Source organism: Muntiacus reevesi, chromosome 2 (assembly GCF_963930625.1).
Source record: "Muntiacus reevesi chromosome 2, mMunRee1.1, whole genome shotgun sequence".
Taxonomy (NCBI): domain Eukaryota; kingdom Metazoa; phylum Chordata; class Mammalia; order Artiodactyla; family Cervidae; genus Muntiacus; species Muntiacus reevesi.
The window spans coordinates 180,947,555-181,080,288 of NC_089250.1; the positions used below are offsets into that span (position 1 = coordinate 180,947,555).

A 132,734-nucleotide genomic window follows, 5' to 3' on the forward strand; every position below is an offset into this window, starting at 1 on the left:
CAGTGGGCACCCTCCGCAGGACCAGATCCAGCTACAGGATAAGAGCAGAGACGCCCCACCTCCCACCCGGCCAGCCTCTGGGCTCTGCCTGCCTGGGCGGTGCCCTGAGGGCAGAAGTGCCCCACCCTGTTAGGGAGGCTAGAATCCTCTGAAGGAGAAGGGGGACTCAAGAAAGCTGGGTTCCCTTTCCCTGAGGGCTGGGGAGAGACGCTGGAACCTTGGGTTTGTTACCTCCTTGCATACTCAGCAAAGGCCCCTGTTCAGAGGAGCAGGGTCACAGCGGTCCGTCCATCCGCCTGGCTACTGCAAAGTCTGCGGGGCCTGCTGACTCCGGACTATTTGTGGGGTGGGGGCACTCGGCCCCTTGACCTTGCCTCCTGGTGGGGACCTGGCGGGTGGAGTGGTCTTCTGGCGGGTGGGGTGGTCCTGTGGTGCCAATCGGGGGTAGAATGTGGGCGGGGCGGAGGGAGGTGAGGGCTCCAGCCCTGCGCGCGTGGACCAGGGTGGGGGCGCGGGCTCGGTGCCGCCCCGCGCGTCCCCGCCGCAGCGGGCGCGCGCTCCCGAAAGGCGGCGGCGGCGGCAGCACTGGCCGCACCGGCAGCATCAGCACTCGCAGCATCCCCGGGCGGCCTCGGGCGGGGCCGGCCCGACGGATAGGCGGACAGAGGGCCCCGGGGGCGCGCGGCCCGCCCAGGCTGACCATGGAGGGAGGCTCGTTCGGCGCGGGACGCGCGGGGGCAGCCCTGGACCCTGTGAGCTTCGCGCGGCGGCCCCAGACCCTGCTGCGGGTCGCATCCTGGGTGAGTGGCCGACCCCAGCCCCCGCCCCATACCCGCTCCCACCTCGCCTCGTCTCCCGCATCCCGAACACCTGCGCTTCGCCCCTGCCCTTCGCCCCTTCCCCATCCACGCCAGCCCTTCCCCCCCGACCGCAGGTTAGGGTGACGTCACCGGGCTGGGTGCGCCCACCTGCCGGCGGGGGAGGGGCCGGCGGCGACAGCCGGGGACCTTGAGAGGTCACCACCCTCCGCACCCACCTCCCAGTTCTTCCTTAGGTCTAATTCAGTGCCCTTCCTCAGCCCTCGCTCCGTTTTCCCTGTGTTCACGCCTGGAAACGGGCACAGGGGTGGGGACGGGATTCGCAGAGGGCTTGGGCGCTCAGCCTCAGCACGAGGAGAGGCTACCGGAACCGAGAGAATCTGGCCGAGCCTCCCCCTTGCTTCTCCTGCGCGCACATCCTCCCGGCTCCTTCGAAGGGAACTGGCCCTTCTCAGGCCCCCCAGTTGCAACCGTGAGTTGGGGGTGGGGGTGCTTCGGGATTCCTCTGCGTGGGGCAGCTGGAAGGGGCTCTGCACTGGGAGGGCTTCCTGGAGGTGGTGTGGGAGAGGCAGATTTGGTGCAGCCTAGCCCGCTGGAGCAACTCTAGGCCCAGTGGCCTTCTCCTCCTTCCCATCTATCCAGGCAGGAGACACGGAAGGTGGAATGCCAAGTTCTGGGTTGTGCCCACCTGCTGGCAGCTGGTGCTGGCATCTACTCACCTGTCTTCCAGGAGGGTGGTGCTCAGGGCGGGGCAGGGGCCCTGGGGTGGAGTGACTCTGGTTAGACCAGATACTAGGGACTCTCCGTTCTGGTTCCAGCTCTGACCCAACTGGTGGACCAATCTGGGGGTACATGTCCGTATCTTGCACTTTGGTTTCCCTCTTAGCCTCTAGGAGCTGGGGCAGGAAAGGAGAAAAATGAAGTAGAAATTCAAGGTCTTTTTTTTTTTTTTAAGAAACAGATGGCTGCCCAGGGCTCCTAGAGCAGCATCTGGTTTAAAAGGACTGTGGCTACAGTCCATGGGGTTGCAAAGAGTCAGACATGACTGAGGGACTAACTCTTAACACCACCTCCCTTGCCTTCCAGCCACAGGGCACTGAGGTCTGACTGAACCCCAGAACTCATGGATGGTACTGATGATTAATCCCAGACTGGAGTGCCCACAAAGTGCAGGATGCTGGGTGGGCATTATTTCTGACCCAACCGCCCCATGAGTCGTGCCTGCTACATTTGGCATGCTGGGAAACAAGACTGCACAGCTCGGGCATGCTGAAGGCAGGGTGCACAGAGGTCCTGGCTGACAGCTCTGTGCAGCCGTCCCTCTGCTGTGCGCCCCATGCCCCCTCTCTCCCCACTCCACATCTACTCTCCCAACCCTGCTGACTCAGGCCTGGGGGTCACAGTTCCTGTCCCCACGCTCTGGAGTGGGCCATGGGAGACACTTCGGGCTCCACAAGGTACAGAGGACACAGCTTGAATGCCAGCCCTGGCTCTTAACCAACCATGTGACCCCTGGACAAGTCACTTCACCTGCTGGAGCCCCGAGCTCCCTATCTACAAAGCAGATAAGAACCATGGCACCTTCGCGGTTGTTTCGGATAATTCCATGCGCTAATAAGGCATGTAGCCATTTTAAGCACAGTGCACAGTAGATCCTCACTAAAGGCTTTGTCTATAGTTGCTACACCTGAGGTAGGTATTAAGGGAGGGGTCCCTGAAGACATCCCCCCCCCCCCAAGAGATGGATCCTGGGCTTCAGGGGCCCGTCGGCGCTCACGGTGGGCTAGGAGACCTAAGGGGCACCGCAGGGCCCTGAGCGCCTCCCGCCGCCGCCCGCAGGTGTTCTCCATCGCTGTCTTCGGGCCCATCATCAACGAGGGCTACGTGAACGCCGACAGCGGCCCAGAGCTACGCTGCATCTTCAACGGCAATGCGGGCGCCTGCCGCTTCGGAGTCGCGCTCGGCCTCGGGGCCTTCCTCGCCTGCGCCGGTTTCCTGCTGCTCGACGTGCGCTTCCAGCAGATCAGCAGCGTTCGCGACCGGCGCCGCGCGGTGCTGCTCGACTTGGGCTTCTCAGGTGGGCGGGGCCGGGGCCGGGGCGGGCCCGGGCGGGGCGGGGCCCAGCCGCGGCGCTTCCGGGTGGGCGGGATTGGGCGGGGCCAGGAGCGCGGTTCTCAACGAGTGGGCGGGGAGAGGCCCGGGGGCGGGGTCTCCTTCCAGTTCGGGCCCGGCGCCTGCGTGGAGCGCCCCCCGATCTGCCCGTCCGCCGTCCCGCAGGCCTCTGGTCCTTCTTGTGGTTCGTGGGCTTTTGTTTCCTCACCAACCAGTGGCAGCGCACGGCGCCCGGGCCGGGCACGGCGCAGGCGGGGGACGCGGCGCGCGCCGCCATCACCTTCAGCTTCTTCTCCATCCTCAGCTGGGTGAGTGCGGCCGGCTGGCGGCTGGGCTGGGGCTCCGGTAGGGTCCGGGCAGGGTCAGCCCTGGCTGACCCCGGACTCCCCCTCAGGTGGCGCTTACCGTGAAGGCCCTGCAGCGGTTCCGTCTGGGCACCGACATGTCGCTCTTTGCCACCGAGCAGCTGGGTGCTGGGGCGGGCCAGACCTACCCGGGGTACCCGGTGGGCAGCGGTGTGGAAGGCACGGAGACCTACCAGAGCCCGCCCTTCACCGAGACCCTGGACACCAGCCCCAAAGGGTACCAGGTCCCTGCCTACTAGACGCCAGCAGGCCCAGACCAAAGCGCAAAGGCTGCCCCACCCATGCAGGGTCCAAGGCCTCCTGGGGCCTCCCTCAGGTCCTCCCGGTCCAGCAGCAGGGAGTGGATGCTGTGGGTCATCTGGGGCCAAGAGAAGGTGGCCTCCAGAGTGTCTGGGCTGTGCCCCCCAAGTTCCTCCGGTCCCCTTAGTCCCCAGCTCAGGGCCAGAGGTCCTGAGGAGGGAGCATCATGGCCCTGGGCATGTGTCCTCCAGCCTCCAGTGGACCAGCCTGGCAGGGGGCCATTCCCCTCGTGAACCAGCCAGGGCTCACCTGCCCACTCCGGGGTCAGAGGTCCAGCTGCCCTCCATAGCTGGGTGCGGGAGCTGCCCTGGACTCGGGGTGCCTGGGGGAAGGAACACCACCCTCACCCCATGGCCCAGCAAACGTGGCCAGTTCTCCACCCCCTGTCCCCATGGATATTGGTGGTCCTCGCTCTGCCCTGGTGTCTCACCCTGTGGCGCCCCCTACTCTGCCTGGAGCCGCCCCCATTTCCTCTCACAGGCACACTAGAGTAGCCCGGCCCTGTGGATGTTGTGATTGTGGTCAAGTCTAAAGGTTTCACCTTGTAGTTCCTCACAAGCAGCCCCTCTGTCTGTGGCCCCAGCTCCAGCCCTTACCTGCCTCGGCCCAGGCCCCTGCTGGGGTGCAGGCAGCTCTGGCCAGGAAAGCACAACGTGGCTGTAGGCCTGAGCATCGGCTCTCTCGCAGCCTTTCAGTAAGACCTTGCCCCAGGGAGGCTCCGGACACTGGGTGCCTGCAGGACACGCCCCCCCATGAGGAGAGGCCTCGAGGCTCCACCTGCCCACCATGCCCTGGAGATGGCCATTCCCTGCAAACCCCGTTACCTAGGCCTCCTCTACTAGTCCAACTCCCCACACTGCACCCCACTTTAAGGCCCAGCCTGAGGTGTGTGTGGGGGGGGGTCCCTCTGCATAGCTGAGTACTCATGCATTGCTCAAAGCTGGCTTTTCACATTAAGTCAATACCAAATGCGGTTGCCACGTTCATTCTTACAGACAGATGCCTCCCTCAGGAGTTGCAGTTGAGTGACAACCCTGTACATTATAGCATAGACCGATTATTTGTGGATATTTAAGTGAACATGTTTACAATTTTTGTATATATGGATCTCTCCCCTCCCTCTTCTGAAAGAACAATCAGTGATTGTGTATTTTCAGTGTCCCATGTTCCAACTGCAACTTCTTTACAATAAAGACTGTAAATGAGTTTACTGTGACCTTTCCACTTCTGTCCCTCCAGTACCAGAGATTGGGACCCAAGGAGCACCAGGGCCCCGAATCCAGAAGGGGGCCGGGAGGTAGAGACCAGGCTGACACTCCTGTTCTGGAGAGTGCTAGGGAAACCCATCCAGATTTCTCCAGATGTCCCCTTCTTACCACCTCCTGTTCCCGGGACCCCTGCCCTGTATACCATGCAGTGTCCAGAGCCACGTTCCATGGCCAGCTCCCCTTTGGAGATGTCCTCAGCTTGGTTTTGTTGACTTTTGAATTTGTCTTTTGGGAGTTTTATTTCAGTTACTTTTTCATTTCTTACTGGTTAACAACCTTCTAGTTGATTCAAGGAAGCAGGCAGGAGCTAGGGCTGGGGTTCTGGCTTGGCCATGTTCGAGCTTGGTCTCAACTGTACCCTTCCAGAGGAGAAGAGCAGCTCCCATGGTCAAAGGTGCAGTTCAGTTCAGTTCAGTCACTCAGTCATGTCCGATGCTTTGAGACCCCATGAACTGCAGCATACCAGGCCTCCCTGTCCATCTCCAACTCCCGGAGCTTACTGAAACTCATGTGCATCGAGTCAGTGATGCCATCCAACCATCTCATCCTCTGTCATCCCCTTCTCCCGCCTTCAATCTTTCCCATCATCAGGGTCTTTTCCAGTGAGTCAGTTCTTCTCATCAGGTGGGCAAATATTGGAACTTCAACTTTAGCATCAGTCCTTCCAGTGAATATTCAGAACTGATTTCCTTTAGGATGGACTGTTTTGATCTCCTTGCAGTAGGTGTAGTACTTGCAGTTAGGTGTAGTGGTTGCTAAGGTGCAGCAGGTGTTAACATAAACTTGTGTTAAGAGCTCCGAGGGGTGCTTGTCATCAGGCTGTGTTGCTTGGTATTGTTATGGTCCTTGGTTCTTCTTTAAGAATCAGCGTTTTTAGTATGAGTGAGATAGCCCATCTTCCAGGTTACTCTTTGAGGGTGCTGGCTTGTGCTCAGGTCTGCAGAGGGCATCAGCTATGAGGGGCTTCTTCCATGTGATAGGGAACACAGGTGGCCTCTTCGCAGCCCTATGGAGAGTGAAGAGGGTGGTGGCTTTGATTCCTAGTAGGCGCCAAAGCTCAGCCATCACCCAGAAACTTGCTCCAGTCTCACCATAGGTGGGTAGGCCCTCGGGTTCAGACAGGCAATGCCCACCCTCTTCTGCTTCTTTTAGAAAGATATCTCCATTTCTTCTCAAGTAAGGATATTGCCTCATTTGGAGGTGGCTTTGTGTTTAGATCTTGCTTCCTACTTTTTATATGTGTTTGTGGCAGAATAGGGAGATTTCAGCACAAGCCTGGTTCCTTTCCAAAATTCTTGATCTGTTTCTAAATTGTTCCTGCCAGAGTTTACTTTAGAAGCTCTCTCAGTGGTCTGTGGATGTAAACCTTGGGTCTGTGTGACTCCTGGGTTCTGGAAGGACAGGTTTACTGGGTACACAGTGTAGGTCAAGCCTGGCTGGCTCTGCTCCTGGAGGGCTTGGGCGGTGCTTGACCTCCAAGACCTGGGCCAAGGGTCAGCTGCTTCTTCCTGTGAGCAGAGCCTAGCTGCCCCCTCTCCCCACAGGCCCCCTACCCCCAGCCCACAGTACTCCCTGAGACCACCTGAGCTGTAGTGTCTGAACACTCTGAGTGGGGTGACCCCGGTAGGCAGAGAAGCTCAGAACACCAGCTATGTGCATTATTGCAAAATAAATTTATTTGAAGATAAACTGTCTTATAAAAGTTAATAGGCAATTGGAGATCCCAGATTCAGCTAGTCTCATAAAAAGATTCAACTTCAAGTAGCACAATTTTGTGTCTTTTAATCCTGAACGTTCTTTAGTCACGAAACAGCCAACTGTTTACACATCGCACTCAACATCTGACTCCAGCACACATGGACCCTGGCTCAGGGACCGTGGTGCTGCAGCCTTTGGGCTCAGGGGCTCTGGGAAGGGGCCACCGTGGCCACCAGCCCTGACAGCACACACAGGTCCCGGCACCTGGCCCTTCCCTCCCCGGCGCCCTCCGGAGGCATGAGAACGTAAACCCAGAGCAGCCTGCTGCTGCGGCAGGGGTGTCTCTCGTTTCCAGGAGGAATCCAGAGGGATCCCCCACGAGGGTGTGCCAGCAGGTTGCAGAGGGCCTTCTCGGTGATCCCCGGAGAGCCAGCCAGCTGAGGGGCCTGAGCAGGTGGCCTCACTGGCTGCCTGGGGGTGGGGACAGGGAGAAGGGAGGCTCGTGGGGGCGGTGGCTCCTGCCTGCGCTGGCGGGAGCTACATCAGAGCTACGTGAGGATCCTGGCGAGGGCCTGCAGGGAGGGGAAGTCATCGTCCCGGGCGGCGTGCAGCGCCTGGTGGCTGCCCACATCGCCGTGTGCCAGCACCTGCTGGCAAGTGGGGCACACGCAGCAGTCCAGGCCCACCTGCCGGGTGCTGGCCTGCCACGCGCTCTTCCTATTCTTCTTGGCCTTTGTGCCGGGAGGCTTCTCGCGGCCCCGGAAGTCCGTGTGCGCCAACAGCAGCTCCTGCTGCTTGGCCGTGTCGGGCAGCAGCACCAGTAGCTCATTGAAGATCTTCTCGAAGTTCTCCCCCAGCAGGTCCCGGCAGCTCTTGTAATACTGGGCTGCGGAGATCACGCCCTGCCAGCCAGAGCAGACCCAGTCACGCCCAGCCCTGGCCTGGGCCCCAGTGGCCAGGCCGACCCCCACATCCCTGCCTGCCTGACCTGTCTGAACTCCCCCGAGTAGCTCCTGAATTTGCTGAAGCGGGCCTCGTCGCTCTGCAGGAAGTCCCTGATGGACTGGATGAGCTGCAGGTTCCTCTCCCGGAAGTTCTCGGGGACCAGGTAGGCCCGGGGCACGGGCGTCGGCCTGGGTCTGAATTGGAAGGAAGTGGATGCTTCCGCCTTTGGGGAGGCCCAAGCTGAAGGCACTCTCCCCTGGGAGCACGGGGTCAGGGGCCTGCCCACACTTACGCTTTCGTGGTGGTCGTAGTGCTGGGGACACAGGCCGGGTGGGGGCTAGACGGAAGGCCGGAGAAGCCGGGGGGTGGCTTGCTGACAGGGGGCGCCAGGCCCGGTGGAGGTGGAGTGCCCTTCAGGAGCACCACAGCGTTGAAGCCTGCGGGGCGTGGGGTGCACGGGAAGGTCCCAGGACGTGACCTCACTGGTCAGGCACAGGCGGGCCCCAGTCCCCACTTTCCACACGCCACCCCTCCCGCCAGGGTCACGGTCAGGCTCTGGCCCCACTGCTCCTCCCCACAGAGCAGCCCCTCCCCACAGAGTAGGTCCAGGGCCCACTGTTGCTGACGACACCAAGGGCCGGCATGCATGTTGTGCTCCCTCATGGCAAATCTTGGCCTGAGTTAACTGCTCTGTCCTCATCTCAAGAGGCTGCCAGGACTGCCCCAACTTGCAGGAGGAAAGGTCACAGAGAAGCTATACGGCAGACCGTGGTCACAGGCTCACAGACCTGTAGCCTGCATCCAGATCTGGCTACCAGGCTCCAAGGCAATGGGAAGGGCCTACACATGCCCTTCTGCCCGCCTGCGCCACCCTGGGCCTTACCCCACTACCCCAGCCCCTTCCCAAGGCCCCGTGGCAGGCCTGGGCCGGCACACCTACCTGGGGGTGGGGGCATCCTGGGTGGGCAAGGGCCACAGAGCGCTGGGAAGTCTTCCTGGGGCGTGGGGCAGGGGGGCGGCCCCAGGGGCCTTGGGAGCCCAGGGGGCTCCTTGGGGGTGCTCCGGGCTGGGGCCGGCCCCTCTGAGTGTCCATTGACGATGACGGCGGGGGTCCCCTCAGTTCTGCCCGGGGGCGCCGTGGGGGCCACCTCGGCCCCAGGGGGCCCCTCTCTGTCAGGGGGCGGGGGCGACGCGGCACCCGACTTCTCAGAGCCCACCTTCTTCTTCTTGCCAGCCTTGGTGAAGGTCTGGGTGGCAGCCCCGGCCAGCAGAGAGGAGACAACAACTGTCGTGGGCACGCTCCGCAGCTCCTGGGCTGTGAGGCCCGCACGGCCATCCTCCTCCGCCTCCTCCGCGGGCGGTGGCCCACCCTTTTTGCCCCCCTTTACCCCCTTGCCAGACTTCCTGGGGGGCTGGCTCCCCCCGCTGGTGGACTGGGAGCCCGGGGCAGGATGCGCCACCTTCTTGCTGGCCCCGCTGTTCCAGGCAGAGATGAGGCTGGTGGGGACACTGCTGGGCTTGGAGACGGAGGGCACCAGGGCAGGGAAGTCTTCCTCCTGGAAGGTAGTCCTGCCCCTGGCGGGCACAGGGTAAGCCAGCGCCAGTCCCACAGGGCCTGGGGTGGCTGCTGCGGAGCTCGAGGACAAAGCGGAGGCACAGAGACTGGGGAAGTCTTCATCCTTGAGCTTCGAAGTGGGGGGCGGAAGAGCACTGTGCAGAAAGCGGACAGGGGTCAGCGGCCTGCAGGCTCTGGCCTGCCCCACCCCCCACCCGCGCAGGAGTCCTGGTGCCCGCACCCACCCTCCCCAACCCTCGGTAGGAGCCCCAAGCCCCACACGCGTGTACTTTGGGAGTGTGGCTCCTGCAGCCGGGCCAGTGGTGGAGAAGGTGTCCTGGTTCACAGGACCATTGGCGGAGGCTTCCTTGGGACCTACGAGACGCACGAGAACCCTTGTCAGGGCTAAGCAGTGTCGAGGGGGCAGGATCAGGCCTGGCGGGGTGACCAACTGGAGGGCACGTGGCTTCTCACCGGCCTTGTTGTCAGGAGCCTGCGTCCTGCCTGTCGGGCCAGGGTGGGCCTGCCTGAAGGGGAGCTGCTCACCTGGGCCCTCACCCGGAGTCCGGGCCGGGCGCCGGGGACCGCGGGCCTCCTCAGGACCCCGCAGCCCCGACTCCTCCTTCTTGGGCCTGCCGCCCTCTTCTCGGTCCTCAGTCCTGTGTGTCTCCTGCTGCTGCTGGGCGGCCACTGAGGCCCGGATGGCTGCTGCCACTTCTCGGTCCTCTTCTTCCCTGGGATGGGGAGGTCTTCAGGCTGGGCCAGGCCAGGACTACAGCAACGCAGCGTGAAGGACTGGGGAAGGGCCTCACCCTGGGAAGCCCAGACACCAGAGGCCGGCCTGCCAGCAGCCAGTGGAGGTGCCAGCCCGGCCTCCCCGGCCAGGTGAGGGCGCTGTGGGGGCAGCAGGACCACTGCCCCGCCAACCTCGGGCTCTGGCGCCAGGGAAATACCCAGCCCAGTTCTCTGGGGCAGCGCCTGGGCACTGCAGATGCCTCGGTCCAGCTGGCCACGGGGGCTGCCCAGCCAGAACATGTGCCCGCCACACCAAGGCCTCCTAGCACACCTGCACTGTACCCCTGTGACCGGGGCCCCTCACAGCCCAGTCTGCAGGGTTGTGGCATCCCTGATTAAATGAGAGGAGAAAGGAGAACACCCCACTCAGGACACCGAGCGACCCTGTTGCCATGCCCGGGACACAGAGGCCAGAAGGCCCAGTTCCCTGACCCAGCACCTGTCTCAGCCCAGCTGTCCGCACTGCCCCAGCCTCTGGTGGAGCCAGGGGACACAGGTTCTGGCGGCTCGCAAATCCTCCCACCTCTTGTACCTCCAGCTTCCTCGGCGGCTCTGCTGGGCTCCGCGGCCGCTGGCCCGGCCCATGCGGCCCTGGCGGTTGTACCTGTCCAGCTCCTCGTAGTCCTCGCCACCAATGACCCCTGTGGCCAGCACATAGCCAGTCAGGCCCAGGCCGGACCCCGCGGAGGCCTCCCTGTGTACCACAGCGTGGACCCCAGCGGCAGGCACAGATGCTTCTCAGGGGTCGCAGTGGCCCCAAGCCTCTATGCCCCACACCCCAGGTCAAGCAGGAACTGGGCTGGGAGAGGGGCCTGGGCCTCCTGGCCCTGCCGTCCCAGGAGGGACCTCCACACAGCAGGTGCTCGGTAATCATCCTGACCCAAAGAAGAGGCCCAAGGACCCCTGCACAGCAGAGCTGAGGCCCTCTGGGAGCCAGGCGGCGTGAAGAGCTCCCACCCCCACGTGCTCACGGCCGTGTCCGTCGTTCCCACTGACACTGAGGGGTTGCGTAGGGCCTGCATCTGAGTCCTGCAGGGAGCACAGGCAGTGGGGACCCCGCTCACCCTCGCTCCGGCGCGAGTGCCTGGGCGCATAGCTGAACTGCAGGTCGATCTGGCGGTTCTGGCGGGCCTCGGCGCGGCTGCGGCTATGGCAGGCCGTCCTGTGGGCCTTCAGGTCGATCTCCGTACGGAAGGCGTGCGTGAACTGCTCGGTGCTGCAGCGGCCCTCCTCGCACAGGAAGTGCTTCTCGCGGAAGTGCTCACGCAGGTACGCGTAGTCGCTGCGGGGGCCGGGCGTCAGCCGGGCCTGTGCCGGCCCACCCGGTCCCGGGGTCACCATGCGCCTACGCCCACCTGTAGTAGTCCTGGGCCCCGTCTGCGTCGCAGAAGTGGCAGAAGTAGTGGTCACGACGCAGGTGCTTGAGGAGCTCGTCGTTGTCCAGGTAGCGCTCGTCACAGAACTTGCAGAGGGGATGTCCGCGGTGCGAGGTGTCGTCGGGGTCCCCCTGCATGCGGTGCCGAGCCAGGTCCTTGCGCGAGTACCACTTCCGCTCGTGCGTGAAGATCTGCGGGGAAGGGGCGCTGGGCGCGGGCGAGCTGCGCGGGCGAGCTCCCCGGCCTCCCGCCCCTCCCGGCCCCAAGGCGCAGAGGGCCTGAGGTGGCCTCGGTGCCGCCCCGGGCCCAGCCGCCTGGTGGCCCGCAGGGTTAGGGGCGGCGGCGGGGCTCCGTGAGGCAGAGGACCTGGGAGACAGCCTGGTGGGCTCACCTGCAGGTGCCTGAGGCAGAGCTTGCAGCAGAACAGCTCGTGCTGCTTCCGCATGTGCTGCTCCAGGTCCCCGAAGAGGGTGAAGGGCGGCCGCTCGGGACAGCGGGGGCACTCATGCTGCAGCAGCTGCCTGGGGAGACACCGGGCCAGCCCCCTCAGGACACTCAGCACCACCGGCCCCAGGGAGCACGAGGACCCACCCCCACCTCACAGATACCCTGGGAGCGAGCGCCAGGAGGGCGGGCGCCCCGACCGCTGCATCAGACAGTGCCAGGCCCGGGCCCTGAGCCCAACAAGGCCCCAGGCCAGGAGATGGCCCCCCACCTGGAAGACGGGGGCTACCCCCAAGACGACCATACCCATCATGGGGTTTTTCCTCTACAGGTGAAGAACCTGACTCACACCAGCTACGGTGCACCTCACAGAAGCCCGGAGTTCCCCCGCCACACCCCCCATTTCAGGAGAGCCTGCTGACAGGAACCAGCCGCCAGGCCCCGAGGGAGGCGAGGAGCACGGGCGGGGTGAGGTGCATCCATTTGTCCCACCGCAGAGCACCCGCAGACCCGCAGGAGCCCGGTCGAGAAGTCCACTCTCACCTGTAGAGGGCAAACACCCTCCCGTCCATGAAGTAGATGTCATACTTCTTCTCGTGCTGCAGCTGGTGCAGAGGGATGGTGGCAAAGGCAGGGAGCGTCTTCCCGAAGACCACCTGAAACCAGAGCCAAAGGGGCCGCTGGGCAGGCCGCGGACGCACACTGCAGGGCGCCTCCTGGGAGGCCGGGACAAAGATGCGCCAGCCGGCCTGGCCTCCCGAGGGCAGGACCCCACCCACCCAAGACAGACAGGCTGCCCGGGGGCAGTGACGGATCAGACAGCTGGCCACTGGGGGCTCAATCACACGGGTGCTGAACACAGGACAACAGGCCCAGGAGGAAGAAGAGACAGTCCAAGAAGCAGCCGAGGAAAGAGTGAGTGCCGCACGCCCGACCGTATCAGGTGACCATGCATCAGGCCTGGCCACCCTCCACCCCCCATGAGGCTTCCGTGATGTCACGGGAGGGGGCCCTCCCCAGGACTCAGTCATGGCCCCAGCTGTTCTTGGCCAGCTTCCTGCCTGTTAACTGGGTAGTCTGGGGACACCACATGGCTCAGCTGGTGTAATGGACGTGAAAACTGCATCCGGCCGCTTCTCAGGGTCTCCAGCGCTCGGTAAAGCTGCTGGGCCAGACCCTGACGCTGAACAAGGTCACCCCAGCCTGACCCCAGGGCCCTCCTGCAGGTGCAAGTCCCCCCTGAGCTGACAAGGGCCCTGCTCCCTGCAGGGCCCCCTGTCCTCCCCACCCTGCCCCTGCACCAAGACCACACAGGCCCATCTCCTCACTCGGCCACTTTCTGATCCGCCACTGCCCCCAGCCTAGGGCTGGCTACTTGCCTCAGCTCAGAGACCAGGCCAGCACACCCAGGGGACATCCTCACCTCGGGAAAGGCCACATCAAGGTCACCCCTGTTATATTTAGGCCCAGCTACGGAGAATGTCTGAAACCAGAACAGCCATGAACTTGGGAGAGCGGAGGACTGGCTGGGGAGACGGAGTGGTTATGCTGGCCCCTACAGCAGGGTGGTTAAAACCAGTTCCCGGGGGCTCTAGCAGTTGGGGGGGAGATGGGGAGCTGAGCCTCCACTTCTGAGGACATGCCCCATTGTTCGGGGGCAACCAAGCCTTGCCCCCTCCTGCCTCCAAGGGAAATGTCCCAGTCCAGCCCACACCCGACCTGGAGGACCAGGGATGGGGGGATGACAGGCCCCGAAGACCTTTCTTCCTGTCACCACGCTGGCAAACCAGGCAGAGGGACGTGGGGGCTGTGGCCCCAGCTACACCAGCCGCACTCCTGTGGCCTGTCTTATAGCGGAATCTTGCTCTGCCTGCAAGGCTCACCCTATACCCTCTGCCCAGGGTCTCCTGACAGGTCCGGAAGGGACATGGGAAAGGCCTGGGCTGCACACTGGCCTCTTCTCATGGGATCTGTGCTCCAAGAGCAAGCCCACGCCCAGCTCTGCCCTCCCCCCACTCCCAGGGGTGCTTTTCCAGAACAGACCCCGTTCCTGCTCGGGGACAGGTGCCCGCAGGTGCAGGGCCCCGAACTGCTAAGGACCTGCTGGCGATGCAGAAAACGGGAGCCAACCTCCAGGATGCCGCACCCCCATGACCAGCCCTCGAGGGACGCCCCAAAGCTGCCAAAGAGTCCCAGGCTGGCAGACAGCAGAGAAATGCTATCCCTCCCCAGAAACACCAGTGAGGGGAAGCCCCTCCCCTCAGAGTTTCACTCCAACCCACCACAGGTGGAGTGGGGGGGGGGGGGGTCTGTCCCTCCAGAGCAGTCTGCTGGGACAGCCCAGGCTGGGCACACCTGAGCCAGACCAAAGCGGGCTGCTGGTGGGCTCAGGAAGGGACCAGAGCACAGAAGAGGCTTAAGAAAGGAAGGTGGCCGTGGGGGCGCAGACTCAGGCCGTGTTGGTTTGAGAATGAGGCGAGCAGGCTGGCAGGTGGGACAGGGCAAGGCTGACTGCCCCTCGCACACAGTCTGGGAGCAGGATGGGACCCCCCAGCACTGGGCCAGATGACGGGCGGGAGCAGCCAGTGTCCCTGCCTCATGAGAGGGTGAGACGAGCAGATGGCTGCACAGGAGGAGGGTGTGATGGCTTGAGACCCGCCCCCCCCACCCCCCACCCCGGGGATGGGAGCGGTCCCAGGACAGAGGTACAGGCCACGCCTAGACACTTGAGGATGGGCCATCCTGGGCAGTCCCTGGGCAGGCCAGGCAGTAAATGACCAAGCGCAAAAGGGTGCCCCTGGGTGGGCCCCAAAAGGATCAGGCCCCAATGAGAGGAAGAGAGGAGCAAGAGCCCTCTCAGACTCCCCAACCAGGGGGGTGTCTGCCGGGGGCCTTGCTGCTCCCCACTCCCAGTGAGCACTCAGAGAGAGAGTGCAGAAGAGGGAAGTGTCCACCGTGACCAGGGTGAGAGCGGCTCCCTGGGGAGGAGGGGCCGGGACCACAGGGAGCACAACCAGAGTCAGCAGGTCCGACCTCCCTCCCAGGTCCCGCCTATGAGATGGGGCAGAGGGGCTGCACCAGGCCATCTGTGGGGCCCCTCCTGGCTCAGACACACCCCACTTTGTACAGCAGCCCCGTCAAGCCTTTTCGACATCCCCGGATATCAGTGCCAGGTAGAAAGCAAGAGAAGACTTGTCTTTCAGAAGAACGTGGCCAGTGGGAAAGACAGGACCAGGCAAAAGGGGACAGGACCCCGGGACCTGACATCAGTCTCAGTCAGCGGCCCCGTGCTGCCACTGCCCACAGCTGGGAAGGAGCCTCGGCCTCCACCATGAGCACCTGCCGGGCAATCTTGACTCATCTGGCTCCTCGTCTGAGCGGCAGCTGCAGGACTGTCCCTGGGGCCAGCCAAGGGAGGCGCCACGTGAAGATGCAGGAATTAAGCAAAAAGAGCTGGCCTGTCCCACAAAGCATCTTGGCGTGCTTTCCTCCCAATTTTTTAGAGGCTTAGTCCCATAGAGGAGGTAGAGGAGAGGCAGGGTTCAGAAGTTTCTGAGTAGGCATGGGACACAGGATGAATTCAGAAGACAGTGCAGGACTCAGCCAGGGGACAGGATGGGGGTGGGGTGGGGTGGATTCCAAGTCCAAGCATGGGAGGAGGCCAGATGAACAGAGAGGAGCATCATCTTCCCAAACTGCCTAGAACCTCCTCCTGCTGCCAAGCAACTCGGAGCAGGCCTGGTAGGAAGGTGGCTTGGCCGGAGCACCTGATGCCAAACCACACCCCAGTCAAAACCAGTTGACAGCTCATGTCCACGCCCCCTTGCCACAGAGCACCTCAAGGGTGTGGGACCCACAAGGAACGAGTGAGGCCAGATGCTAGCTATGAGAGCCGTATATAGGTGTCTGCTTACTTCCTTCTCACTCCAGTATTCTCGCCTGGAGAATCCCATGAACAGAGGAGCCTGGCGGGCTACAGTCCATGGGGTCTCACAGATTTGGACCCAACTGAGCGACTAACACTTTACTTTCTCAATGAGACGTGCAATGTCTGGGGCTGGAGACTCTGCTGTGCCTGCCTGCCCACCTGCCTGACACCCAGGAAGCTACACGTGTGCTGGGAAACCTGGTCATTCAAGAGTTACGTCAAGTCACGCAAGCCTGGCCTGCAAGGCAGGCTCTGGCATAGCTGGGAGGAGCTTTCTGACTAAGACACAGACAGACCCATGGTTTCACTGACTGCTCCTCCATCCCAGACCTCTCCTAGGTCCAAGTCTGTCCCGCTCCACCCCATCACAGACTGACAGCATCTCCCAATGTCTTCTTCAGGTAGGGTACAGGATATGTGCCCACAGAGCTCATGGGATTACAGCATTTGCTTGGCTCCTTTAACATAAAAGTCTACTTTAAAAAAAAAAAGGAAAAAACGATGTCGTTTCTGCATCACTTGTAGGAAGAAAAAAGTCAGACTCCCTGACAGGTATCACCAGCCCAAGTTTTCCATTCACATACCAGGAGAGTGTCACAACTCTAGAAGCAAACAAATTTCAAAGCACAGCAAACCCAGGGAGTTCCAGCTAAGTGCCCCCAGCCAGCAGCTGGCATTTCGAGGAGGGTTGGGGAAGGGGGGAATGATGCCCTCTGACCTCACCGGGACTTCCAAATGTGGACAGTCAGAAATTCCCGCCCCTCCACTCGGGAGCCGAGCCGCCTCCCCCCCCCCCTCCCCGCAGCTGAAACTGGCAAGGAGGATGAAAGCAGTGGTTTCGCTTTCCCCTTGGGTGACAGGTCTGAATACAACAGTCACTTAATAGATGAAAACGCCAGTCTCAGAAGGAGTTCCCTCAGCGTCACCCAGAGAGGCCCAGAAAAACGGCTGGGCTGGAAACGCCCAGACTGATCCTCTGCTCCCGGGACAGGTCGCCTCTGAAGGTGCCCAGCTTTCCCTGTTGCCTTCACCGGGATGGAGACCCCTGAGGAATAAACCCCCAAAGCCGAACGAGTCGGGGAGCGCCGGCTCTGACCGTGCCCCTTCCGGCGGCCTGGCAGGAGTCCTAGGCGTCAGCAGGAAAACCCGCAAGCTCTGGACCCACAGGGACCTTGGCCACCGCCTGCCTCCCGCCCCCAGACGGCCCACAGCTGGCCCAACGATGAGGACCCCGCCCAGGCGGCCGCGCCGGGCTTCCCGATTGGAAGCCGGCGCCACCAGGCCTGTGGCTGGACACCAGGAAGGCAAAGTCCCCTTCCGGCCGCCGGGTGCCCCGCCGTCCCGCCGGGCCGCGCCCGCCCGGGAGTCCCGACACGCGACCCACCGGCGCGGCTCACCTGGCGCAGCTCCTCGCGACACACGGCGCAGTACCGCTGCTCGCACAGCACCCGCATCTTGGTGGAGCAGCGGTAGCACACCGGGTGGTCGCAGCGGCCCAGCGCCGTGGCCTCCAGGTCCCCGCAGCACAGTACGCAACTCCCGCCGCCCCGCTCGGGTGCTGCTGCCGCCGCCGCCTCCTGGGCCGCGTGCCGCCCCTCCGGGCCCGCCGCCGCAGCCGCCGCCATGGTCCGGGATCCGGCCCCCTCCCGGCCGGCGCGGTGCGGCACCGCACGGCCTGGCTCCCGGCGGGCCCGCCCCTTCCGGGGGCGACGTCACCGCCCCGCCCAGCAACGGGCCCGCCCGGCGGAAGTGCGTGCGCGACTTCCGCCTCAGCGAGGTGCGGGCTAGAGCGGCGACTGCGCCCCCGGCGCTCTAGGCGGAGGCGATCGATCTGGACGCCTGCCGCCGTCCCCGCGCCAGGCTGAGGACATCCGGCTTCTCTCCGCCTAGGCATCTGTCCTGGGCCCGCCGACTCCTCTCGGAGCAACGTATGACCCAAATGTTGATGGGTCATACTTAATACTAAAATGCTATTCATGGTTCCTCTGAAATTTAACTGAAAGCCCTTTTTTTAAATTTTCTAAATATCGCGTGTGTCATGGGGCACAGGCGTTCGCACACACAAACACAATCCCTATTGGAAAAGACAACACGTGGTGATATCAGTCTCCGAGCCAGGGGTGGACACCCCCAGTCCCAACCTCTTCATGGGCAAGTTGACCTCACCCAGCTGAGCGTGGGGGCTTGAGGCAGAGAAATAGCAGGACGGGTTTGCACATTGAGGGTAGTGAATCCAGGGGCTTTGAGTCTCTGCAGTCTGTTCGGGGGCCTCCTCCCTACGCTTGGGGTTAGGCACACTCAGGACCTCTCTCCTGCCGTTAAGGGAGGTTGGTTCAGAGCTGAACCCTTCTAGAAAAGAGGCAGTGTGTTGTGGGAGGATGCGCTTTTATTGTAGAAGCAGAAATGGGCTGGAAACTCCAACTAGGTATTTGCTGGTGACCTTGGTCAACTTGCTGAGCCTTTAGCTTCCTCGTTTGCAAAACAAGGATCATCATGCCAATGGTGGTGGATTGGCCATGTGCAGGTGTCGTCTCACCCTCACAAAATCCCACTAAAAGGACAGCAAAGGAGTAAAAGATTTTTTCCATGAGCACAAAGAAGAGGAAGGAAGCAAGCAGTGATTGAAAGATGTAAGCAAATTGTGAAATGACAGAGAGCGGGTGGAGGGTGACTGCTTTTTATTTTACAAAGCATCCTTAAGACCCGTGGGGGAACCCCACAGAGCAGTTCACTGAAGGTGGGATTGAAAAAAGAGTGCATGGAAGTTGGTTCATTGACTGGGCGCCTGGGCCTTCCCCGTATCCATCCAGTCCTCCTCCCACTCACTGTCGGCAGGAAACTGGAGGATTGTTCACTGAGGAAATGCACCACCTCAGAAAGATCTTCATACCCCGTTAGGGACTGAAAGGCTATCCTGGTGCCCAGCTGCCCTGCAATGAAGGTCACGTCTCAGCAAGTCACACCCCTCCAAAAGGAGCCAGCCTTTCAGGGTCTGACTGGCAGCCAGCGATCTGCAGGCTCAGGAGGAAAGCCTGCGGTGTGAGATACAGGGACAAAAACAAGCAGACCCAGAGAGCAGAAGAAAACTTTGGGGGGGGGGGGGAATATATATATATATATATATATACACACATATATATATGTATATATACATATATATATAAACCTTTAGGGTCCTTTGGACAGCAAGGAGATCAAACCAGTCAATTCTAAAGGAAATCAACCCTGAATACTCATTGGAAAGACTGATGCTGAAGCTGACGCTCCAGTATTTTGGCCACCTGAAGTGTGGCCAATTTGAAAGTGTCAGTTCTTTGGCGCTCAGCCTTTTTTTGGTTTCCTATTACTGCTGTAAAAAATTACCACAAACACAGTGACTTAAAACAATGCAGATTTATTATATTACAGTTCTGGAATTCAGGAATTCAAAATGAGTCTCATTGGGATAAAACCAAGGTGCAGGCAGGCTGCATTCCTGTTTCCTTGACTTTTCCAGCTTCCAGTGGGCTGCCTGCTTTCCATGCTCCTGGCCCTTCCTCCTTCCACAAATTGCATCGTTCCAGCCTCTGTTTTCATTGTCACCTCTCCTTCTCTGACTGCCTCCCTCCTCCACACTTGGGAACCCTTGAGATTACATTGGGCTCACCTGGATAATTCAGGGTGCTTTGCTTATATTGGGTTGGTCAAAAATTTCATTCAAGTTTTTCCATAACATCTTATGGGGAAAACCCACAGGAACTTTTTTGCAAACCCAATATGAAGTTCAGTTGATTAGCATCCTCAATTTTATCTACAACTTGAATTCCGCCTTACCATGTAAATAGTCACAGCCTCCAGGCATTAGGGCACAGACATCTTTGGGGAAGAGCTCTTTTGCTGCCTACACAGTCACAGATGCTGTTCCCCATCCTTCGGGGCTCAGGACAGCCTCACAAATGTCAACTATGCTGAGGTTGAGAAAATGCTGATGAATTCTGCTGGGGACTTCTGTCTAGGAGTAAAGGGAGCCCCCTGGTGGTGGTGGTTTAGTCGCTCAGTCGCGTCCGACTCTTGTGACCCCGTGGACTGTAGCCCACCAGGCCCCTTTGCCCATGGGATTTCCCGGGCAAGAATACTAGGGTGGGTTGCCATTTACTTCTCCAGGGGATCTTCCTGACCCAGGGACTGAACCCAGGTGTTCTGCATTGCAGGCAGATTCTTTACCAACTGATTCACTGGGGAAGCCCAGAAGGAGGGCCCTAAGGTACTGAAATCTTTTCTACCTTGATCTGGGTTCTGGGCACATAGGGGTTAGGCATGTGTAACAAATGCAGTTAAGGTGTGCATACTTCACTCAAAGCATCCTTAAAAAGACCACCCTTTGGTCCGGAGTTAAGAATCCGCCTGCCAATGTGGGGGGGTGGGGTTCAGTGGTTAGGACTCCATGCTTCCACTGCATGGGATGTGGGTTCAATTCCTGGTGGGGGAACTAAGCTCCCATATGACATGTGGCATGGCTAAAAAAAGACCACTCATTTTTAGAATAGCAGTTGTTCGTGATTGCAAAATATGGAGGCAAATACTAGGAGAAATAGCTGAAAGAGTTGGAAGTCACTGCCCCTGGAGGGCAAGATGCTGATGTGATAGGGTGGAACAGAGGCCACTCACTGTGTCCCTTATACTAGCATTTGACTTAAAATGTATGGTGGCGCTAGTGGTAAAGAACCCACCTGCTAAAAAAAAAAGAAAAAAGAAGAACCCACCTGCTAATGCAGGTAGATGTAAGAGACCCGAGTTCAATCCCTGAGTGTGGAAGATCCCTTGGAGAAGGAAATGGCAACCCACTCGAGTATTCTTGCCTGGAGAAACCCCGTGGACAGAGAGGCCTGGCAGGCGGCAGTCCATAAGGTTGCACAGTCAGACACAACTGAAGTGACTTAGCATGCGTGCCCATATACAATCTTAGTAAAACATGCCTTTTCCTCTCCAAGGGATCTTCTAGACCCAGGGATGGAACCCAGGTCTCCCACATTACAGGCAGGTGCTTTACCCTCTGAGCCACCAAGGAAGCCTTAATAAAACATAATCATTTTAAATGACAAAATGGAGAGGTTTTCTAATTTGCTGTATCATTAGGATGGGGTTCCTGTTGGGGCAGGAGGGGGGAGTGCCTGGAAGGGGGAGTATGAAGAAGCCATGGGCCCAGCCCCCCGGGAGGGCTTGGTCCAACGTCAGGGGAGGTGATATGCAAATAGCATCCATGATCATCCAGCTTCTAGAAGGGTCTGTGTGTGGATGAAAGGTGCAGTTAGCCCCAGAAAGACCAGGCAGCTCTCATGGATCATTAAGGCCACTACCTCTTCTGGCAACAGACTTTTGGCCCCAGACTTCTGGGTGGGGAAGGGCTGGCAGAGACCTTCGTTCCTGGGCCCCTGGGCTCAGTGCTGGGCAGGGCACAGAGCCTCTCGTCCTGAGCACCCCAAACTGGGAGCCCCCAGGGGCCATCAAGCGATGCAGTGCTCTTCTCTCTCCCCCGCACTGGGCTCCATCCCTGCCTGCCTTCCGCACACCTCCACCTGACAGGCAGCCACCAACTCTGGCCCAGCATGCCCTCCACCTCCCACCTGCACTGGGACATTTTCCTTCCCTCTGGTTCACAGTCATAAGCCAGCCAGAAGAATCACTGGTATTTAAACTTCAGACACTGAACATTTCATTGTGCAGGGCATTTTTTTTTTTTTTTTTTTTGCTCAATATGGCATTTTCAGATTTATCCACTCTGCTAACTGTAGCTGTCTTAAATTTTCTAACTGCGCAGAAACCTCCATTACCGCATCGACCACAATTGATCAGCTTTCACATCGATGACGTTCTGCCCGCAGACGCTTCCTGCCCGCCGCCCGCAGTCCCCCGCCTCCTCTCAGCAGGGAGCGGGCGGTAGTGCCAGGGGACCCTTGTGTCATGCCGCGCTGCCCACCCACCGCACACTCCAGGCAGCTCTCAATGCCAAGGGGCCCCAGGAGAGAGAGGCAGTGGTGGGTGGAAGGGGCAGCTTTCCACTCGGCCCACCGGTCCCTGTGGTCCTCCAGGCCCCTCCAGGCGCACAAGCGGCTCCCTCTGTACCCCCGCCCTGCCCGGTCCCTGCTCCATCACCCCTCCGTCAAAGCATCTTCTCTGACAGGTTCGGGGACTAGGCAGCCGCTGGAACAGCAACAGTAACAGATGTTAGCCACGCCATTTACCTTCCCTGGTGACTCAGATGGTAAAGTGTCTGCCTGCAATGTGGGAGACCTGGGTTTGATCCCTCGATCAGCAAGATCCCCTGGAGAGGGAAATGGCAATCCACTCCAGTACTCTTGCCTGGAAAATTCCATGGATGGAGAAGCCTGGTAGGCTACAGTCTGTGGGGTCGCAAAGAGTCAGACACAACTGAGTGACTTCACTGGTTATTGCATGCCAGGCACCGTGTCAAGACCCAGCCTGGATTTTTAAAAAAAATTTTGGCCATGCCACATGGCATTCAGGATCTTACTTCCCAGACCAGGGATCAAACCCATGCCCCCTGCAGTGAAAGTGCAGAGTCTCAGCCACTGGACGGCCAGGGAAGTTCCAGTGGCCTGGATGTTTAGTGCTCACAACAAGCTGGTCAGGAAGCTACCATTACTGTTTACCAATGAGGAAACTGAGGCAGGAGTGCCTCCCCCCCACACCCACCAGCATCCAGCCTGGGGCACTGAGCGCCAGGGCACGTTTCTCAGCTGCTCCATAGGGCCTTTGAGGGGAGAGCTAACGGCTTCCAGACCTCCCCCAGGGGATCACCAGACCCCTCTGCCCCTCCTGCCTCAAAAGCAGGGGCTTTCCTCGGCACCCCTGAGCCCCTCTGTGCCTCTCCCAATGTGCAGGTCTGAGAGGAGCACAGACCCAGACTGTGCTCCCCTTCTGCCCCAGATTCACCCCCTCCTTCTTGCTGAAGAGACAGGCAGAGGGGGAGGGAAGTCTTCCCTTGAGCACTGTAGCTGGGGTCCCCAAACTGGAACTCTCAGGCTGGGGGTCTAGGTTGGACCCCACTCCGTCCCCAGTGCTTACCCAGGTGATTGGAGCAAGTTAATTTCCCCCAGGCCTTAGTTTCCTCTTTGGTAAATGGAATCAATAATTGTCCCACCTTGTGGCATTGTTTGGGAATCTCCTAGGTGGTGTCAGTGGTAAAGAACCCTCCTGCCAATGCAGGAGATATAAGAGATGTGGGTTCAATCCCTGGGTCAGGAAGATCCCCTGGAGGAGGGCACGGCAACCCACTCCAGTATTCTTGCCTGGAGAATGCCATGAACAGAGGAACCTGGTAGGCTATAGTCCATAGGGTGGCAAAGAGTTGCACACGACTGAAGCAACTTACCACACATGCACGTGGCGTTGTTTGGATATCAGAATATGATAATTCAGGATCTCTGGTGTCTGGAACCTAGAAGGTACCCTGTGAGTGGTGTGGTTGCTGGGGGTGGGGTGGGGTGAGCTTTGATTATTTTGAGGGCTGAATCCTCCCTGGCTTAGGGCTCAGGCAAGAATGGGTCAGGCCCTGACATCTGGAAGGAGGCTATTAACCCCAGGCAGGCAGAGAGGGATACTCCAGGAGACTATTCAGATAGGGACTATTTAAGCAGAATCCTGAAAGATGAGTAGGAGCTTGGTCACAGATTGAAAAGGCCAGGATGTCTGTCCCAGGCACGGAAGCACAGAAATGGGGCAACTCATGGGTTGTTGGGTAAAGCAAAAGAATTGAGACTGGTCTGGCCAGAGAACGTGGTTTTAGGGGATCACAGACAAAGAGGAGGGCTTCCCTGATAGTTCAGTTGATAAAGAATTCATCTGCAATGCAGGAGACCCAGGTTCGATTCCTGGGTCGGGAAGATCCGCTGGAGAAGGGATAGGCTACCTACTCCAGTATTGTTGGGCTTCCCTTGTGGCTCAGCTGGTAAAGAATTCGCCTGCAATATGGGAGACTTGGGTTGGATCCCTGGATTGGGAAGATCCCCTGGAGAAGGAAAAGGCTACCCAGTCCAGTATTCTGGCCTGGAGAATTCCATGGACTGTATAGTCCATGGGCTTGGAAAGAGTAGGACAGACTGAGTGACTCTCACTTTCAGTCAAAGAGGAGGCTGGAGGTCTGCAGAGGCTTATCCTGCCCAGGGCAGGGCTGGGGGGAAGAGGGACTGACTCTATTCTGGGAGCCTAATCCTAACCACTGTCTCCTGGCTAAACTCGCAGCTGCAAGCATCTACCACCTAGCAGCAGCTGTGAAGTATGTTGGTGGGGAGAAGCTAGGGGTTAGGGGGCAGAGAAGGGGGTGTGGGCACAGATTTGAACTGTGTTAGGTGAGGGCTTCCCAAGTGACTCTGGTGGTAAAAAGCCTGCCTGCCAATGCAGGAGACATGAGGGACACAGGTTCGATCCTTGGGTCAGGAAGGTCCCCTGGAAGAGGGCATGGCAACCCACTCCAGTATTCTTGCCTGGAGAATCCCCATGGATGGAGGGGCCTGGTGGGCTATGATGCATGGCATCTCAAAGAGTTGGACACGACTGAGCACACACAGGTGAGGATAAGGAACAGCCATCAGGGGAGGAGGTAGGCAGAGGGGTCTTGGTGGTGCAGAGGGCCCCCATCAGTCAGCTCTCCTGCTTTGCCCCCTGGGGCGCTGCTGGCCTCCCAGTGTGATCTGCCTGTACCCCACCTTCCTGGCCTGCCTGTACCCCATCCCTGCGCCTGGAAGCTCCTCTCCTTGGGGATAGAGGAAGAGGGGCCCGAGACAGGGAAGGAGGGGAGCCCCCAGGCAGAGGAGGAGATGAATTCCAGAGAAAAGTCCACTCAGCCAGGGTGCTTCAGGAGCCCACGTCCTGCGGCGCGGCCTGGGCTCTTCTCCCTTCATCCCGCCTCCTCCCTTTAGGGAGCCCGGCAGGTACCGCGGGGGCGAGCAGGGGCGGGGCCGCCGAGCAGTTATAGCCGGACCCGCGGGGCCCAACTCCCCGCCTGCAGCTCCCGCACTCCGGCTTCTCCACGCGGCGCGCGCAGACCCGACGGAGCCAGAACCTGGTCCGCGCCTCCCGGCGGCCGTCGACGTGAGCACCCTGGCGCGGGGCACAGGGGTGCGGGGCCCCGGGTGGGGGGCCACCGCCAGCCGCCGGCTGCTCGCCCTACTGTGGCTGCTGCTGCTGCTGCCCCCGCCCGCCGGCGCCTGGTACAAGCACGTGGCGAGCCCCCGCTACCACACGGTGGGCCGCGCGGCCGGCCTGCTTATGGGGCTGCGCCGCTCGCCCTACATGTGGCGCCGCGCGGCCGGGCCCCTCGCCTGGGACACCTTGGGTCTGGGCGCGCTGCCCCAGGGGCCCTCTGCCAGAAACACCCTCTCTCCGGGGCCCGCCGCCCTCGATGCTCTGGTGCTTCCCTCCGGAGCTCAGAGACCGTGGGAGGCGCGACGCAGAAGCCCCGGGGCCGGGCTCCCGGTCAGTGCGCCTCGCAACCTGCGCGCCCCGGAGTCCGCGCGCCAACACGAGTGGCGGCCGGGCGCCTACTCCTGGACCTCGGCGGAGCAGGCCAGGTACGCGGGGAGAGGAGGGGGACAGGACGCCAGCAGACAAGGGGGGGCGGTCGGAGGAGAGCTGAGCCGTGCTGTCTGCCTGCCCGCAGGGCACCCAACGACCTTTCCATCCCCGACTCCAGGGAAGGCTCTCCTGGAGCAGTCTCTGCGCTGTCAGACCGCGGAGTCGGGGGAGCGGTAGTGGAGAGCGCACGGCCCTCTCCCCGCGGGCCTCTCTGTTCTTTCTAGAGCCTCCGTAGTGTCTCCGGCTCAGTCACGGTCTGCGCAGGGAACCGCCTTCGCCAGCCCCCGCCTAGCCCCGGAGCCGTCCTGATCGCCGCCCCTCCTCGTGCCCCCGCGCCTGACCCAAACCGAGTGTCTTCGGCCAACAGGCCAGCCGTCCGTTCAATAAAACTCGCCTAGTTGCCGCGCCCCCGCGTGTGACCCTTTTCCTCCGAGTTGTGTACTTTGTCATCTGGCTGCGAGGCGCAAACTGCCGCGCCCACGCCCTGGCAAATGTCAGTAGCCCTCCCACCCGCCGGCCTGCTGGGGCACGTGTTCCCACTCCCCGCCTCTCCCCGCCCAGCCCCTGCTCCGCCCTCTCTGCCCCAACCCAGCCGAGACCTGCGTGTCCTTGCGGGGCAGAAGCGGGGCACAGAGGCAGAGACACTGTTGGGGGCTGGGTCCCCTTCTCCCTTTTCTGCTAGTGCTGCCCCTCCTTGTAGGGGGTGGGGTCATCAAACCAGGTCCCAGGGTCCCCAAGGAGGGGAGGGGTATTCCACGGCTGCCTCGCATCAACGTGTGCAGGAGGAGAGCAGCAGCCCCCACCCCAGCCTCCCAGGAGCCCCACAGGGGGTCCCCTCACTGCGCCCTCTGGCCAGACTGGGGAGAACGTCTTCCCCAAGGGAGCAGGATCTTAACACCTGGCAGCCCATCCCCCACCTCCCAGCGTTCATTTCAAACCTGGATCCCCTTGGAACCCCTCCCTCCCCTCAGCCAAGGACTGCCAGAGAGGAAGTGGGGACACCGTGGCCCCCTTGCCATGGCCATGCTCTCTTCCTAGGAAGGAGGGACCTCCGCCTGACACCCCCTTGTGTCCTCAGAGGCCCCTCAGCTGCTGACCCCCTTCTGCATTTCCAGTTACTGTCCCCAGTCCCCTGTGTAAATGTGCTCTGCCACCTTGCAAGGGCCTCCCTCCATCTGGGTCCTTTGCCAGTGGTCCCCTCACCCCACCCTTCTGCTCCCCCTTCAACCCTCTTCACTGTGGGCTTTGAGTCCCACAACTGTCCTGGACCTTGGAGTGCTTGGTCACCGTGCCCCGATGCTGTCCGGCTGCCCTCGGAATCCTCGCTTGGCTGTGTGGCAAGGCTGACCTTGGGGCACCCAGCGAGGACAGGAGGAAGGGTGGCCTCTGGTTTGTCTAGCTCTTGACTTTGGAAGGCCCACGTAGAGCCAGCCCCCATGCTACACCCGCCACCTCTCGGGGCCTTAGGAAGCACCCTCTGGAGGTATCTCCCCACTGGCAAAAGCCTCTCATCTGGGTGCACCTTTCTCACACGTGGCCTGCTAGTGTGGGTGCTCTGTTTGATTCTACCCTTCCAATTCTTATGGCTCCCTGATTCCACTCAGTTTTTTTTCCCCTCTAGGATCTGCACTGGGGGAAGTTGCAGACCACTCAGGTCAACCTGCTCGCCCCCACCCTGCAAAGTTCTTGTCTCTGCTCCTCACTGAACATGGGTGTCCTGACCTTGTTACCCCCAGTGCAGTACACCTTAAGGGCTCCCACCACTCATGCAACAGAATTCCTACTCTGAGGCCGGGCCCTGTTCCCATCTCATTCCTCTCTCCCCTCCCCCCACAGTCTGCCCGAACTCTTGGAAGATTTCAGAGCAGCCCTGAGGCCCACTCTGCCTGAGAACTCCAGGGCCCCAGGCCAGGTTACATGCTCCTCCTGGGGGCTGCCCCCGCCCTGTGCGTCCACTCGCCAAGGTACACAGATCTGCTTCCCTGGGTCTCAGCGATGCCTCCCCGGTGCTCATCAGAGCCTGACGCCAAGTGGCCTGTGAATGTTTGGCTCACAAGCGCTGGAGCACTCGGTGAGGGGCTAGATTTCATGTGGTCTAGAGAAGACGCCCCAGTGCAGAGAGGCTGGTGCCAGATCCAAGATGAGAAAACACAGCCCATCGGGAGCTCGGCAGAGGCTCGCCTTCTCTGCCTACCATTCCCAGGGCGGCCCTATGCTCCAGCAGTGCTCACAGCGCTAAGGCGCGGGCCTCACCCGAATCTCCCACCCGGCAAGGCTGGAGCCGTCAGAACCAGAAGGGTGGGACCTTGGGCAGCTCCCCGGACGCTGCAATCCTACGCAGGACCGGCAGGAGGCGCTGCGCGGCTGCTCTCCTGGGCGGCAGTCGAGGTCCGTGCCTCCGGCGATCGGCGGGGCTGGGCGGGTGGTGGGCGGGGCTGGGGCGGGTGGTGGGCGGGACCAGAACCGGGTGGGCGGGGCAGGGCGCCGGGGCGTCCCCAATCGCGGGTTTTGTGCGCCTCTGCCCTCATTGGTCCTCCGACCTTTCGGTTCTCTCCTCTGCTCCGGACCTCCTGTTCTCATCTCTTCCCGTTGCGCTGGTCCCTCCTGCTCCCCTCTGGGGCTCTGAAGAGAGGCCTGGCGAAGGCTGAAAGAAGGGGTTGTGAGCGAGGCCTGGTCATCCCGCGAGGCCCTTAATGCCCATTAGGGAGGCCGCGCCGGCCTGAGAAGCGCAGGCCAATTAGCCGAGCGTCAGACTAATGGCGCCCCCCACCCCCCACAGGCCCCCAGCCCTCCCCTCTGGCAGTGACAAGGCCTTTGCCCACGGCCACGCCCCAGAGTCTCTGCCCAGGCGCAGGCTCTGCCCCATCTCCGCAGGGAGGTAGGTTCAGAGGTCACAAGAGCACAGGACAGTCCTAACCCAGGGAGAGAAGGACTGGAAGGTCGGACGCACCTCCTGTCCCTCTGTCGCACCCCAGCGTGCCTAGATGGCACAAGTGGGTGAGTGCACCAGAGTGAGGGGGTGGGCCTGACCCAGGCCTCCGCTCACCTGCACCTGACTGCCTGCCCGCCCCTCCGGCTCACCACCCTAGCCCCAGCCCAGCCAGCGACACAAACAGCTTCCAGCCCAAACACCTCAGGGCACGCTCCCGGGCCACCTCCCAGGCTTCTCCCTTCCCTTGGCGGCCTGACCTCTCTCGTCTCACACTCCCGCAGAGAGAGGCTGAAGGAAGAGGCCTGGGAGTTTTCCAGAGAGCTGCTTGGAGTCATTTTCACCTTCCCTGTCCCTCTCACTCCTTACAGCTCCCCCTTCTGAGTTGGTCCCTGCAGGTAATGTGTGTATGTGTGTGTGTGCACGCGCATGCTCAGTCATGTCCCGCTTTCGGTGAAACCAAGGAATGTAGCCCGTCAGGCTCTTCTGTCCATGGGATTTCCCAAGGAAGAATACTGGAGTAGGTTGCCATTTCCTTCCCCAGGGGATCTTCCCGACCCGGGGATCCAGCATATTTTAGTATATGTGCTGCCGAAGCAAGCACCGGGGATCCAACAAAGTCTCTTGCGTCTCCTGCATTGGCAGGCAGATCCTTTACCTGTAGCACCACCTGGGAAGCCCCCGCAGGTAGTAGCTGCTGCGTTTATTCTGTTGCTGCTACCCACTCACTTTGCTGCCAGTTCTGATGTCGTCTTTGTTACTCTGTTAACCTTTCTTGGTACTTCCTTGGCTTTTCTTTAGCTTTGCGGCTGCCTTTGTGATTCTGGGAGGCAGTGTACCTGGCCCCTGGCTGTGAGCACATCCCCTGCTTATCCCATCCTCCAGGGGTGCTCTGACCCCATCAATCTTCACTCATAGGCTGGGTCCTGGGCTGCAGGTTGATCTGAGAGCGTCTGCTCTATAGAAGAGGACGAGTCTCCAAGCATCCTGACCCAAGGGACTAGGGGGCCCTACCTTCCCTACCCCTTGATCTGGGGGGTCTCCCATCCACCCACCTCCCTTGCCTATGGTATGGCCTCAGAGCATGTCTGGCAGGTCCTGGGTTGCTGTAGGGTGACCCCTAAGGCCCACCTACAGTGGGGGGTGGGGTGGTATATCATGGACCCCCACTGTCCATACTCATCCTCACAGACTCTGGGCACTGTGGTACCAGGTTGGGTCCAAACAGGCAGCCTGTGGACAGACAGTTGGACAGATGGAGGTGGCTAGTCAGGCAGGAGCCTACAGCAGCATGAGCGAGGAACTCAGAGGTGGGGGTGGGGGAGCAGCCTTGCTGCTGCAGCCTAAGTGGCTTTTAGGGGCAGCAGCTTGGGTGTGGACACCCAAGGGCCCGTGGCCCAGGAGGCTGCCTAGCGGGGCCGTGTTTGGCCTGGGCGAGGAGCCCAGGCTGAGGGCACTGGCAAGGGAAGAAGGAGCGGCAAGGACTGAGCCTGAGCGAGCCTGCTTGTCCCATCATGGGGAACTGTCTGGGCTGGTTGTGCCTGACCCCTGGGGACCAGGCAGGTGCAGGGGGCTGGGCAGGGCTGGGAGGGGCAGGTTGAGGGTGAGCCTGCAGCTCAGCTGGCTTTCTGGATGGGTGACTGAGAAAGCTGAAGAGTGTGGGCTGGGCTTAGAATCGCACCCCCCACCCCCGAACCCTGCATGGGTCTCTTCCTTCTCCAGACCTGTTTCCTGTAAAATGGTCTGAGCCCTCGAGGGTTGTTCCGGGTAGCATGTACTCAGAGAGACACATGAAGAATAAGCAGTTGTCCATCGGTTGGGAGAAGAGGGCATTCATTCTGGGGGAGGTGGAGGGAGGGGAGGGGAGGAAGGGCTCGGGGGCAGGAGGGTCTAGCTGGCACCCAAGCCCTCAGTACATTTCATCCCAAGTCGAGAGGAGGGGGGCAAAGACCCCTTCCTTCCAGCCAGACAAGTGCATGTCATTCCTTCACCCTCTGCAGTCACCCACCGGGCCTGGGGTGGGCAGGGACAGGAGTGAGGGTCCTGGTAGAGGGAGGGGCTGGTGGTGGGGAATGTTTACTAGGCCAGCACAGCACAGACAGGCACAGACACTCCTGGGGAGGGTCAGGAAGTCACTGAGCCTGGCCTCCAGGATACAGGGGGGCCGCTCCCTGGTCAGTTTCAATCCCCTCTTTTTGCCTCCAGGACCATCCTGGCATTTGGTGCTGGGTACGGGAGGGATCCTGATAGAGGAACGGGGCATGGGAAAGGGAGGGGGGTTCCCTAGGAGGGTGGGCAGAGCCATGGCCCTTGTTCTTACCTTTTGGCCCCTGGGTGGGGGTCCTTCAGCCTAAGGACCCTTTCTCTGCCCCTTCTCCCACCTCAGGGGCCTGCCTCCATTCCTGTGCTGTTCATTTAGTAGGTCCTCGATAACGTGGTGCTAGTGGTAAAGAACCCACCTGCCAATGCAGCAGATATGAGATATGGGTTCGATCCCTGGGTTGGAAAGATCCCCTGGAGAAGGAAATGGCAATCCACTCCAGTATCCTTGCCTGGAGAATCCCATGGACAGAGAAGCCTGGCGGACTACAGTCCACGGGGTCGCAAAGAGCTGGACACGACTGAAGCGACTTAGCACTCACCCACTGTTACTGGCATAGGAAGCAAAAGCGCTGGCGCTAAGGAGGCTGCCCAGAATGGGGGCGAGACATAGGGGTCGTGGTGATTCGGGGGTCCCCTGACCCTGCAGTCTCCCTCCCGGCCTCCCTGGCCTGGCGGGGCCTGAGGCAGGGGAATGGCCAGGGTGGCTTGGACCCGGGGCGGGGGCGGCAGGGCGGAGGGGGCGGAGAAGGGGCGGGCGCGGGGGCGGCGCCGCAGCCCGAGCCCGAGCCCGAACCGGAGGCGACGGGAGCCGAGCCGAGCGGGAGACTCCGAGGCCGCCACCCGGTCCTCAGCGACGCCGCCGCCTCCGCGCCGTCCCCGCGCCGGCCCCCGCGCCCCTGCCCGCCCTGCGACGGGCGTGAGCGCCGTGGCCAGCCCTTGGACGGCCGGTGGGCAGCGGGCGCCATGGCCTCACCGGAGCCGCTGCGGCCGCGCCTGTGCCGCCTGGTGCGCGGCGAGCACGGCTACGGCTTCCACCTGCACGGGGAGAAGGGCCGCCGCGGGCAGTTCATCCGGCGCGTCGAGCCCGGCTCCCCGGCCGAGGCGGCCGCGCTGCGCGCCGGAGACCGGCTGGTCGAGGTCAACGGCGTCAACGTGGAGGGCGAGACGCACCACCAGGTGGGTGTCTGCGCTCCGCCATCGGCCCGCCGGCCCGCAGACCCGCCGCAAGCCCCCACCCCGCAGCCCCAGCGCGCGTCCCTGGCCCGCGCCGGTGACCACCGGGCTCGGCGCTGCCTGCGTCCAGGCCTCCGTCCCTTCTCCGAGGCAGGAGGGGATGGCACAAGGGCCTCTGTGGGCTCCCGTGGAGAGGTGGGGTACGTGGCCCCCGAGGCCGCGGTAGCCGGCCTCTTTCCGAGCCTCCTCCACCCCGGTCGGTCCTGCCCCGAGGGGGGTGGATCCTGGCAAAGGAGGGGCCCGCACTGCGGCTCCTCCGGGTCTCAGTCCTCGCTCTTCTCTTCGCTCTTGGTCTTGTTCCGGCCGCAGGGCAGTGTGTGGAGGAGCTGGCACCTCGGGGGTCTCCGTGAGCCTGAGGACCCGGTGCTTTTCTACCAGCGTGTATATATGTGCGTGTGTACACGACTGGGTATGTCTGTGAATGTGCCGGGCCCTTGAGTGTACCTGCCGTGGATTTCACAGCGAGAGCACACCTGTGTGTGCTGGCATCAGTTGAGTGAGTGTGTGTGCTGGACTGTGTGCATGTGAGTATACAGGTTTGCACCCCTAGATGTGTGTGTGTGTGTGTGTGTGTGTACGGGTCTGCCTGCCTGGAGGTGTGTGAACTGGGTTGTGTGTATGTGTGTATCCTGTGTTTGGCTGCGTGTATGTGTGTCCCAGCTGTGTGTCTGCCAGCCAGGCTGTGTGTATCCTTCTGTGTGATTCTGCAGCCTGGTGTACTAGTGTGTGTCCTGGCCCAGGGTGTCTGGATCCTGGTGGGAGTTGCCACTGGTGGCAACACATTCCTGTCCTCAGAGGCTGCTGGGCGGCCTGACTGGGATCACAGGTCGCAGCCCCCTGCCTTTTGCAGCGGAAGATAAAGGCCAGGAGATTCTCTGTAGGTTCTAACCCCCAGGGGGTGTCCATCTCTCACTGACCAGGGACTCACATGGCTCGAGACCAGTCTTCTTCCACCCCTTCTACTTCGGGTCCTTTGTGTCCCTCACCCCACCTTTTGCAGGACCAGCCCTGGGCCTTGAGATTCATAAACTGGCTCTTGGATGGGCTGGGGGCTGCTTCTGTCCTTGGAGGTTTTGTGTTTCCCCCTGTCAGCTGTCCTTCTGTCTTTTACTCAGAGTGTCAGCTGGATGGACTGTTTGCTGAAGGAGGGTGAGGGTCAGGGACGAGAGCTTGGACGGAAAGGCCATGGGGAGGGCCTGGCCGAGCCGGGGCCTGGCTTCTGTTTAATAATCGCCCCCACCTTTGCCCTAAGAGTGAAGCTTGCCTGTCCCAGGCCTCCCGGGGTGCTGGTCTCTAGGAGCCTCACACACAGGATCCTGTGAGACCTTCCTACTGTCTTGGCAGGGAGAATGTACAGTTCTGGTTCCCATTTTACAGATGAGAAAACTGACGCTTGGAGATACTGGGTGACTTGTCTGGGTCCCATAGTCAGGAAGCATCAGGGTCCAGGGTTCCTGTGACTCTGGAGGTGATGGGGAGAGACAGATGCAGAGGAGGGCTGGGGCAAAGATGGGCCTGGTTCAGACCCTCCTCTTTTGAAAGCATCTACTGGGCCCCATTGGTCCTTCCTGAGGCCTTGGGGAGGCATCGGGTGTTACCCTCCCTACACCAATGCCCAGTGGGCACTGCCCTCCTGCAGGCACACACTGGCAGGTATGGCCTTGCACATGCTCTAGACACGTCACAGACATTGCGTAACCACACCTACCCCTGCCCACCTCTGCCTATGGCCTCTGAATCCTGCTTTCCGGGTAGTGGGTGTGCTCCTGAGTAGGCGCCTTGCCATAGGACCCCAGGTGGTCTCCCTGCAGGTCCAGCAGGAACAGGTTCAAGGTTGTGGTCTGGAAGAGAACAGAAGGCCTAGAGGCAGAAGTTTAGACTGTGTTCCACTCCTGGAAAGATAGAGATAGGCACAGACACCCTGAGCCTGGGACCCAGGGAGTTACTTCTCCATTTCAAACCCAGACCCAGAGACACCTTGAACTAGAAGGCTGCAGGCCACAGGCCATACACATGTACACATGTGAAAACTGAAAACCTGAAGCCCAGCCGAACAGGGTCGTTGTCACTTCCCGGGCCCTTGCAGCCTGGGCCCTGGTGCCTGTAGCCCGGGGAGAAGAGGGAGGCAGCTGCTGGAGCCAGGGGTGGGGGGTGGGGCCGCGGGCCTCTCAGTCCAGCCGCCCACCGCTGCCTGAGCTCGCGGCCTGCCTGCTGCCCTGGGCCAGCCCGGGGTGGGGCCGCTGCCCTTGTGCTGCCTGCAGTGCCGGCCGTGACCCGGTCCCACACCCGCCTACCCCAGGTAGTGCAGAGGATCAAGGCCGTGGAGGGGCAGACGTGCCTGCTGGTGGTGGACAAGGAGACGGACGAGGAGCTCCGCCGGCGGCAGCTGACCTGCACCGAGGAGATGGCCCGGCGAGGGCTGCCGCCGGCCCACGACCCCTGGGAGCCGAAGCCAGACTGGGCGCAAGTGGGCAGCCTCAGCTCTGAGGCCGCCCAGGAGGTACGGCGGGCTTTGCTCACAGGGACCACCCTGGCCTCATCTGCACCATCGTCTCGTCTTCCGCTGCCCCTCCGGGTCCCTAGTCCGCCCCTGCTGACGACCCGCTTGGCTCCTTGGAGCCACCCTTTCTGCTCTCAGTCCATGGTCTCTGTCCGTGCGGCCCAGCAGCCTGGCCTTGGTCCCCGCCCCGTCCGGGCCCTCTCCCCTGGGATGCTCATCAGAGCTGCTGTCCCAGGAAGGACAGGTCACTCTGATGAGCTGCCCTCTCCCTGGCCTGGGGGCTGAGGGACCTGGGAAAGGGCTGCTGGGGTGTCCCGGGACTGAGCATGCTCAGCTCTGTGCCTGTGTTGGGTGTCTGTCTGTCTGTCCGTCCGTATGAGGAGCCTGCTTGGGCTGTGACGGCCGGGGAGGGGCCTGGCCCTCCTTTGTAGGACTGAGAAGACTGTCCAGGCGGGGTCTGCTGGGGCTGGGGTACCTGCCCCTTGCTCACTGCCCGCTTCGGATTGGAAAAGTCAGCTGGGAAGCAGCTGGGGGGGAGGTGTGGGGGCGGCCCAGTTCTGCCTCTTGCTGGGCAGCCAGGCCTAGGGGTGGCCTTGTTGGCATAGCACCTCGAGCTCTCCTGAGTCTGCTTGTCCAGACCTCCTGGAAGTCCCATGGGACTGCTTTCATGTCCTGCTACTTTCTTTTATTTTTAAAAGAAAAAAAAAAAAAGTCTTGAGGATTCAAGCCAAGGGGTTCCCCAGGCCCCACTTTGAGAACCACTAGACTAGGGCAGTTTCCAGGTGTCCAGGAGCCCCTGACACCTGTCCTTGCTCAGCTGTGTCCCTGGCAAGCTGCTGGGCCTGTGACCAGGGTGCTGGGGGGCTTTGGGCTTCCCCTGGGGGGATGGACACTCCCAGTGGGGGGAGGGGGGAGCCTGGGTACAGGCGTGGGCACGAAGCCCTGCCACCCTTTTTGTTCTCTGTGGCTAGAGGGCAGGCTGGGGGTTGGTTAGGGCCACAGTGCCAAGTCCTGGAGTCTGGACTTTGCCCCGGGGCATTGAAGGCCACAGTAGGGGTTTAAGGGTCAGATCTGTGGTTTCAGGAGAGCCCTGGGACAGGGTGCTGGCTGAGCGTGCCCCCACCTAAGAGCTGGAGTCTCCCTCCTTCCCAGGGTACCTCACCCCCAGGAGGAAGCGCCCTGGGCGTTTGTCCATTGACTTAGACACAAATGGCTGAGTTCACCTTCCTGTGGAAAAAGCTGCCCTCGGGCCTTATCTGGAGGATGGGGAGGCACCTTGTCCTTGGGTGGGACCTTCCCCCTCCACTATTTCAGGCTCTGGGGGCTGCAGGAAGCCCTAGGAGGGGTCTTCCGCTGGGTGTATTTTTAGAGGAACAAAGTGGGGCCCCTGTGGCAGGTCCCTCCGAGGTGGGGGCTGGCCTGGGGATGGGGCCCCAGGTCAGAGGAGTCCCTGAAGACAGGGTCTTGCGGTTTCCACCCACCCCCAGCACCGCCAGCCAGTGAGCCGTGATTTAATTGGCTGAGTTCAGAGCACGGGAAGGAGGGGCGGGGGCTCTGCGACCTCCATAAACCAGGCTTAGCTTCTGCCCCTGTGGGCCGTCAGGGAGCCTGCGTGGACGATGCTCCTATACAGGGCTGCTCTGGTGGGACCTCGATGGCAGTGGGATCGGAGAACCCGGGAGAGATGGCGCAGCTTGCAGGACCAAGATGCTGGTTTGCCCTGTGGGAGGGAGGGCCCCTCTGGCTCTCACAGCCTCAGTTTCCTCCCGTCCTGGGCAGGGGTGCGGGAGGTGGGGCGGGGGGACGCTGGTGTGGTGGGCCCTCCCCGCGGGGGGCTGTCAGGGCTGTCAGTGGTGACTCAGCCCTGCTTCGGGCTGCACTGGGGTGGCTGCAGCTGCAGTGCAGCTGATCCTGACGGTGGTGATGGGGGCCCGCCTCCATCAGAGATGGGGCAGCCGGCGGTGCCAGCCATGGTGGTGTGGCAGGCCCCAGGCCCACCTCCCTTCACACCCAGTTCTGGAGGCCTTCGGGGGAGTGAGGGGACAGGGTCCTGCAGGGCGTGCAGAGCCTACAGGCAGGCTTTGGGGGACCCCTGGTTCCTGTTCCCTGCCCCCAGCCCCGAGTTGCAGCAGGACTGCCTCTTGTTTGGCGGCCAACGTACCCTCCTTGGCCTCCTGGCCTCCCCAGCCCTGGGTCCTGGGAGCAGGGCAGGGCCTCCCAGCAGTTTCCTTCCTTCCTTTCTTGGGACGGAAACCTGGCTGGTGGGGGGCGCCGGGCTGGAGCCTGAGCAGGGGAGGGGGACTCAGTCACCACCCTGTTTCCCAAAGTGACTCAACCCTGTGTCCCCACCCGTCCCTGGGGAGCCTGGGCCACAGTGGGAGGTGGATAAATGGGGTGGCAGCCCACGCTGGCCCGAGAGCTCAGGCCACTCCAGCTGGACGCCCTGCCTGACGCATCTGTCCTGACTCCCATGGCCCGCTCTGGGAACACCACGCCATCTGCCCCGGCCCCGGGAACTCCTCCACAGAGCCTGTCTCGGGGTCTTGTGCAGGTCAGGTGGGTTGGGGGGCGGGGTGGGCAGTGAGGTCATCGGCACCCAGCTTAGGTCTCTGGCACCCAGGCTTGGCAGAGGGGACCCTGGGTACCCTGGTGTGAGCAGGCTGGACTCTGAGCAACAATGGGGGCCTTTCTCTGCCCGGGCTGGTGAGTCACCATATGGGGGCTGTAGAGCCTGGCTCCAAGAGTTACCCCCATGCCAGCCTCTTTGACTGGTCACAGGCAGGGCTGGGAGTCAAGCACTTGTCCAGCTCTGGGGCAGCCTGTTTGGGACTGGGGCTTGGAAGCCCCTGGAAGCCCAAGGGCCCAGCTGGGAGGCGGCAGGAAGAGTTCTGAGCCAGGCTGGAGCGAGGAATGTGAGCAATGCGCTGGGCCAGCCTGCACCTCCTCCCGGCCTGCTGCGCTGGGCCTCCCCCGGGGCCTCCCGCTGGGTCCCCAGGCCACTGGCCTCGTTCCCTGGCCACTGCAGCCCCCCAACTTGAGGGTCCAGTGCTGAGTCTGGCGCTCCTTGGACCCTGATCCTAATGCAAGGGATGTGGGTCAGATGTTAGTGGCAGGAGACGGCTGTCCTGGGTTGAGGCAGGGAGATCGCCAGTGTGGCCTCGAACCGGAAGTGACTGCATTCAGTCTGGCTTCATGGCCCCGGATGCCCCCTAGTCCTGCTTCCTGTTTGGGGGCCTTGAGAGACCTCGGCCTGGAATCATTGTCGAGGGCGTGGGAAGAGCCCGGGGCCTGGTGCCGAGGGCTGTGTCTCACACCACTGGTCACCGCAGGGGTCTGTGGAGCCTGTCTGCAAGCCTGTGTTTGGATGTCTGGTCTCTATGACCGTGTGAGGCACCTCCACCATCTGGGCCCGCATCCACCTACCTCGTGTGGTCACGTCACACGTCCAGGGTCCCGCGTGGCCCTGGCCAGCCTTGGAACCTGTGGTCTGACAGCGCGAACCTGAGAGTCACCTCAGAGCCACACACCTGTGATTGCAGCTGTGTTTGGACAGGGACCAGTTTGTGGGGTCCCGGAGAACCCGGGTGTCTGCCCGGCTGATCCCCTTGGAGGACAGAGGAGCAGGGGCAGCCCCAGCCCCTGGAATTTCTGGGGCAGATGGTGGCCTGCAGCAGGGGTTCCCAGGGGGCATGCTTTGGGGATCAGGGATGGGGCCTGGAGGAGGGGCCCAGGCTGGACTGGAAGGTGTTCCCCACCAGTAGGAGGGCCCAGACGCTGGGGCGAGATACCACCCTGTAAGGAAGGGCAGGCTTGGTCCCACAGCAGGGTGGCCACAGTCAGATTTGGGGGGTTTGGGGTGAGCTTGGAGGCCTGGAGGCTGGCCTTCCCAAGTGTGGCCCCCCGCCTGGCCCAGTGTCCCTGGCCACACACAGGGAGGTGGAAGGCCAGGCCCCGGTGAGCACCCCCGCCCCGCAGTCTCACCTGCACGCACACTTGAGCCCCAAGCGCTGGGGAAACCTGAGCTGCTGGCCGCCCGCTCCCTCCGGCCACCGCCATGTTAGACCGAACGCCAGCGCCGCAGCCACTGGCCACTTAGCGCTGGTCACTGCCTCAGGCCCTGGCGGGGTGGGGGTCCTGGGGTCTGGCCCCTGCCTGCACGGCCCCCCTGTACCCCCTGGCCCAGAGCCCGACTGCAGGATGCCAGAGGTAAACGGAGGCAGGGCCCTGGGGTGTGGGTGGGCACCCTCAAGGTACCAGGAGGCCCTGGGGCCGGAAGGGCAGGTGGGAGGCAGGCTCCTCTGCTCGCTCACTGGGCTCCAGCCTGTGGGGGTGGGGGCCGCTCCAGCTGCTCTGGAATGTGAAGGCAAACACAGCATCAGCGCTGCCTCCAGCCCCAGGGAGACCTGTGGGAGTGTCAACAAAGCTGGAGCCCTACCCCAGCAGCCCCACACTCAACGGGCGGGGCCGCCCTCCTGGAACGGAGACGTGGGGCAGCTCACCTCACCTGCTCCCTCCTCGTCTCGGGTCTGTGCCCGGCCCTAGCCTTGACCCAGTGGATTCTCCCAACCTTGCCGTAAGGCCTGTGATCCCATCACAGGTCCATTGGGGGTTTGGAAACTAAGACTTTGTCCAGGATCCCAAAGTTCGATCATTGTAGGTGGCCTAAGCCTCCCCACGCCCCAGGACGGGTCTCTGAGACGCGGGGCTGCGGTCAGTTGGGGGTATGAGGCTAAGTGCTGCCTTGGCAGCCGGCAGTGGGTGTGGGCTGGAGGCCTCGGGGGTCAGCATCTCTCAGGTGGGAGGAGGTCAGAGCTGGAACCTCAGTGCTGCCCCTGACACCTGCAGGATGCCAACGGGCCCCTGAGGGAGCTGCGCCCAAGGCTCTGCCACCTGCGGAAGGGCCCCCAGGGCTACGGGTTCAACCTGCACAGCGACAAGTCCCGGCCCGGACAGTACATCCGCTCGGTGGACCCTGGCTCCCCCGCCGCCCACTCTGGCCTGCGTGCCCAGGACCGGCTCATAGAGGTACCGGCCGCCGGGGCGGGGGGAGCAGGCTGCCCCTCGTGTACAAAACTGCACCTGCGTCCTGCTGCTCAGGCCTGTGTCTGTGCCTGGGTCCTTCCGTGTGAGTGTGTGTGCGTGCCTGTGTGTCCGTGTCCACGTGTATGTGTGTCTGGGCCCACGTCCCACATGTCTGTGCCTGCGGGCCTGTGTGTCCATGTATATCTATGTGTGTGTGTGTCTGCATTGCGTGCCTGTGGGTGTGTCCGTGTGTATCTATCCACGTCTGTGTGTCTGGGCCCCCGGTCCTCTGCAGGAGGGAGATTCCGGGAACCTGAGCTGGTGCTCCTCTTGCTGCTGTGGCTGGTGACGGCGCTGATGAATATTTGATGCCACACCTGGCTGGGTGGCTTGGGGGGCTGGTGGGGACCTGCCCACAGGCAGCACTGACCCTGTGCTGGCGGCAGGTGAACGGGCAGAATGTGGAGGGGCTGCGCCATGCAGAGGTGGTCGCCAGCATCAAGGCACGGGAGGACGAGGCCCAGCTACTGGTGGTGGACCCCGAGACAGATGAACACTTCAAGCGGCTGAGGGTCACACCCACCGAGGAGCATGTGGAAGGTGGGCGGCTGCCCTGGGGCCCAGGGCTGGGGTGAAGCACTGGGGGCCGAGTGGTCAGTTACACACTATCCCCACAGGCCCACTGCCATCGCCAGTCACCAACGGGACCAGCTCAGTCCAGGTGAGATGGTGGGAGTGGACAGGGTGGGCTCGGGGGACCACAGGGGCACCACCCCTGGGCATCCCTGGGCCTGACAGAGGCCCTCCTGAGACCTCGGTCCTGGTGTTGAGCGGCCGTGAGACTGAGCCCGGCCCTGTCACTCCCAGCTTTAAGGCCCCTTGGGCCCTGTCCGGGCCCAGCCACACCCCACCCTGCAGGGCACTCAGGCACCTCCAGGTTGCAGTAGAGGGTCAGTGCCATTGCCAAATGCAAGAGTAAATGCAGCTCTGGTGTGTGCACGCATGTGTGCATGCGTATGTCCACATGTGCACCTGGGTGTGCAGTCTCCTGGGCGGGCCCCTGAAGCCACACCTCACCCTTGGTTTCCCAGCTCAATGGTGGTTCCGTGTGCTCATCCCGAAGCGACCTGCCCGGCTTAGACAAGGACACTGAGGTAGTGGGTGCCCCTCCACCTCCAGTGCTGCTGCTCACACGCTGGGGGGCCTGAGGCCTTGGGGGCGGGCATCTGTGGCGCTGCCAGCCTGGGCCGTGAGGCCACCACCTCTAGGAAGCCCTCCTGGGCCTGCCGCCAGGTGGCCTCTGGCGTGAGCTCCCTGGGAAGGGCCACCTGCATGGGGGCTGGGGTCCAGGACTCACTGGCCACCCACCCGCCGTGTCCGCCCCTAGGATGGCAGCACATGGAAGCGAGACCCTTTCCAGGAGAGCGGCCTTCACCTGAGCCCCACGGCAGCTGAGGCCAAGGAGAAGGCACGAGCCACCAGGGTCAACAAGCGCGCACCACAGATGGACTGGAATCGGAAGCGCGAGATCTTCAGCAACTTCTGAGCCCCCCTGCCTGCTCCCCGCTGGCTCCTCCCCACGGGTCTGGGCCTCGCCCTTCGGACTGCCCAGAGCGCCCCATGCCCCGGTGGACTGGAGGGGGCATCCTTCTCCCTAAGCTGGGGTGGTCCCACCACCACCCAGGAACCAGCACGTGCCCCCGGGAGCCCGTCCTGCCCCCCACCCGCGGGGTGCTAGGGGAGTGTGGCCGCAGGATGGGCAAAGGGAGCCCCTGAGATGTGAGAGACCCAGAGAGACAGTGAGGGGCAGGGGGAGAAGGCGGGGAGGGGCGGTGGTGACCCGCGGGCTGGCCGCCATGCTGACTGCCTGGGCCTGCTGACTTACAGGAATTTGTGTTTTTGCCTTCTTTTTTTTTTTTCCAGAAAGAGCTCTAGCTCCACATATGTTTCCACTTAATAGCAGAGCCCCGCCCCCACCCCCTCAGGACTGCTCTCTAAATACTTGCAATAAAACAAACCTTTCTCTGCACACCATTTCCCCCCAACACCCTCAGCAGCAGCCATCCCAAGTGGGAGTCCCAGGGACTGGGCTGGGGGCTCGCAGGCTTCAGGGCAGGGGATGTGGGAGCTGCCCTCTGCCCCGTCCTGGGGTGGGCAGTCTGAGGATGGAGGCCCCATGCCCCTTAGGAGGGCACCTCTGGACAGGCCCCTCGTCCCTGTAGGGTAGCCCCCAGGAAGGATCCCGGGCTCCCGGGCTTGGCCCCTGCCGGGAGCCTCCCCGGAAAAACCCTGATCTGCCTTTCCCTCTGCCCAGATTCTGACCCACCGACCGACATTGCTGTCTGCCCTACAAGCCATAGCGCATGCGCGCCCTCAGAATAAACAGGCCTTCCTTGGACCCTGGCTGTCTGTCCTTCCTGAGCCTGCATGTCGGGGGCTGGGGGGGCCATGGTTCGGGCAAGGAGGCCGCAGCCTGTGGCGCCCCAAGACCCAGCTGAGGCACACAGCCCCCTTCCTAAGCCTCCGCTCCCCAGATCTATCTGCCTGGCCCCTCCCAGCACACTGGGGACCCCTGTGCCTCGGAGCTCTGCCCTCCTGTCCCCAGATTGGGCCCTGGCCCCCTGTAGGAGCATGCAGGTCAGGCCTCTGCCCTGTGTTGGCCCTCCTGGGCCTGCTGGCGTCCAGTGAGGCCAGGTGGCTGTGTAAATACTGGGGGTGGGGCCTCAAGGTGGGGGCCGGGCTCTCGGGGCACAAGTTCAGGAGGGCGTGTTCCCAGGTCCCCAGCCAGCTGCTGAGGGAGGCAGCCGGAGTCCCCTGCAGGCTTCCAGACAGCTGGCTGCAGCTGGCTCCCACGACCCCCGCCCCCGCCCGCAGCCCAGATCGTCACGTCTCCATCCCAGGCTTCCAGGCCGCCCTGTTCCAGACACATGTGAGCATGGGTGTGCACACAGCTCACGCGTGTGCTTTCCAGCCTGCCCCCCGCCCCCGCCCTGGTACAACTCAGCCAGACCCTAACTACAAACAACCCCCAAGCTTTATTATAAACAGGCTACGGCTCCCCAGCAAAAGCACAGACAGACAGTGGTCAGAGTGGCGCCGGGCAGAGGCCCCAGGCCCTCAGAGTCCCCGTGCAGCTGGGCACAGGGCCCGGTTGAGGCAGGCCTGGCAGCGTGGGTGGACGGGCAGGCAAGTCTGCTGGCCAAAGCCCACCAGCAGGCCGTTGATTTCACGCCACAGTTCCCTGTGGGGGTGGGGGTCATCAGTGTGGAGTGTGGAGGGAGGCAGGGAGGGAGGCAGGGAGGGAGCCCACCCGAGGGGGCCCGCCCCACCCCACCCTGGGGGTGGGCACACCTGGGCAGCCACTCCTCCAGGGCCCTGCGGGTGTCCTCTGGGGACCTGGTTGCCTTCTTGGTCCACCTGAGTCGGTTGGCAATTCTGTGCACATGTGTGTCCACTGCTGCTTGGAAACGGGGCAGGGTGAACACTCGGCAGCCTCACTGGGCCAGACTGCCAATCCCTGCCTGTGGCTCCCAACGTGGGTGGGTGGGGGGTCCCCATGGCTCCTTCCCTGGCCCCCCCCCCCGCCCCAGCTTCTGATGAGGGCCCAAAACTGCAAAGGTTGCCTGGGCCTGTGCCTGGGCAGGGGCTGGAGCCAGACCCAGAGGTCTTGGCCTTCTACACAGGGTGCAGGCAGCAGTGCCTCCTGGCACTGGCCGTGGGTGCCAGGCTGGGTGGCAGCAGCTCGGCCTGCAGAGACAGCACCTGCCACTGTACCGTCAGGGACAGAGTGGTGAGCGCCGCCAGGACAGCTGCAGCTGTCGTCCACCTGGCCGCAGCCCCTGCTCCCCTGACCGGCCACCCGGGGGGCTTGCCTGGGGCACCTGCTCGGTGGGGCCCCCTCCCCTCACCAGATGCGGTTCCTATCTCCTCCCCGCGTCGTGTCTGCCCAAGAGAAAGCGAGAAAGCGAGTTCCTGCAGCAGCTCACTTCTCTGCTGCTAGCTGCCTGGAAAAAGGCTCAGCCCTCCCCCAACAGCTGTGACGGGCATCCCGGGGGCTCAGGGAGAGCAGGCGAATGGAGAAGTCACACCCTGGGGTCACCAAGGCTCGGCTTCTTTCTCTGTAACATGGAGGTGAGCGCTCCCGTAAGTTACCCAGGGCTGCACCGCACTGTGAGCCCCCCGGGGGGCCGGTCCAAGAGGGCTCTGCACCTCTGGGCTGCTAACAGGAGCAAATGCTTCCCCTGCTTTGTGGCCCAGTTCAGAGAGGCCAAGTGCCTCGCCCAGGGTCACCTGGCTGGGAGGGTGCCCAGCTACTGGAGGGGGATGTGCCCCACCCCTGCCAGGGTCGCCCTGCAGCTGGCTGGGTCCACGGACAACCGCAAAGCACACGGTTCTCACACTCCGCTGGTCCAGCTGAGGGCAGGCCCTCCCCCACAGACCCGCCCGCCCGCTCCTGGACACGGGCAGCCGAGGACAGCCGCCAGGAGAAGCTCGAGTGTCTGCTGAGCGGCTGGTAGCTGCGGGAGCCCAGTGGGGGTGGGGGCTCTGCCCTGGCTGGGCTCCTGCACATCAGGGCTTCTGAGCTCCTGCCGCGACGGGGGCGGGACCCTCCTCCTCCCATGGGCAGTAGACGGAAGGGGTCCCCAGCCCAGGGGCAGGCTGCACCAGCCACGGGAGCCCTGGAGCATTCCCGACCGCCTCTCCTGGCTCCTCTGCACAAGACCCTGAGAAGTGCCAGGGTGGGCGCACACAATGGGTCATGGGTCAAGGCCTGGTTACCAGGCCGACTGGGCCTGTGCCGTCAGGCCTCGGAAGCCCCAACCCGCTGGGCAAAGATCTGAGGAGGCTGGCCCACCCCAATGCTGGGCTCTGTCTCCACTCGGAGCTCCTCCAGGGCCAGGATGCGCCACAAGGACCCAGGAGAGCAGTTCGGGGACGGGCCGCCCCCACCCCCCTGGGGTCCCATCTCCCGTCTGTCCACGCTCATCCCAGAGTCTTGTGCTCTGGCCTCTCCCCCGCGCAGTGGCTGGGCAGATGCTGTTCCTTCTGCCTGGAGCACATTTCCTCCTCTTGGCCTGGCCAGCCCACCTCGCCACTCAGCTCTTGGATGATTTATCACCTCCTCAGGAAGTCCTCCAGACGCCCCAGACCAGGCTGGCTCCCGAGGTGCCCTGTACGCCCCATCAGCATTTCTACTCTCGAGTGGGGAGCTGTCTGATGTCTCTCTCGCTCAGGCGGCACAGTCCCGAGTCGGCCGCAGGCCTCTCCCGGGGCTCAGCACAACCGCAGGTGCTCAGCAAACGGGAGCTCCTCCTGTCAGCACCTGTCTCTAGGTGGGGCGGCCTCGCTCCTGATCCTTTGGGCTGAGTTGTGAACGAGGAGACCTGAGCTGGGGACGTGGGGAACCTTGACAGCAGCCAGCAAGCCTGGACCCAGCCACTCCCCCCTCGCATGTGCTCCACTCACCAATGCCTGACACGGTGCCCCAAGCCACCGCCATGGCCAAGTGCGCCATCTTGGGCCCGACGCCAGGTAGCGCCACCAGCTCTGCCACAGAGGCTGGGATGTCCCCACCGTAATGCTGCTGCAGGATCTCACTGGTCTGCTTGATGTACTTCACCTTGCTCTGAAAGATTGCGGGGGTGAGCCCTGGAGGTCAGGGGTATCACCTGACCGGGGAGGACGAGGCGCAGAGAAGACCCCCAGGTGCCCAGAGCTATACCCATCACCGTCCAGGACACACTCAGAGGCACCTGCTTGCCAAGGGCAGCAGGAAGGCCAAGGGAGGTCCAGTGCAGGCCTGCCTACCTCCCACCTGCCTGGGCCCCAGGACAAGTGGGTGGGGTCTGGTTTGAGTCCCCTTGCACCATCACTCCCCACGGGAGATCGGGCAGGCTAAGAAGGGCCGGCCATGTCAGCAGCTGGGCTCAACAGCACCTGGGCCTTCAGGAAGGAAGGCTGGAGACTGGGGCTCCCCCGCCTGCCGCCAGGCCAGCAGGGCAGTTCCCATCCTGGGCCTGAGTGGATAGGGCTATTTAAAACCCATCTGACAAACTGCAGCCCAGGCCAGTGCCAAGGGGAAACAGCCCCGCCCACCCGCCACCCTGTACTCCGGTGGCCTGCTGCTGCTCCCGAGGGGAGGGGCCGTGCACTCCAGGGAGGCTCCGAGTCAACCAAGGGCTAAGTGGGTGGGCAACCTTAGCGAGGAAGGGAAGGGCCAGGCGGCTGGGCAGGGAGGGGGAGGAAGGAAGGGGTGGGCTGCAGACAGGAAACGCCAAGGAGCTCTGGGGTCTGGACTGAGGCCCCACCACCCAGCCCCCTGTGGGTTGGTCAGAGAGACAGGGGCAGGCTGGGGCTCCAGGGGAAACTCATAGCCAGGGATGCCTGCCCCGGCGACCCCCCACCCCTCACCCCACAGCTGCTCAGCCTCCTTGACACCTTTTGCGAGTCAGTGGCGCCCCCAGGCCTGCTGGCCACAGACTGGCTCACCCTCCAGAAGCCCACTGGATAGATAAGCGCGCCCAGCGTGCTGTCGTCCATCTGCAGGATGCTGTCCACCGTCAGGCCCCGGGCCCGTAGCCGCTGCATGGCGCCCGCTGTCACCTGGTCCTTGGTCTGGCTGGAGAGCATCAGGGACAGCAGCACCTGGTACCTCCGCACCTGCTTGCACACACAGGCACCAGGGTGGTGGCGGGTCCTGGGTGCTCACTGTGGGCCAGGCCCCAGTCAAGCCCTTTACTCATCTCCACGTGTCACCCCGGGCCTGGCCAAGGGGGTGTGTGTGGTGTGTGGCTTAGGTCTGTTTCTCCACTTAGGAAGAAAATAACTGCACCTGCTTTGCAAGATCACTGTGAGGCTTAAAGAACCGCACCTGGCACGATGCCAGTGCTCGACTGCTCGGTTACTCTTGTTATCACTTCGCAAAGGATGCTCCTGTTCACTTTACAGACAAGCAAACTGAGGCCCAAGTCCAAGGCAGCAGACTTGGGATTGGAATCAAGTTGGTCTCAGGACCAGGCTCTGGGCCAGTGAAGTATAAGGAACTCCCTCTTTGAGCCAATGTTACCCAACACCCCTGATGTGCCAGCTGTCCCTGCTAGAGACCTGAGAGGAAGTGTCTTGTTCAGAAGAGGTCACCAGCAGATGGATCCCTGCCTACCTTTGGGGATGCGCTGGGGTCAAAGCAATGCTCAGCCCCCAGCTGGTCCACAGGCGCGTCCTTCCCACTCCTCATGGTCCGGATGTTGTCCAGCTGCTGCCGCCAGTCCTGAGGCTCCCAGGATGGTGCCTGGAGACGCTCGGGCCCCTCGCCTTTCTCACCTTCTGAGGCCTCGTAGGCCACACTCAGTCTTCGTGTCTTCCGCTGACGCTTCACGGGGCCATGGCTTTTCCTCCCTTCTGCAAAAAGTGCCACTAGATGTGGGCACTGCCCTACCTGCTATCTCATCCCATATCATTTGTTCAACAACCACCCATCACCCATCACCTACTATAGCCGGGGGTGCTCTGGCCTCTACGGCACGTGTTCTGGGCCAGGTCAGCCTTCCTTACGGCGCTGCCCCTCCGGCCAAGCCCACTGCCGCACATGAGGACGCCAGTGACAGCCTCCACCATGGCAGCCCCCGCTCAAGTCTCAATGCTATCAGAGAGAGCATTCTAATTTTAGTATATGTGCTGCCGAAGCGAGCACAGAGAAAGCATTCTAAAATCTGGATTAAGTCATGTGACTTCCCGTTGGAAACCTTTCATTGGTTTTCCTCTTTACTTGCGAAGCACTCCAAACTGCCCTGGCATCAAAGCTCGTGCCCTCTGTGCCTGTCCCCCCGCCATGCTTCTTGCCCAGTGTGTCATCCTGTCCGTCTGGGCTACTCCTGGGGTCTTTGGGTGTCTGTGGGAATCTTCCTCTGCTCAGTCCTGCAGACATCCAGACAGGACAAGGGGCAGGGGCCCTGTCATCCTCACTCATCACTGGGTCCCAAAGTAAGCCCTCAATAAGGAAACATGTAGGTCCCTAATACGGATGTAAATGGCGAAAGTCACGCCGTTTCCCGTTTTCTCTCAGAGGCACCGTCTAGCAGGGGGAGAAACCACCTGGCTGGGAGTGTCCCTGGCATCGGACCTCTGAGCTCTCAGGACAGGGCCAGTGCGCCTCGCAGTCGGCCTGGCACAAGTGGCGTTCCCTAGTGGGACTGGGAGGTCTTTCTTGAACAGGATGTAGGCGGAGGAGGTATTCTGTCCGAACTCAGCCCCTGTCTGCTGGGAACCGAGCTCAAGGCGGGAACTCACGGCCCGCCCCGCTGTCCCTCGACGTGAAGCCCAGGAGCTCGCCCGAGGCTGCTGGGTACCAGCCCTCGCGGCGCGGAGCCCTCACGTGCGACCGGGACCCCAGCCTCCAGTCCCTTGAAGGTTCCCTTCCCCGTCTCTCCTCCTGTGCCCCACCTCGGGCGCGGCGCTACCTGCAGCCGCCTCTCCGCTCCGGAGCGGCGCGGCCTTCTCCCCACCCCACTGCAGGCTGGCCCCGGTCCCACGGCTGCGGGCGCGGGTCACCACCATTCTCACTCCCGCCGCATTCATGGCGGATTCCTGCGGACTACACCTCCCGGCTGCCCCCGCGCCGTTCCCACGTGACCAGCCCTTCGCCCGGTCTTCCGGCCAGAGAGCGGCCCAGGACTACGCCTCCCAGCAAGCGCTGCGGCGGCCCTCGGCTCCCTCCTACAGCCTCCTCCCACGGCCGGAAGTGCGGGTCGCGCTTCCGGCGGCGGCCTGTGGCCCGGGGTGTGCTGGGTTCTCCGCCCCGGGACAGCTCGGCGCGCGGCGGGCGGGGCGAGTGGTGAGTGACTCGCGGCGTCCGGGCTGCAGGCGCCGGCTCGGCCCGCGGGGTGGCCGGCCCCGACGGGACGGCGGGGGACGTTTGCCCCTCCAGGCCTGCCCCGCGCTGAGGCGGCGGGGGCGGACCCCGCGGTGTCGCGCCCGGCCCTCGGGCGCGCCCACTTCAGGCTGACCCTGGAGCTCCAAGCATTCCTTGGCTTTAAGTCCGTGGCGGGTGCGGAGGGGGGCGGTCCCTGCTCCTGGCGTCCCCCCGACAGTCCTCCCCCACACGGGGCGAAGAGAGACGGCAGACATCGGGGCTCCCTGGACCCCGCGGCGGCCGTCCGGGTCCCCTCTCTCACCGCACGCACTGAGTCAGGAGGCGCGGGCGGACGGCCGGGCCCTTCATGGGTTTATTTCTGGCCGGGACCGCCTGGCTGTGGTGGAGGTCTCCAGGGGGCTGTGGGAGGAAGAAAGGTCGTGCCCACCGGGAACCTAGGGTCCGCGGGCGGGGAGAGTCGTTCCTGAGGTCTCTGCCTGATTCTCGGCACAGAGGAGTCCTCTGGTGCGTCCTTGCCCAGCATGGCTAAGCCAGCAAGCAAAGATTCAGGCTTGAAGGAGAAGTTCAAGATTCTGTTGGGATTGGGGACTCCACGGCCAAATCCCAGGTCTGCAGAGGGCAAACAGACTGAGTTTATCATCACCGCGGAAATTCTGAGAGTGAGTGAACTGCCTGGGTCTTCTCTGCTGAATGGGAGGTGCAGGGAACGCTGTTTGACCTGTCACCAGGTTCTGTGGGGCTGCTGTCCCCAGCATCATGGTGGTGATGGTTTTCCTCTGGGTATTCAGGAAGTCAGGATCTTGGGGACTTGGTCCAGTACACTGGAGTTAGTATTCAGATGTTGATGTTAAGAAAATCTGTTTTCACTAGATGTGACCAGAACACCACGGTCTCTGCAGGTGATTAGGATTATGCCCAGGTGTAACTGATAATTTGAGAGTTCCTGGTAGAAGTAAGTCTTCACTCTTTTGCGTGTGTTGGACTCTCCCAGCACATGCCTTGTCAGTGCTTTGCCCATAAATAATGTTGAATTTTTGTGCTTTTAAAGTTTCCTGTCCAGAAACAACCAACACGCTCATCAGTTGGTGAAGGTGTCAGCAAAATACGATAGATACATCTATAGGATGGAGAGACTGGTATTTGCCAAAAAGAATGAAGCACTGATAACATGCAAAAGCATGAATGAACTTTGAAAACATTCTAAGTGACAGAAGTCAATCGCGAAGTCTCACATTAATGTATGGTTGTGTATATATGAAGTGTCTAGAATAAGCAAACCCATAGAGACAAAGTAGATTAGTTTTTGCCAGGGCTTGGTTGAGGAGGGGATGAGGAGTGAAGCTTCCTTTTGAGGTGATGAAAATATTCTGGAGTTAGTGGATCTGGTTGCAAGCACTGAATGTACTAAAAGCTGAATTATATAGTTTAAAGTCATTATAATGGTGAGTTTCATATGTGAGTTATTTTTTAGTGAAAAAAAGTGTAGCTATGAAAAAAAAAAAGTTGTTTGTTCTCACTCCCTTAAGGTGGGAGTGGTCAACTAGTGATTCCTGGTTTCAAGAGGTCTGCTGTACGTCTCCAGTGTTGGTAAGACAGGGCAGTTCTTAGAGTGCCCTGTGATTCACAGGTAAGGAGACCTGGTCCCTGAGCCGGGACCCCCTTGCCTTCTTTATCTCTCCAGGAGCTGAGTGTTGAATGTGGCCTCAACAATCGCATCCGGGTGATAGGGCAGATCTGTGAGGTTGCCAGAACGAAGAAATTCGAAGAGGTAGGTGTGTCTCGGGTGGGTGACTGGACAGATTCATGTGAACTGCACTAGAGGCTGATTTGGCTTTTTCTAGGAGCAGGACTGACAGCTGACTTTGCTAAGGAACTGTTGCACACCGTTTGAGAAATTTAGTCTTGTCTTAGTGATGGGGAGAGGTTCCCTGGTGGCTCAGCTGGTAAAAAAATCCTGCTATGCAGGACACCTGGGTTCGATCTCTGGGTTGGGAAGACCTGCTGGAGAAGGGAAAGGCTCCCCACTCCAGTATTCTGGCTTGGAGAATTCCATGGACTGTATAGTCCATAGGGTGGCAAAGAGTCGGACACGACTGAGAGACTTCTTTCACTTAGTGATAGGGAAGCTTCTGGAAATGTCCTGAGCACAACTCTGAGAGGCCAGTTACGTGTGGAGATGGGGAGCAAGGGGTTAGGCTCTTTTAGCAGATTCGGGAGAGGTTTTGCTATGGTTTACAGAAATGCACGGTCACTGTCCTCTCACATTACACACTTGCAGGAGAGTCTTTTGGGGAGAGACGTTTGGGTGGCATTAAGCAGCCTCACAGATGTAGGCATGTTTATTTCGGACAGGTGCTTCCAGGCTCTTTCCCACGTCCTGTGGACAGAGGGGGCGCTGCCGTTAAGAGTTCCTCCAGGTCTGTGTGCTCGCCTTGCCGCCCCACTTCTGTGCGAGTGACACAGGGCTAGACGTGGGTCTCATACCTGGCGGGTTCAGATCTGCTTGGGGGAGAGTGACCCCTGTATCCTCTGCAGACCATCTGAAACGTGCAGGCTGCTCTTCACCAGGGATAAATGTGAGGATGGGCATCAGAGTTCTCAGAGTTGTTGGTGTGAGTGCAGAAAAGGGAGCCATGACCGGGGTGCCGTCTAGTGAATGCACGGCTCGGCCTCAGAGGCCCGGGTAGACTGGGGGCTCAGGTTGCATCGGGAGGAGTACAGGGAATGGGACAGAGGAGGGGAGGTTCCGAGGTGTCTGGAGTTGGTCGGAGTGTTGGTCAGACTGCATCTATAAGACATTTTAGCCCCCTCTTAAGAGTGAGTGCAGGAAAGGGTGACTAGTCTGGAAACCTTGGCTGAAGTGGGGAAAGGAAGGTGATATGAGAGGCTGATTCGAAGAGCTCTGGGGGAAAGGGCTCAGTTTCCTCGTGGGCTGGGTAGACTTAGAAAGCAGATTCTAGAACCTGCACAGAGTACTTAACAGAGACAGAGTTGGGGTAGAGTGCTAAGTAGCCCGAAGTTGGCTTGTTCACACTAGGGGGAACCAGAGCGCGGGGCTCCTGGGTCAGGTCGCAGGCCCGGGGATCGCTCTGGCACTGCTGGTTCTGAGTGTCTTCAGGTGACTGCTCAGAGAGGCTGAGCAAGCTCTGGGAACTCCCTGCTGACCTCCAGGGGCAGCCAGGACAGCCTCCCTGGCCTATCTGCCCTCCTCCCTGCCCTCAGCCTATGGCCTGGTGAGGGTTAAAGGACCGGCTAGGGTTTGAAGGCGCTTGGTCAGGCTTGAAGGTTCCCCTGGTCAGGCTCATGCTCGCTGCAGGCTGTGACATGTACATGAGGACTTTAGAGAAGCGAGTTCAAGTCAGAAGAGCATGTTGTTCTGCTCTGTCCTGTGCCCATGAGACTGTCCTCTGAGCTGAGGGGCCAGCACACCAATTGCCATCCCCTCTCTGCCGGGTAGCATGCAGTGGAAGCACTCTGGAAGGCTGTCTCGGACCTGCTGCAGCCAGAGCGGCCGCCCGAGGCTCGGCATGCGGTGCTGGCTCTGCTGAAGGCCATCGTGCAGGGGCAGGTAAGGGCGGCCGCGTGCTGAGCACACGGACTTGCGTCTAGTGGTGGCACCCCGCACAGGTCGGCTGGTGCCCAGGGCCCCGTAGCCGCACTGCTTGTGTGGGCACGTGTGTCACCCCTCCGATCTTTGTGACCCGCACAAGCCACCGCCACCTCCCCTGTCCAGTGAGGGTGCTTGTCCCTCCTCCTCCTCTGGGGTGTAAACAAGGCAGTCTGTGCCGCGTGAGGAGTGGTGCTGGCACAAGTGCGCCGTTGCTGTCTTGCTCTCACTGACCTCCCGCCCCTGCTCCCTGGGGTCCGGCCCTGCTGGAACACCCAGGCCGCCCCTCGCCATTCCTGCCCGGGCGGTCCCCTCTCCTCCTGGCTGGTTTCCTCCATGCCCTCACACCCCTGCTCCGAGAATCCCCCACCTCAGCTTGGCTAGGCCTCTGTTGTCATTGCGTGAGCACCCCTTGAGGGTGGGGTGCATCGGCCCCCGCTGAGTGCCTGCCCCCGTGTATAGACCTGGGCGCCTAGTAGGTGCTCCACACACAGGTCAGCTGATGACCAGCGTGCCCGATCCCCTCCCCATCTGGTCCCTCACAGCTGCTTCCTAGGGGAGGGAGACTGCCCCAGGGCTGTGAGTCTTGGGGCCCGCAGCACTTCCAGGACTTCTCACAGCTGCCCAGGAAACCCAGGGGATCTTGACTTCTGACCCCATGGTTTTGTCTTCAGGGGGACCGCCTGGGCGTTCTCAGGGCCCTCTTCTTCAAAGTCATTAAGGATTATCCCTCTAATGAAGACCTCCACGAGAGACTGGAAGTTTTCAAGGCTCTCACAGACAATGGGAGACACATCACCTACTTGGAAGAAGAGCTGGGTGGGTGCCACATTGGGTGTGAGGTTTCTCTGGCCTTGGTGATCAGATTTAATCTGAGATACCCAAGGCCTTGGGGTCCAGAGGGAGAGCTGCAGTTCACAAGGGCGGCCTGAAGAGGGTGCTGCAGCACACAGGTCTGCTTACCTGTGTGCAGCCTGCTTCAGCTGCCCAGAGCTCCTGGGGAGGGCATGAGACAGTGAGACTGTGATCAGGCCGTTTTAACTGTGTGTTAAAAACGCACAGTTCTGGGCTTCGCTCCAGACCTGCTGGCTCTGACCCTGGGGACTAGGGTCTGGACATGTCTTTTGGGCAGGCTGGAGGTGGTCTGAGTTTTGTTGTTGGAGAGTGTGCTGTCAACCCAGGCCTCAGGCTGGGTCTTGCCCAGAGTGTCCTGAGGTTTCTGGGGCCCAGGGCCACCTTGCCTGTCTTCCTTCTTCCCCTTCACGCGAGTCTGGCCTCCTGGTCCTTCCCTTAGCTGGCTGTCCTCCCTGTTGTCCATACAGTGTGAGTTTCCATGATCTTTAGAGTTCATGTCACTGCTGTGGGGAGAGAAGGGCAGAGGAAGAAGTGAATCTGACTTGGGCTTTGCTGTTCCGTAAATCAGAAAATGGGCCTCAGCTGTCGGCCCTGCTCTAGCACAGGTACTGACGCTGAGGCAGTGGTCAGGTTTTCTGTCCAAGTTTATTTGGCTAGGAACTGAGCAATGCTTGTGTCTCTTTTTGGGGGAGGCCCTCCTAGACTCTTACTCCCTGTTTGCACCCCCAGCATCAGGGGTAAGCATCTGTGAGCATCAGATGGACAAAGACTACCCATTCCCCAGCCCAGACCCTGCATGCACCTGGGTGCTGGTGAGCTCCTGTGACTCGCTGGCCTGCTGGCGCTCCAGCTCAGCTGCCATCAGCACCCTGGTGGCCCGCCTGTCGTTCCCTGGGGACCATTGATGTGATTTCCAGCAGTGAATGGGAGGGGGACACGGTTTCCTGGGGAGGGGGTGAGTTGTATGGACGGTGCTCTCTTCTCCCTAGCGGACTTTGTCCTGCAGTGGATGGATGTCGGCCTGTCCTCCGAATTCCTCCTGGTGCTCGTGAACTTAGTCAAATTCAATAGCTGTTACCTTGATGAATACATCGCATCCATGGTCCAGTAAGAAAGCCTTTCAATCACGTTGGCCTGATCACAGTCTCACTGTCTCATGCCCGCAGTTCAGCTCTGCAGGGTGAATAAAGCTGTTAAGTGGCCAGAGCCGTTTTCCACATGGCATTTGTGACGTGTGTGACGTCACCTGGTGACTGGTTTACTGTTTCTTGTCACGTGTTCAAAACACTGCAGCCTGCGGGCAGGGGTGTGGTATTGGCGCTGCACACCCCGCACGAACAAGCAGTGGTGGGGAGGCAGGGGCCCTGAGGGAGGGCAAGCCGCCTTTTTAACTGCCTTTGTCGAGGAAGCAGGAAGTAGAGTGGAGCCACTCGGCCTCTGGGCAGTGTCCTCTCAGCTGCCTTGTGCTTCTTCCCCAGCATGGTCTGCCTGCTGTGTGTCCAGACTGTGTCCTCCGTGGACATAGAGGTCAGTAACCGCCCCCCCCCCCCCAAGGCCCCTCTCCCCCCAGGGACGATCCCTTCCACCCTCCTGGACAGGCCAGGTGGTGTTGCAACTGAGACCCTGGGCCCTGGGGTCAAGCCCTGTGCTGCCGCTCACCAGCTGGGTGGCCTCTGGCATGCTGCTTGGCCTCCCTGAGCCTCAGGACTCTCCTGTAAGGAAGGCCAGTTGGGTGACATCTGTTGTGGGGTCATGGTTTATGACGGGATGACCCACTGTGACTAGGATGGAGCAGGGCCTCCCAGACACTCACTGACTCTGAGGGTCCCAGGAGGGCCACTTTGGCAGAGGGAGGGCAATCGTCACTGGCCAAAGGGTCATCGGTGGGAAGCGGTGGAGGTGTGCCATCCCTGCAGGCAGGAGGCAGGGCCGGCTTGACCCTCTCTCCGCCCCCCAGGTGTCTCTGCAGGTGCTGGATGCCGTGGTCTGCTACAACTGTCTGCCTGCCGAGAGCCTCCCCCTGTTCATCGTCACCCTCTGCCGCACCATCAACGTCAAGGAGCTCTGTGAGCCTTGCTGGAAGGTAGGGTCTCCACTTCCGTTCCACAGAGACTTCCCAGGGGAGGTGATAAGTCAGCCTGAGCACGGGACAAGGGCCGTCTGGCGTGCAGTGAATGGCCTAAGGGCCGTCTGGCGTGCAGTGAATGGCCTCTGACTCCCGGCACTCCCAGGTAGTGGCCTGCTGAGGGAAGCCAATACATTTTCCCAGTGACCGAGTGGAGGCCAGGGTTTGGTGGCATTTTGAGGGCAAACTCGGGTACCTGTGTCTGGGAGGAGGTGGCAGAGAGCAGCTGGGCGTGGAGGGCTGCAGGGCGTGGCCGTACGAGGCTTGGGGCTCGTGTCTGCCCGTCCGACGGCAGCGTGTTCCTTCCCAGCTGATGCGCAACCTCCTGGGCACCCACCTGGGCCACAGTGCCATCTACCACATGTGCCGCATCATGGAGGACAGGTGGGTGCGGGCAGCTCGGGGGCCACGGGGATCCCCAGGAGGGCTCCCCATGTGGGCTCTGGCCCAGCACAGGCTGATGGGAGCTTCCTGGGCTGGTGAGGGGCTGCTCCATAAGGGAGCGCTAAGCTGGGGCGTACGTCTTCTGCTCCTGTCCTCTTCCTGCTGGTGAAGTCAGGATACTCAGCCTGAGCTCCCGACCCCCCTCCACACGTGGACCTCCTCCAGCAGGGCCGCATCCCCAGGCCTGCCTCACTTCCCGCAGCCAGACCATCACAGGGCCGATCACTTCTGCCCTGAGATGGTTTATCGGTCCACTCCCCGGCCCCACCCGCACCCTCAGCGCTCACCTGCTCACTGCTCTCCTGCACCCACTCTTGGCCTCCCAAGTCCAGTCCTCCACATGGCAGCCACACAGATCTGACGGTGTCCTTCTCTGCCCAAAGCCACAGCTACTCCTAGTGCCCTCAGCCTGTGAGCCTCTTGTTCCTCCGTCTTGCCTTTCTGCTGGCCACCTTGGGCCTTGCACTACTGTTCGTCTTGCTGGAATGTACTGCTGCCCGGGTTGAGTTTCTCTGAGTGTCCTCGACATCTCAGTGTTGTGCCTGGTTCCCCGATGGCCCGAGCAGGTCTTGCTGTCATGTCCCACGACTCCTTCTCAGCTGTAACCTGAGGGGGTCCCTAGCGTTAGTTTACGCAGTCATTTGGTTCACATCTGTTTCTCCGAGGCTGTCAGCACCACGAGGCCGAGAGCCTTTGTGTCCTGGCAGCTCGTGTGGCTCCTCAGCTGGTCAGCGTGATGACTGTTGAGCAAATGTGAGAACAGGCTGCATAGTTGTGCTGCCCCAGGCCCCCTGCACAGTCCCTTCCCCTACTCGGCTCCCACCTCAGAAGCGTAGGGACCTCTGGAGAAGCTGCTGGAACCTGACAGACACCGGGCTGCCCTCTGCTCATGTTCCGTGTTCCTGGGGACGCTTTCAGAGCCTACATGGAGGACGCACCGCTGCTGAGAGGAGCCGTGTTCTTTGTTGGCATGGCTCTCTGGGGTGCCCACCGGCTCTATTCTCTCAAGAACTCCCCAACATCTGTGTTGCCATCGTTTTATGAGGTAACTTAGTTTCCGCACCATGGTAAGCTGGCGAGTGTGGGGGGGTTCCCCTCAGCTGGGTCAGGCCTGTCAGATTGGAGTGTGCTGCAGGGACGGGGCTTTGTGTGTAGGGATGAGATGTGGGGCCTTTGCAGGGTTCATTCGCAAGCAGATGTTATACTTTATGAATTTCATCTTCTGCCAATTAACATCAGGACTGCTCAAGAGTCCCTTGGGGATAGCCGCATGCTTGCTTTTGACAGTTCCCTTGGTCAAGTGGCAGCCTTGCTCTTATTCTAGAATGGGGCCAGAGATGGTAGCTCATGTCTCTGCAGTGCCTGGTGGGGTCTGGAGCACTTTGTTGTGTGTTTTCACGTAGTTGTCACGGCATTCTCGTGAGCTGGGGCGATCACACTCTCCTCAGCTTACCAGACGAACGGATGCGCTGGGTGGTGTCCAGGCTTGCACCGCATCCTGATCAGGGTCGTCCTGGCTGGGGAGGGCATGCTCTCTGTGCATGGCTTGCGTTTCATGAGGCCGGTCAGTCGGGGCCCAGAGTTTGAAGTGAACAGTCTGATTCTATCAGGCCCTTTCGAGCCAGCATAGAACACACACTTCCGGGCTCCTGAGGTGCTGTTTCTGTGGCCCATGAGACGTGTGGAAGCGAAGTGTCTCAGGCTCTGTTCCGAGGGAGGGCTGTGTGCTGGGGCTTCCTTTGCGAGATCTAGCAGGAGCTGACCTCCTTATGCCCCGTGTTCCAGGCCATGACCTGTCCGAATGAGGTGGTGTCCTACGAGATTGTCCTCTCCATAACCAGACTCATCAAGAAGTACAGGAGGGAGCTCCAGGCCGTGACCTGGGACATCCTGCTGAACATCATCGAGCGACTGCTCCAGCAGCTCCAGGTGAGGTGGGCAGGAAGGCTGGCATGGGGAGACCGGGACTGTGGACTGGTCAGCCGGGAGGGCCCTCCCTCAGAGCCCGCTGCACCACATCCCCTGATGATTTTCAGGGCTGTCAGCTCGTGGTCCACTGAAGATGGCTGTTTTTCCCAAACACGCTCTTATCAGCTGGAGCAGGACTGTGTCGTAGGTGGGCAGGGGGTGGGGGCCACATCAGTCAGGATGGACAGCGTAACCTGCCGGGTCACCCCCACGGCCGCAAGTAGACCCTGAAGACAGTTCCTGCCCGCCATTTTGGTGGATCTTTGGAGGAAGGCGTTGCCCGTGGCAGGAAGGAGGATGTTCTCGAGCAGGGGCTGTGAGGAGAGGCGGGCACACGCAACGCAGGCTCGGGCCTGGGCCTCCCATGGGGGGAAGGACTGGAACTCAGTGGGGCCTGGGCTCCCGTCCCTGAGGGGTGGGTGCTGACTGTTCAGGCAGTGCTTAATCTTGGAGGGATGGGCTGGAAGACCACGCCACGGGGCCCCCAGAAGGTGCGAGATCCTGGGGGTGGCCCACTCTGCAGGCAGCGCCAGTACTCCATGGGAGCCACCGTTCTGAGTGGGCAGGAGCAGCGCAGTGCCTGGCACACCCAGCACGGGGCAGTCATGCCCCCGCCTGGCTGGAGAGCTGGAGTCTGGACCCAGCTGCCTTGAGCTGAGGACTCCAATGCCGCGTCCTGGCAGGGAGCTGGGCTCCTTCCTGAGTGCCAGCATCCCCGTGTTGCAGAGCCTGGACAGCCCAGAGCTGAGCGCCATCGTGCACGACCTACTGAGCACAGTGGAGGAGCTGTGTGACCAGAACGAGTTTCATGGCTCGCAGGAGAGATACTTTGAGCTCGTGGAGAGGTGTGCGGACCAGAGGCCTGTAAGACCACCTCTCTCCTCACCACGGTGGGGCTGGAGTTTAGGTCAGATGGTTGGTAGGGGTGCTGTGTGGGTCTGGGGGAGGTTCTCTGTGAGTTTGAAGTAAAGGCCCGGGTAGGCTCCTGTTCCTCTGGGGTTTGTGCCCCAGCGGTGGTGTCTGCAGGCGTCAGCAGGCTGGAGGTGTGCGGGCCTGGGTGCTCCACACAGCCCAACTCCATCTCCGCCCACCTCGGTGGTGGGAGACGGATGCCTGGCAGTTCCGCGCTTGGCGTGTCTACTCCCCGCGCCGCAGGCCGTCCTGGCACAGAGAGGCTAGCCTGATGCCAGGCTTTCACGTGGGTGTTCAGTGAGTCCTCACTGAGGTCAGCAGAGCCTCTATCATGTAGGTTCCCTCCCTGTGTCCTGGCGTGGCTGGTCTCCTAGGCCAGCAGCGTGGGGCTGGGTTTAATGAGAAAATCTCGGAAAGGGCTGAGCGGCTCCTTAACCCCAGGTCTGTCTTCTTTTGACAGGAGTCCTCCCTCTTAAACTTAATAACCTACAGGGCTCAGTCCATCCATCCAGCGAAGGATGGCTGGATCCACAACCTGCAGCTGCTGATGGAGAGGTTCTTCAGGTAGGCGCATGACCAGGACAGTTAGCACTTTCCTCCCTGGTTCTTGAATGTGACGGTTCTCACTGTGTGGGAGAGGGTTTGTCTTCTAGTAGGACAGTCAGTCCCCTGAGGCCGCTGCGCTTGCTCCTCCTGTGGGGTGGTTGTCTGGAAAGAGGCCACCTCTGAGGGCCAGGTGCTCTGCCTTTCACCTCTTCTGGGTCTGCATGTTGCTGCACTGAGTCCAGGCAGCAAGAATCTGGATTCAGTCTCGCCTGCCGCCGAGGCGGGTCGGTGTGGGGTGCCCAGAGGAGCCCTCGGACCTCAGGCTGGTGCGGGGGAGGCGGCGGCTGGTGTACCTGCCCAGCCCAGCAGTGTGCCCCGCCCCCAGGAGTGAGTCACGCAGCGCCGTGCGCATCAAGGTGCTGGACGTCCTGTCCTTCGTGCTGCTCATCAACAGGCAGTTCTACGAGGTGCGTGCCTGGGGCGCTGCGGGAGCCCTGGGGCGGCGGGGGCGGGGTGACCTCCGAGGGCCGTGCAGGGCACTGCTGGCCTCAGAAGCAGCCTGTGGCCCTTCTTGGGGCCCCTCAGTGGCAGGCTTAGTTTCCTCGTTGACCCCTCCCTCCCTCCCTCCTGCCAGGCCTATGGCTGAGAGGCCAGGAGGGCACAGTCCCTACCTTCAGGAAAACAGACTTGTGTGGGGATGTTTTCCTTTCACTCTGTGATCATGCTCGCCCTCCGGACTCTGGGTGGGTCCCCCGCTGCCGTGGTGGGGTCACGCCCTGCCTGCCTCTCTGCTGTGTTGCTTCCCTTCTGGTGCATCCTTCTCTGGATTTGGGGCCAGAAGCTGCCCTTCTTTCCAGAGCAGCCACAGCCCCGCCCTCTGGGCTGCCTTCTCCTGGGGAGGAGCTCAGGTGCCAGGTGTCTCCCCTCTTCCAGCACCTTCCTCACGGCAGCGCCTGCTGCTCCTGGGACCTGTTGGCCCCGCCTGCCCTCTCAGCCTCCCCTTTCTCTGCATCTCTGTCTGCTGGAATTCACTCTTCAGAGTCCAGCTCAGCACTGCCTCTTCAGGAAGCTCTCTGGGCTCCCAAGTCCCTTGTGGTGGGGTCATCTTGTCTTGTTCTCCGCTCCTGTAGTGCCTTGTAGCTGCTTCTGTTAAAGCACCTCCTACGGCCCCATGACAGTGGACTCCGTGATATTAGCGCACACATAGAGGGCCCTCCGTGTGGAGTCCTTCTGAATCATGACACTGCGCGAGCGGGGACACAGTCATTGCTGTGTTCACGCCTGAGCCTGCACCCGCGGACTCTGCCCACGCTGGACCGCTGTGTACCTGTCATTGACCTGAGCTGAGGGACTGTGCCGAGCGCCCCTCTGGCTCTCGAACACCCCTGCCATGGGTCATCCCAAGTCTGGAATGACGTGTTGGTGTATCTCGGCCATGGCCAGAGGCTCACCTGGTTGCTCTTGTGCTTGCTGCAGGAGGAGCTTATCAACTCAGTGGTCATCTCGCAGCTCTCCCACATCCCTGAGGATAGAGACCACCAGGTCCGGAAGCTGGCCACCCAGTTGCTGGTAGATCTGGCCGAAGGCTGCCATACCCACCACTTCAACAGCCTACTGGACATCATTGAGAAAGTGAGAGCTGCGTGAACCTGGGGGGCCCGGGCGGCCACTGGGACCCCTCCCGGTGGCGGAGCCCAGCAGGCAGCAGCGTTCCCTGGACCTGCCGTTTGTTCCCTGCAGAGTGACTGCCCAAGTCTCCCCGAGACTGGTTCCCTCCCGGGGTTGGGAGGCCCGGCCAGGCTATCTGCAGCCCTGCTGCCTGGGGCCCCGGGACGTGTCTCTCTGGCTTCAGGAAGGGCTGGCTGGGACAGGGCTTGCGTCCATTGCTCTTCTGCACAACTAGCCACCTTTTCTTTTAGTTTTAAAATGCATTGCAAAAAAAAAAAAATGCATTGCAGTTTCTGACCCCACTCCAGTACTCTTGCCTGGAAAATCCCATGGACAGAGGAGCCCGGTGGGCTGCAGTCCATGGGGTCACTAAGAGTCGGATATGACTGAGCGACTTCACTTTCACTTTCATGCATTGGAGAAGCAAATGACAACCCACTCCAGTGTTCTTGCCTGGAGAATCCCAGGGATGGGGGAGGCTTGTGGGCTGCCGTCTATGGGGTCGCACAGAGTCGGACACGACTGAGGCGACTTAGCATCAGCAGCAGTTTCTGATCTGTGCCTTGACTGGGTGGATGGCTCCCTTCCTTCTGAGAAACAGAGGAGAACTCACTCACTGATAGAGAACTGGGGAGGTGATGGTTGCTGCCTGAGGGAGCCTGGAGCTGGGGTTTTGAGGAGGTCTTCTCTCTACAGGTGATCGCCCGCTCCCTCTCTCCACCCCCTGAGCTGGAGGAGAGGGATGTGGCCGCATACTCGGCCTCCTTGGAGGACGTGAAGACTGCGGTCCTGGGGCTCCTGGTCATCCTTCAGGTGGGCTCTGCCTCAAGGGTGCTGCTCCCTGGGGACCTGTGCACTCCCGGAGGTGGTCCTGCCTCCTGGGTGCCATGGGGCCAGGTCAGAGTCCTCACGGCAGAGTAGACAAGGCCCCAAGTCAGTACAGAACTGCCTCAGCTGTCCCTGTGGCCAGGAAGGCAGGGAGCACTGCCGTCTGTCTGGCCCCCAGGTTGTGGCACCCCTGGGGTCGCTGGTGCCGTGGCCGTCCCCTCACGTCCTGGCAGGGCAGTGATAGACGCTACTGCTGGCCACCAGTCCTCCATCGCTGACGGGCAAAGCATTGCGGTGCTTCTTAAGGTCACCTGCCAGGATCTGTATTTTGTAAAGTGAAATGTTTGAGTCAGTTGGATCATCAACTACTTTGTAAAACGTTGATGGTAGAACTGTTGCTGTAAAGTTTATACATGGTGGACTTTTATTACCTGGCGTGGAAGTTTAAAATGTATTTGCTACAAACACGGAATGGCACCTCCTGAGCGTCTTGTCGACAGGAGCCTCGTGCTCCCTGTGTGCTGACTTGAGGGGTTGTGAGGAGCTCTGTGGTCTGGATGGACCAGAAGAACCGTGCTGTGGGGAAAGAGGGAGAGACGGTCTTGCTCTCACTTGGACCTGGGGCTGTGTGTGTGTGTAAATCCAGCCTGGAGACCTGGGGCTGTGTGTGTGTGTGTGTGTAAATCCAGCCTGGAGACCTGGGTGTGTGTGTGTGTGTGTGTGTGTGTGTGTGTGTGTGTAAGACCTGGGGCTGTGTGTGTGTGTGTGTGTGTGTGTGTGTAAGACCTGGGGCTGTGTGTGTGTGTGTGTAAATCCAGCCTGGAGACCTGGGTGTGTGTGTGTGTGTGTGTGTGTGTGTGTGTGTGTGTAAGACCTGGGGCTGTGTGTGTGTGTGTGTGTGTGTGTGTAAGACCTGGGGCTGTGTGTGTGTGTGTGTGTGTGTAAGACCTGGGGCTGTGTGTGTGTGTGTGTGTGTGTGAGTGAGAGTGAAAATCCATCCGGGAGACCTGGGGCTGTGTGTGTGTGTGTGTGTGTGAAAGACCTGGGGCTGTGTGTGTGTGTGTGAGTGAGAGTGAAAATCCAGCCGGGAGACCTGGGGCTGTGTGTGTGTGTGTGTGTGTGTGTGAGAGAGAGAGAGAGAGAGAGAGTGAAAATCCAGCATGGAGACCTGGGGCTGTGTGTGTGTGTGTGTGTGTGTGAGAGAGAGAGTGAAAATCCAGCCGGGAGACCTGGGGCTGTGTGTGTGTGTGTGGAAATCCAGCATGGAGACCTGGGGCTGTGTGTGTGTGTGTGTGTGTGTGTGTGAGAGAGAGAGAGAGAGAGAGAGAGTGAAAATCCAGCCGGGAGACCTGGGGCTGTGTGTGTGTGTGGAAATCCAGCATGGAGACCTGGGGCTGTGTGTGTGTGTGTGTGTGTGTGTGTGTGTGTGTGTGTGTGTGTGTGTGTGTGTGTGTGTGTGTGTGAAAATCCAGCCGGGAGACCTGGGGCTGTGTGTGTGTGTGGAAATCCAGCATGGAGACCTGGGGCTGCGTGTGTGTGTGTGTGTGTGTGTGTGTGTGAGAGAGAGAGAGAGAGTGAAAATCCAGCCAGGAGACCTGGGGCTGTGTGTGTGTGTGTGTGTGTGTGTGTGTGTGAAAATCCAGCCTGGAGACCTGGGGCTGTGTGTGTGTGTGTGTGTGTGTGTGTGTGTGTGTGTGTGTGTGTGTGAAAATCCAGCCTGGAGACCTGGGGCTGTGTGTGTGTGTGTACAGTGATACGTGTTTTAAGTCTCCTCCCTGGGGCTGTGTGTGTGTGTGTGTGTGTGTGTGTGTGTGTGTGTGTGAGAGAGAGAGAGAGTGAAAATCCAGCCAGGAGACCTGGGGCTGTGTGTGTGTGTGTGTGTGTGTGTGTGTGTGTGAAAATCCAGCCTGGAGACCTGGGGCTGTGTGTGTGTGTGTGTGTGTGTGTGTGTGTGTGTGTGTGTGTGTGAAAATCCAGCCTGGAGACCTGGGGCTGTGTGTGTGTGTGTGTGTGTGTGTGTGTGTGTGTGTGTGTGTGTGAAAATCCAGCCTGGAGACCTGGGGCTGTGTGTGTGTGTGTACAGTGATACGTGTTTTAAGTCTCCTCCCTGGGGCTGTGTGTGTGTGTGTGTGTGTGTGTGTGTGTGTGAAAATCCAGCCTGGAGACCTGGGGCTGTGTGTGTGTGTGTACAGTGATACGTGTTTTAAGTCTCCTCCCTGGGGCTGTGTGTGTGTGTGTGTGTGTGTGTGTGTGTGTGTGTGTGTGTGTGAAAATCCAGCCTGGAGACCTGGGGCTGTGTGTGTGTGTGTACAGTGATACGTGTTTTAAGTCTCCTCCAAGGCTTAGAGTACCACAGAGGGGACCCCAGCCCCGCCCCATAACCCCTGACCCTGTCCCCCAAACCAGGCTGCTGGCAGCCCTGAGCACCATCTGCCTCCCCGCCCCCTCAGGCTTTGCCTGCCAGGAGGTTTCCTTGACCCTATGGAGGGGGCAGGGATAATGACCGCCCCACCGCGAGGGGACAGCCCCCTTCATGGGCCCGCATGGGGCGCACACACCTGCTGCGCGGGGTGATCCCCCACCCCGTTTCTCCCGCTTCACCTCGTGGTGTTGAGAAGATGCCATCAGTGCATGTGCGTTCTGCCTCACGTGGCTGTGCTGTCGGGCAGTTTTTCTGTTTATCTGATTCCCTTTGACAACACAGACGCATGACTGTCTCTGGTGTTTCACCTTCACCAAGGCAGGGCGTGTAGGACCCTACCGGTGGAAGGAAGCCCCAGAGTGGCGTTGGTGGCTCGCAGGGTTTGTACAGGGTGGTAGATGTGGCCAGTTACCTCAGTGCCTGCCTGGCTGCTCCCCGGGACACCACAGTGCTGGCTCCCTGGCTGCATCTCGGCCTCCTGCCTCGCGGTGACCAGCACTCTTTCTGCAGACCAAGCTGTACGCCCTGCCCGCCAGCCATGCCACACGTGTGTACGAGACATTGGTCGGCCACATTCAGCTCCACTACAAGCACAGCTACACCCTGCCCATTGCCAGCAGCATCCGTCTGCAGGTGTGTGCCCGGGGCGCCCAGCAGCTGCAGCCGGGTCGGTAAACATAGTGACCGCCTGCTGAAGGGGTGGCGGGGCCCCAGAGGGTCTGTAGCAGACTGTCCCTCCTTTGCACCAGCTGAGGCTGCTGCTTCCTTGGCCTGTGGTCTGTGTGCCTCTCAGTCACATGGGGTTCTGAGATGGGGGCAGAGAGCAGGAATTGCCCTGAATTCTAGGGGTCCTGGTGCTCCAGAGCCTGGCGGTGGAGGGCAGGGCGGGGTACCCTGGCTTGAACTTCCACCTGGGGAGCTGGCGGCAGGGTGAGCAGAGGTGACTGGAGGGGGAGCCCTGTCTCTCATGGAGCGTCTGCCTGAGGGGCTGGCCCTCTGTGTTTGTGGGGCGAGGGTGTCCTGAGCAGAGCTCTGCTGGCAGTACCCCGGGCCATGCATTGCTGCCCGGCCAGGTGCCAGGCATCCGCTCCCCGCCCCGCTGCCCCAGGCAAGAGACTGGTGTTGCCCAGCTGTTGTGGGGATGTCACAGGCCCCATGGGGAAACCACGGGTGCCATGAAGTTGGGGCGGGTTTGCCGTTGGTGTGGCCACCTCTGCCAAGAGCCTGCGTGGCTGGGCGGCGGTGTCCTGCTCTGTCAGACCGCTCCACCCGCTCTCCGCAGGCCTTTGACTTCCTGCTGCAGCTGCGGGCCGACTCGCTGCACCGCCTGGGTCTACCCAGCAAGGACGGGCTCGTGAGGTTCAGCCCCTACTGCGTCTGTGACTACCTGTACGTCCGGGGCCCGGGGCGGGGTGGCGGCTGGCTACTCTCACCCTGGGGTGGCACTGGGGCTGGAGACGGCTCCAGAGGCCTCGGCGGACAGCCCTGGTTGAGGCTCGGGGCCTACATCCATCCTTAGCCTGCTGGAGTGGGAGCTCTGGGTTCAGCGCAGTCCCACCTGCTCCCACAGGGAGACGGAGAGGAGCTCTGAGAAGAAGGCTGGGGGGCCCCTGTCCCCGCCCACCGGGCCCCCTGGCTCCGCACCCGCGGGCCCGGCCGTGCGCCTCGGCTCCCTGCCCTACTCCCTGCTCTTCCGTGTTCTGCTGCAGTGTCTGAAGCAGGTGAGAGGCCGGACTTCCAGCTGGACTGGGTCAGACTGAGCTTTGTGGGTGCTCCCCGGGCACTCAGCCCCTTTCCTGTGTGGGTGACCTTGGAGGGCGCTCAAGCCTGAGGGCCCTCAGTCGTTCTGTAGTGGGGTGCTGAGTGCCTGCCACGAGCAGTGCATCCCTGGAAGCTGGGTGTGGGCCCAGGAGGCCTTCCACCTCTGGGAAATGGTTTTGGTAGAAGAGTGAAGGATATGGACAAACAGCTGGATTGTGGAGTGGGGCGTGCCTCAGGGGAGGCTCTGACAGATGATCTGGGGCTAGGGGGATGGGGCATTTTATGTCACGGGGTGTGAGGGGGTTGGCTGAGGGCAGTCTTGGAAGGTGGGAGATTCCAGCGGCAGGAGGGAGCCGGGCAAGTAGCCTGCACTGGAGTTGGAGCTGGGCCTCCCGCCCACCTGGCATCTTGGAGGCAGCGGCCACGGCCCAGGACTGACCCTCCAAGTGCGAGCTGCAGGGACAGAGGGCCAGGTCATGCAGGAGAGCAGGTCCGAGCCCTGCTGCCGCCCAGACGGAGCTCCCAGCCCTGAGATCCGTCTCCCATTGCTGCAGGAGAGCGACTGGAAGGTGCTGAAGCTGGTGCTCAGCAAGCTGCCCGAGTCACTGCGCTACAAGGTCCTCATCTTCACCTCCCCGTGCAGCGTCGACCAGCTGTCCGCCGCCCTCTGCTCCATGGTGCGCCTTCCACCTTGGTCCTCCCCTGGTCCACGGAGCCTGGGGTTGCGTGGGGCCACGTGTAGCACAAACAGTTTTGCCTCAGAGGCTCAGGCCCTGGCTGGAGCGCAGGAGGGGCCTCCAGGACCCCGTTGTCCAGTCTGGCTCGCCGGTGGGGGATCAGGGGCCTCATCAAAGGGCTGAGCTCGCAGGCCTGGACGGGGTCCTGACTCCTCCCTGCTCCTCCAAGGAGCTCCGTGATATGGGCATCTCGTCTCCTGTCTCCCTAGCGGGTCAGCAGGTGTCCTCCTGCTGCTCCGAGAAAGCAGACTGCTGGTTAGATAAGGCAGCAGGAGGGTCCCAGGCCTTTGGCCCATTCTCCCGCTGGGCCTCCATTCTCAGGGGCCTGCCTGGGTCTCCGGCCACCTGGCCTGATCTCTCTTGTCGACAGAGCTTCACATCTGGGCTATGGCTGTTAGCTTTCAGGTCCCAAGACCCTGGAGCGGCTCCGAGGCACCCCAGAAGGCTTCTCCAGAACCGACCTGCATCTTGCTGTGGTCCCCGTGCTGACAGCACTGATCTCTTACCATAACTACTTGGACAAAACTAGACAGGTACCAGGCGGGAGAGGGACAGTTGGTCCCCAGGATGCTGGCCTCAGTTAGAGCGGCCCAGTGTCTTCCTTATAACCTGGTGCTGGGCCAGGGCGAGGGCAGCTGGCTTTGTTTCCTTCTGGGGCCACCACAGGCATGGGCTGGCTCAGCCTAGAACCACGGACGTTTGGATTCACTGATGCTCCCGAGTTCTCTCTGGGTATGGGCTTATGCAGCCCTTGAATGTCCCCTCCCAACGTAGCCCCATTTTGTTTTTAAGGAGCATTGCCTGGCTTGTCTTTATTCCAGCTTTAGGGTTGGTGTTCAGCCTCTTGATTGACGTGGACGTGTGTGGAGAGGCAGGGTGGGTGAGCCTAGGGCCCCCCACTTCTCTCTGCCTCCACGTCTGTGATCAGGAGCAACAGGCACGCATGATAAAGCCTGTCTCCTCAGGTCCACACTGCTAGGTGCAAGGCCTGCAAGGAGCTGTCACCTCACTCTAAGTTCCGAACACTTGTCTTGGTCACTGTCTTCATTGAGCATGGAACAGAAGTGTGGGGATGATCAGGCAAGGCGAGGCGCTAGAACAGGACCATGTGGGCCCTGAGCCCACGTTCCCTGTCAGTGCTCTGGGGGCTCACTGCGCCTGGCTTCCCCACCTCACTGCCCACTTGTACTCCAGGAGAATGTAAGCCCAGCTCCTCCTGTGTGGCCCAGCCTGGTTTTCACTGGCTGCACTCCTGGGGTAGCTGGCCATACTGGGCTGAAGTTTCCCCAAGGACCCATGAGGCCCAGAGTGTTACTGAGTGGGGGCGCTGGCTGCAGGAGGTCAGAATCACCCAGGGCCCAGGTGGTTTGCCCCGAGGCTGTGACCTGAGCCGGTACTTGTCTCCTGGGGACTCGCCCCAGGGTGGGTGTGGGCCCGGCCGCCTCGCCATGGCAGACTGCTGGGGATTCGAGAGCCCAGGGAGTTGAGCCCAGCGTGTCCTGGCTTTGGAGTGGGCTGGGGGCATGTGGGGAGGCGTCAGGGAGGTCTCTCTGTCCACTGGGCTTGGGGGGGTCAGCTGCTGGTGGCGCTGCCGCTTGGGGGCCCCCGAGACCTGGGATAAGGCCCTTGTCCTTCCCCTCTGGGGTGGGGGTGGAGAGACCAGGCCCTGGCTCCCCAGAGGGACTCTCTGTGGACGGGGCAGGGGCACAGGCCAGCCTGTGGAGGGCCTGGTGCGAGTCCTTGTGCCGTCCACAGCGGGAGATGGTGTACTGCCTGGAACAAGGCCTCATCTACCGCTGTGCCAGCCAGTGCGTGGTGGCCCTGGCCGTGTGCAGCGTGGAGATGCCCGATGTCATCCTCAAGGCGCTGCCTGTCCTGGTCGTGAAGCTCACACACATCTCGGCCACGGCCAGCATGGCCATCCCGCTACTCGAGTTTCTGTCCAGTATGTGTCTGCGGCTGCGCTCATGTGTGCCGGGAGGGGTGTCAGTGGGGTGGGCTCTCGTGTTTGGGGCTGCGCCTTGCCTGAAATAACCCTTACTGACTCTCACCTCCCCTTGGTGCGGGTAGGTGTGCTGAGCCCCATGGGCCCCTCTGCTGCCTCAGGGCCCTTGCACCCCACCCCTCTTGCTTGAGGGCTTTCCCTCCTGGCCCCTGAGGGCCAGTGGCCAGAAGCTGCCCGTTGGCTGGCCTTGGGCCCCATGCTCGGCCTGGCTCTAGGCCTTCCCTTTGTCCCCTCAGCACAGGCACAGCTTGGAGGGCCTCTCACCTCTCAGGCTGGAGTGTCCAGGAGCTGGGGGGTGCCTGGCTCGCCCCTTCCTCCCCAATGTCCCTGGGTATCTGGCCCTCAGCAGGCCTCAGGCATGTGGACAGCAGGAGCAGAGCAGGGCTTTGCTTCTGTAAAAGGCCACCTGGGGCCAGCTGTGACTGTATATTCTTTTTGTTTACAACATTTTATAAAGGTAGAAAGTGTTCTTAGCTCACAGGTCATAAAGTGAGTCTGTATGGAGCCAGGGGGCCATTGTTTGCAGCCCTTGGAAACAAGGCCCAGAGGCGGGGGGACTGCCCCCTACGCTCCTTCGCTGCTTTCTCGTGTCGGAATAGCAGGGCTGGCTTTAGACACACAGCACAGGAAGCTGGCGCCCAGCCCTGCTATGGCTGTGGGCCCGTCTGCCCAGCCATCAGGCCCCTCACTGGTTCCCCTTGTTGCAGCTCTGGCCAGGTTGCCTCACCTCTACAGGAACTTCGCAGCAGAGCAGTACGCCAGCGTGTTTGCCATTTCCTTGCCGTATACCAACCCCTCTAAGTAAGTGCTGGCCATGCATCCCTGCAGGCCGCTGCCTCCTTGGTGTGGCCCGGGCCAGCTGGAGGCCTCTGCTCACCAGAGGCCAGGCCTCTGGGCATAGAAGGCCCACTGGTCTTGGCACCTCTGACCTGCCGCCCTCCCTCCTGGCACGTTTCCCTGGGTCCCTCCCTGCGCCGCCAGCACCTCCTTTTCTCCTCGGCAGGTTCAATCAGTACATCGTGTGCCTGGCCCATCACGTCATAGCCATGTGGTTCATCAGGTGCCGCCTGCCCTTCCGGAAGGACTTTGTTCCTTACATCACCAAGGTGAGCCAGCAAGGCCGTTGGCCGTCCACAGCTGGAGCAGGGTGACCAGCGTGGGAGAGAGGTGGGCATCTTTGGGGCATAACTCATGGCGCCCACGTCCTGGGCCTGTGGCTTGCCCCAGGCTCGCGGGGTCCCTGGGTGGCCCTGGCAGGGGCAGCGGGAGAAAGCCTGTGGGCGCCTCCTGGCCTGTGGCTCAGCTCCACTCCTCTCTGCCAGGGTCTGCGCTCCAACGTCCTCCTGTCCTTTGATGACACCCCCGAGAAGGACAGCTTCAGAGCGCGGAGCACCAGTCTCAATGAGAGGCCCAAGAGGTGGGGGACCTGTGTGGGCGGGGCAGACCTGCCAGCGGGGCCTCGCAGTGACAAGGCCAGGGAGTAGATTCGGGCTGTGGCTGAGGGCGAGCCCCCTGAAGCCGTGCTGAGCGCCAGGTGCCCTGGGTTCGGGAGGCAGGCAGTCCCAGAACGCTAGAGAGGCCCGCGCCCTCTGGGGCCTCGGTGTGGCTGAGCCTGCGTGCTGGATCCTGGCTGGTCCTGCCTGGATGGTGGTCAAGCATAGACTTGCCGAGCTGGAGATTGGGATGCCAGGTAGTGCTAGGGCGTCTGGATTTGGGGCTGACTCCACTGAACGAGCCCAGGGTTGACTCCTGAGAAGCCCACACCTGGCCTGGATGGGGGCCCATGGCCACAGATGCCCAGCCTCAGACCGCGGTGGCCTGCTCCCCCGTGCTCTCCCCCAACCCACTGCCAACCAGGGACACGCTCTTCATCTCAGCTGCTTTCGCCAAATCTGAGAAGAGCCGTGCTAGGCCTTGTGTTCTTGTTTTGCATTCCATTTGAACGGCTGCCCCCCGTCTCGCCCCCCCTTCCCGTCCAGCTTTCCTGGCTCTCCCTGGTGGGAATACGGCATTTTCCAGAAGTCAGTGTGGCCTGAGTCAGAGGCTGTTCTCTCAGGGCCCCAGCAGCTGGGGCTGGGCCTGGAGTTAGAACTGGCCTTTTCTGGAGCTGGTCCCGAGCAGGTGGGGGCGGGACACCTGGTCAGCACAGCCTGGAATCTGCCGTGCGGTGTGATCCACACACGTTTAATTTGCACTAATGTTCTTTGTTTTAGTATCATGCGTGAAACCTTACTTTTTCGCCGTCATGTTTACACAATGTATTTTCATGCGTTTTTGTTTTCTGTTTCTCCCCCGCTAACTGGCCTCTGGCATGGTTTTTTGTTCATCTCACCCGCGGGCTCTCCATCCTGACCCTGTGGCCTGTGACCTTTCCTCCTCATCCCTCCAATGGCTTGTCCTCCCTGCCGGGAGCTGGGCTCTCTGGGGCTTGGGCCTTCCTTCCTCACCTGGTAGTTTGAGGATAGCCAGACCCCCCAAACAAGGCTTGAATAACTCTCCACCCGTGAAAGAACTCAAGGAGAGCTCTGCAGCCGATGCCTTCCGGTGCCGCAGCATCAGTGTGTCTGAACATGTGGTCCGCAGGTAGTGGGCTCTGTCGGGTGGGGGGCTCGGACCCTGGAGCTGGGCCCGTGAGTGGCGCTGCCAGGCGGGAGCACCCGGGTGGTGGTGCATGGGGCTGCTTGCATGACCTCGTCACCTGCCCGTGCCCTCCCCGGCCAGAGTGGAGGAGAGCCCGCCTGGCAGCCGTTGGGCCACATGGCCGGGGCTCTGGGGCAGGGAGCCTGGTGGAGAGGGCTGGAAAGGTTGCATTCTGTCACCTGGCCTTGAACTAGCACGGGCTAGCTGCACGGCGTCCTCAGAGGCTGGCCTGGGGGCCCGAAGCGGGGTGACCCTTGTGAGGCAGCTGGTGTCCAGTGGCAGCACCCACAGGCCTGTACCAGAGGTCAGGGGCCTTTGCAAACTAAAGCCACACCCATGCCGGTCACCTGAGGACACACTCTCCAGGGTTTGGCTTTTCTCTCACTTTCTGTCAAGTGGGCTTTCTTCTTGAGTTTTTCCTCTGGGAAAGTTTTTCCTCTGCTTTCTGTGGCAGGTGAGAGGGAACGGGGGCTTCTGTGTAGGGCAGTGGGCCAGGGGGCCAGCCTGCAAGGGGCTGGGCGTGGAAGGCCTGACCTCCCCAGGGGTGCGGCCTCGTCACTTCCTCTGCTGTGTCTTGGGGGTGGGGGTTCACTGCTTCATGCCCGTGGGCCAGGCTACACCGTCTTCTCACCTGGAAGCCCCCTCAGGCCTCAGCGTCCCACAGCTCGGAGACCCAGCTCCTTGCTGATGCCTGCCTTGGGCCCCAGCCTGAGCCTGGCTTCCCTGAGTGGGGTTTGACCGGGATGGGAGTCAGGGCTGGGGAGTTGTCAGGGAGGCTCCTCTCTCAGCTGTTTTCAATAACTTACTTATCATGAGCAAAACTCAGCCACGGGGGCATGAAATTTGTATTGGAGTGAGACCTGCACAAGCCCCTCCTCCTGATCGCGGGGCGGGGCTGGCCGGCCGAGTGTGGGGGTGAATGCAGAGCCTCACCCGGGACCCAGACCCTGCCCGTCCTCCATGGGAGGCCCGGGGGCAGAATGCAATCTTCGTCTGTGTTCTGTGGTCTCCGCGTCTCTGCATGACTCCACTGTTCTGCCACAAAGGGGTCACCTAATTCTCTGCTTTGGTGAGGGGCCAGCCTCTCTCCCGGTCTCCGAGGCCTCTGCTCCGACGAGCCGGCCTGGATCTGTCCATAAGCCCCTGCCTGCCCGCCCCCAGGGCAGTGTATCCACTCTTTGGCAATCTGTGGTTCAATGGGCCATGTGCCCTGCTGGGTCTTTCTGAGCGCGACCCTCTGCACCTGCATGCCTTGAGCTTTGGCCCCGGTGGTAGACGGCTCGGCCCCTGCTGGCACCTGACCTTGCCGTGGCTCTTCTAGCAGGATCCAGACCTCTCTCACGAGCGCCAGCCTGGGGTCTGCAGACGAGAGCTCGATGGCCCAGGCCGATGACAACTTGAAAAACCTCCACCTGGAGCTCACAGAGACATGTCTGGACATGATGGCCAGATACGTGTTCTCTAACTTCACGGCGGTCCCCAAGAGGTGCGAGCTGGCTCCAGGACAGGGCAGGGCTGCGCTTATCTGTGACTGCACTCGACCAGAGCGGCCGCAGGAATGGTATGGGGGTGCCTTGGCCGTCCAGGGCGCCCACCCACTGAGGTGTGGACCGACTCCTGTACTTTCAGGTCCCCTGTAGGAGAGTTCCTCCTGGCTGGTGGCAGGACCAAAACCTGGCTGGTTGGGAACAAGCTTGTCACCGTGACGACGAGCGTTGGGACGGGGACCCGGTCACTGCTAGGCCTGGACTCGGGAGAGCTACAGGGTGGCCCGGAGTTGAGGTGACCCCTGCTTTCTGCCTCTGTCTGCCTGGCCTCCATCCTGAGCCCACGCCTGCATGAGCATGTCAGACCATCTGAGCCCATGGACTACCTCGGTCACACTCTGGGGACCCTTCTGTCCTCAGCTGTGACCCCGGTGTGCACGTGAGACAGACAAAGGAGGCGCCCGCCAAGCTGGAGTCCCAGGCTGGGCAGCAGGTGTACCACGGAGCCCGGGACCGGGTCCGCTCCATGTCCGGTGAGCCTCCACCCCCAACCCGCCTCCCACCCAGGGCATCTGCGAAGCCCAGAGAGGCCTGGAGCTGCGGAGCAGGGCAGTCTGTCTGTTCAGACCTGGCCCCGGGGGCTGCGGAACTGAATGCTGCCTGCAAGCCCTCCCCACTGGGTGCAGAGGGGACACGGCCTCCACACAGCTGCGAGCTGTCAGCCCAGCCCACCCCTGGGGCTTTCTTTGCTGTCATTTAAATGAGCCATGGTTTGACTGGCGAGTTCTGGGGCCCTTGCCTGCTGTCCTGGGTCCACCAAGGCCAGCTCGACACTGAGGGCCATGCCTGGGGAGGACTGGGCTGCCTCAGCCCCAGCTCGGAGTTTGCCAGGCTGGGCCCCTGCTGGAGCAGCCAGGCCTGTTGGGGCAAGTGGTGGTGGTCGCCAGCCCTCCCCTCTCCTCCTCCCAGGGGGCCATGGCCTTCGTGTGGGTGCCTTGGACACTGCAGCCTCCCACTTCCCGGGCAGCCCCATGTCCCCAGGCTCCCAGACTGCTCCAGCCGGCCAGCCCGAGAAGGCTTCAGCTGGCAGCCCGCTCCCGGCGCAGAAGGAGAAGACAAACCTGGCTGCTTACGTGCCCCTGCTGACCCAGGGCTGGGCGGAGATCCTGGTCCGCAGGCCCACAGGTACCCAGGGATGGGCCTGTGCTCGGCTGGCCTGGGGTGCTGTCAGCATGTGCGTGCACAGTGATGCAAATGCTCTGGACACGCAGGAGCCGGTGGCGGGCAGTCAGGAGGTCACCTTGAGCTGAGTACCCAGGGGTGGACGTGAGGGCCGGGCGGCAGCTGGCCTGCTCTGGCCGCCACAGCAAAGCATTGCTGGGCCAGGTGGCTGTAACCATAGGACCTCCTGCCTCCCGCCCAGGGGCCCGGGAGCTGAGCATCAGGGCTGTGAACAGGGCTTGTTTCTCCTGGACTCTTAGATGCCGTCTTCTCTCTGGGTCCTTACACGGTCATCCCTCTGTGTCCTAGTCATTTTTGTCGTGTGGACCCTGGTCAGAGCGGAGCAGGGTGCAGCTGGGGCTGCCCAGGGACAGTGGAGGGCAGGGCTGCTGGGGGTGCTGCGCTGAGACCTGAGCCCGCCCGCAGGCAACACCAGCTGGCTGATGAGCCTGGAGAACCCGCTCAGCCCCTTCTCCTCGGATATCAACAGCATGCCACTACAGGAGCTGTCGAACGCCCTCATGGCCGCCGAGCGCTTCAAGGAGCGCCGCGACACAGCCCTGTACAAGTCGCTGTCGGTACCGGCGGCTGGCTCGGCCAAGCCGCCCCCGCCCCCGCGCTCCAACACAGGTGAGTGCTGGCCCCCGCCCAACTGTGCGCCACGTCTGAGGGCGGAAAGCCGCGTGGGGTCCTGGGCCGTCTTGGCACTGCCAGCCTTGGGCACTGAGGAGGCCGGCTGCACACGGGGCACACTCGTCTGCAGACCTGGCGCTTGAGGGTCCTGCTCCTGGGGGACCCTCCTTTGGAGACGTGGTACTGTGAATCGGTGGCTGGAGGCCCTGCTCGTCGGGTGGACACGGGCCTTGCTTTGCACTCCTCTTGGGCGCCTGGCGCTCAGGGTCCTGGAGTTGGCCGCGCTGCTGCTGGGGTTTGGGTGTGGACGCGCCAAGCTCACCTGTGCCCGTCTGCGCCCGCACTGCCCTCCTCCCCGCTTCCCTGCGGCTGGGTGACTACTCGTGAGGAGGAGAGGCGCGCTCCTGTCCCCGGCTTGCACCCGAGCAGCTGGGAGCGCTGGCGTGAGCGCCGGCTGCTGGCCGCCCCTCTCTCTCCCCAGGCTCGGGTCCTTGCAGGACTGGTGGTGCCTGTCCTCTCGGCTCGGCTGTGCGTGGCCTTCCTCCTGCTGATGGGCCGCTCACGGTTTCCCTTGCAGTGGCCTCTTTCTCCTCCCTGTGCCAGTCCAGGTGCCAAGGAAGGCTGCACAGGAGCATTTCCTGGGCAGGTATTCGAACGCTCTTTAAGGAAAGCGGTGTTTGCTGCAGAGCGCCACTCTGCCTCGTAGACGCTGTGTCATCATCCCTCCTCCAGTCACCCCTCCCCGACCCCGTCTGAGCCTCTCATCGCCACAGGGAGCCGCCCCGACTCGCATGAGGACGTCAGTGCAGGACGCCTGCGCTTTGCTGGCGGGAGCCCCCACTGCCTTGTGCCCTCCGTGGCCGAGTTCTGTTCCCAAGCGCGTCGGACCCTCCCAGCCCCGTCTTCAGCTTGAGGGGGTGACCTAGGCGACTGCACCCTAGAGGCTGGCAGAGGACAGAGCTGCCCCGCCCTGGCTCTGGTGCTGATAGGCCTTGTGAGCCCACAAATGGGGTGTGTCTGCCGTACATACGGGCTGCCCAAGGGCCCCGAAGACTGGCTCCCAGCCTGTTGCTCTCAGGACCTGGCCAGAGGGTGTGGCAGGCTAGGCGCTCCAGCTGCCCTGGCCTCCCACGTGGGCAGGACTGACTCGGGGAGGGCACGGCAGGGTTTCTCAAGGCGGCTGACGGACTGCGCAGTGCGGGGCTACGCTGACTCGGTCGTTTCTTCTCAGCCCTTCGTCCTGGCACTGGCACAGGACACCTGGCTTTAGGGTCATGCTCCCTCCTTAGCTGCCTGGCTCTGGGTCGGTACGAGCTCAGCAGGCGAACCTCCACCCTCCAGAAAGCTTCAGAGCCCATGTGCACATGGGGCCCCTCACTAGTCTCTCGCTAGAGCTTCTCAGGGAGGAGCCCGGAATTCTCCCCGCTCCTGAGGGCTGGTTGAGGCCCTTCCGCTGGGCCAGCCCGGAATTCTCCCCGCTCCTGAGGGCTGGTTGAGGCCCTTCCGCTGGGCCGGGCCCTGTCTCAGGCAGGGGCTTCTGCACAGGGGTCCGGTCTGCCCTTGCCCACCTGCCTTGCTGGGGGATCCCAGGCAGCTTCTGTGGATACTGGGATGGGCAGGTGGGCACTCCAAGGGGCCAGGTGCCCCCCATCTTGACCCCTGGGAGCCCATGAAGAGGCCGCCTGTGTCAGGGTACTCAGAATGTTCTCCTCCAGCTGGCTTGATGGGAGGGGGTGGCCCAGAGCTCCCGGCAGGAGAGCCTTGGGCCAGGCCCTGCTGGGGAGCTGCTGTGGTCTCTTATGGGGAAACCCGGTACCCTGAGGCCACGGGACTCCTGGACAGGCCGGCGCCCAGCACGTCTGTGTCCTTCCAGATTCTGCAGTAGTCCTGGAGGAGGGAGGTCCAGGCGAGGCCGGTTTGTCAGCAGAGCCTCCCGAGTTGGAAGATTTTGAGGCGACACTGGGCTCTGATGAGCGCTGCAGGCGCAGCGACGCTTTCAGCAGGGTGAGTGCAGTCGGGGGAGCCGCCTGATGGGCCTTTCACCCCTGCTGGGGGCACTGCGGGGCTGAGCACGGGAAAGTGCTTTCGGGAAAGGGGACCCACCAGCTTGGTGCTGGCCACTCTGAGGCCCTGGCTGGGGATGGGTGGGGCTTTATTCCCAGAGGTAAACCTGGGTGGTCTCCACGGTGCCTCCTGGTGAGCGTTCCGTTTGAATCGTTCTTCCCAGTCATCTTCCACCTCCAGCCAGGAGGGGAAGTCATTCCATGCCGAGGAATTGCCTCCTGGCGGCATCCCCATCGAGCGGGCAGTCTCCTTGGAGGGCTCCCGGGCCTCCGTGGACCTCGCCTTCCAGCCCTCGCAGCCCCTGAGCAAGTCCAGCTCATCGCCTGAACTGCAGACTCTGCAGGACATCCTGGGGGACCCAGGGGACAAGGCTGAGGTCGGCCGGCTGAGTCCTGAGGCCAAGGCCCGGTCACAGTCAGGGATCCTGGACGGGGAAGGTGTCGCCTGGTCAGCCACGGGCGAGGAGCGCCGGGGCCCCGCCCAGCCAGAGGGCCCCCTGCCGTCCAGCTGTCCCCGCTCCCCCAGCGGGCTGCGGCCCCGAGGCTACACCATCTCGGATTCGGCCCCGTCACGCAGGGGCAAGAGGGTGGAGCGGGACGCCTTCAAGAGCCGAGCAGGGACCTCCAACACCGAGAAGGTGCCCGGCATCAATCCCAGGTGAGCCACACCTTCCTGGTGCTCCTGTGGGGGCCTGGTGCTGGCGTGGCCTGGTCAGGGCAGACTAGCCACAGAGACCAGCCTCCTTGGTGACCACGCTCCGGCCCTCTCCCCCTTGGGCTGTGACTGCTGGCTGCGACCTCACCTGTCTTCTCTCCCCCGCAGCTTCGTGTTCCTGCAGCTCTACCACTCACCATTCTTCGGTGACGAGTCCAACAAACCAATCCTTTTGCCTAACGAGGTAGGTAGGTTCTCTCTCCCCTGCAGGGCCCCCTGGAGCCCGGCTGCAGGTGCACAGTGGGCTGAGCCCCCGGCTTGGCAGTGGGGGCTGCAGCCCAGCTCCTGGAGGCCCGTGAGAGGAGAGGCCTCTCCCAGACAGGCACTGGGCTGTGACTGGCTGGGCGGGGCTGGAGGAGGGGACTCTTCTGCTCTGGACTCAGGCTGGGCTCTGTGGCTGCAGTCTTTCGAGCGGTCAGTGCAGCTCCTTGACCAGATCCCGTCGTACGACACGCACAAGATTGCTGTCCTGTATGTGGGAGAAGGCCAGGTGAGGCTGCCGGGCTGGCAGGGGCTGCCTGGGTGCTGGGTGGAGGGTGGCCACCCTGCTGGGGGTGGGGTCCTTGTCCTCCACAGAGCTGGGTTCTGCAGGAGCCGCTAGAGTGTCAGGTGTGCATGGAGCTCCCTTCCCTCCGGGACTCAGGAGTGAGATCGACAGGCTGGGTGGGAGCACAGAGCGCTTGGGGGGGTGGGTTGTCACTGACCCCAGGGAGGTGGCTCTGAGCAGAGATGTGGAGGAAGTAAGGACATGCAGAGGAGTGCCGGGCAGGGGTGGTGAGGGGATAGGACGTGACGGGGGGCATGGTGGCACCCCTCGAGGTGGGCAGTTCCCAGTGCAGGGTTTGCATTGACTCGACCTGAGTCTCAGAAGCGCCCTGGCTGCCATGGGCCGAGGGCCGGCCCGGCGGGAGGAGAGGGATGGGCAGCCAAGAACTCTGGGTCTTTCTGAGGACAGAGCCAGCCCAGGTCAGCGGCAGACAGACCAGGAGCAGTGGGGTGGAGGGGGGTGACACCCCCGGCATTGGGTGTGAAGCTGCTCTTCCCTGGTCAGGTGGGCGGCAGAAGGGGGGGTGTGCCAAGGCACACTAATCAGCCTGACCCTGGCCCCCAGCAGCATCAGGCCCTTGGGGTCCTGCGGGCCCGGGATGGGGGGTGGCTGGGGGCAGCCTGGGAGCTGGTGCTACCGTGCCTTCGTCTCCCCGCAGAGCAACAGCGAGCTTGCCATCCTATCCAATGAGCACGGCTCCTACAGGTACACAGAGTTCCTCACGGGGCTGGGCAAGCTCATTGAGCTCAAGGACTGCCAGCCGGACAAGGTGTACCTGGGCGGCCTGGACGTGTGCGGTGAGGATGGCCAGTTCACGTATTGCTGGCACGACGACATCATGCAAGGTGCGCCCTCCCTGCCCTCTGGCCCACTCCTCGGGGACCTCCACCCAGCCCGCCCCGCTCAGCCCTGCCTGCCCCGCAGCTGTCTTCCACATTGCCACCCTGATGCCCACCAAGGACGTGGACAAGCACCGCTGTGACAAGAAGCGCCACCTGGGCAACGACTTCGTGTCCATCGTCTACAATGACTCTGGCGAGGACTTCAAGTTGGGCACCATCAAGGTGTGCTTGGGGGCCCTCAGAGGCGAGCGCGGGGCCCTCGGGGCAGGTCTGGGCCCTGGGCTGTGTGTGGAGGGGGTCGCAGAAAGTGGCCCTTGGCACCACGATGACCCTGCTCTCGTGTGAGCAGGGCCAATTCAACTTCGTCCACGTGATTATCACCCCCCTGGACTACGAGTGCAACCTGGTGTCTCTGCAGTGCAGGAAAGGTGAGGCGGGGCGGGGGTAGGGGGGCAGCGAGAGGCTCCAGGGCTGAGCCCCACATGAGCGCCATGTCTCCCCAGACATGGAGGGCCTTGTGGACACCAGCATGGCCAAGATCGTGTCCGACCGAAACCTGCCCTTTGTGGCCCGCCAGATGGCCCTGCATGCGAACGTGAGCAGAGGTGACCCCTGGGAGGTGGGGGTCAGGCCCGCAGGTGCCCCCACGCAGGGCTCACCGTCCCGCCCTCCCCACCCCACCCCAGATGGCCTCACAGGTGCACCATAGCCGCTCCAACCCCACCGACATCTACCCCTCTAAGTGGATCGCCAGGCTCCGCCACATCAAGCGGCTGCGCCAGCGGGTAGGAGCTGGGCCGCAGGGGGTGCTCCACGGAGGTGGAATGGCCAGCCTGGGGTGCGTGCGCCACCCCCTCTGGACTTGCTGCTGAAGCTCCCTCCTCCCCCAGATCCGTGAGGAAGCCCACTACTCGAGCGCCAGCCTGCCCCTGATGCAGACGCACCCTCCTGGTCATGCCAAGGCTCCAGCACAGGCCCCGGCCGAGCCCACGCCCGCCTATGAGACGGGCCAGCGGAAACGCCTGGTCTCCTCTGTGGACGACTTCACGGAGTTTGTATGAGGCCATGCAGGGTGGGCACACGGACCCGTGGGGCTTCCCCAGCTGTTGGAGCAGCCGTGCTGCGGGATCTGCCCTGCCCCTGCGGCACTGGCTGATACTTATCTGTGCAAATAAAGCGCTGGTGTGGCCCAGGCCTGTGCACTCGGACACAGACCCCAGAGTGGACACAGACACGGAGTAGTCAGTCAACTTGTTTATTTGACTTCGTCTCTTGGCGGGGTGGGATCTAGGCTGTAGCTTTGGCCATGCCCAATGGAGTGGGGAGGGGGGCTGCCAGGCTGCTGCTGGGGCCTTGCCGTTGGGACAGCCTCACACATACGTGGTCACACCCGCCTCCCCTGGCCCAGGAGCCAGCCCCCGGGCAGAGATCTTCCCCTACCAGCTCTAGGGTCCCAGCCCTCACCCAGACCTGACACCAGCAGGCCTGGATAGGAAGCTAAGGCCATGGCGGTGGCAAGGCCAGCCTGGGATGGGATTTCCCCTCCAAAAGCCCTCTCTGCCCAGCACTTGCTCAAGGCCAGACTTGGATCTGAGAAGCAGCTGCTGCTCCTCCAGCTGGGCGGACAGGTGTCTGGGGAGGGAAGGCCAGCTCTGGCGGTCCCAGCTCCCCTTCAATGTGGGTGACAGTGGGCACAGGCTGCTTCAGCCACCAGATCCCTTGGCTGTATTGAAAAATAAAGCGACGTACAAAAATATATACATTTTAACCCCACATAAATTACAACAGACACACGGCGGCAGCTGGAGGCGAGTGCACGGAGCAGGGACGGAGGAGGTAATAACTTAGGGGAGGACGACAGGCGTGTGGGCCCCTCCCCTGGGCCTGCGTCCTTGGCAGGGCAGACATCAGCCAGGAGGGGGGCCGGGCACAGCCCGCTGTACCTGAGGACTCGGGAAATAAATTAGCGTCTGAGGCCGGGCACTCGTCCAGCACTGCTGTGTCCTCCCACAGGAGTGGGAGGGGACCCTGGGTCCGAGCTGGCCACATGGCCTCTGTAAAGTGCTGAAGCCCGCAGAGAGCCTGCCTGCTCTCTGGGGACCTGCGTGCAGCTGTTCTGCCTAGCCCGCAACCGAGGGTGGCAGAAGGTGATAATACTGAGTGGTGTCTGCTCTGGTTCCAAGGGACCAGAGAGGAGCCACGGGCGCGCCCTGGGGAGAGGGGAGCCCAGAGGCCTTGGCACTAAGAGCTGCTGGGGTGGATCTTGTTCCTGGCCCGCAGTGATGCTCTGCTGGGGCCTGCAGCCAGGCCAATGCCTCGACTGGCCCGGGCAAGGCGGCTGGGCAGGACGGGCCGCAGGCCTGGAGAGGGGCTGGGGGACAGGGAGGCTGGGGGCACATTGCTCCTGTGGCCCTGCAGGCGCTGCAGCCGCCGCTCTAGCTGGTAGACGTCCTCTGTGGCCTGGTTGAGCCGGTCAAACTGGGCGAGTAGGGCCTCAAACACAGCATGGAGGCGGGAGGGCTCAGGCTCCAGCTCTCGAGGCCCCGGCCGGCCCAGGCCCACACTCAGCCCCTCCAGCTGGCTGGAGGAGGTGGAGGGGCGGGAGGCGTCGGAGCCTCCGCTGGGTGGGGGCACTTCCGCAGAAGCCTTGGAGCCCCGGGATGAGCGGGAGGGCAGCGGCTCCATCCCTTCGAAGCGGACTTTGTGGCGGAACTGGGGGCGGCACAGGGGCTCGGTCAGTCCGGCTGCGCCCTGGGCTCCGCTGGGCCCAGGGTGCGTCCCTCTCCCCCCCTGGGCCGTACCCACCTCCTTGACCTTGCTGAAGCCCATCCAGAGGCGCAGGCGGCGCAGGAACAGCTCCACCATCTCATAGTCCTGCGGCTCCCAGGCGGGGCGGTACAGCTCCCCATGCAGAGTGTGGTACCGCCACCGCAGGAGAACGGACCCCAGCCTCAGGGCCCCCCACAGACGCAGGGCCCAGAGTCCCATGCACAGCATGGGGGACAGGCGCCAGGACTCCACAGGGCACAGGGCAGGGCCCCCGGTCCCGGGGCACAGCACCAGGAAGGCCTGGGCAGCACTCCGAAGCGAGTCCACACAAGAGGAGACCAACTGCAGGGGAGGGGGCACAGTGAGGGGCGGGCCTGGGCTCAGCCACCCTCTCCCACGGCCCCACTGGGACCTACCAGGACAGCAAGCTGCGCGTAGGCTGCGGCAAGCACCACCAGGCCTAAGGCTGCCCCCGCGAGCTCCGGCAGCGCCCGGCACAGCGTCTTGCCGAAAACCGACCACTGGCGCACAAAGCGCAGCTGCTGGGCGGCCTGCGGACAAAGGGCATCAGTCAACTAACCCTGCCAACGCTGCCCGCCCGGACCCACCGGCTCAGCCCTCACCTTGACCAACAGCAAGAAGAGCAGCGAGGCAGTCAGGCCGCGAGCCACGGCGCTCAGCTGGGCCACCTGTTCGAAGCTGGTGAAGCGGCGCGGACGGCGGCGCAGGAAGCGGGTCCACTGGCGGTCGGCAGCGCCCAGCTGGGCCAAGCGCACCAGCGCTGCGGCTGCCGTCAGCGCCACCAGCAGCCACCGCGCCCAGGTCCCAGCCCGCGTGGCGCGCGTGCGCCCCTCCCTGCGCCAGGCGCGCACCTCGGCCGCCGAGAAGTACAAGGCGAACAGGAGCAGGCTCACCTGGTGGGGCAGGCCGGGGCCGGGGCGGGGTCAGGCCCCTGGAGGGCGGGGCCACGGCCCTGAGGTGGGCCCGGGAGGGCGGGGTCAGGTTGGAGGTAGGAGGCCGGGGCGGGGCCAGACCCGCGGAGGAGGGCGGGGCCTACCGAGGTGCCGGGAGGGTGGGGCCTACCGAGGTGAGCAGCGGCAGCGAGAGGCCGGCGCTGAGTTGCCGCAGCACGAACGGGCGGACGCTGAGCGCCGCCACTGCGTGTCCGGCCGCCGAGAACTCCAGGCGCAGCGTGACGGCGGCGTGCAGCCCCACGGCCGGGCTGTAGTGTGTCAGCTCCACAAATACGGCGCGACTTCTGCACGGAGGGCACGGGCAGGGGCCGGGGGTCGGAGGGAGCAGCGCCGGGAGAGGCCGGTGCTCTCCAAAGTGGCTCGGGTGGCAGGTGTCGCGGTGACTGGGCGGCGTGCGCGGGGAGTGGGCGGAGGGGCTGAGCGCGGGGCCCACCTGTTGTCGATCCAGTTGTGCAGCTGCAGGAAGCCCAGCTGCGCGCGGCTCTCCTCCAGGCTGGGCCCCAGCTCCTGCACGTAGCCCCCGCTGTCGTACACGGCGCAGGAGCCCCAGGACCACACGCTGCCAGGAGGGGCGGCGTCAGCGCCGGTGCCCCGGCAAGCTCCTCTGAAGGGCTGTCCCTTTCCCCGGCACCCTGGCCGCCCTCCAGGCTCACCCCAGCAGGTCTGGCGCCGAGTAGGCCCAGATCTCGGAGCTGTTGAGAGCAGCGCTCCCCCAGCCAACGCTGTAGTCGCTGGTGCTGAAGCCGCCTGAGGCTGCTGAGCACGTGGGGTCCCTGGAGCCAGGCCGGTGCGGGCAGAGCGCTGAAAGCAGAGGGTCCAGGGCCCTGCCTGTTTACCAGCCTCCAGGCCAAGCTCGTCGGGGCCTCACCGAGCCCACCCAGCACCCCAGGAAGTAGGTGTCACTGTCTGCACGTCAGGAGACCCACACAGGCCGTCACCCAGCCGCGGGCATTGGATCCAGACCCCAGCAAAGGCTTCCCTTTGGAAACAAGTTAGGCTAAGAGCCAGGGCGCCCCTCAGTGACTCACCTTCCTGCAGACGCACCTGCCGCAGCCGTGGGGGCCCCAGCTCTGGCCTGGACTGGTTCCCGTGGATGTAGGGGAGCAGAACGTGGGACATCCATGGCCAGAACTCGTCAGACCTGCCCACACCAAACCCAGAGTCAGTCACATGGCCGTCCCTCATGGCCCAGCCCCCCAGGGTGAGAGGCCCAGGGCGCACTACCACCACAGTCCCAGCTGGGCCAGCGGGAGGTGGCCGGTGCTGCCCAGGGGAGGAGGCACAGCCTGGGCTTCCTGACACTCGGGGCTGGTAAAGCTATGCTGGGCCTGTCCTGTGTCCTCTCCCCATGGCCAACAACACCCACTCCACTCCTGATGACCAGAGATGGACTGAGATGCTTCCCAACACCCCCGAGGGGCTGCGCTGCACCAAGGGCGGGGTTGAGGTGGACTCTGGCCGGCATTGGCACCGCCCTGGCCCAGAGGACAGACCTGTGTCTGCACATAGGGCATCCATACCGGGTGATGGCCAGGAAGGCCTGGCTGTCCAGCTCCTGTTTGATGGCGCTCTGCAGGCGGTAGGCATGGTTGTGGCACGAGGTATCCCCGTAGTTGGCCAGCAGTGTCACCAGCAGGAAGAACATGTAAACCAGAAGGCCCTGGGGGGCAGGGATAGCCCTGGAGTCAGCCAAACCCAGCCTGGCGCCCCGTGGGTGCAGCCTGTGACAGAGCGTGGCTTCCACATGCTGGGCAGCAAAGTGCCCACAGCCAGGGAGGCTGGTGCTGAGAACCAGGCCTGTGGGCACACATGGTCTGTGAAGGCCAGCAAGCTGCACCAGGGCCCCATGAGGCTGGGCAGCAGGAGGTCACGGGAGGGGCGGGGCCCACAGAACCCAGACCACCTGCGGAAGGAGGAGGGCGCATTGAGGTTTCCGAGAAAGGCGGGCCCTCCTGGAAGGTGTTGCCTGGGCCAGGAGGCCAGGCACCAGTGTGGGGCCCGAGCTCACCCGCAGCATCCCGTGCAGCCTCTTGACCTTCTGGGCTTCCTCCTTTGCCAGGAAAAGCGCGAAGCCATGGGGCGGCCGCACGCGGGGCACACGCTCGCTCACGGGTGTCACGGCCGGGCTCTCCACCAGGGTGTCATCCTCATCGGGGTGCAGCCGCTTGGCCACCAAGGAGAAATACAGCGCCTCCAGCAGGACCTGGGCCAGGGCTAGCGTCAGAGGAGCCCACGGAAACCAGAAGCTGGCAGGCTGGCCCCCCGTACCCCTCTCACCTTGAAAGGCTCCCAGCAGAGGAAGGAGGCCAGGAAGCTGGAGCCACTTGAGAGGAGCCACATGACAGATACGCTGGGTGGGAAGCTGGCGCCGACCCACCCCGACATGCCCATGGCCACGGCCACCAGGAGCAGGCTGAGTCCGTGGGCCAGGGGCGCACACCAGGCTGGCAGCAGCCGCTTCCGCAGACCCTCCACCAGCCCTGGGAAGGCAGGCAGACGGGTCAGCAGCAGCTCAGAGGAGCGGGAGGCTGTCCTGGGACTTGGGCGCGCACCTGTCTTGGGGAGCCTGGTCGGTGGGGGCTGTTCCCACGTCAGGCCTGGGTTGGGCAGCCCTGTGTCCCCCGGGCTCCGCAGCATCACGGGCTGGGTCTTCTCGCCGGCGGCGCTGCACCTGAAGCAAGATGGGGGCACTCGCCTGTCAGCGGCACACTGCTCGGGGGCGCAGCCAGCCCCCTCTGGCCTCTGTAGAGAGAGGATACCGCCCCAGGCCAGGCAAAGGATGCTGGGCCCGCTGGCTGCTTGGGGGCACTCGCCTCGCGGTGCTGGGACCCGACACCCGTCCTTCCTGCCACTGCTCCAGCAGCCGTTGCCCCACAGCGCCACACCTCCCCACCGCTGCCCCTGGAGCCCGGCACTCACAGGCCAGCGAGCAGGTCCGTTTCTCCCTGCGTGTCCTGGGTGGGGGCCAGGCTGCCAGCCCCTTCAGCCAGGATCTGCCGGATCAGGTCCTCATCTGGAGAGGGCGGGAGAGGTCAGCCTGGAGCCCTCCTAGGGGGCTGGGCAGCGCCTCCCCACCCCACGCACCTGAAGCGGAGAAGTACTTGGCAGGTGAGGAGGGGCTGACCAGGGAGAGACTGTCCTCCTCCGGGCCTGGTGTGAGGCCCACGTGGCCCCGAGCCAGCCGCTGCAGGGCACTCCCCATGACGGACGGGTCCCTCAGCAAGTCTGGCCAGCTGAGGGTGCCTTCGCTGGATGGCCAGCACACCAGGCTGCAGGCAACAGTCAGCAAGGGGTGCCCGGGCACACGACTGCACACACATCCAACCCAAGTCCTATCACAGGCGGACACGCGGGGCTCTAAGCAAACACTCCCAGGACAAGTGTGTAACACATGGATGAGGACACATGACCCACACAACACACGAAGGAGAACATGCAACCCACATGACACACAGAAGAGGATACGCAACACCCATGGCACATGGATGGGGACACACAACCCACAAGACACGCACACGAGGACACGCGACACCCACGACACCCGCACAAGGACATGCGACGCTCATAACATGCACACAAGGACACGCGACGCTCATGACACACGGATGGGGACACGCGACACCCACAACACGCGCACGGGGACACGCGACATCCACGACACACGGATGGGGACATGCGACGCCCACAACACGCGCACGGGGACACGTGACCTCCACGACACGCGAATGGGGACACGCGACGCCCACAACACACGGATGGGGACACGCGACGCGACACACACGAGGCACGCTGACCCACACAAGCTCATGCTTTCTTTAGGGACCCCACCTTTTAGAATCCTCCAGAAATGAGTCCTGTCTCACTTGTCCAGCAAAGGCCTGTTGAGAAGCACACACAGAGCCTGACTGCAGACTGCCCGTGCCGCAGCCCCGCCCGGGGAAGGCCCCCAAGAGCCCGCACCTCGGCACCAAGTCCCGGGAAGGCGAGCATGGAGCTGTCCAGCATGGATGAGTCCAGGCAGCTGTCCACGTCCAGCGCCTGCGGGCCTGCGGGGTTGGGGCTCAGGCCCCCTGCCACCTGTGGGAGAGGCAGGTCAGCGCGTGCCCACCCTGGCGAGTAGAGTCTGCAGCAGTGCTGTCCTGAGAACGTTCTAGAACCACACGTGTGCTCTGCACCTACAGACTCCATCACAGGAGCCACTCTCCACGTGCCGACACGGAGCGCCAGGAGCGGCTCCCATGACCGAGAAGCTGAAGTTCTTTCTAATTTGAATCAGCGTAACCGTGGGCAGCCACACACAGCTAAGGACGACATGACCAGGCCGCTGGCCGAGGTGTGTGGCCTTTGCTGAGCACTGCGTGAGGTCCCTGTCTGGCTCTGGCCTCAGGGAAGAGTCAGGAGGTGCCCGTCAGGTTTTATTGAGCCTGTGTGGGACTGCTGCTGACTTTCCATGACTGCTCGGCGGACTCGCCAGAGAGGCCACCTGGGCTGTTCTCGGAGGTTTTAAGTGACCTCCCACCGCCACGCTGGCCCAGGTCTGCTCAGACTTTGTCCTCAAGTCTGTTTCTCTCAGAACCTGCGGCCTGTCATCCAGGGAGCCCGTCCCTGCCTGCTCAGGGACCTAACACGCGGGCGTCGGCAGCTCATGGGGCCCATTGACGCCTGACGTGCTCTGGGTGCTGACCCCTCCAGGCCCCCCTGGACAGCCCGGCACGCTCAGGGGCCCCACGCACCCACCTTGCTCCGGGACATGCGGAAGAGGAACAGGATGGCCAGGTAAACAGGGTAGACGACCAGGCTGGACACCAGGCCGACGGCGATGGTATCCAGGCTCAGTGGGGCCAGGCTGGACACGGGGCCCTGGCTGCAGGAGAGGACATACGGGCTGGCTTGCGGGGAGGCGGGGAGGCAGGAAGCGGGGAGGCCGAGGCAGGCGGGCCGGCCCCGCAGCACGCACCTGTGGGTGCTGTCCCCCACAGCCCCATACCACACGGCGTTAGCACCCAGGAAGAGGCTGATGAGGAGGATGCAGCACGTGGCACGCTGCACGCGCGTGAAGCGACTCCGAGGTGGCCGGTCCCATATGGAGAGCCAGACGTGCTTGTCGAAGAAGCCACGCTGCAGCTCGGCAACCAGGAGGCGCTTGAACCGCCGCAGCGCCGCGTCGCCTGGGGGGAAAGGCGGGCTTCAGGAGACCCCAGGCCAGGCATTTGTTTGTTTTGTGGCAGCTGCCAGGCGGGGTCTTACTTGCAGCCAGCACCTCCTTCTCCACCAGGCCCCCGTTGGCCTCCGTCTCCACCGACAGCCAGTCGTTGACCAAGAAGAAGGTGCTGCGGGTGCTCTGCAGGTCCCGGACGATGACATGCTGCAGGAACCAGGCGGGGCTCAGCCCTGCGAGAGTGGGCGGGCGGTCAGGGTCAGCGGGCAGTGGGCGGGCGGGGCAGGGCGGGTGGGCAGTGGGTGGTCAGGGCCGGCGGGCGGTCAGGGCTGGTGGGCGGTGGGCAGGCAGGGCGTGCGGGTGGTGGGCAGTCAGGGCCGGCAGGTGGTGGGCAGTTGGTCAGGGCCGGTGGGCAGTCAGGGCTGGTGGGCAGTCAGGGCCGGTGGGCGGTGGGTGGGCAGGGCGGGCGGTGGGCAGGCAGGGCGGGCTGGCAGTGAGCCGTCAGGGCCGGTGGGCTGTCAGGGCCGGCGGGCGGTCAGGGCCAGTGGGCGGTGGGCAGTTGGTCAGGGCCAGCAGACAGTGGACAGGCAGTGCAGGACAGGGCAGGCGGGCAGCGGGCCCCACCTTTGTTGTCGTGCCACACGCGGATCTTCCACAGGCGGCCCAGGCTATGCGGGGTGGCAATCTGGAAGACGTCCAGGCTGTTGCGCTGGAAGGCTCCGTCCCCATCCAGGTGCCGGTGGCCACTGCGGCCGTCTGCCCCGTACAGCATGATGCCCACGTGAGCCGTGGTCCCTGGAGCACAGGTGGACAGGAGGCGTGACTCTGGGTTTCTGTCCCCGGACGCTGACCCCGGGCGCATCTGCCTGTCTATCTCCCTTTGACAGGCACAGGCCTCGCCCCGTGGCTCCGACACAATCGCAGGCCCTCAAACTGTTCCACAAATGGCCCCAGCAGTGGTGGAGCATTAACGGCAAGTGACCACATGGAAGAGAAGCATGGCTGCCGGCCTGCAGTCTGCTTTGCGAGTAAGAGACCCACATCCTGGTGGCGACTGGCGACACCACCCCTTCCAGAGCCTGCTGCTGACTGGTCACCACGCACCTGTCTCACACAAAACCACGGGCACAGTGGTCTCGCCCCCATGTCGGCCACGATAAACCTACATGACATTTTATGAATGTCATAGAGAGGAACAGAAAAAAAACTTCAAAAATAAAAATTTCTCTGGACTTCCTTGGCAGTCCAGTGGTAAAAACCTGCCTTGTAGTAAAGGGAACACAAGTTCAATCCCTGGTCCCGGAAGACTCCACATGTGGTGGGACAACTTGGCCCGGGCGCCACAGTGACGAAGCCCGGGCTCTAGAGCCTGCGAGTCGCAGTGCTGAGTCAGTGCCGGGAGCCAGAGAGTAGCGCCCACGCCACTAGAGAAAGCCCGCCCAGCAACCAAGACCCGGGATAAATAAACACATAAAAATTTAAGAAAAGAAATACTTTCCTAACAAGAGAGAGGACCAGGTGACAAAGAAGAAAGCATAGCAGAGAGATGAAAACTGGTACCAAGGAAGTGCACTTTGAATCAAAGACAAACGCGCAACTGAAGATGCAGCCAGCCGTGCGGCTCCCGCCGCCGCCCCAGGCCCTAAAAAGGCCACCAGTGACAGCAGAGTGGCCGACACGAGCGAGGACAGTGGATGCAACAAAAAGGGTGAGGATGCCACGGAGCAACCAGTATAGCAAAACGCTTCTTCATGTGAGAAGAGCTCTCAGAGGTGCTTCACAGTAGAAGCACGGACGGCATGGGCGGTATAATGACCTCTGGCCGGAGAACAAGGACGCCCCTAAGGTGGCGCTTATGGACAAGAACACCACTCAGACTACACTTGCTCAGTTTCCCACAAAGAAACAAGATACCTGACCTCAGCGTCCAACAAGTACGTCACACAGTCCTGACCCCACGCCAACCTGCCTCTCTGATGGCTCTAACTGATGGTCAGAGAGCTAGGGACGTTGTGAAAACAGTTTTTTCACCTGGACGACCTGCTAGTGTTCAGTAATCATCTCCCATACCGATAGATGGGCTTCCCTGGTGGCTCAGTCAGTAAAGAATCCGCCTTCAATGTAGGAGACCCGGGTTGATCCCTGGGTCAGGAAGGTCCCCAGGAGAAGGGAATGGCAACCCACTCCAGTATTCTCGCCTGGAGAATCCTATGGACAGAGGAGCCTGGCGGGCCACAGTCTATGGGGCAGCATAGTGATTAAGCTATGGTCCCGCTGGTCCTGCCCGCCTGTGCATGCCAGTGGCCGCCCTGTGGGACTGCAAGCCTACAGGCCACTGCTTGCAGACCCGCCCCGCCAGAAGCCCCTCACCTGAGCCCCGGCCCCAGCCGGTCTTGACCAGGATCTCATACTGGAAGCGGCCCCCCTTCCCACAGAATGGGATGGCACGGACCCGGCGGACGTCTAACTGGTCCAGCTTCCGCAGGATCACGGCCATGACCACGTAGGTCAGTAGGCACACAGCGCAGGTCAGCAGGACAACGTGGTTGACGCCGGAGGCCGGCTCCTGGGGAGACAGACCCGTCAGCCCCGAGGCCACGCACCACGGCGCCAGGCTTCCCTCCATCCAGACACGGCGCCACTCACGGGGAAGGTGAACTCGACGCGGCTGGCAGGCACAAAGAGGCTGGCGCCGAAGGCGGTGAGGTGGCGGGTGAGGCAGACAGCCTCGCGGGGTGAGGTCTCCTCCAGAGGCACCAGCCCCTCTGTGCGCCACGCCATGTCCTCCTCGCTGAAGTACTGGCAGAGCGACGTGTACAGGCCCACGGACACCGCCAGCGCTGACCAGCGGAAGTGGCTGCTCAGGTTCAGATAGTAGCTCGTGCCCAAGTCTCGGGAGCTGGAGGGGGGTGTGTCACGGTCAGGCCCCGCCCCGCCCCGCCCGGCCCGCCCCACCAGGGGGCGCCCACCCGCCAACGAGGCTCGCTGTGCACCCTGGGGCGATGAAGAAGGTGTAGGGCCTGTGGTCTTCGCCCGCCAGGGCCTCCAGGCTGATCCTCTTGCTGGCTGAGCAGTTGTGCTCGTTGGGCCGGGGCTCCGAGTGCAGGTAGGCGGCCAGGAAGGGCTCGGGCTCCTCCAGCAGGTACTGCTCTGTGGGTGGGCGGCATGGGCAGGCTCAGACCCCCGCGCGGGCAGTCCACACGCCTCGGGAGCCCTCCCCTGTGGTCCTCCAGCCAGGCCCCTGGAGCCTCGTGAAGCAGGACACAGGACTTAACACAGGCCACAAGTTGGGGGAGCCCATGAGAAACGCCGGTTCAGCTGGCCAGCCTACAGCCCCACGCAGGCTGGGCCAAGAGAGGAGGCCACCCAGCAGGGGCCCCGCCAGCCACGCACCGTCCAGCACCGTGAAGGTGAGCTGCAGGTGCAGACCCGCCTCGGGGTTGCTGTTCTCGGGGGTGACCACGACGCTGACCGAGGCCCGGGGCTGGATGACAGCGGAGCCGGCGGGGACGCGCTGGCCCTGGGCGGCCTGGTCCGAGTTGTTGGGCACCTTCACGGTGATGGCGCGCTCCGAGGCCAGCTGCCTGATGGGGATCTGGGCGCCGGCCTGCGTCTGGAAGGCCATGGAGGCCACCTTGGTGGAGACGGTGTAGTTGCTGATGTAGCCGAAGGGGAAGGGGTTGGAGTCCACGAGCAGGATGAGCTGCACCACATCGCTGAGGTTGGGCAGGGCAGCGCTGAAGGCCTCGGGGATGGAGAAGTGACAGCCGGGGCCCGGGGCATCGCCCTGGCACAGCAGGCTTCGCGGGTCTGAGCGCTTGCCTTGCGCCAGGATCTCCTCCCCGGCCAGCGTCAGGGGCTCCTCATTGAGCACGCGGGAGCGCGTGAGGATGCCCACAAGGGCGGACGAGAGCTGGTAGGCCCTGGACGCCACCAGCAGCGAGGGCGGCTCTGCCCCCAGCTCCGAGGGCTGTGGGCCCTGCACGTCCGAGCTGGCCACATGGATGAGGTCGCCTGTGGGAGGGAGAGGTTGGGGGGAGGCAAGTGAGGGGAGGGGTGGTGGGAGGGGTCAAGGGAGAGGAGGGGGCAGAGGTCGGAGGGGAGCAAAGGTCGGAGGGGAGCAAAGGTCAGAGAGGAGCAAAGGTCAGAGGGGAACAAAGGTCAGAGGGGCACGGCAGGGCAGAGGGTAGCAGGGACGGCGTACCTGTGATGTTGAGGATGCTGTCTGCGATGGCGGTGGGCGTCCCCGCGCCCGTGGCGGTCTCTGCCTGCAGGATGCGCATCATGTCCTCCAGCCTGTGCAGTGTCTTCTTTAGACACGAGCGGCACACAAGCTCCCGGCTGGACACCTGCAGGGCACCCGCACGCGTCCAGCAGGCTGGCCAGGCCAGTGGGGCTTGCTCCGCTCACCCCGCTCACCCCGCCCCTAGGGCAGCGTCTGCAGGGGCTTCCCCGCCTCTGCAGGCCGATCCGAAGCACCCTTCCACTGCGTTCTGCAGAATCCACACTGAACACACCTCCATCCCCAGCCTCTCTCCCAGGAGCCCCTCGGTGACCCTTCCCCACACACAGGCCAAGTTCAAGGTAACGTGGCCCCACTGGCCACCCCGGTCCCTCACACGGCTGAGCCCCGCGCAGAGACCCTGCACTGCCCTCCTGGGGCCTCGGCAGGAGTCCCCGGCCTCCCCGGCACACTGCCCGCATCAGGATGGAGCCCAGCCCAGCCTGGCCGCTGACTCCCAAGCAACAGGGTGGGGACCACAGGCCCGGGAAGGACAGCGTCTCCGTGTCCGCCGCCCCCACCTGGTGCTCCGCATGCCCAGAGCCCCGGGGGCCACCCTGGGGGGCACACAGCCGTGCAAGCTTGGCTGGGAAGGGAGCTCTCGGGGCATGGGGGGGCTAGGCTGCTGCGGGGCTGGTCTGTCCTACCGTGCACTGGGCCAGCGCAGCCGCCACCTGCTGGATGTCATCCACCGTGTTGACCCGCAGGGACACCAGTGTCTCCGTGATGTTCTTACGTATCTGGGCGCGCAGCTCCTGCCTGGGGTCTGGCTCCACCAGCATGGGCAGGGTCTGCTCATACTGTGGGCACAGGGCTGTCAGTGGGCAGGGCCGGCCCAGCACCAGCAAAGGGGGTTTCCCGGGACCTGTGGGGGGGCCGCCTGGCACAGGGGGTCTCACCCACCTCATTAAGCACGGCAATGAGGGCCAGTGAGTACTCCATGACATGCTGGGGGTCGGCCTGCCGCAGCAGCCCTGGCAGCGTGCTCCCCGCCAGGCTATGCAGCCAGCCCGTGAGGTCTGGGGGGCCATCAGCGGGGTCCCCAGGAGGGTCTGGCAGGGTGATGGTCAGAGACCTGGGGGCCGAGGTGAGGCGTGAGTGGGCTGTGAGCGGGGTGTGAGCGGGGCTGGGCCCTCCCCTGCTCCCGGCCGGCCGGCCGGCTCCGTGGGCTCACCTGTTCAGGGCGACCACAGCGGCCCCCAGCTGGTCCTGTACCAGCACGGCCAGGCCCACCACGAAGCGGGGCGCAAAGCCGGGCGGCAGCACGGCCCCGTAGGAGGCGAGGCTGCCCTTGTAGACACAGAACTCCTCGCAGTGGCCCTGGCGGCAGCGCCGCAGCTGCAGGGCGTATACCAGCGGCGCACCCGCGTCCTCCGCGTCCTGCCAGCCTGTGGGCCCAGAGCGTCAGCGGGGTCCCTGCCCGCCCCGCTCACCCCGCGGCCAGCCGTACTCACCTGCGCATTCGAAGTGCAGCTTGGTGGTGAGTGCACGCACGTCCTCCAGTGGGAAGAGGCGGCAGGAGCCGCCCCGCGGCGGGCGGTTGGGCGCCAGGCGGATGGAGGCGCAGCCCTGCTCCTGACCCAAGCGGCCCAGCACGGTCAGCGTGAAGGTGTAGCCCTCGCCGTCACGCAGCACGCCCCGCCGCACCACCAGCCGCATGCCCGCGCTGCCTGTGGACGTGGTCGTCGCGTCCAGCACCAGCGTCTCGTTGCTGAAGCTGCGTGCGGCCCACAGCTAGGGGGGCATGGAGACCACGGTGCTCGGGGGAGGGTCTCCCCCAGGGCCCCCCAGCGCCCCTGGCCCCTTCCCACTCACCCCTCGCTCTGAGCCCCCGTCGCAGTTGTCACAGCGGCCCTCCAGGTACACGTAGGAGCTGCGGCTCACCGCATACACCGCCTGCGCCTTGCAGGACACGCACTCCAGGGACACAATGGGCAGCCGGCCGCTGCGGACCAGCACCTGGAAGCCGGCAGGGTGAGGGGCCTGCCACCCTGGGTGGGGCTCTGCTCCCGACGCCAGACCCTCCCGTCTGCCTGTGTGGAGGGCAGCAGCAGACCCGCGGAGGAGCAAGGCTGCCAGCCCTGTCATGCCCAGTTCTCCTGTGCCCCCGCCCCTGCCAGCCCCACCTGCCAAGGCTCCTCTCAGGCCCGCCATCACCCAGGACTCTGTGGTTTTGTGACTCCCAGGCGGAGGGAGGGGATTCGAGAAGCACAGACCACAAGGGCTTATTTTCTGCAGCCCCCAGGGCCCCCAACACGTGTGTAAACACAAGTGGATGGAAGAGCAGAGGCGGGAAGGCGTGAGTGAGCGCGCCTGTCCGTGTGAGGATGACAGCGAGTCAGGTGTGGCTCCGTCTGAGCCCCCCCGCTGCTGTGCACGCTGGGAGGTCCCCGGCACACAGCCCCAGATGGCGCCTCTGGGCAGGAACCCCTCCGGGCAGAGGCCTGGCACCCCCCGGCACAGGGGACGCACCCCATCCTGGGCACCAGCAGGGCCTGGCGCGCTGGCTCCCATCACAGCCGGCGGGGTGCTGTGCCCAGGGAGGGATAGCACGACACACAGGCGAGGCCAGGCCTCCCCGTTTCGAGAGGGGCTCCCACGCGTGGGGAGGGGACAGCCTAGGGCTGTGCCTCAAGGCTTCCTGCACCACTACGGCCTTTCTGGAGGAAAGCCAAGCCGAGGGCTGTCTCGTTAAACAAAAACAGCATCGAGAGGAGTGATAACCCAAGACCAATGGCTTCTAGGAGCCACGAAACGTAAAGAGACCTCTTAAAAACAGGAGCTAGGTGCTGCGTGGGCTCCGCCTAGCCAGCCACGCCTGTCTGGGGGCCGGGTGCTCCCCGGGGCTGCGCCGCAGCAGCACCCACCGTCTGGCTGGTGACCTCCTCTTTGCGGCCGGCCTTCCACACGGTCAGGTTGAAGGTGTACTCCACGCCAGCGCGCAGGCGCTCCCGAGGGATGGTGACCACGCTGCTCCCGCGGGGCCCAAAGTTCAGCGCGCACCCACCAGTCTCACTCTGCAGCCCGTAACAGGGAGGGGTGGGGGTGAGACCCCAGAGACGCTCTGGCCCCCGGCAGCTAGTAAGACCCCACACCCCCGCAGGGGTCCAGCCCCCACCCCGGGCAAACACAGACGCCCAGAGCGGGGCGAGGAGGACGCGCGCCCCACATGGCTGACCTGCGTCGCGGACACGCAGGCCCAGTGGAAGCTGAGCGGCGTCTGGTCGCCGTCCTCCAGGTTGGGATCGTAGGACTTGCTCCCGTCCAGCACCAGGTCCTGGGAGTCCGACCACACGCGGGAGGAGCCGCCCTCCACGATGGGCACCAGGCGCTCGGCGGCCACCGTCACGTTGGCCTGGATGCTGCGGGCCAGCGGCGTGTCCCCAAACGACACCAGGAACACAAAGCAGTAGTGGCCCACAGGTAGCGCGAGCCGCGGCAGCACCAGCTGGGGCCGGCTCACGTCCACCCCGGGCAGTGCCACCCGTGCCGCGTGCCCGGGCCGCTGGCAGCTGGCCGCGCGGTACACCTCCCAGCGGTACTCGGTCTGGTAGCTGACGCAGTCCCGCAGGTCCACGTGGGCCTCCAGGTAGTTGCGCTGGGAGCGCCGCATGAGCACCTGCGGGGGCAGGGCCACGTCCACCGCGGGCTCCCTGCAGGCCAGCACGTGCACGGTAACCGTGGCCTGCGCCACGAAGAAGCTCACCAAGTTGGAGGCGTTCACCTGCACGCGGTAGTCCCCGGGCTGCAGATAAGAGTGCGCCGCCCAGGGCACTTCCGTGTCCTCCATCGGGGCCCCATCCCCGAAGTCCCAGCGGTACGTCACGCGCCGGGCGCTGGGGCTGGTGGCCGCCTCGAAGTGGGCAGAGCGGTTGGCGAAGCAGCGGGGGCCACGCAGCGCCACGTGTTGGATGGCGTCCTGCACCTCCACCCGCAGTGTGCAGTTCACGCCGCCCAGCTCGTTGAAGGCACGCACGTGGATCTCCAGCAGCCCTGCGGCCACAGGGGTGTAGGTGACGTCACGGCCCGACAGGATGACCAGCGAGTCCCCCTGCACCTTCTGCAGCGAGAAGTACCAGGCGTAGGCGACGCGGGAGCCCCGCTGCACACGGGCGCTGAAGTTCCGCTCGGCGCCTGTGGCGATGGCCAACCCACAGCAGTCGGGCACCTGCAGCCCACCCACGGCTTCCAGCACCGAGATGCGCACCTGGGCCTGGGCCCGGCTCACGCGGTTCTCAGCGTGCACGCTCACTGTGTAGTCCCCGACTCGGGGGAAGCTGCGGGAGAAGTGGGGCGCAGGCAGCACCTCGAGGCTGCCCCCGCCGACCTGCAGGAGGAAGCGGACGGCCGAGCCGGCGGCCAGCAAGATCTGAAAGTGCACCGGCTGCCCAGGCTCCACCACCTTCCTGCTGGCCCACAGCACCAGGCCCACGACGGGCTCCTGCACGGTGAGGTTGTGTGTGGCCACCACCCAGCTGACCGCGTTGGAGGCGTTGAGCAGGACCGAGACCAGGCCGGCGTCAGAGAGGACCACAGTGATGTGCTGGCCCTGCCTGCTGCCACCCGGCACGGCCCAGCGCCAGCTCACGTCAGTGCCTGCGGCCAGCTGCCCCCAGAAGGGCACCGTGGAACCGGCCACCACGAAGCCGCCGTCAAGTTCCCTGGCCTGGATGCTGAGGCCACTGATGGGCACCTGCACGACCACCTCCACACTGGCGTTGGCTGAGCCCAGCTGGTTCTTGGCCGTGACTGTGACTGGGTGCAGGCCGGGGCTGGGGAAGCTGAGGGTGGTGGACGGCTCCGGGGTCTCCCAGCGCGGCCCCTCCTCCAGGGACCAGCTGTAAGTGACGCCGCTGCCCCCAGCCAGCTCGGCCTGGAGGGCGATGCTCGCATTGACGGCAGCTGGGTTCGGGGAGGCAGTGACGGCCAGCCACCCTACTGGCTCCACGAAGTCCACCGTGCAGTTGGCTGAGGCGCTGCCCAGCATGTTGGTGGCCCGCAGCTGGACGTGATAGGTGCCGGCCTCAAGCATGGTGAGTGAGAAGGCTTTGCCGCTGCCAGCCAGGGCGGGGCCGCTGTCGCGCTGAGCGGTCCAGCTGTAGGAGATGTTGGTGCCGTCCCGCACCGCGGCCTGCAGCTGCAGCGTGCGGTTGGTGGGGAAGCAGCAGCCGCAGCCCACCACCTGCAGTCCCTCGATGTGCTGCAGGACGTAGACAAAGATGCTGTCCTGGGCGGCGCCCACCTCGTTCTCGGCCGTGACGATGATGTTGAAGGTGCCCACGGAGCGGAAGGTATAAGAGATGGTGGGGCCCCCGGGGATGGGCGTGCAGCGGTCACAGAGGACCCAAGAGTAGCGCACGTCGCTGCCAGCCTCCAGTGCCGTACTGAAGCTCACGCTGCCGTTGAGGGGCAGCACTGTGCGGCTGGCATTCACGCTGAGCCCCCGCACACGCCGCTGCACCGTCACGTTCAGCTGGGCCTCCCCCCGGCTCACCTCATTCCAGCCGGCAACCCGGACTTGGAAGCAGCCAGTGCTGCCGTAGGCATGGGTGACCGCGGGGCCCTGCAGCCACCCGCCATCCCCCAGCTCCCACAGGTAGCTGGCGGGGCGCCCGTGGCCCACGGCGGAGAACAGGTAGGGCTGCTGCAGCTCCAGAGCATGGGAGCTGTTGACCCTGATGCCTGTGACCTCCACGGGCTCCTGCACCTCCACCAGCGCCGAGTCGTTCGCGGCCGAGATGTTGTTGGCCGCGGTGACCGTCACCAGGTAGGAGCCCACGAGCCGGTAGGTGTACGTGGCCTCAGGGCCCCCGATGCGGGCAGCGGCATCCTCGGTGCCGAAGTCCCAGGTGTAGCGGTAGGGGAAGGGGGGCCAGGCGTGGGCCGCCAGGCGGGCCTCGTCCCCGAGCCGCACGAACTGCCTCTCGGGCCGCAGGGTGACATTGCCCAGCTCGGGCTCCACGCAGACGCTGCTGAAGTAGTGTGCTCTGTTCACGCGGCTCGCCAGCACCAGCGCCAGCGGGAACGTGCCGCTGCGCGTAAAGTTGTGCGTCACGGTCGGGTCCCCCCGGATGCTGATGTTGGACGAGCCGTCTCCGAAGGTCCAGTCAAAGACGTAGTGGGCAGGGTCCCCAGTGACGTGGGCCGTGAGCCGGGCGTGCGGCTGGGAGGCGATGCAGGTCACCGGCTCGATCCACAGCACCTCCAGTACGAAGATGTGCACAGGCAGGCTGTGGACCAGGTGGCCGGCTGGGCTGGATGCGCCCACTGTCACCGTGCAGTTCTGCGCCCGCCGGTACACATGCTCCACCGTGGCCTCAGGGCCCGTGAGCACCACGCCATCCCCCATGTCGAAAGTCCACGTGACGTTGTCACCGGAATCCAGGGCAGCGCTGACCACCACGGGTGCACCCTGCTCCACGGCAGGGCTCAGGCTCACCGTCAGGCCGCGGAGCTCCTCAAAGACACGAACGGTGACAGCCGCCGCCACGTAGCTCACCGTGTTGTTGACCTCCAGGCAGACACGGTACGTGCCCCTCGAGGCGAACGTGTGGTTGACCTCTGGCTGGGGCTGGCTGACAGCTGGGGAGCCATCCCCGAAGTCCCACGTGTAGAGGACACCGCCCGGCGATGGAAGCGGGCGCGGGAAGAAGGTGACGGGCCAGCCAGCCACCAGGACCTGGCTGCCCACGGCCACGGCCATGGCCGGCAGGGCTGCACGCACGCTGACAGGCACCCGCTGCGTCAGGTTCTCAAAGGCGGTGGACACGAGCAGGGTCAGGTTGTATTCACCTGGTGGACAGGCCCCGAGTGGGGATGTGGCTGAGCCAGTGCTGCCACCTGGCTTGCAAAACCCCTTCCGACCCCAGGCTGTGGGCAGGGCCGCAGGGCAAACAGGGCCCCAGTGGACTGTGAACACAGACGCCCCTGGGCCTTGCGTGCTCGCCACATGAGGCGAGGCAGAAAGAGGTGAAAGACGACTCAGATGCAAACGCCCTTAGGTGACGGGGTGGGTGCACAGCTGGGATCATGGGGCTGTTCATACTTCCATGTGAGGCTTCTAGGACTTCAGAAACGACTTACAAGGATCTACCCTTCTCCGCCAGAAAAGGCTCAGGAGAGGGGACGAGAGGGACAGAAGAGGTCTGTTTCTGGTCAGCAGACTCGCATCGCGGGTCTCTGAGGACCAATCTCCCCTCACCTCCCTTCTTCACCCTAGTAGGGGCACCAGGCCATCAGCCCGACTGCATTCTGGAGGCAGGACCCAGGGGCTGCCCCCCAGGAAGGCGCTGCCCCAGGGCAGAGCACGCCCGAGCTGCAGGCACCATGAGGGCGGGAGGCAGCCCTCACCTGGGACGGGGTAGGTGTGCGAGGTGTTGTGTTCCACCAGCACCTGGGCCACTGTTGGGTCTGGGACCTCGAAGGACTCGTCGTATGGAGGCTTGAACTGGCCGACCGCCTGCTCCCCATCCCCGAAGGTCCACCTGCCGGGGCAGGGAGCAGCAGTGAGCAGCCTGGGGAGGCCGGGAGGGCCCGCCGCACCCCTGCAGCACCCGCTGGCCCAGCTGCAGCCCCCTTCCTGGGAACCACCGCCCTGCTGCAGCCCCTCCGAAAGGGCTCGTGTCCCCAGCATGTCCTGGCAGGGAGGTGGAGGCTGGGGGAGATGCCGCACTCACAGGAAGGCCACCTCTACGGCCGAGTCCACCAGCACGTGGGAGGCCAGCGCCAGCGTGGCGTTGGGGGCCAGCACGGACGGCACCGCGGACACCTGCAGGCCCCGCATCCGGTGCATTGGCTCCACGGTGACGTTGAAGTGCGCGCTGACGCTGCTCACATGGTTGGAGGCCGTCAGCTGTGGACACAGGCGGCAGTGAGCAGGCTGCCCGCTAGCCGCGAGGTGGTGTAAACAGAGCCCCCCACGCCCCGCACTCACCCACAGCCGCCACGGGGTCCTCAGAAGCAGAGCGGAGCAGAAAGCATAGGTTAGCTGCGCACAGCTCCGCCCCGCCCCGCCCCGCCCCACCCTGCGACCGGCCCCCGTGCCCGAGAACCCCGCCCACCGAGAGCTTGAAGACCGCTGCGCTCTGGTAGATGACGTTGAAGACCACGTTGTGGAAGGTCAGGGACTGTTTGTCGTCGATGGTCCAGCGGAAGACCACGTCTGAGCCGGCCTCCACCACGGGACTGTACCTCTGCAGAAGGGCACCATGTGAGGTGGCCGTGACCTGCCCCAGCCAGGGTCCCTGGGGGATGGACGCTGCCCCCAGCCCAGGCCCACCCACCTAGACAAAGCTGTCTGTGGCTTCCCTTTCGGCCATGGAGGTCACACCGTGCAAGGCTGAGCCCAGGCCTGGCCACACACAGACCTCTCTGTACCTCGGAGGCCCAGCGCCCACAACCAGAAGCCAACCCACCATGGCCTGTGCCCCCGTCCCGGGCTCCGACTCGGGAGGCACGTGTGTCCCCATGGGCCTCGTGGTTCTAGACGCTCCCCAGTGTCACCCGACAGACAGGTGTAAGCAGGGAAGACAGGACGCAACTGCACAACGGCCCATGTGCGGGACGGGCACCCAGAGAACGGGCGTGGCCCCTCCTGCAGCGGCCCTGACAGCAGTCGGGTGGTAGTGCGTCCCAGCCTTAGAAAGGGCTCGCTTCGCCGGGTGAGACCCCAGTGGGGGTCTCAAAACACCCAGAAACAGGGCGGTCAGAGGCAGGTGAGGAGCTCAACAGCTGGCTCAGAAAACGTGGGAGAAAGAAGCGTTTTCAGATCAACTGTTCCAGAGCCGACTCTCCCGTCACTCGGGGATTGACAAGCCATCTGCCTGCCAGAGCCTGCCCAGAGCCCAACACCCAGCCCAGTGTCCCAGCGGCCAGGCGCGCTCTGGGCTGGGAATGGGCGGCCCTCCACAGGGAGTTGCATCCTGGGGAGGTGGGGACCCCACTCACCACCAGGACGCCCTGCAGCACGCGGGCCTCGGGGCTGGGCGTGGCGCGGAGCCCGCAGATGGGCTCCTCTGCTGTCACCAGCAGGCTGAGGTTGGCCCGGCCGGCCCCGTTCTCCACCACCACCTCCACCTCGTGCTCGCCCTCACGGAGCCCCGGCAGCGTCAGCACCGAGAACAGGCTGCCGTTGGCCGCCTCGGCACAGCCAGGCACCAGGGTGGCCACAGCGGCCGGGCAGGCAGCCTCGAAGGGCGCACTGGCATTGCCCCCGGTCCAGCGGGCCATGGCGGTGGCATTAGCACCAGAGTCCACCTGCAGCACCAGAGCCGAGCCGCTGGTGGGCATGTAGAGGCGGCCGTCCTGGGGGGCCGGGTAGATGGCCTGAAGCCCAGCCACTGGGGACAGGACGTCGAAGCTGCAGGTCAGGTTGTGCCTGGACACGCCGTTGCCCACCGTGGCCCTGACCTCGTAGCGCCCCGGCTGCCGCAGCCCCGGGTTGGGACCCAGGCCCAGGCCCAGCAGAGGGGTGAGCCGCTCTGTGGCGGCCAGCAACCTCAGGGCGCAGGCGGGGCCAGCCGGGGCCGCCTCCAGCTGGGCAGGCAGGTGGGCAAGCCAGGCCGAGGCGTTGGTGGAGAAGTATGGGGTCTCGGAGCCCAGGAAGCCCAGCATCGGGGGGCAGTGCAGGAGGGCGCCCGGCCCCGCATCGTGCTGCAAGCTGACGAGGTCGCCGGGGAGCAGGGTGATGTCCTGGCCGTGGAAGGGGACCTGTGGGAGAGGGCAGCGGGGCTGGGTCGCGTCCTCAACACGGGAGGCGGCACTGAGTCACTCCCCACAGGGGCCTCCACATTATTGGGTCACTCGGGGTACCCAGCTTACCAGGGCCCTCCGAGGCGCTCAGGGCAGGGGTGGATGGGACACAGGGCAGAGAGGACGCAGGAGGGGTGGGCTGCGTGGACAGGAGCGGGGCCTCTGCTGGACACTGGCCAGCCATGCCCAGAGGCCAAGTGCAAAGGCCCTGGGGTGGGGGCAGCAGAGGAGGGCACCATCAAGGCAGTGGCGGGCAGCAGGGGAGTGGACAGCTTGGCTGAAGGGTCTGCATTTGGTGTGTGTGACAGGAAGCTGGGACCTCGGGGGTGGAGGGAGGCAGGAAGCAGGGGCCAGAGGCACGCACCAAGTACTGGGCCGGGGGGCCCGCAGGCACGGAGAAGAGGAACTCTTTCCAGAGCGCGTAAGAGACCCCAGGGAGGCCCGGCCCTGGTGTGGATCCATTGGCACAGGCCCCAGGGTGGCAGGGGGTGTCCAGAGGCAGGCAGATGTTGGCTCGGGGGCACAGGGGCCCTTCTGGTGTGCACGCAGGGGCCAGCTCAGTCCTGTTTTCCAGGGACCGACCCTGGGTCTCGCTGCTGTTTTCCAGGGCCCCTACAAGGAAAGGAGGGGTGTCGGGGGCCCCCGTGTGCTAACAGACCACAGGGACACCCTGCTAGGAGACGAGGTCCTGCCGGGCAGTGTCCCCGGCCCCCAGCACCATTCCTCACCTCCTCCGACCCCAGCCCCAGCCAGCTCCCCTCCAGAGCCGTCCTTGGCACATCCAGCATGGACTGGCTTCTCCAGGCGCCTCTGTCCACCTTGAAGCTGGAGACCAGCCCAGTGGACAACAGACCAAGAGGCACGACAGGGCAGAGAGGCCGCTCAGGCCCCCAAGTCCCGCTGCCCGGATGGGGCCCCACCTGCTCCGCGGCCCGCCCGGAACACCTGCAGCCGCAGCTGGGCGGGCCGGCCCAGCTCCTGCGTCGCGAACTCAGCAGCGGTGAGGAAGACTTCGCGGCTCGGGCTCAGGCCAGGAAACGCCATCACCTGGTCGGGCAGGGGGCCGCTCAGCTCCACAGGCCCTGGCCCTCAGCCTGGCCCCACCCTGACACCCAAACACCCTCCAGTCAGAGGGGAGGAGCCCCCCATTGGCCCCTTCTCACACAGTGGGACCACATTGCTCAGGAGAAAAACATCAGGTCAAAACCGTCTCTGAGCAACAGGAATTCCACCTTCATCTGTAAAAAAATCCCCCCAAGTGGAGAGAGAAGGCTCGGGAGATTCAGGGCTCTCCCGGGTGCCAGCCAGGGTGCTCCTCTCCTCTGCCCTGTGGTGGGTTTTCTACGTTCTCCCCACTGGACACAGGATGTTAACAAGGCCCAGAAAAAGGCTTCATGGGGTTTTTGTGGAGGGATCGTCTTGCTTTTCAAGCTTTTTATCACCTATTTGGCCACGCCGGGTCTCTGCTGTGCACGTGGGATCGATCCTTCTTGGGGCGTGCGGCATCTAGTTCCCCCGCCAGGGAGCAAACCTGGTCCCCCGCACTGGGAGCGTGCAGCCCCAGCCACTGGACCCCCAGGGCAGTCCCAGTCCTCTTGCTTTTTAAAGGGACCCAGGGCAGCCAGGGCAAGGAGCCTGAAGGGCCCGCCTACCTCGACAGGCTCCTGAGGGGCCAGGAGTGCCTCCTGCTGTTCCAGGGGGCTCAAGGGACCCTGCAGGTCCCCACTGGGCGCTCCCACGAGAAAGTTCTCTGCGTCCCACACGGGGCCTGGGGTGCAAGCGTGCAATGAGATGCTGGGCCCAGGCAGGAGGAGAGTGTTGGGGGCCCAGGGGTTGAGGGACCTGGGACTGAGCCACCCAGCAGCAGGCCCTGGTTCCCTCCACCGGCTACCCCCGGTGTGGGCCCAGTCCAGGATAGAGGACACTCAGCAAACACGTGACGAACACTGACCCGGGCGCTGGGTGTAGCTGTGCTGGCCAGGTGGGGAGGACTCTGGGGTGACCAGGGGACCCTGTGTGCCTAGAGGGCTTCCTGGCCAGGGCAGCGGGCGCTCCCACCCGCCCACTCCGGGCCCCGCGCACCTCCGGGCCGCAGCTCACAGACGTAGCTGTGAGGTGCTGAGCACAGGTCCGTGTTGCACTGCCCGGCGGGCCCCAGGCGCACGCAGCGCTCGGCCGTGGCGGGGTGTGGCTCCCCGGGCAGCCAGTTCTGGCAGCTCTCCAGGCTGAAGGTACCGCCCTGGGGTGCAGGGCCCGCTGCTGCCCCCTCCACGGCTGAGAAGCCAATCCACACGTCCAGGCTCCTGTGGCAGGCAGCGAAGGGCCGGCGCTCAGGGGCTCCCCAGGGATGGACACCCGCCTCGCAGCAGCCCATCAGGGACTCTGCCTCTACCCCCACTTCCAGACAGGGACACTGAGGCTCAGAGACTGGACCTGGCAAGCGGGGCCTAGGCCAGCGCCCGCCCAGCCCCATCCCACGGGGCCAGGGTCCAGCTGAGACTCGCTCGGGGCTCTGCCTCACTCTGGGCCCGGCCACAGGACCCACATGCATCCTGAGAAGAGGCTCCAGGGGAGGCCTGTGGGCACCAAGACACCCATACACTGGCCCCTAAATGGGCCAGCCCCACAGCTCTGCAGGCAGAGACCCTCCTGGAGGCAGGACGTGGGGACAGGCGGCGGGGTCAGAGCTGGGCCCCGGGGCTGCGTTACTACCTGGGAACCCCGGGACCCAGGGACCCAGGGCAAGGGCTGTGCCCGCTCTGGGCCTCGATCTTCCCTCAGGACACGGGATGTTCAGGGGGACCGACAGTCCGTCAGCCCCTTCCCACAGGGACCCAGGGGAGCAGGGGGCCAGCCTCCACCCCACCCCACCCCACCCCTGACCATAGCAGGCGCTGAGGGCCACCCTTGGTGAGCACTGCAGAGCAGAGACCCCACAGGCCTGGATGGCCAGAGTGCCCAAGATGCTCCTGGGGTGCAGGTAGCACTGACCACGGACCACCCAGCAAAGTCACACTGGACCTGCCCCGCCCTCTGCAGGAGAGGCCCGGCTCGGGCAGACAGGGAGAACACAGGGCCGGGTTGGGGGCAACTCCCACAGCAGGCACCCCTGTGGCCACAGCTGCATCAGGAGAGCCGACAGGAGCGGTTGCCCATGGGCACAACACGGCTGCTGCCCAGAGGCCGCCAGCCGGCCAGACGCAGCCCCTGCAGACGCCCCGCACCCAGCAGGCACCTGGTGACGCGGGAGACCAGGAAGCGCTGCACGGCGGGGCTGTCCACCATGGCCAGGGCGGCCCCAGCCCAGGCCCGGCACTGCTCCTGCGCCTGAGCCCAGGACGCCTTCTCTGCCTGCAGGCGGTAGCAGTGCCCGTTGCCGGGGAAGATCTCCGTGTCCGAGGGGCAGAGCGGGTGCACCACTGAGGGCAGAGGGCAGAGACGGGCGTCAGCGTGTGCCCGGCCCAGGTAGCCCACCCACCCGACGCAGCCAGGGTGGGCCCCACCTTGGGCTGGCTCCTCGCCCAGGGCCATGATGCTGTAGCTGGCCTCCAGGCCCGAGCCGCCGCGGTTTCGGACACCAAGCTGCAGGGTCTCGTTGCTGTGCACCGAGGCCACACAGACGAGCTCCAGGGCGGCGGGGGCGGCCTCCACCCACACCTCTGCCCCCAGCCGGGCAGAGCCCGCCCCCAGGGCCAGCACAGCTGTCACAGGGTAGCGGCCAGGCAGCACATAGCGGTGAGTGGCGTCGGGGCCCGCGACGTCCACCTCCGGGGAGCCGTCACCGAAGTCCCAGTGCGTGGAGCTGACCGGCAGCGAGGCGGTGACATGGAAGGCTGCGGGCTGGCCAGAGGCCAGGGGTCCTCGGGGCCCCAGCAGGGCGGCCCCCGGGGAGGCAGGGAAGATGTGCTGGAGGAGGCTGGGCCCCCGGCAGGCGGGAGCCTGGGGCAGGGAGGGGCCAGAGCAGGAGGGCAGGCAGGCAGAGGAGGTGTTAGGGGGCCGGGCCGCCCCGCACAGGCACCGGCCCTGCTCCGAGAGGGCCGCGAGGGTCTGGCCGGCTGCGAAGCAGAGGGCGCCACAGGCCTCGGGGGCCAGCGGGCCCTCGGGGGCAGCTGAGAAGGCCACCAGCGCCACGGCGCCCGAGCTGTCGTCAGGGACACAAGCGACATACTCCTCACCTGCAAGGGCAGGCAGGCCAGTCCCGAGGGTGCACCCCCACCCCACCACATCCCAGATTGCATCACCTCTGACCCCAAGCACACTGTCCCCCAGGTCAGAGGGTCCTCCCAACCCCTCCCCAGTCAGTAACTCCCCCCCCCGCAACCCGAGAGGGCCTACAGGGGTCCCGTCTGGCCCCTCAGTCGCGCCGCCCAGTACACTCACCGCAGGCTCCGTCCAGCAGCGCTCCGCTGAGCAGCGGCTGGCCAGCCAGGGGGCCGGGCCCGGCACACGTGGCTGCCTCGGGTCGTACCACGCGGACCCGCTGTCCCTCCACCCAGCGCGGCAGCCAGGCCAGACCGCAGTCACACTCGAGCGGGTTTCCGCCCAGGTTTCTGCAGGGGATGGGGCAGGCTTAGCGGGCAGTGCGGGGCCCCTGGGTCCAGCCACCCACAGCTGCCAAAACCAGTGACACTTACATTTCACTTAAATTAAATAAATTAGCAAATATTCCTTCTTCTAATGTAGAAATCTTGTTGTTGCTTATGTCTCTGTAAGAAAGGAGGGGTTCAACGTGGTTTGACGTGAGCCGCCTGCAGCGTGGAAGCCTGTAGCCGCCCCTGGGGGACACTCACAGCTCTGTCAGCGCTGAGAGGTTCGCCAGGAGCCCAAAGTCCAGCGCCCGGAGCAGGTTGTGGGAGACGTCCCTGCAGAGTGCGGCAGACGGGTCAGCACGGGGCGGCCCAGACGCCCTCTGCCCGCGGCCGCCCACCCAGAGCTGTTTGCCCAGGTCGGCACTGCTGCCCACCTGGGAAACCCGAGGCAGGAGGAGCTGGCCCCTAGCACTGCATCCATGCCCTCCCCTACCCCTCCTGCCCAGCAGGGTCAGATGCATCACAGGGGGCAGGCTTCACCCCTCCACACAGGGTTCAGATGACACGAGGCAGCCCAGGGGTCTCCAGGGTCGGGCACCCACATGCTGCAGCTGGGGGGTGGGGGGCATCCTGAGATGCAGTGGGGCACAGACCAGACCGGGGGGAGGGACCCTGGCGGAGGGCCCCGTAGCACAGCAACAGTGACAGCCCATGTTAACCCTCCAGGGTTAGGGCACTGCATAGAGCTGGACTCCCATAAACCCAGGCACTCAAGGTCGACAGAACCGTGTCAGAGAACCAACCCCAGCACAATCACAGGCGAAGAATCAGAGGTTCTCAAAGCAGAAACTATGAGCAGAAGGAAAATCTCAAAAGCCAGAAGATACAGCTGTGTAAAAAGACACGCAATATCCACACAGTATCTCGGAAAACCAACTGCCAGCAGGGAAAAGCACTAGCGATGAAGACCGACGCATTGTTGTTCAGTCTCTCGGTCACTTCTGACTCTGCGACCCCACGAACTGCCGCACGCCAGGCCTCCCTGTCCATCACCATCTCCTGGAGCTTTCTCAAACCCATGTCCACTGAGTTGGTGACGCCATAAGGCTCATAATACTCTTTCCACATATGCTGTTAACAAACCATCAAGAAAGCAAGCTACTCCAGGAAAGAAAAAAAAAGGCCAGAGATGAGAATAGGACAAGAAATACAAACGTCACAGATGCACAGGAAAATGCCCAGTCTCGTAACAACTGGAGAAACACCAGGAGAATGGCACAACAGCCCTCTGACCTCCATCACCTACAGCGCGGGCGACGTGGTGACACCTGCGACGACGCGACCCCAGACCCCCGCGAGTCCTTCCGGGGACACGCTCCAACCACCGGTGCCACCTCCCCGCCCGGCCTGGAGGTGGAGGCCAGTCGCCCCACGGGTCCAGCTCCTGGGATGGAGACACCTGTCTCCACACGGGCGCGGCCTGGGCCTCCCGCCCTCTGAGCCGCCATCTGGGTGTCACACTGGCCCTGATGCCCCAGAATGCTGCTCGCCAGCCCTGCCCTCCCAGTGATGACCGCCAGCCCAGTGCCCCCGGCCACAGCCCACTCCAGACCCCCACCCCTGCTGTCCCAGCTCCCACGGCAGCCAGGGGTGTCCCGAGCCCAGCTCCATCGCCTCACCCAGCCCACGCACAGCGGAGCTTAGTAAGAACTGGCTGGCATGGAGACAAGGCCCTCTTGGGAGTCGAGGCCCTGAGTGCAGCCCGCACCCAAAGGACAAGCCTCAGGTGGTGCTGGGGTACCTAGGGCCACTCCTCATCCCCTGCTCACGACGTCCAGGAACGAGGTTCAGGAAGCAACCCCCACCCTGGTCCCTGACCGCTGCTCCTTCTGGAGACCGACTATCTACGCAGGGCCTTGCGGCCACCTCTACTCACAGACTGACTGTGCACCAAGGGCTGGGGGTCGGGTCTCAGCCGGGCTGCCCATGTGATCTTGGCTCCCAACACAGCCTGGGGTGCTTCTGACCTTCATGTCACCAGCTGGCCTGCTAGTGACCGACAAAGGGAGCTCCCGTCCCCCTCAGGCCCCACCAAGGGGGTGAGGGAAGGCGAACTGGATGCACTCCGCTAACCCCTGGGAGCCAGGTCTCACCCTCGGCATCGTGGGCAGCCATCAGGAGATTGGGCGCTGAGTGGACGGCACGTGGACATGATGTGCTCTGCCGATGCTGGCTGCAGCCTGCCTAGAGATGCGACGGGAGCTGGCGGCCGGCTGGGGCAGCTCAAGGGCCCCAAGCCGCAGCGGCGGGAGAGAGAGGGGTGAGACGCTGCCATGCACGTGTAGCCAGGCTGCAGCCGCCCGGGCCCGAAGGAGCCCCCGGCCTGCTCATCACCATGTTAAGCTGCTGAAGTTAGCGCCAAGCCTCCAGCCTGCTGCTGAGGAGCGAGCTGGATGCCCCTGCATGGTCACCGAACCCCGGATTCTTAACGGCGGGTGAAGATTTCAGAGGCAGATTCTGAGTTTATCCTGTTGATCTGTCCCACAAAGCTACCACGAGGAGTCCTGACACCCGGAGGATTGCCAGAGCACGCCGGGCTCTCGCCAGACGGCCTGGGAAAGGCTCCCCAGCACCGCTGACACCGCTGATGGAAGTAGTGTCCATCATAAAGAGCTGGGGACAGTCACATCTACTTTAAAAAACAGGGAGACATGGTGCCTCCCATACCAATGCACACAAGCCCACACCAGGCTGCTGGGGCTCCCAGGCCGTCCCCAGGGTGGAAGAGACAGGCCGGGAGACCAGGGGACGCAGCCAGACTCCACCTGATGTCAAGTTCAGTGCCCCGGGGGCAGGGGGCGGGGCAGGCCATGAGAAACTTCAGCAAGACCCACGCGGGGGCTGAAGGGGGCACAGCTGTGGAGCCCGAGTCTCCGGGGTGGGGCTGCAGGAGCCTCAGCCCCGGGCCGTCAGAGGACCCCAAGGTGGGCCTCGGGGACAGTGGGGCTTGAGGGAGCGTGACTGAGGCCCCCACCCAGGGGCACCAGGGACGGCGCCCCCACCAGGGCCTCGAGTGGAAGAGAAAGGAGGACAAGCCCTGCGGTGTTTTTCCACATCCCGTTTTCTGGAAAATCCATCATTAGTGGCAGCTCCTGGGAGCCATCTGTGGTTGGCTTCTGATCACCGTGGTGCCAGAAAACCAGGGTGGGAAGGGGCAGGGCGACCCTGGCAGCCCCGCCACTCGGCCAGCACCACCCCCAGGACGCCGCCCTGGCCCCACTGCCCCACGGCCCGGCTCAGTCCTCCACCCAGCCCTGCCCAGCTGCCCCCAGGAGGCTCCCCCACCCCCGCCCAAGGGGCATGGCCACACGCTCCCCCCAGGGAGCCCCTTGCCAGGACTCCCCTGGGCCTGCCCAGGGCCCAGGTACAGAAAAAGACCCTGCAGGCCGAAGGCAGGCCCAGGACAGAGCCACCTGGGAGCGTGCGGAAGGGTAACGGGGCGAGCCGGGGGGGGCCGGGCAGAGGGGACCCTGGAGGCGGACTCTGCTGGAGTCTCACAGCTCTGAACGGCCACCTCTCCACATCTCCGTCTGCTTTTGTCGCCACCGTTCTCGGGGACTGCCAAGGCTGCCGAGGGCTGGCCCCACCCCGCTCCAGCCCCTCGGGTTTCCTCTGCGCCCTGCCCCCACTTGGTTCCCCGTCTTACCAAGTCGGGGTGGGGAACATGGCCAGCCCAGGGAGCCACCCACAGGAGCCCAGCAGGGCGGCTGGCCAAGCGCCACGGTGGGCAGCCATCCCCACGGGGAGGAGAGCACGCACCCGAGAGGGCTGGGTCACACGGGGTCAACCCTCTGGGTCATCTGGACCTCCCCGGGTCAGGCCAGCAACTTCCAGGGACCCCAAGGCAGGAGGGGAAGGGGGGACCTGCGGCCCACACACCCACATCAGCACGAGACACGTCAGCTCCCTGGGCACCAGGGACCAGGCTAGGAGGCTGGCCCCAGAATGCCCACAGCCCTGGACTGAGACGGGGGTGTCCTCACACACGGCCCTCCCCTTCTGTTCCCTCTCTTTATTTACATATGTATTTATTTGGTTGCATCAGACTCTTCACGGCGGCGTGCGGGCTTAGCTGCCCCGCGGCACGTGGGATCTCTGCGTCCCCTGCACTGGAAGGAGGCTTAACGACCATGCCGTTCCCTCTCCTGACCCGAGACAGGCAGGGGTGTTGGGGAGGAAGACCCCTGTTCGACCCCCAGGCCCCAGCCTTCCCCTCCTCCCCCCAGCGCCCAGCAGTCACTGGAGAGCCCCGTATGCCCCGCCCCCACCCTGGGGCAGGCCCAATTCCTGTCTGTCTCCCGACAGACAGGCAGCCTCCCAGGGGAGTGTGTCCTTCCCAACCCGATCTCTCCTGCTGTAGCAGGAGCTGGGAGTGAGGGACCCTGCTTCCACCAGCCGGAGGGGCCCCGGGGAAAGCACTGAGCCCCCCCACACTGGACCCAGCCCCTGCCTCCAGCCCCAGGCCTTGCAGAGGGGAGAGGATGTCTCAGGGCCCAGTGGAGAGACGGGGCGGGCCGTGGGGCAATGCTGAGAGGGAAGAGGTGTCCGAGGCGGAGCCCAAGGACAGGGCCCTTCCTGAGCCTGGGTGACTCCAAGGGCATCGCCTCCTAGAGCTGGGGACTTGGAGGGACCCGCCCTGCCGCCCCCGGCAGCCTCAGTTTCCCCCTCAGCCCAGGCAGGGGTTTGGGGGCGGCTGCCCACTCCCCAGTCCAGATGCCCAGCAGGGTCTGGGGGCCAGCTGGAGCCCCCAAGGAAACATCTGCACATTCCAGACACGTGTGGTCAGCAGTGGAGGCGGGCGCCAGGCCCCAGCCCACACCCCACCCTATAGCGCTGGCCGCCACGCTGGAAACAAGGCTGGGGAGCGGGCCCTGGAGGAGCGGCCTGCACGTTACGTAACCGCGTGGCGGGCCAGCAGCTGCCTCCCCCGGCGGGCCAGGACACCCCCGCCCCCGCCGCCCCATCCTCTCTGCGGCGTCCCCAGGGCTCCGGGGAAGCAGGGACCCCCACCACGTCCCCTCGGGAGCCAGGCCCAGGCAGAAGGGGCAAGAGGCCACAGGCCAGACCCAGGCCCCTGGGACCCCGTAGGCCGGTCCAGACCCGGCACCCCCACCCTACGCGGCGGTAACGGCTCCCTTTGGCAGCGGGACAGGGTGGGTCAGTCTGAGTCTGGTAACCTCGCTCTGTCTTCATGCACTTCTATTTATGGTGAGCGAGGCTGGCTTCCAGGGCCGGAAATGATGTTTAAATTAATGAATTCAAGTTTTGGGGAGAGAGCTGATCTGAAGAAAAACACGCAGAGGGTGAGAGGCAGGCGAGGGGCCCGGGGGGCCTGGCTGGAGCTGCCCACCCCCATCTGGCTCCTGACAAGGCCGGGGGACCAGAGAGGGGGAGTCTGGGCCTCTAACAGGGGAGAGGCGCAGGAGCCCCAGGCGCCCGTCTCGGGCGTCGGACAGGAGGGGCCTCGTCTCCAGGGCACGTGGAGGGGCTCCCCGCAGGGCGTGGCCAGCCGGGGGCTCAGCTGTCAGCGGGACGAGGCCCAGGCATCCGGTGTGGGGCTGCCCACCCGGGAAGGCCCTGAACCCACAGGCCGCAGCGGGGAAGGGAGCCCCGAGGAGGGGCCTCCCCAGGGCAGCCCACCCAGAGGCGGCCTCCATCAGGGCACTAACCAGGCCAGGATGGGGCGAGGGGCCGAGGAAGAGGAGCCCCCCAGCTGGGGACTGAGGGCCATGCTTCAGTCCCCGGGGTCGCCCCCGCTTGGTGAGGGGCAGGCACGTCGGCCCAGGCGGCAGGCAGTTTTGTTGCCCAAGGGGCTCCAGGGCTCGGCCTGTGGGCATGGGGTCTGAGTGCCTGGCACGGGCCAGGCTGGCCTCTGCTGCAGGGTACTGCCCTTTCCAGTGCGGCCCTGCAGGACCCCAGGGTGGACTCCAGGACTCAGAACTGGGGACACGCTCTGCCCGGCCCGGGCCCGTGGGCGCCTCAGGGGGAGAAGGCCCCCAAACGTAGCCCCCCCCAACCCGGCCTGGGCACGGCCGGGCCCCTCGGCACAAACAGCTGCCAAGCCATGAGGAGCGAGGTGTTCCGGGAAGAAAGGACATGCGTGAGCCGCATTTTCCAGCGAGACTGCCGGCACCCGGCCCGCCAGTCAGCCCAGCGCCGGGCCTGGGCAGCCGCCACCCCAGACGGCGCGGCAGGAGCGGGCTGTTTTCACTTCAGCGCTCAGCAGGCTGGGCCCGGCTGGGATCCCGCTGCGGCGCTGGCACGGCAGAATGTTCCGGAAAGGAAAATACACGTCTCATCCAAAATGGCTTCCTCACTTGAAACCAAACCCCAGCCGGGGTCCCCCTCGGGAGCCAGGGTCCCCACACACCCACCCGCAGGCGGCACTGCCTTATACCTTCACCGTGTTATACATCCACACGGGAAGGCGTGGAACACACAGACACATAACACTGGGATGAAAACACCAGCGAAACGTGCCTGGCATGATACATCCCCCCAGCCACCTGGCTTTGTAGTGAAGGCACCTCGAAGGCCAGACCAGAGGCAGGAGGCATCTGGTCTGGGCAGCAGTCACACGTGCGCCACCAAGGGCGCCTCCCCTTAGGCATGTGTGCTCGGCAGCGGGCAGGTCCTAGGGGCCCAGCTCCCGGCCAGCACTTGGGGACCGGTGGTGGACTCTGAGCTCACTCCGAAGGGCCTGGGGGGCCACTCTGGTAGCAGCTAGGATTATGTGGCCACCATCAAGCGAGTGCCGTGGGGACACCGCACACCCTCACCTCTGAGGCCCACAACCACATCAGGCGCATCCGCTCACGGTGCCCAAATGCAGGGGAGGCAACTGAAACTCAGAGAGGCTGAGCGACCTGGGCACCGTCACACAGGAAGCGGAGCGGCTGGGATGGGAACCAGGTCTGCCCCATGCTTCTCCTGCAGGGTCACTGGGAAGGACCAGAGCAGGGACAGCCAAGGGAACTGGGAGGAGGGAGCTGGTGGGCAGGGCCAGGTGAGCGGCTGGGGCTGAGTCAGAGCCCACCTGGTCCCCTACGAACACACCCCGCCCTAACCTTGGTCGCTGGCGCCAAACACCAGGGCCCCAAGTGCAGCTCCAGGGAGAGGCCTCGAGCACGCCCAGACCACCTCTCTGCCACAGCCCACCAGCCAGGCGACCCCAGGAAGTGACTCAACCTCTGGGAGCCTCAGTTTCCTGGTCTGTAAAATGGAGCCAAGTGTGGTTTCCAGGCCACGGCACCACACTGCCGGACGGAGAGTTCAGCAGAGTCCTGCTTGTCGCAACCAGGCAGGGAGACCAGGCGGGAGCAGGAGGGGGTGCGCCCCCCTGGATACTTTCTTTGGGGGTCTGTTTTTTAATCCACGAACCATAAAGGTCACCCTTCCAGAGCATACAGTTCAGTGGTTTTCCATATACTCTCAGGGCTGGGCAACCACTCCTAATTCCAGACCATCTCACCCCCGGGGCGGGGGGAAACCAGCGTGCTTGACCACCACCCCCAACCCCAGCCCACCCCAGCTACAGACACTCATCCGCTTGCACCTCCGTGGCCTTGCCCGTTCTGGACATTTCACATCGGTACAATCACACAACACGTGGCTTCTGCGTCTGAGTTCTGTCACGGAACACGTTTTCAAGGCTCACTCATGTTGCAGCAAGCCTCAGTACCGCACTCTTGCCCGAGGCCGAACTGTATTTTACAGACAGGCCACACTCTGTGCACATATCCATCCTCAGTGCACACTGGGGCTGTTTCCACCTCCTAGAACCTCTGAACAAAGCTGCCGTGGACATTTGCGTTCAAGTTTTTGTGTGGACGTAGGTTTCATTTCTCCCAGGTCTACACTGAGGGCAGAACGGCCGGGCCCTCTGCTGACGCCACGTTTACTTTTTAGAGGAGCTGCCGGACTGTCTTCGAGGTGTGCCCATCCCCGCCAGTCGCAGACAAGGATTCTCACCAACACGGGGTATCGCCTGTCTTTTGGGGACAGCCAGCCCAGTGGGTGTGAAATGGATCTCCCTGGAGTTTCGATCTGCATTTCCCTGAAAGCTAGACACAGCGTCTTTTCACGAGCCTATTGGTCATTTGTGTGTCTCCTTTGCAGACTGGTCTGCTCAGATCCTCTGCCCGCTTTTTAGCTTTGAGTGACAGAGTTTTTACATATTCTAGCTACAAGGCCTTTATGAGACAGACAACAAGACGGTGTTTCCCGCCCTGGGGCGGTGGCTGTCCTCACTGCCCCGGGGCCTGCCCGTCTCCTGAGGGGCTATGGGCCCTGGGAGTGCTCTGCTGTCTGTCCCTTCAGCTCCCCGAGTATCACAGCTGCAGCTGAAGCCTCCACGTTCACCTGCCCACCCTGCCAGGGGCCACATATAGGAGCAGTGTGTGCACAGCTCTGCCGTCCGGCTCTCACCAGGAAGCTCGTGTGATGCACACTCGCAGTCTGCCTCTCCCAGAGCGGGCGGCTCAGGGACCCTGAGGGGGAGACCAGCTCAGCACGCAAGACGTCTCTGCACCCCAGCCCGTGGTCTTCTTTCTAGAAGACGCCAGTCATGATGCTTCCCTCCTGGGTCCTTCAATGCTGCCCCCACTGCCCTTTCTCCAGAGGCCCCACCTCCCGCCCCTCCATCACCTGGCACCTCTGAGACTCTGCCAGGCTGTCCGCTCTATGTGGGATGCTCTCTCCCGGTGCTGGGGGACACCTGCACGAGCGCTGAGCATTGGCTTCAGTGTCACCTACACTGGAGATCCCTCCAGGGGCCCCTGCAAAGCGGCCTCCTCTCTATCACTGGTGTTTGGGTTTTAACACTGGCTCCACTGTGATAAGAGCCTCAGAGAGGTGGGTCTTGAAGACCCCAAGCACAGGACCAGGCACCTGGCGGCCAGGCCCCCTCTCTCTCAGGAGGGCCCAGAGGCAGGACCCTCCGCTGCCCCGCCAGCCCTCAAGGCAGCAGGCGCCACATGCATGGCTGCCTACATGGTGCCTGGCGTTATACACAGGCCAGGCTCACGCTGAGCCTGGGGGTCTCCTCCCCCATGCCCACCTTCCCTCACACCTGCGCAGCTCCCCGGGGGCTGCATCTCCCAGAGCCCCCCACACCCCCCTATCAGTTAGGGGAGCATGTGAGGAAGGGAAAGGCCCTGGGTGCCCCCAGCCAACGGCAGACCCCAAGGCCCCAATATCCTAGTCAGTGAAGCAAACCCCTACTGAGTCCCTGCTCCGAGCCTGGTCCCAGACCAGACATCCATGAGACAGTACGAGGCCCACTTGGAGCCCCTGGCCATCACCCGAGAAGCGGCTGGCCAAAGTCAGCCACACTGGACATGATGGACAGACAGCACCGGGAGCAGTGCCGCCCCATCTAGAACTCTCTGCGCGGGCCCGGCCAACACGGCAGTCACTGGTCCTGTGGCTCGAGCACGTGAAATGTGGCTCCCCACCCAACACAGCTCTGGGCCCAACCGGCAGCGTCCGGGAAGGACGCCAAGGGCAGAGGGACACACGGAGACACAACCCCACCCCAGGTGCCACGGGAGCGGGTCTCTTCAGCAAATCACACGAGAGGGAAGAGAAACGGGAGAGCCTGCATACCCGCAGAGACTTAAAAGACATCAACCAGCTGCACTGCCACTGTGTGGACCTTATCTGGTGCCTAGTTCGATCCAGTTAAAAACACCGAGACAGCCACAAATCTGAACACACTGGACATGAAAGGGATCAGGGAACTGTACGTCGTCTCGCATGTGATCGAGGGGTCACCATACATTTCCAAATGCTAACAGATCAAAAGTAGGATAGCTGGAGTTTGCTTCCAAAAGGGGTGGGGGTGAGGGTGGAGCAGCAGGCCAGACCACAGGGCAGTGGGTCTGTGAGGTTCATCATGCTCTTCCACCCACTTCTGTGTAAGTTCAAACTCTCCAGGATAAAAGCGTTAAAAACAGGAGCGCAACCACCTTTTACTGAATGACGTCATCCTGTTCGGGCTGACACCTCCCAGCAGCAAGCATCATTTAACTCAAGGAGGCTGGGGTCTCAAAACCCTGGGAGATCCTGCAAGCCCCGAATCCCCCATCAGCCAGCCCTTGTCCCCCTCCCCAAGTCAGGACACAACTGTCCTGCAGCACCTCAGGTTGGCCAAAGAGTCTCAAATGGAGGGGTGCCTGCCTGACGCTGATGACAGAGACGCCGGGCCCGAGTCCCCTAGGCTCAGACTAAGGGTGACACCCAGGAGGCAGGCCCACTGGGGCCCCTGGACGTGTACACCCTCCCCCAGGGGGCTCCCTGGCATCTCGGACCTCATTTCTGCGCCCTCAGAGAAGAGAAGGTTCACCTGCCTCCCTCTCTCTGAGGGCGGGTGGGGAGTCTGCAGAGTGGACAGGCAAGGATGATGGCTGGGGCAGCCCACACAGAACAGATGGTGGCGTGGGGGCGGGCCTTAGCATCTGCAGTCAAGGGCCCAGTTTCCCCTGGATTCCTCGCACTCAGCCCTGCAGAAATCTCTGAGGCAGCTTCAGAGTGTCAACTGGAACGTTAAGTCTCCTCGGTTCCCCGACTCCCTCCTCCCAGGCTGCAGGGCCAGCAGCCCTGGAATCCTGCCGGCTCAGGCCAGGCCGCCAGCTCCCTGGACGTCCAGAGGCTAAGTGGACACACGCAAGGCTCAGGCTCCACTACTGTGCCCGGGAGCCTGCTCCCTGCTGCAGGCCTCTGGCCAACCTACCAGTACCGTTTATTTCCTGGACAGCTCCTGGAGGCCAGCCTGCTGCTAGGTGACAAGGAAGCAGGAATAACCAGCAGGGGCTGGGGCCTGATCCCCAGCAGCTCTCGGCCCACCAGAGATGGAGGCAACCTTGCTCACAACATCCAGAAACAAGGGCTGGGGGTGGATCCAAAATGATTACGTGGGCACTGGCTGCAGACAGGAAGCCCATCTCCGCAGGGACAGCCGTGACGGCAAACACTTCAGCTGTCAGGGAGCAAGACGACAGTGTGGCCCCTAGGCTCCCAGCCGCTGCCCCTGGAGAACCAGCTAGCTCCCCCACAACACCCAGCAGAGCCCCAAGGAGGAACCCTCCAAGAGAAGCACTCACCCCTGTCCCGCCCTCAACATCCAAACTCGCCTGAACACAGACCACGAGGGTCCCCCTAAAAAGAGGCAGCGACACATCGGAGTCGCCCAGGGGCTGTTACAAAACCAAATCCAAGGTTTAATAAGCCTGGGGATGTTGAACGCTCCCCAAGGGATTCCAGCGTGCAGCCAGGGAGCCGTGGAGTCCTAGCTGAGGTGTCTGGAAACACCCAGAAAGGGCCATGAGGATGTGTATCACAGGCAGGGAGACTGCCCCCAGCTCTGGGGTCAACTGCCTGAAAATCTCAGTTCCCTGCACCCTTTTCAATCAAACGCTGCCTCTGCCAGGCATCGGCTGTTACTGGTCACTTGTGCTTGGACAAAGCACATCACCGTCACCTCCAGCTTGTGTTCTCATCTGTACAATGGGCATCTCTGCTGCACCTCACCTCAGAGGGTCAGGCTGAGGGTTAAGCGTGACAATTCACAACCACACCGTGGCATAGGCCGAGACTGTAGGTGAGCTCTCCATAAAGACTGCGTGTTATTATTTCCTCCAAAATGCAAACCGAGGATGATTTTTCAGCGTTTTAAACCCCTCCACGGCAATCACAGTCACCCACTGTTCCCAGGATAACATCAGAGCGCTAAGCAAGACAAATGAGGCCCGCGAGGACCCTAACCCTCCTCCCATCCTGCCCTCACTACCCCCACAGCTGCCACAATGGGGGTGTACCCTACACCCGCGCTCGACCAAGTCCGGCCCCTCGGTCTTCCCCTTCCACTTCAAGCATCAGGCCAATTCTAAGCATCCATCATAGCCCTCCACCGCCCAGCCCAGCTTCCTCCTCCTGGGCTCCCAGGTGCTGGGTATTGCCCCAGGCCAAGCCGCATCCTATTAGTCTCTAATTAGCGTTCAAGTGTTCGCCGGAGACCGCCCCGCCCCGCCCCGCCAGAGCCCACTGACCCGGGTCTGCTGGCGTTCCCGGGGCCCCGCCGGGCGCGCGGTCTCCGCCTGCACAGAATCTGGGATTTTCCTATTTCCCTCTGGCTGAGGCCAGGCGGGCTGAGAGCCGGCCGCGGGCCCAGGTTTTCCTTATTTAGTCGGGCCGCCCTCACTACGCTGGAGCCTCGCCCTGGGAGAGGCCTGGCCCGCACCCCGTTTCCCCTTCTGGAGGCCGGGGACGCGCCCACGCCCTAAGAGGCCCGCCAGGCCGGCGGCCCGCCCGGCCGGCTTCCCCCCGGAGGGTGCAGGCGCCCCGTGCCCCGGCCGGCCGCCGGGCGCCATGGCAACCACCGGGCCCGCGCGGCGAGCGCGCGTTACTCACAGCGCGGTGGCGTCCGCGGGGATGCGCAGCGCGGGCCCGAGCGTCCGCAGCCCCTGGCCCGAGCAGTTGACGAGGCAGGCGGCGCCGGGCGCCGGGCCGCAGAGACAGGGGGGCGCGCACGGCCCGCAGCCGCGCCCGGGGACCCCCGCCAGCGCCCCGAGCCACAGGCCCAGGCCCAAGGCGAGCGCCAGGCGGGCGGGCGCGGCGGGCGGCATCGTCAGGGCAGCGCAAGCATGGCCCCGGCCCGCTCCCGAGGGCCCGAGCGCCCCCGGCCCCGGCGACCGCGGCTCAGGCGGGGCCCCCGCACGGCATGGCTCGCAGCGGGGCTGTATCCGGCGGCGGCCGCGGCCTGTCTGCCTGCGCGACAGCCTCTCGGCTCTCGGGGCCGGCCGGGTCCTCCGCTGCCCGCTTGTGCTCTGGCGCTGCAGTGCAGCCAGGCCGCCGGCTCCTCCTCCTCCCGGCGCGGCGCGGGGCGGGGCTCCCGGAGGCTCCGCCCCTCGCGGGGTAGTGGGCGGTGGGCGGTGGGCGGTGCTAGGTGGGCCTGGCGTCTTGAGCTGCTCCCTTCGCTCCAGGCCGTCCGGCCGGCCCCCGGCTCTGCTCTCTGCTCTCAAAGAGCGCCGGCCGCTGCTCCCGGCTCTCTCTCGGGTCTACTCGCCGTGTGCGCCTCCCAGCCCTCAGCACCCCGGAGCAGTCACAGCAGAACTGAAAACACCAGCCGGCATCTCCAAGGCCCGGCTATGCACGTTCATTCGCTCCCACCGCCTCTGTCCCCCTCCACCACGGCTGTTTCCCGAGTGCTTGGCACAAAGTAGGCACTCAATAAATGCGCGTCGCTCTTCGGTGCTGTGACTCTGCAAAGGGAGCTTTTGTTCCTCTCTGTGCTCAGGACAGAATTATGAAACTAACGCACGTGGTGGGATGAATCCAAACCGAACAACGCGGATGAATACTGAAAATATGTTAGAAGCCAGACACAAAGGACAACATATTATACGATTCCATTTATTTTAAAATGTCCAAAGTAGGCAAATCCATGAAGACAAGAAGTAGACTAGTGGCTCCCTGGACTAGAGGGAGAGGAAATGGGGAGTGATTGCTAATGACTATGGTGTTCCTTTTGGAGATGATGAGAGATTCTGGAGTTAGATAGTGGTGATGGTTGCAGAGTCTTGCAAATATACTAAAATCACTGAACTGTGCTCTTAAAAGGGTGAATTTTATGTTATGTGAATCTACTTTTAAAATAAAGAAAAAAAAAATTGCTGGACCATTCGGTCATGAGTGGATACTTGACCCAAGTTGGTCAACTGAGTCCCTCCACCAGAGCGTGGACAAGTAGACACAGGGAGGGGGTCCCCAGACTGCCCTGGGGGCAAGGCCCTATCCCGCTGTCCTGAGACTAGGGGTCAGGCTGTGTTTGGAGACGTCCCAGCTCCCTGTGTGTGCTCCATCTTAAGCTAGCTGGCAGCCTCAACTGAATCCACAGGTGCTGGGCCCAGGTCCCGAGGCCACCTTCTGGGGGAGTCCCGGCAGGACCACCATGTGGGCACACAGAAACCCTGCTATTCCCTGGAGGTGAAACAGCACAGGTGCCTCCCTTTCTCAAGTGGGCCTTGGCATAGCAAACCTGTTTTAGGACTGGGAGAGGGGCACACCCAGGAAAGACCCGGCTCAGGCCCCGGCGCTGGTGATGAGCGGGGCACAGCCCGACAGCCTCACAGGCCAATGACCCAGGAGCAGGCAGAGGCTCTGGGGAGTAGGGGCAGTGGATGGTCCTGCTCCAGCCGCAGGGTCTGTTCTCAAGACTCAGTTCTCACAACCCACTTTGTCCCCAGTTTGGGGGAGGGGCTTAAGTTAGACCCAAGGAGGAACTTCCATCCTAACAGGGAGGGATCACGAAGCCGGCAGACCTCTGGGCCTCGGGGACCTTTTGACATAGAGTCACAGAGGGGGTACTTGAGGACCCTGCTTGGAAACACTGGCATGGAGGCAGAGCCACGGTGGGCTCTATGGGAGGAAGCAAAGGGAGGGGGAGGAGGCCCAAGTGGGGAACAGTCTCAGATCTGGCTGTGGGCGGGGGAGGAGGAGGCTCAGATGGTGCCCTGCCTGGGGGGCAGGTGTCAGAATGGGTGGAGAGACTGTTGTCTGGGGCCTGGTATTGGGGGGGGCAGGGAGAAGAGATGTCGGGGGCGGGGGGGAGGTGAGGAGGGGCTTCCAGACAGATGGGGCTGGGGCCACTGGAGAAGGTGTCCAGAACGCAACTGGAGGTGGGGTGTGAAGCTGGCAGAGGGGTGGTGAGCACACCTGGGCAGGTGGGAGTGTCCAGAGGCAGAGAACCCCAATCTGCAGTTGGGAAGGGGGGAAGCCTCGGGGGGAGTCTGAGTGAGAGAGCCAGAGGAGCAGAAGGAATCTGAGGCCCCTTGTGAGGACGCTGGGGGAAGAGCTCCAGGGGAGAAGCCAACAGCAGCTTGTTCTGCGGACACAGAGCAGGGTTGGGCGGGTGCAGCTGTCCCTCCCTGTTCCCCCTGCACCGCCCCGTGGGGCTTCCAGAACATTCTGCAGCCTCCCACCTCCTGGCCTTTCCCCCTGTTCTTCCCTTGACTTGGAATGCTTTTCTGTCCCACCCCCTTGCAGACTCAGTGGAGGTGACTTCTCCTCCAGGAAGCCTCCCCAGCCCCCGTCTCGTGCTCACTCACATCACACAGCCATCCAAGGGACACAAGCATTTGTCCCCCAGCTTATCCTACAGGACAGACCTCCCCAGGGTCACCCGATGCCTCCTCCACCCTGCCGAGGTTGCTGCAGGAAACTTAAGGCACTGTGTTCACCGTGACCTTTGCCGAGGGCCCACTGGGTGGAGGGGACGGCAGGAGGGAAATGCAGGATGGTAGCAAGTGCGGGGTGTAGACACGGCTTGTTTCCCTGTCTCTAGAAGCTCAGATATGAAAGGAAAGGGAGGCAAGGGACGAGAGAAGGACAGGGCGAGAGCCAAGGTTTTCTTTTACTACGGGAGAGACTTGAACTGGTTTCCAGGCTAAGGGGAGAGTGCCAACAGAGAGGGAGAAACGGACCGCAGAGAAGGAGAGCGTGTGCACAGGGCGTGAAAGGATTAGTGGCGAGAACTTCCTGAGAGATTGGAGGGAGGAAACCCGCATCTTTCAACTCCCCACCCACTCACTGACAGCCTTATTCCATCCACTCTTCAGGACTCTAGGAGGTGGGTTCCATTACCGTTCCTTTTATTAAGTGAGGTAACTAAGACACAGAGAGGTTAAGAAATTTGCCCAGTTACACAGCAGGTAAGGGGAAGGACTGAGATTACTTCTCAAACCCCAGTTTTTTAATTCCAGTCAAATGACCAACAGTTAAGATTTAAGGACTCAAGATGAGGGAAGATACACCCATAAGAAAGAGTGATGCAAAATAAGCAAAACGGATTAACCAAGTCTAAAGGACTGCTTAAATGTCATTGTGGAATATATGCAATTGATTGAAAAGGATTTCTGAAATACAAAAAAAATTATATATATGTGTGTGTGTGTGTGTGTGTGTGTGTGTGAAAGTCTCTCAGTTGTGTCCGACTCTTTTTGTAACCCCTTGGACTGTAGACTGCCAGGTTCCTCTGTCTATGGAATTCTTCAGGCAAGAAGTGGGTAGCTGTTCCCTTCTCCTGGGGATCTTCCCAAGCCAGGGATCGAACCCAGGTCTCCTGCATTACAGGCAGATTCTTTCCCAGCTGAGCCACCAGGGAATATATATACATATATATACACATATACATATATGTAGTCTGGTTGGGTTTTTGCCACCAGGGCATGTGGTATTTTAGTTCCCTGACCAGGGATCAAACTTGCAACCCCTATGTTGGAAGCAGGGAGTCCTTACTTAAAATTTATTTATTCAGGCTGGACTGGGTCTTACTTGTGGCTTACAGGATCTTCACTGCCTCATGTGGACTTCTTAGTTGCCGGGATCTAGTGCCCTGACCAGAGATCAATCCTGGGCCCCCTGCACTGGAAGAGCAGAGTCTTAACTGCTAGATTACCAGGGAAGTCCCCTGGAAAGACATATGTATAAAGAAGAAAATTAATTATCTGGAGATGAAATTCTACACTATTTCAACAAACCACTTGGTGAGTCAGAGGAAATAAAATGTGCCAAAGATCCTCCCTGATTCAGGGAGGGGGACATTGGAGAAATGTTTCTTTTTAAAATTAATTAATTATGGCTGCACTGCGCCTTCATTGCAGCAAGCAAACTTTCTCTAGTTGCTGCGAGCGGGGACTACTCTTTGTTGTGGTACACCAGCTTATTGTGGTGGTTTCTCTTGTTGTGGAGCACAGGCTCTAGGTACTTGGGCTTCAGTAGTTGTGGCCCACGGGCTTAGTTGCTCCACGGCATGTGAAATATTCCTGGACCAGAGATCAGACCCATGTCCCCTGCATTAGCAGGCGAATTCTTTTTTCTTTTTTTTAGCAGGTGAATTCTTATCCACTGTGCCACCAGAGAAGTCCAAGAAATGTTTAATTCTTGATAAAATATAGATGTAAATGCTTTTTATTAATAGTTAATGATAACTATTAGTTTAAAATAAAGGGGGAAACTAGAGGTGAGGGGAAAGAAACAAGAAAACCTGATTGGTCCAGGAAGGAAAGAATTAAAAAAGGAAACAGTGGATCAGTGTATTAACCAGGACACAAAATAAGACCATGCATATGGGTGATCATTATAAATATAAATGAGTTAAATTCCCTTGATAAAGAGCAAAGATTTTCATAATAAATCACAGTAAGTCCAGGTAAATGTTGTTTACAGAGACACAGCTAAGACAAACAACCTAGAAGGCTGATAGTAAAGAAACAGAAAAATGAAGACACAAAGAGAATGCAGTGGCAGTATTAATACTAGGAAAATAAAACCTAAAGCGAAAGATAGTAAATGGGAAATGAGTCCAATTTTTCCACTAATTAAAGATACAATCTGTGTAGAACATATAATGAACCATTATGTTCCGGAAAAAAGAACATCAGCAAACACAGCTAAACTTAAAAATTCACAAAATCATTGTGGAAGACTTTTTACACCTTCTGTTGAACTGTACAAGTCAAGTGAACAATTTTTTAAAATTCAGTAATGATATGGAGAGTTTGAACCACACAGCTAATAAGTTCTAGTTTATGTAACAGTACTTTGCCAAGTATCTGGAAAAGATTACGCAATTAAGTGACCTCAGGAAACATTGCCCCCTAGAGGTGCTCTGGGTTCTTTCATCTGCTAACCACATCATGAGTCTAGCTCACAGCTGGGGCTTCCCCAAACCCACCTTAACCCAGGGATGCTCACCTGGGTAAAAGTCTGAAGAGCCATTCACTGAGGGCCTGGGACAAGGGCGGACATCCTGATGATTCAGGTAATTGAAACGTAAATGTGGAAGGGGTGGATATCTCCATTATCTTAACTGCAGTGATGGTTTCATGGGTGTGCACTTATGTCAAAACTAATCAAATTGCACACTTTAAAAATGTGCACTTATTGGATGTGTTAGACATTCATAAAGTGGTTTCTTACATATTTAAACATTCACAGTGACAAAAAGCAGGTCAGTGGTAGCCAGGAGCTAGGGGTGGAAGGAGGGAATTACTGCAAAGGGACATGAGGAAATTTTGGAGGTGACAAAAATGTTTTATGTCATGAGTATGATGATGCTTAAATAATGATATTTGTCAAAACTCACCGAACTGTTTAGTTAAAATGGATGACTGTCAGTATACAGAAGGGCTTCTCTGGTGGCACAGCGGTAGAGAATCACCTGCCAGTGCGGGAGACATGGGCTCGATCCCTGGGTCAGGACCATCCCTTGGAGAAGGAAACAGCAACCCACTCCTGTGTTCTAGCCTGGAAAATCCCATGGACAGAGGAACTTGGCGGGCTACAGTCCATGGGATCACAAGAGTCAGACACGACTGAGCGACTAAACCAACAACAGGTGTACGTAAATTATGCCCCAATAAACCCGATATTTAAAAATCTTACCATTTAGAAATTGAAATACCCTCTTTTCAATCTTTTAACTTTTAATAATTTAAAATCAAGATTAAAATCAGATTATCTATAGAAATGACTAGTAATGAGCACACATCTTACCAAATCTGTGGTACACAAAGTTGTAGTTGGAGAGAAACTGATAACGTCACTTTTTTAAAGTGATGATCATGAAATATCAAACTAGTATATAAGTTAAACATCCTTGTCAACATTCTAGAAACACAACTATAAAATAAACCAAAACAAAGTAGAAGAAAGGAAATTAGAGAGTTAAGAGTATCTGTTAACGATTTTGAAAAGAAAAAGTAGGGACTTCCCTGGTGATCCTGTGGTTAAGACTTTCCCTTCCAGCGCAGAGTATATGGGTTTGATCCCTAGGCAGGGAGTTAGGATCTCACATGCCTCTTGGCCAAAACATTAAAAAAGAAGCCGATGCAGAGGACAGGTTCCGTCTCTGGCGCGGGGCAGCTAAGCCTGTGCGCCATAGCTTCTGAGCCCCTTTGCCTAGAGCCCGTGCCCCACAAGGGAGGCCACTGCAGAGAGCAGCCCGTGCACCTCAACAAAGAGGAGCCTCCGCTTGCCACAACTAGAGAAAGCCCTTGTGCAGCAACAAAGACCCAGGACGCCCAAAAATAAAGAAGTAAAATAATAGAAAGTAGAATTGATTAATAAAATCAAGAGCTATTTTTAATAAGCAAGGCTATTAAGTTTCTTTTTTAAACCTCCTGGCAAGTATAGCCGAGAGATGAAAATAAAATACAGCACATTAAGATTAAGAATGAAGGTTTAGGAGTAGGCAATGGCAACCCACTCCAGTATTCTTGCCTGGACAATCCCATAGACAGAGGAGCCTAGCGGGCTACAACTCGCTAGAGTCAGACACGACTGAGTGACTGAGCATGCTCACGTATATAAAAGAGGACACACACACACACACAAAGAATGAAGGTTTATTTGCAGAAATAAAGAGTGAAAAATTATGAGATTATGTGCAATTTTTTTATCTAAAAATTTTTTGTCTAGAAACATGTTGAAATAATATCAACTATAAAAACTGACTCAAGAAAAAATAAAAAACTAACATCCAATGAAGAAATTGAAAATATATCAGAGCCTTGCCAGGAAAAGACACTTAGATCTTTTTTTTTTTTCTTAATTAAAAAAACATTTTTTGGCCACACTCTGCAGCGTGTGGGATCTTAGTTTCTGGATGGAACTCCTACACAGGTGAGTCCCTAGTCCAGCTCTTTTAATGGGAAAATCCTATCAAATGTGGAAGATCAGTTAGTTGTGATTTTATTGATACTCTTAGACAGCAAGGATCACATCTCAATGTACTTTATGCATACTTACGCATAAATATGCAATGTACTTCATAAACATAATTTGGATACCTAAAAAAACTGGGACAAAGATAAGATACAAAAAGAAATCTGTAATCCAGTGACTTTTTTTAGGTTTGCTCAGTCACAGAAACCTTGTTTCAAAGTCCCAAAATAAAAACTTGAATGGCCCTGTTTCAGCTGAATGAAGGATGCCAAAGACATCAAGGTCCTAATCCCCAGAAGATGTGAACACTACCTCATATGACAAAAGTTAACGCAGATGTGACTAAATGAACGATCAAGATGAGGAATGACCCTGGACTATCCAGGCGGACCTTAAATGTATTGTAATCACAAGCGTCCTTGTAAGAAGTTTTGATGGCAGAGGAGAAGGCCAGGTGCCTGTGGAAGTGGAAACTGGAGTGATATGGCCACAAGCGAAGAAGAGCTGGAGGCCAGCAGAAGCTGAAGGGTCAGGGACTCTGCCCCGGAGCCCCCAGGAGGACCCCGCCTTGCTGACACCTTGACTTCAGCCCCACAAGGTTCATCTCACGCTTCTGGCCTCCGAAGCGCAGGATGGCCAAGTTGAGTTGCTTTGTGCTGCTGTGTCTGTGGAAATGTGTTTAGCCACTGTAAGGAACTCACCCAGGAGCCATTACCAAAGCTACAGTGGTTACCCCTGAAGGACATGATCTGGGGGTGGGGGAGAGACATTTTTAGGGGGGCTGTGCTGGGTCTTCACTGTGGCACACGGGTTTAGTTGCCCCGAGGCATGTGGGATCTTACTTCCATGACCAGGAATCAAACCCAAGTCCCCTGCATTGGAAGGCAGATGCTTAACCACTGGCCCACTAGGGAAGTCCCAGAACAAGGACTTTTATTCTTGCCTTTCCCTTTTGTGCGGCTGATGTGCCTGCAAAACTCATATATATATAATATTTTTATAATTAAGAAAAAAGATGAGATGAGGCAAGTGAAGAGCTTGGCCCACTCCAGGGGCAGCCAGCTGCAGACTTCAGTGGTTGTCATGGTTACACGGAGTTCGTTTTATTCCTTCCCACCGACACTGAGGCCTCCCCTGCCAGGAGGCCACGTGTGGCACTCGGGAGCCACGCGGCAGCTGGGGGTGCTCTGAGCCCAGAGGTCTCGCCTAACTGGGGCCTCAGTGCAGGGGCTGGATCAGAGAGAGGCCTCCCCCACACTCTCCACACTGCAACTGGCATGCTTTTTGTCTCAAGACTGCCAAGAGCAGCCAGATGTCAGTTCCTGAGCGGCTGTGGGAAGCAAGGACAGGGGGCGGACCTCACATCCACACCTGCAAGGGAACAGCGCTGTGTTTCACACACACCCCAAGTGCCAGTCGGTCCTTCTCCCCGTAGGCAGCGATGGAAACGCACTCCTTATACCCACTGGGTCTCATGGGGGCATGCGGGGCACATGGCGTGTCCCCTTGACACCAGGGCCTCGGGGGTGGCGGGGGGTGGGGAGGGCTCCTCTGACACCAGCCGCTTCCTCAGGTGACTCCTCAGTCACATCCGTGCTGTCGCAGATCCTCTCTGACGTCTCCATGGCAACGTTCACGCGGATCCCATGGAACATAAGGTGTTTGAGCTGGAAGGGACCTCGGAGATCAGCTCCTTCCACCCCCTCAGCTCACAGAGAGGAGAGCGGGCTCAGAGAGTGTGCATACCTGGGGGGCGGTCAGTGGGTACCACATGCCCAGCGGGGCCCCTGCCTTCGGGCACCACTCCCAGCCAGGGTCCCTCTCCCTGAGATTGCAGACCGCTGAGTTCTGCAGGACTGTCTTCTTGGGAGGTGTTCTGAGGGCACAAGTTCTGGGGGCTCTGCCCCTCCCCTCTGGCTAAAGGAGCCTGAAGTCCAGCCTCACTCTCTTCTGCTCAGTCCTGGGCTGACCCTCAAAAGCGTGTGGTGAGGGCAGGAGTGGGCAGGATGGACACTGTCCTCAGGAACCTCACTGACACGTGGGGGCAGCACAGTCCCCCAGGAACCCCTGGAGAGCAAGCGTGAGTGTCCGTGTGCCTGTACAAGATGGGGCGCAAGGAGCCCAGGAAGTCTGCCCGGAGGAGGGGGATCCAAGCAGAGCCTGGAAGGAAGGTCAGGGAGGACTCTCATTCCTGACTGAGGCTGTCTGGCTTGAGGGCCACACTCCGTGGCTGAGCAGTGAAGCCAGAGTGCTTGGAAAATTGGGGACCAGAGAGAGACTGCCTGAGGCCATAGGTTCCAGAGGGTTCCATGGCTGGGGATTCATAGCACACATCACTCTAGGACTAGGGGGTCAGACATATGGATGGGCAAGTCAGAAGGCAGAGAGTAGGAGCTGAAGGCCCCGGACCAGGGGACTGGGCCAGCAGAGGGTGCTGGAGAGAGGGTCCAGGAGTGACTCCTGGGGTGGTTCCATCCATTTACTGGGATGTGGAACCGTGCAGCCCCTCCCCGCCCAGCAGTGAAAGTGAAAGTCGTTCAGTCATGTTGGACTCTTTGCAACCCAATGGACTATACAGTCCATGGAATTCTCTAGGCCAGAATACTGGAGTGGGTAGCCTTTCCCTTCTCCAGGGGATCTTCCTGACCCAGGAATCGAACCGGGGTCTCCCGCATTGCAGGCAGATTCTTTACCAGCTGAGTCGCAAGGGAAGCCCAAGAATACTGGGGTGGGTAGCCTATCCCTTTTCCAGCAGTTCTTCCCAACCCAGGAATCAAACCGGGGTCTCCTGCATTGCAAGCAGATTCTGTATCAGACAGGGCCAGCCCTAAGCCAGAAGGGCCGAGCGCTGGTAGGTACCCCCCCTCCAGGGAGACACAGCCTTCATCCTCACCTCTACCTTAGCCCCAGAGTTCATTTCAGCTCCAACCCCCACCTCGGGGACCTAGCCTGCCTTGGGGAGATCTCCTCTCCAGGTCTGAAGATCTCCAGCTCCAGCCAGAGCCGCTCTGCTGACCTTTCCCACCACAGGGCCTGCTTCTCCCCTTGCTGGGTGCCCGTGTCCAGGGCTGTGTGACAGACATCTCCATGTGCTCAGCATCTGCAGCATGGGCGGGGCTCACCTCCTTTCTCTGGGACCTGCCAGAGTGTCTTTGCTCACAAGGCTGGCAGGTGAGGTCCTCTCCACCTGGGCTTCTCTGCCAGGCCACTCGAGCTTTCTCACGGGGCGGCAGCTGGGTCCCAAGAATGCGTGTTTGAGGGGCCAGAAAAGGAGAGCTGCCAGCCTGGAGGGCATGGTCCAGAAACAGGTCCAGGGTCACTTGCATCAGTCACAGCAGTCACAGACAGCCGCCATAGACCCTCCCCTCACTGGGAAGAGCAGCAAAGGACCTGTCATCTTGAATCCAGGCACCCTGCAGGGTCTCGGATTCTTTCTTGCCTCCCCTCCAGGCCTGCAGACTCTGTCTCCCCTCCGTCCTCGTTAGCCCTCCTTGGGCTCCTGCAGACCCCTCAAACTCACCTCCCTGTCCACACGCTGCTCCACCCAGCTCCTCCTGGCCACACCCGCTGTTCTTTTAGCAGCACTCTCTCACTGTTGCTCTCTTCAGAAACCATGCATGGCTCCCTACTTCCCACCGAACAACTTCCAAGCTCCTAGGAAAAACATTTAAATTCACCTTCCAATCTAGCCCCCTCCTTTGCCACCAATCGAATCACCTCTCATTTCTTCCAAGCAATTGGACCACACTTCGGCCTCTTCTACTCAAAGTGCCCATCTCCTGGCTCTCTGAATCTACACATACTCACTCCCTCCACCTGGCAAGTTTCTGTCTCCTGTTGGACTCCTGCTCAATCTTCAAAGCCTGGTGCAAATGCCCCGCCTCCACAAGGTCTTGCTCTCACTACTCAACACACTAGACTTACTCTTCTTGCCTGTGGAGGCATGTTCTCCCTCAAATCTGTGTTGGCAACAATGTGTCCTCTTGAAGTGGGGCCCACATTTCTAGCTCATATTTCTTTCACCAATTTCATAACTGTTTATTGAGGCCTGGAGCCGGCTGCCAGGGATATGACAGTGACCAAGACAAGCTGCTTCCTGTGCCCAGAGAGCTTACATCCCAGAGGGTGAGACAGATGGCAAACAGAGGAACTAGAAGACACGATGATCAAAGATTAGGAGAACTGCAGGAAGGCAGGGAAGGCAGAGGGGACCTGCAAGCCAGGGACTCAGAATTCCCTCTTTTCAAGAGAAACCAGAGACATGAATTTTCACATACTTTCCCAATTTTAAAGGTTGCAAGGTCAAGTCTTTCTCCACTGCTTTCAGTTCCCTCTGTTCCTAGCTTCCCACTCTTTCTGGATTGCCAGCCTCCTCTCTTCCTGTTTACCCTACCAGCAGCCAACCCCCTACCCCAACTCAGGACACCTCATCTGTAGCCCCACCCCTAGGGCACTCAAACTCCTGGCGCTTCCCATGCCTTGGCAGCAGCTGGCAGGAAGAGAGCCCATGGACTAGGTTGCCAGGGTCAGTGGGCACCACCGCGCTGAGACCCTGGGCCAGCCTCGTGGGAGTGAGATACCTGGAGTCCCCAGGGCCACGGCTGTGGGAGCCCAACACCCCAAACTCAGGCCTCACCAACCACACATCTGGGCACTGACCTGGAAGAACTGGGCAACCAGAGGAGAGAGACAGTCAAGGAGGTCAGGAGGCCCTCAGCTGGGTCCGCAGCTCTGAAAGGCCCCGAGGGATGGGTCTCTCTCCAGGGAACCTCTAGGTAAGCCCTGCTTTATGCTCTCTAGAGCCGCAGTTCCCACGTAGATATCCTAGCTCTGCGGCTTCCTGCCTGGTGACTAGACAGCTCCGTTCCCGGTCCTTCTCCCCCACGCCACCTGCCAACCCCCAGCCTTGGTTTCCCATCTGATCATCAGGGCACCAGAGCAGCACCCACCTGCACCTAGTACATGATGGCCTTCAGTGCAGGGCAGCTTTGCCCCAACACTCTCATGCAGGGCCCTGCCAGGCCTCTCGAGGAATTGCTTGGCTGGGTGGCATCCTTCCATCTGTGTTTGCCCAGACCTCTGAGCCCCAGAGGCAGCGTCTGCACGCTGTGATTATTTGGACTCCGGGCGCAGCCAGCTGAGAGGGCTAAGGCCTCTCAAGGGCCCAGGGTCCCAGTGACAGTGGTTACGTCTCAGGACAGAGGAGTACAGAGCAGGAAGCTGCCTTTCGTCTGTACCTGCTGCCTGCAAGCCGTGGGAGAAGGGCATGTCGGCTCACCACTCCCAGGATTCCCAGACCAACTCAGCCTCATCCTCAAAACCCGGAGCATCTTGGGTGGCAGTCCTGGGACAGAGGTGCCAGGCCCTGCAGAGGAGTCTGCCAGGCCCCAGCACTCAATTGTCAGCACTCGAAAGCATTGGAAAGCCCAGGAGCCAGCCACAGTCTGGCCTCCCACCTCCTTCACCTCCCGGGTCCCTGAGGGCAGAGCACTAGGAGAGTGGACGCTCAGAGGGCCTGCCACTGGCTGTGACACTGACTTCCCTTTCCTCAGGGATCCTGAAGCCCAACAGACAGAAGCTCAGGGGGAGAGCGCCTGGCTGCCTCGGCCCTGCCGCTCAACCTGGCCCCTACGTCCTGCCTCTGATAACCAGCTGTCAGCTGAGCCCCAGGAGGCGGGGCGCACTCGGGTTTGTTTGCCAAGCAAGGAGTGTTGGAGCTTCCTGGACCTACCTGCCCTGGAAGGGAGGGGGTGGTGCCGCAGCAGGCCAGGTGGCACCTCCGACTGAGATGGGATCAAGTCCCAGGTGCCCATCCTACGCAGGCCCGCTGCCTCAGAGACCCCCTCTCTCCTCGTCCCGGGCCTGGAGGTAGTCCGGGGGCAGGGGTCACCGAGCAAGGGACAGCGCGGGGTGGGGTGGCGCACAGCAGAGGAGCGACAGGACGCCGAGTGCTCGGTCACCCAGGCCCACCGCCCCACACCAGCACCGAAGCCCGGGTGAAGTCATGGAGAGGGACCCTTGGGCGCTGGACAGGGCGGTAACTTCCCCCAGGCGCAGAGGCGCCGGGACCCTGCGCTCCTGGACCCTGGCCCCGGGCCCCGCCCCCAGGGCGGCCGCCTCATTTGCATGGACCCGCTCCCGGGCGGTCATTGGCGGCGGCGGCGGGAGGCCGGGCCTGAGTGGCTGCGCGGCCGTGGGGCGGCGGGGGCGGGGCGGCGCGGAGCCTGGCGCCCGGGATGTCGCCGCCGCTGCCGCGGGACGCCTTCGGCTTCTACTCCGGGTCAGACTCCGAGGGCGAAGGGAGCAGGGCGTCCCGGGACTCGGCGGCTGCGGCGGGAGAGCACTGAGCGACCGCCAGCCCGCCCGCCATGTCCAGGAAAAAGACCCCCAAGAGCAAGGCGGGCAGCGCACCCGCTACCTCTGCCCTGCCCGCCGCCAACGGGCCCCGGCCGGTGCGACCCGGGACTGCGCGCCCTGGCCCCGAGGCACCGCCCAACGGGCCCCCGCAGCCCGGCCGGTCTTCGATCGGCGGCGGCGGCGACTTCTACGACGTCGCCTTCAAGGTGAGCCGAGCACCCCCAGCCCCAGGCGATGCGAGTGCAGCAGGTGACGTCCGGCCCGAGCTGAGCGGGAGGGGGTCCGGGGAAAGGGTGCGGGGCCCTGCGGAGCTTCAGCGCGGAGCTGGCTCCCCGAGCAGCACCCCGCAGCTGGCAAGGCTGGCGCGGTGCACCACGCGCTCACACACACACATACACACACACACACACACATACACACACACACAGCTGTCAAACCCGGGTTTGGGATACCCAACATATGGCAAGGCTGCCCTCTCCCCCTTCGCTATCCACACCCGGCGGGCAGGGCCGGACAAGGAGTCCTGCGGAAGTCAGAGCCTGGCAGGTATCTTTTCCTTGTTCCCTGATGCTCCTGCCCCTACCAAAGGCCCCAGCCTCATCTTCCCATATGTTGCCTTCTCTGGCCCACAGGGTCTCCCAGTCTCCTTTTAGGGGGAGAGACTAGGAAGGGGTTCACAGGTTGGGTGAGGCACGCTGGGGCCTCCTTCAGGCCAAGGCAGAAGGTGAATCCTGGGAGGTGGAGGGGGCAGTGGGCGGCAGGCCCATCCTTGGGTTTGGGGACCTTTGGCAACAGACTGGGGGAGGGCAGAAGGGCTTGAATGCCTTCCCGGCCCACAAACTTGGCCTGAGCCCCTCCCCATGCCAAGATCTGACCCTCACTTGGCAGACTCCTCTAGAGTCTTGCTGGGAATGGAAGAAGCCCTCTGGCTCAGAGCCCACCCCCCACCCCCCCCAGGCCTCTCAGGAGGCCCCCAGTGACCAACACTCTGCTTCTGCTCCCCACGAAACTCCAGTTGCTCCCCTTTCAGACTAAGCATGGTGTCCAGGTAGTGCCCCACATGAAGGCAGCAGCTCCTGCCCTCCCACTGATGGAGAGGGGACAGAACCTTCTAGAGGAGGCAGTTAGAGGTCCAGGCCCTACGTCTCCCCAGGCCCTGCTGCACCTGCAGACCTTCTCCACTCCTGCCCCTCACCCACGGGCCCCCTCTGGCCAGGCCAGCTCAGGGGAGACTGGCCCCTCCCCTGGAGGGGTTCCCAGATACCCAAGTGCCC

General features: G+C 62.2%; 8 protein-coding genes across 32 annotated transcripts in view; 5 read left to right on the plus strand and 3 right to left on the minus strand.

The window, feature by feature from the left end:
* Nucleotides 1–566: 566 nt before the first annotated feature.
* Nucleotides 567–4,801, plus strand: SYNGR3 (synaptogyrin 3). Its single transcript, XM_065924042.1, has 4 exons — nt 567–800; nt 2,658–2,895; nt 3,096–3,238; nt 3,325–4,801. The coding sequence occupies exons 1-4, from the start codon at nt 702–704 to the stop codon at nt 3,532–3,534; spliced, it is 690 nt and encodes a 229-aa protein (XP_065780114.1). The 5' UTR covers nt 567–701; the 3' UTR covers nt 3,535–4,801.
* A 1,722-nt stretch (nt 4,802–6,523) lies between these two features.
* On the minus strand, nt 6,524–17,296 carry ZNF598 (zinc finger protein 598, E3 ubiquitin ligase). 2 transcript variants are annotated; one of them, XM_065924045.1, is made up of 12 exons: nt 17,002–17,296; nt 12,220–12,332; nt 11,624–11,753; nt 11,212–11,423; nt 10,921–11,138; nt 10,389–10,497; nt 9,608–9,795; nt 9,352–9,436; nt 8,447–9,216; nt 7,799–7,943; nt 7,550–7,700; nt 6,524–7,463 (listed from the first exon to the last, which is right to left on the minus strand). In XM_065924045.1, the coding sequence occupies exons 1-12, from the start codon at nt 17,227–17,229 to the stop codon at nt 7,110–7,112; spliced, it is 2,703 nt and encodes a 900-aa protein (XP_065780117.1). In that variant the 5' UTR covers nt 17,230–17,296; the 3' UTR covers nt 6,524–7,109. The 2 variants fall into 2 exon arrangements, with proteins under 2 accessions (XP_065780117.1, XP_065780116.1); XM_065924044.1 differs by having other exon boundaries at nt 10,380–10,497.
* A 4,151-nt stretch (nt 17,297–21,447) lies between these two features.
* NPW (neuropeptide W) lies at nt 21,448–25,603 on the plus strand. The gene is made up of 4 exons (XM_065919263.1): nt 21,448–21,618; nt 21,683–21,798; nt 24,523–25,173; nt 25,296–25,603. Exons 1-4 carry the CDS (start codon nt 21,448–21,450, stop codon nt 25,399–25,401), a joined length of 1,044 nt encoding a protein of 347 aa, XP_065775335.1. The 3' UTR covers nt 25,402–25,603.
* A 5,396-nt stretch (nt 25,604–30,999) lies between these two features.
* NHERF2 (NHERF family PDZ scaffold protein 2) lies at nt 31,000–41,362 on the plus strand. Of its 3 annotated transcripts, XM_065924046.1 has the most exons (7): nt 31,001–31,385; nt 33,742–33,942; nt 38,788–38,967; nt 39,411–39,564; nt 39,642–39,685; nt 40,056–40,118; nt 40,352–41,362. In XM_065924046.1, the coding sequence occupies exons 1-7, from the start codon at nt 31,173–31,175 to the stop codon at nt 40,508–40,510; spliced, it is 1,014 nt and encodes a 337-aa protein (XP_065780118.1). In that variant the 5' UTR covers nt 31,001–31,172; the 3' UTR covers nt 40,511–41,362. The 3 variants fall into 3 exon arrangements, with proteins under 3 accessions (XP_065780119.1, XP_065780118.1, XP_065780120.1); XM_065924047.1 differs by lacking the exon at nt 40,056–40,118 and having other exon boundaries at nt 31,000–31,385; XM_065924048.1 differs by lacking the exons at nt 31,001–31,385; nt 33,742–33,942 and adding an exon at nt 35,559–36,493.
* A 618-nt stretch (nt 41,363–41,980) lies between these two features.
* NTHL1 (nth like DNA glycosylase 1) lies at nt 41,981–47,546 on the minus strand. 2 transcript variants are annotated; one of them, XM_065920253.1, is made up of 6 exons: nt 47,421–47,546; nt 46,124–46,362; nt 45,454–45,624; nt 44,431–44,590; nt 42,316–42,421; nt 41,981–42,205 (listed from the first exon to the last, which is right to left on the minus strand). In XM_065920253.1, exons 1-6 carry the CDS (start codon nt 47,536–47,538, stop codon nt 42,082–42,084), a joined length of 918 nt encoding a protein of 305 aa, XP_065776325.1. In that variant the 5' UTR covers nt 47,539–47,546; the 3' UTR covers nt 41,981–42,081. The 2 variants fall into 2 exon arrangements, with proteins under 2 accessions (XP_065776325.1, XP_065776326.1); XM_065920254.1 differs by having other exon boundaries at nt 46,124–46,359; nt 47,421–47,544.
* Nucleotides 47,547–47,709: 163 nt separating this feature from the next.
* TSC2 (TSC complex subunit 2) lies at nt 47,710–79,091 on the plus strand. 13 transcript variants are annotated; one of them, XM_065924053.1, is made up of 42 exons: nt 47,710–47,794; nt 48,326–48,492; nt 49,515–49,601; nt 51,291–51,401; nt 52,115–52,259; nt 53,285–53,402; nt 53,774–53,822; nt 54,253–54,378; nt 54,731–54,804; nt 55,783–55,909; nt 56,650–56,793; nt 57,559–57,696; nt 58,205–58,308; nt 58,676–58,757; nt 59,767–59,922; nt 60,655–60,771; nt 63,719–63,841; nt 64,491–64,597; nt 64,779–64,929; nt 65,524–65,646; nt 66,105–66,239; nt 67,462–67,651; nt 68,419–68,512; nt 68,715–68,817; nt 69,034–69,128; nt 70,166–70,294; nt 71,673–71,837; nt 71,981–72,133; nt 72,259–72,371; nt 72,808–73,023; nt 73,486–73,689; nt 74,174–74,338; nt 75,566–75,696; nt 75,920–76,413; nt 76,579–76,654; nt 76,874–76,960; nt 77,676–77,862; nt 77,942–78,081; nt 78,209–78,287; nt 78,363–78,454; nt 78,546–78,644; nt 78,750–79,091. In XM_065924053.1, exons 2-42 carry the CDS (start codon nt 48,355–48,357, stop codon nt 78,918–78,920), a joined length of 5,538 nt encoding a protein of 1,845 aa, XP_065780125.1. In that variant the 5' UTR covers nt 47,710–47,794; nt 48,326–48,354; the 3' UTR covers nt 78,921–79,091. The 13 variants fall into 13 exon arrangements, with proteins under 13 accessions (XP_065780125.1, XP_065780127.1, XP_065780126.1 ...); XM_065924055.1 differs by having other exon boundaries at nt 74,270–74,338; XM_065924054.1 differs by having other exon boundaries at nt 71,676–71,837.
* Nucleotides 79,092–79,126: 35 nt separating this feature from the next.
* PKD1 (polycystin 1, transient receptor potential channel interacting) lies at nt 79,127–118,190 on the minus strand. 4 transcript variants are annotated; one of them, XM_065924050.1, is made up of 46 exons: nt 117,790–118,190; nt 105,583–105,654; nt 105,427–105,498; nt 105,173–105,342; nt 104,296–104,967; nt 104,028–104,211; nt 102,875–103,095; nt 102,445–102,560; nt 101,713–101,839; nt 101,157–101,404; nt 99,989–100,750; nt 99,103–99,234; nt 98,719–98,894; nt 98,393–98,526; nt 94,221–97,834; nt 93,910–94,059; nt 92,858–93,001; nt 92,497–92,776; nt 92,217–92,430; nt 91,946–92,117; nt 91,690–91,842; nt 90,965–91,109; nt 90,154–90,774; nt 89,754–89,910; nt 89,407–89,659; nt 89,131–89,326; nt 87,385–87,555; nt 86,850–86,993; nt 86,560–86,770; nt 86,340–86,466; nt 85,563–85,679; nt 85,431–85,480; nt 84,687–84,871; nt 84,522–84,615; nt 84,155–84,273; nt 83,880–84,082; nt 83,611–83,805; nt 83,123–83,262; nt 82,631–82,743; nt 82,256–82,403; nt 82,036–82,161; nt 81,712–81,886; nt 81,252–81,542; nt 81,045–81,179; nt 80,665–80,970; nt 79,127–80,571 (listed from the first exon to the last, which is right to left on the minus strand). In XM_065924050.1, the coding sequence occupies exons 1-46, from the start codon at nt 118,002–118,004 to the stop codon at nt 80,101–80,103; spliced, it is 12,921 nt and encodes a 4,306-aa protein (XP_065780122.1). In that variant the 5' UTR covers nt 118,005–118,190; the 3' UTR covers nt 79,127–80,100. The 4 variants fall into 4 exon arrangements, with proteins under 4 accessions (XP_065780122.1, XP_065780121.1, XP_065780123.1 ...); XM_065924049.1 differs by having other exon boundaries at nt 84,687–84,934; XM_065924051.1 differs by lacking the exon at nt 105,583–105,654 and having other exon boundaries at nt 84,687–84,934.
* Nucleotides 118,191–131,316: 13,126 nt separating this feature from the next.
* The window catches only part of RAB26 (RAB26, member RAS oncogene family), a 6,006-nt gene continuing 4,588 nt past the window's right edge, over nt 131,317–132,734 (plus strand). For all 6 annotated transcript variants that reach the window (XM_065920255.1, XM_065920256.1, XM_065920260.1 and 3 more), the window contains exon 1: nt 131,317–131,666. In XM_065920255.1, the coding sequence (XP_065776327.1) occupies nt 131,472–131,666 (195 nt within the window). In that variant the 5' untranslated portion in view covers nt 131,317–131,471. The remainder of the gene's footprint in view (nt 131,667–132,734) is intronic.

Coding starts and splice junctions, on each gene's coding strand:
- SYNGR3 (XM_065924042.1), top strand. CDS start 702: ATGGAGGGAGGCTCGTTCGGCGCGGGACGCGCGGGGGCAGCCCTGGAC. Junction 801..2,657: donor TGCTGCGGGTCGCATCCTGG/GTGAGTGGCCGA, acceptor CGCCGCCCGCAG/GTGTTCTCCATCGCTGTCTT. Junction 2,896..3,095: donor GCTCGACTTGGGCTTCTCAG/GTGGGCGGGGCC, acceptor GCCGTCCCGCAG/GCCTCTGGTCCTTCTTGTGG.
- TSC2 (XM_065924053.1), top strand. CDS start 48,355: ATGGCTAAGCCAGCAAGCAAAGATTCAGGCTTGAAGGAGAAGTTCAAG. Junction 51,402..52,114: donor AGGCCATCGTGCAGGGGCAG/GTAAGGGCGGCC, acceptor TTTTGTCTTCAG/GGGGACCGCCTGGGCGTTCT. Junction 60,772..63,718: donor GGCTCCTGGTCATCCTTCAG/GTGGGCTCTGCC, acceptor CTCTTTCTGCAG/ACCAAGCTGTACGCCCTGCC.
- NHERF2 (XM_065924046.1), top strand. CDS start 31,173: ATGGCCTCACCGGAGCCGCTGCGGCCGCGCCTGTGCCGCCTGGTGCGC. Junction 33,943..38,787: donor GCTCTGAGGCCGCCCAGGAG/GTACGGCGGGCT, acceptor TGACACCTGCAG/GATGCCAACGGGCCCCTGAG. Junction 39,565..39,641: donor CACCGAGGAGCATGTGGAAG/GTGGGCGGCTGC, acceptor CTATCCCCACAG/GCCCACTGCCATCGCCAGTC.
- PKD1 (XM_065924049.1), bottom strand. CDS start 118,004: ATGCCGCCCGCCGCGCCCGCCCGCCTGGCGCTCGCCTTGGGCCTGGGC. Junction 91,110..91,689: donor CTGCGCTGGCCCAGTGCACG/GTAGGACAGACC, acceptor GGTGCCCTGCAG/GTGTCCAGCCGGGAGCTTGT. Junction 82,162..82,255: donor TCGGCGCCAGACCTGCTGGG/GTGAGCCTGGAG, acceptor CCCTCCTGGCAG/CGTGTGGTCCTGGGGCTCCT.
- NTHL1 (XM_065920253.1), bottom strand. CDS start 47,538: ATGAATGCGGCGGGAGTGAGAATGGTGGTGACCCGCGCCCGCAGCCGT. Junction 44,591..45,453: donor ATCCAGTGGGCTTCTGGAGG/GTGAGCCAGTCT, acceptor GCAATCTTTCAG/AGCAAGGTGAAGTACATCAA. Junction 42,422..44,430: donor GGGCACCGTGTCAGGCATTG/GTGAGTGGAGCA, acceptor GTTTCCAAGCAG/CAGTGGACACACATGTGCAC.
- ZNF598 (XM_065924044.1), bottom strand. CDS start 17,229: ATGGCGGCGGCTGCGGCGGCGGGCCCGGAGGGGCGGCACGCGGCCCAG. Junction 9,217..9,351: donor GCAGGAGCCACACTCCCAAA/GTACACGCGTGT, acceptor CTTTCTGCACAG/TGCTCTTCCGCCCCCCACTT. Junction 7,464..7,549: donor ACTCGGGGGAGTTCAGACAG/GTCAGGCAGGCA, acceptor TCTGGCTGGCAG/GGCGTGATCTCCGCAGCCCA.
- NPW (XM_065919263.1), top strand. CDS start 21,448: ATGACGTTCTGCCCGCAGACGCTTCCTGCCCGCCGCCCGCAGTCCCCC. Junction 21,619..21,682: donor CCCAGGAGAGAGAGGCAGTG/GTGGGTGGAAGG, acceptor AGGCCCCTCCAG/GCGCACAAGCGGCTCCCTCT. Junction 25,174..25,295: donor ACCTCGGCGGAGCAGGCCAG/GTACGCGGGGAG, acceptor CCCCGACTCCAG/GGAAGGCTCTCCTGGAGCAG.